General features: G+C 46.7%; 2 protein-coding genes across 8 annotated transcripts; one reads left to right on the plus strand and one right to left on the minus strand.

Annotated features, from left to right (window-relative positions):
• Window positions 1-15,237: 15,237 nt before the first annotated feature.
• On the plus strand, window positions 15,238-17,805 carry PSMB4 (proteasome 20S subunit beta 4). The gene is made up of 7 exons (XM_062193542.1): window positions 15,238-15,408; window positions 15,600-15,806; window positions 15,975-16,121; window positions 16,289-16,370; window positions 16,763-16,879; window positions 17,427-17,515; window positions 17,685-17,805. Exons 1-7 carry the CDS (start codon window positions 15,269-15,271, stop codon window positions 17,695-17,697), a joined length of 795 nt encoding a protein of 264 aa, XP_062049526.1. The 5' UTR covers window positions 15,238-15,268; the 3' UTR covers window positions 17,698-17,805.
• A 795-nt stretch (window positions 17,806-18,600) lies between these two features.
• POGZ (pogo transposable element derived with ZNF domain) lies at window positions 18,601-76,381 on the minus strand. 7 transcript variants are annotated; one of them, XM_062192254.1, is made up of 19 exons: window positions 76,148-76,381; window positions 58,008-58,132; window positions 56,926-57,084; window positions 43,209-43,384; window positions 42,206-42,314; window positions 40,729-41,019; window positions 40,432-40,623; window positions 35,739-35,845; window positions 34,935-35,272; window positions 34,397-34,551; window positions 26,846-26,946; window positions 26,185-26,331; window positions 23,963-24,097; window positions 23,694-23,866; window positions 23,374-23,514; window positions 22,912-22,968; window positions 22,645-22,757; window positions 22,364-22,388; window positions 18,601-22,241 (listed from the first exon to the last, which is right to left on the minus strand). In XM_062192254.1, exons 2-19 carry the CDS (start codon window positions 58,129-58,131, stop codon window positions 20,573-20,575), a joined length of 4,212 nt encoding a protein of 1,403 aa, XP_062048238.1. In that variant the 5' UTR covers window position 58,132; window positions 76,148-76,381; the 3' UTR covers window positions 18,601-20,572. The 7 variants fall into 7 exon arrangements, with proteins under 7 accessions (XP_062048238.1, XP_062048235.1, XP_062048236.1 ...); XM_062192251.1 differs by having other exon boundaries at window positions 40,432-40,650; XM_062192252.1 differs by lacking the exon at window positions 76,148-76,381 and adding an exon at window positions 75,250-75,616 and having other exon boundaries at window positions 40,432-40,650.
• Window positions 76,382-121,657: the final 45,276 nt, after the last annotated feature.

A 121,657-nucleotide genomic window follows, 5' to 3' on the forward strand; every position in this document is an offset into this window, starting at 1 on the left:
ATAAATAAATAAACTTAAAAAAAAGGAAACAATGACCAGATTTTTAAAAGGTATTTGTTTTGTTTACTTGAGAGACAGACAGACAGACAGACAGACACACACACACACACAGAGAGAGAGAGAGAGAGAGATACAGCATCTCCTATCCTCTGGTGCACTTCCCAAGTGCCTGTTGCCCAGTGATTGTGTCTATGTGGAGAGTGAACCAGTGGATAGGAGATGTCTGTCTGTCTCCATCTTTCAAATAAAATAAATATGAGAAGGCACCTGCACAACCAGCTTTTACTATGCCTTTATTATCCATTGTACTAGTGCTATCATTATTTCAATGTAACCTAAAGTGTAACCACGTTAGCTTGTTAGGCAACCATTAGTAAAAAGAAGCAATGCTAGATGTCTTTGACTTTATAATATGTATTATGTTAAATGTTGAACTAAGTAATCCAGTAACTATATTAAGTTGATTATTGTACGACCCGAACCGCTGCCCATTCCTGGCACTCGCTATTGTACACTCCCCTTCCCTCCATCTGGCCAGATGTGACCCTACCCTGACCCAGGTCCAGGAATGTAAACTAATTATCTATACCTATAGGGTTCAAAGCTTTAGATAACAACCATCCACTACCCCGGAGTCAGCAGCTGCTATGTTGGGACTTATCAGAAGTGTCAACTTGATCTACAGCATCCCCTTAACACTTGCTTATACATGATAATAAAAACTCTGTAACAATTAGGCTCGGGGCTTCTCGGGGGGCTTCCTCTCCTGGAGGCACTGAGAGGCCTGAGTTCGAACTCGTAATAAAAACGACCCTGCTTATTAGCTTCAACTTCGGTCTCTGGTGGTGTGACTTTTGGGGGACCACGGACTTGGGGCATAACAAATACTTTTTTTTTTTTAAACAGATAGGGAGTGTAATCACTAAAAAAGAAAGAAAGAAAACAACCCTGGCAATTAGATCAGAAATGACCCCCGTGAGAATGAACAGGCGAGGTCCTCAGAGAAGACCCAAGTGGGCTGAACCCGGTGTCCAGAAGGGTTGTTTCAGGTAGGGGAAGACGGGAGCTGAAGCGTTCGCCTATGTCCTGCACTATCTGATGCCTCTGAGTCACGTTTACAACAGGTTTATGGCGTGCAATTCCTACACCATCAGTTCACCCACATGACGCGTAAGCTCGGTGGTTTGCGGTGCTCAGAGTCTTGTGACCGTGAGTACCATCTGATTTGAGAACACCCGCATCATCTGAAAAAAAGAAACGAGCTCCATCCATGAGCAGCGACCCCTGTTCCCCGTGCCAGCCCTGGGCTGGGAGCCCTGCACGTCTGTCTATGAATGGAATCTCTGGGCATCGTGTGACTTGTGGGCCTGGCTTGTTGCACGGACCCGCCCATGGGGAGTGGACGGTCATGCTTTGCTTACTTGTGTGTACGGCTTCACTGGGGGCCTGCCGCGGTCTGGTCTGGTCGTCATTCACCAGTAGGTTGGGATGTCAGTTGTTTTCTTTCTTTGGCCGCTAGCAATGCTGCTGCCATGAGCGTTCATCCCTCTGCTAGCTTTTGCATGGGCACTTCTCCCCGGTGTTTCCCTAGAGTGCTTGATGTAACTGTCTGAGGGAGGAGGGATGTTTCTTCCTCCTTCAGACGGGAAGCTCTCCGCCAGCACTGGGGGTCTCTGGTCATGCTGTCTGTATTTAAATCTTTGTATTTTCAGCACCTGCTGTATAGCCTTCCAAGGTATCCTGTGCCCCAGTTCTGTGAATTTCTTTTCTTCTTCTTTTTCAAGGTTTATTTATTTATTTGAAAGACAGAATTAGAGAGAGAGAGAGAGATTTTCCATCTGCTGATTCGTTCCCCAAATGGCCACAACAACCATGGTTGGCTCAGGCTGAAGCCAGGTTCCAGGAGCTTCCATTGGGTCTCCCATGTGGGTGCAGGGGCCCAACACTTGGGCCATCTTCCACTGCTTTCCCAGGCCGTTAGCAGAGAGCTGGATCAGAAGTGGAGCAGCTGGGACTTGAACTAGCGCCCATATAGGATGCCGGCGTTGCAGGCAGTGGCTTTGCCTTCTATACCACGACACTGATGCCGGCCCCTGGTTATGCTTTTCTTATTAATATGAAAAAGTGTTCTGAATTTTCGTCCTCAGTATGGTGCCTTTGTTTCTTAGTCTACCATAATTTCATTTTAATGGTACTTTGATTAATAAGTTTTTAAAAAGATTTACTTATTTATTTGAAAAGCAGAGATAGATACATAGAGAAATGGAGAGACAGAGAGAGAGGGAAACAGAGAGATCTTCCATCTGTTCTTCATTCCCCAGATGGCTGCAAGGGACAGGGCAGGGTCTCCCATGTGGGTGCAGGGGCCCAAGCACTGGGGCCATCCTATGCTGCTTTCCTAGGCCATTAGCAGGAAGCCAGATCAGAAGCGGAGCAGCCAGGACTTGAACCAACACTCCAGTATAGGATGCTGGTGTTTCAGGTGGGGGCTTAAATGGCTGCACCACAACACTAGCCCCATAACAATTTTTAAATCTTGATGCTATCAAATTTGTCAATAATTTCCTTCATAGTTTGAATCACATTTAAGAAATTTATTTAATATCACAAATCTTAAGTCTCCCAGATATAATAAATATATAATATAATATATAATATAATATATAAATATATATTATATATTATATATAAATATAATAAATAATTATAACATAATTTTAAAAAGATTTAGTATTCTTTATAATTGGATAAATGATCCTAAAATTGATAAGGAAGAGTAATTATCTAGGAAGATAAAAAATTAATATTCATAATACACAAAAAGCTCTTATAAATTGATAAAGAAAAAACATCCAATCCAGTAGGAGAGTGGGCAAATAGTATGAATATACAATGCATGGAGGAGAAAATTCCCTGCCAAAAATTACATATGAAAACCTCATGGGGCCAGCACAGTGGTGTAGTAGATTAATCTTCCGCCTGTGTCACCAGTGTCCCATATGGGCATTGGTTCTAGTCCCGGCTGCTCCACTTCTGATCCAGCTCTCTGCTGAGGCCTGGGAAAGCAGTGGAAGATGGCCCAAGTCATTGGGCCCCTGCACCCATGTGGGAGACCTGGAAGAAGCTCCTGGATTCGGATTGGCTTCGGATTGGCCCAGCTCCAGCCACTGTGGCCATTTGGGGAGTGAACAGGTAGATCAAGGATCTTTCTCTGTTTCTCCTTCTCACTGTTTGTAACTCTACCTCTCAAATAAATAAATAAAATCTTAAGAAAAAAAAAAAAAACTCATGGGAGCCCAGGAGACGTCTTGTACACTTATAGTGAGATAGCACATTCCACCTTGTCAGGCAAAAGATGGGGGGAGCAATTACAGCCAGTGCTGGCAGGAATGTGGAGGATAAGGTAGCTTCGTTTTCGACTTTTGATTAAAGGTAATGAATGAACTCAGAGACTTACATACGGGAAAAAACTTTTGTTTATGCATCTTTCTTTGTAGGGTTCTCATTACACTATTTTTTTTTTTTTTTTTTACAGGCAGAGTGGTCAGTGAGAGAGAGAGACAGAGAGAAAGTTCTTCCTGTTGCCATTGGTTCACCCTCCAATGGTCACTGCGGCCGGCGCATCTCGCTGATCCGAAGCCAGGAGCCAGGTGCTTCTCCTGGTCTCCCATGCGGGTACAGGGCCCAAGCACTTGGGCCATCCTCCACTGCACTCCCTGGCCACAGCAGAGAGCTGGCCTGGAAGAGGGGCAACTGGGACAGAATCCGGCGCCCCGACCGGGACTAGAACCCGGTGTGCCGGCGCCGCAAGGCGGGGGATTAGCCTATTGAGCCACGGCGCCGGCCTCTCATTACACTATTCTACCTAGATTTATAATCTTACTTTCTTTACTTTTAATCCAGGCTGAATTGAAGTATTTAGCTCTCCTAATAATGTTATTTCTTGATATTCTATGATCTGGAGGGATTTTCTATGCTCCATCAGTTTTGCTAGTGTGTCTAATTACTCTCCAGGACCCCTGTGTAGGCTGTCATCAATTTCCTACACACAATTTTTCATTCTTCTTTCGCCATCCCTATGGCTCATTTCGTCATCTTTTCCTTCCTTTCTCTCCTCCCTTGCTTGATCCCTCTCTCCTGCCTTCTCCTTTTATCTTATTTGTGAGCTGGCGCTCCCAGTCCATCAGAAGCAGTGATAATGGCTTCCTTGCCTTATGCTTTACTTTTTTTCTTCTTCTTTTTTTTTTTTAATTTGAAATACAGAGATGGAGACAGACACAGAGAGATCTTCCACCCGTGAGGTCACTCCGCAAATCCTCAATCTGGGCACACAGGTACCTGGGCCATCACCTGCTACCTCCCAGGGTGCACGTTAGTAGGAAGCTGGAATGGGAAGTGGAGCTGGGACTTGAACTCAAGCACGCCAACCTGGGATGCAGGCATCCCGAGCAGCTTTGTAACTGTTGTACCAAATCCTCTCCCTTTGCTTTTCACTGTAATGACCTTATGAGACTACACTGAAAGTTTTACCACTCATCATGTCTATTGTCAGATTTTAGTGGACACCCATTATTAGGCGAAAAAAATTCCCCTCTATTCCCATTTTGTTAGTGAATGGTTATTAAATGATAAGAAATTCTCTTTCTGCTTCCATTGAAATAATTATAAATTCTTTTTTAAAAAAATCTGGTGGGGGCTCGTGCTGTGGCATAGTGGGTAAAGCCACCGCCTGCAGTGCCAGCACCCATTTGGGTGCCGGTTTAAGTCTGGGCTGCTCTACTTCCAATCCGATTCCCTGCTAATGCACCTTGGAAAGCAGTGGAAGATGGCCCAAATTCTTGGGACCCTGCACCCATGTGGGAGACCTGGAAGAAGCTCCAGACTCCTGGCTTTGGACTGGCCCAGTTCTGGCCATTGCAGCCATTTGGGGAGTGAACCAGCAGATGGACGACCTCTCTCTCTTTCTCTCTCTTTGCCTCTGTAGCTCTGCCTTTCAAATAAATAAATAAATAAATAAATATTTTAAAAAATCTGGTGAACGACGTGATGAATTATTATTTACCGTACTGTTGGATTCCATTTGCTAACATTTAGTTGGTTTTTTTAGGACTATGTGTAGCAGCCTTAGCATTTCCTCTGCTCTCCCTGCCTCTAGCTCAGGGGCCTCTGCCTGGAGCTAGCTTGCCTCTAGTTTCCTCCAGTTTCAGAAAGACAATGACCTTTTATTGTTTGATTTGGGGGGATTAGGAGGAACTCTGAATACCTGTAACCGGCAGGGTTCACCGCCGGGGAGGAGTGAGATCGCCTCTGCCCCTCCCACAACTCCCAGTTGAGTGAACACTTGGAGGAGGAGGAGGGAGCCGGGGAACAAAACCGCTGTGTCACCGGCTTGTTTTCTTTCTGGCCACGGCTGGCACGAGCTTTCCCAGCAGGGGAGGTGCTCAGAGCGGGTGAGGCTGGCCCTGTGGCTCAGCCGAGAACTTGTGTTGTGAATAGGCGCTCCCTGAGCTCACTCACGAACTCAAATGCGGCGGCGGCTGTGAGTGTGAGTGTGAAAGACTGGAAGAAACGGGATAGTTGAACCATGTTTGTTTCAAACAGGTCGCTGCTGCTGCAACAGTTCCCTGCTAATAGTACTCCCTTTACTAAATTCTCTTGCAAAGTCTTACAGTGTAGACCCGAAGGATTTCCAGAAATATGATCATATCTCAAGGCGGCCTGATGGTATTTCTTCTTTTCAAATATTTATATCACTTCTCACTCTCTTTTTTTGTCTTATTCCTTTAGCTCTGTAAAGGCAAGATAGTTTTCTTTCTGAGGCTGTGCAGTGGGGCTGGGGTTGTGGGCCCCTCAGGTGTAGCTAGAACCTCCTTCACAGGCAGGCTGCCAGCTGTGGCTGGAAAGGTTGTCTCCAGACCAACCGGCAGCTCCCCTACTGATAGCTGCTTGTGCTGCATGTGTGACCCTGGGGCTTTAAATCACACCTCCAGGGTGGGTGCACTCTTTCCCCCAGAGGAGGCAGGGGAAGGCACTGAGCCCCTGGGGAGAGTCAGACTGGCTCTAAGGAGATCCTGGCTATCTTGTGTGACCCTGGCTTTTAAAATCACACCTTCAAAATAGTTACAGTCTTCCACCCAGAGCTAGCAGAGGAGGGGGCTGAGCCCCTAAGGAATTGGGCTGTCTCTCCAGGAGACCTCCGTTACCTCCATGAGCCCCAGGCCAATCCACATACAGTATGTGAAACCCTGGTCCAGTGGGCACCCCCACAGAATGACCCAATGGAAAAAAAAAACAATAAAGCTCAGGACACTTCCTCAAAGCCAGTGTCCGGCTTGGGCACTCCACCTGCTCTCTTCTCGGACCAGACGCTTGCTCTGTCGCTTGCCAATTAGAGAAAATTTCTTCTCTAATAAAAGTTTCTGCCTCTTTGCAAATTGTTTCCCAGACTTACTTTCTTTCTTTCTTTCTTTCTTTCTTTCTTTCTTTAAGATTTATTTGTATTTATTTGAAAGACAGAGTTACAGAGAGATGTAGAGACCTAGAGGTCTTCCATCTGCTGGTTCACTCCCCAGATGGCCGCAACAGCCGGAGCTGTTCTGATCTGAAGCCAGGAGCCAGGACTTCTTCCCGGTCTCCCACGCGGGTACAGGGGCCCAAGGACTTGGGCCATCTTCTACTGCTTTCCCAGGCCACAGCAGAGAGCAGGATAGGAAGTGGAGCAGCCAGGACTAGAACCGGCGCCCATATGGGATGCCGGCACTTCAGGCCAGGGAGTTAACCCGCTGAGCCACAGTGCCGGCCCCCATCCCAGCTTTTTATTTCTATGCTAAGCTGAGGAAAAAACCCACTCATTCCGGCAACCACCCTCCTCTCCGTGACTGGTAGAGAGGCAGAGAGAGAGAGATCTTCCATCCATTGGTTCATTCCCCAGATGGCTGTAACAGCCAAGACTGGCCCAGGCCAAAGTCAGGAGCTTCTTCCAGGTCTCCCACATGAATGCAGGGGCCCGGGTACTTGGGCCATCTTTCACTGCTTTCCCAGGCGCATTAGCAGGGAGCTGGATTAGAAGTGGAGCAGCTGGGAATCAACTGGCACCCACATGGGACTCTCAGGCAATGGCTTAATCCACTATGCCACAAGGCTGGCATAATTTCATTATGTGATAATGTTATTAAAGGAAAATCCCAGCTATGATAGGAAAACTTAATAAGGATTTTTTTTTTTTTGACAGGCAGAGTTAGACAGTGAGAGAGACAGAGAAAAAGGTCTTCCTTCCATTGGTTTACTCCCCAAGTGGCTGCAACGGCCGGAGCTGTGCCGATCTGAAGCCAGGAGCCAGGTGCTTCCTCCTGGTCTCCCATGTGGGTGCAGGGGCCCAAGTACTTGGTCCATCCTCCACTGCCTTCCCAGGCCACAGCAGAGAGCTGGACTGGAAGAGGAGCAACCGGGACAGAATCCAGCGCCCCAACTGGGACTAGAACCCAGGGTGCTGGCACCGCAGGTGGAGGATTAGCCAAGTGAGCCACAGCACCGGCCCTTAATAAGGATCTAATTCAGATACCATGAAATCATGTGCAAAGCAGAGCCAACCCCTAGTGTGGATATTTTAACAATATTAATTATTTCAATTCATGGACATGAGATGTGTGTGTGTGTGTCCTCTTCAATTTCTTCAGTGTTTTTATAGTTTTCATTATAGAGATCTTTCACCTCCTTGGTTAAATTTATTTCTAGGTGCTTGTTTGAAGATAGTGTAAATGAAATTGCTTTTCTGATTTATTTTCCAGTTTGCTACTGGTGTCTAAAAATGCCACTGATTTTTGTATGTTGATTTTGTATCGTGTCACTTTAGTCAAGTTAGCAGTTCTAAGAGTTTTTGCTGGAGTCCGTGTGTGTGTGGGGTCAGGTCATTTGCAAACAGAAAATTCGACTTCCTTCTTTCCAGTTTGGATACTCTTTTTTTTTTCCCCCTCGTTTAAGTGCACTGGATAGGTGAAATGACTTCCAAGATGAAAACTACTGAAAAAATTGGGGTCGGTGCCGTGGCGCACTAAGTTAATCCTCTGCCTGCAGCGCCGGCATCCCATATGGGTGCCGGTTTTAGTCCCAGCTGCTCCTCTTCCAGTCCAGCTCTCTGCTGTGGCCCAGGAGTGCAGTGGAGGATGGCCCAAGTGCTTGGGCTCTGCACCCGCATGGGAGATCAGGAGGAAGCACCTGGCTCCTGGCTTCGGATCTGCGCAGCTCCGGCAGTAGCGGCCACTTGGGGAGTGAACCAATGGCAGGAAGACCTTTCTCTCTGTCTCTCTCTCACTGTCTGTAACTCTGCCTGTCAAATAAATAAATAAAATCTTTTTTTAAAAAGATGAAAATTATTGAAAAAGTTATATTCATTCGATGGAATAAGATGTAGCTGTTACAAAGAATTTATATGAAGTCATATCATTACATCAAAAATGCCACTGCTGGAGCCAGTGTTGTGGTGTAGCGGGTAGAGCTGCCATATCGGGCAGGGAAAAGCAGCAGGAAATGACCCAAGTGCTTGTGCTCCTGTCTCCCAAGAGGGCGACTTGGATGAAGCTCCTGGGACCAATGGAATTGGAGAGGGAAAGCAATTACTAACTTACAATTTGTTAATTTATTTATAAATGTTTTATTTATTTATTTTAATCTACTTGAAAGAAAGAGAGGGTTCAGTCTTCCATCTGTTGGTTCACTCCCCTGCGCTCACAATAGTGTGGGCTGGGCCATGCTGAATCCCGGAGTTCAGAACTCTATCCAATCTTCCACATGGGAGAATCCATGAACATGGGATAGCTGGGCACCGTGCTACCTCCCAGGGTCCGTTAACAGGAAGCCAGACTGGAAAAGGAGTAGTCAAGACTCAAACTGACACTCTGCTATGGGATGGGTGTGCTAAGCAGCAGTTTAACCTGCCATACCACAACGTGCACCCTTATTTATTCATTTCTTTATTTTGAGAGATAGATAGATAGATAGATAGATAAACAGATACACACTCCTATCTGCTGGTTAACTCAAATGCCCACACTGCCTGGGCCAGGGTCAAAGCCAGGAGCCAAGAACATATCGCAGGTCTACCTTTTGGGTAAAATAAAGAAGTAAATGCTATTAGTAAGGGGAAAAACCAACCACTGTGGACAGCTTAGAAGGAACTGTCAAAAGGTGGAAAAGAGTGATCTCTGGATAGTGGGGTGAAGGGTCAGGTTTCATTTTTCACCTTTAAAGTCAACTTTGTTATAATTTACACACCATAAAATTCACTGAAGGGTGAGTTGTTTTATTTGTGCATTGTAAAAAATGAGTCACAGGGCCAGCGCCGCGGCTCACTAGGCTAATCCTCTGCCTGCCGCACCGGCACCCCGGGTTCTAGTCCCGGTTGGGGCGCTGGTTCTGCCCGGTTGCTCCTCTTCAGTCTAGCTCTCTGCTGTGGCCCGGGAAGGCAGTGGAGGATGGCCCAAGTGCTTGGGCCCTGCACGGGCATGGGAGACCAGGAAGAAGCACCTGGCTCCTGGCTTCGGATCGGTGCAGTGCGACGGCCGTAGAGGCCATTTCGGGGGGTGAACCAGTGGAAGGAAGACCTTTCTCTCTGTCTCTCTCTGTCTCTCTGTCTCTCTCTCACTGTCTAACTCTGCCTGTCAATAAATAAATAAATAAATAAATAAAGTGAAAGAGCTCTTTGTTAAAAAAAATGAATCACAGGATTCTGGGACAGTGCTGGTGGCACAGTGTTTGAATCTCATCAATTTTTAAAAAATATTTACTTTATTTATTTGAAAAACAGAGTTACAGAGAGAGAGGTAGAGACAGACAGAGGTCTTCCACTCACCGGTTCACTCCCCAAATGACCCCACTGGCAGGAGTTGAGCTGATCCGGAGCCAGGAGCCAGGAGCTTCCTATGGGTCTCCCACGTGGGCTCAGGGGCCCAAGCACTTGGGCCATCTTCCACTGCTTTCCCAGGTGCATTCGCAGGGAGCAAGATGGGAAGTGAAGCAGCCGGGACTTGAACCTGCGCTCATATGGGATGCTGGTGCTGCAGGCGAGGGCTTTAACCCGCTGCACCATAGCGCCAGCCTCAGAAGTCATCAGATTTTATCATAAAAAAGGAACAACTAGACAGAAAAACCAACACACTATACACAAAACACCCATGACACCCGAAACACAGCAACAGCCAGAAGATCTGTGTGGTTTCCGCATTTGAATGAGAGCGAGCAGAAAGGAACAAGAGGGCATCTGACAGACCTGAGCCCAGGAGCGCCCACGGGCATTCGCTGGCAAGCGCCACAGGCTCAACCGAGGGCAGCACAGCCGGGCTCTGCCCAGCGCCTGGCTGACCAAGAGACTGGGACACTCAAGGTCCCACTAACCCTGAATTGCCCAGCACGGCTCCTTTTTAGCACCGAGCCCCACAGTGAGGAGAAACTGCTGGAAGCAGAAGGAAAAGAATCAGAACCGGAGCAACAAAGACAAAAGAAGAGGAAGTCAAAGTGGAGGAGCCCACAGGCAAGGAAATGCAGGAGCGCGTGCAGCCAGTGTTTGAACCATTACACAAACACGACAGCAGAGGGCGCGCTATCTGGGCGCATGCTGCCTTCCCAAAAGTGGCACAGCAGATCAAGGGCAGCTCCCACTCAAAGCTCCGGTAAGGAAACAAACAAACAAACGAACAAACAAACCAACAAAAAGAATAAGGAGCAGAATAGCACCCGGACTGACAGCGGTGGTCAGACAGGCACGCGTGCCCATGGGAGAAAATTGCAGTCCACTATTCCAAAGTCAGCTGGAGATGTTGAGAGCATGACTCAGGAAATAAAGAGCACGGAATCAGGATTAGAAAGGCGCAGCTAGGAAGTGAGTAGCTCAGGAAATGATTAGGAACCAAAGGAAAAAGCTTTTCAGGTGTGAAGGCTAAAGTAGAAGGGACACAACACAGTAAGTACAAAGATAATGCCCTCAGAGAAAGGGAGGTAAGGAAACATTCAAGTTGAAAAGAAGAGAGGCCCATGGTGTGGTGCAAGGGGTGAAGCTGCTGCCTGGGAGCTCCTTTCTGGCAGCTGGTTCGAGTCCTGGCTGCTCCACTTCCGATCCAGCTCTCTGCTATGGCCTGGGAAAGCAGTGGAAGATGGCCCAAGTCCTTGGGCCCCTGCACTTGCCTGGGAGACCTGGAAGAAGCTCCTGGCTCCTGGCTTTGGATTGGCCCAGCTCCGACTGTTGTGGCCAACTGGGGAGTGAACCAGTGCGTGCAAGACGTCTCTCTTGCTACCCTGCTTCTCTGTAACTCTGCCTTTCAACCAAATAAATAAATCTTTAAAAGGAAAAGAAAAAAAAAAAGAGAGATTATAAGATTCAAAAGAGTGACCAAACTCAGAAACTCCAGCACTCATGATGAAACAAGCAAATGGGGTTGGGGTCAGAGTCAGCAGCACTGTGGAAGAGTAGGCTAAGCTTCTGCCTGCGGCACTGCACACCATATGGGAACTGGTTCAAGCCCCGGATGCTCCTCTTCCAATCTAGCTCTCTGCTTATGGCCTGGGAAAGCACTGGAGTATGGCCCAAGTGCTTAGACCTCTCTCCACACACGTGGGAGATCTGGAAGAAGCCCCTGGCTCCTGGCTTCCGATTGGCTCAGCTTTGGCCATTGTGGCCATTTTGGGAATGAGCCAGTGAATAGAAAGCCTTTCTCTCTGTTCTTCTCTCTGTAACTCTGCCTCTCAAATAAATACATCTATTTAATAAATAAATAATAATTTAATAAATAAATAATAATAGGGGCTGGCACTGTGGTGTAGCGGGTTAACGCCCTGGCCTAAAGCGCTGGCATCCCATGTGGGCAATGGTTCAAGTCCCGGCTGCTCCTCTTCCAATTCAGCTCTCTGCTATGGCTTGGGAAAGCAGTAGAAGATGGCCCAAGTCCTTGGGCCCCTGCACTTGCCTGGGAGACCTGGAAGAAGCTCCTCGCTCCTGGCTTTGGATCGGTGCAGCTCTGGCTGTTGCAGCCATCTGGGGAATGAACCAGCGGATGGAAGACCTCTCTCTCTCTCTGCCTCTCCTCTCTCTGTGTAACTCTGACTTTCAAATAAAATAAACAAATCTTTAAAAAAAAAAGAAATAATAATAATAGAGGGGCAGCGCTGTGGCACAGCGGGTAAAGCTGCCGCCTGCAGTGCCGGCATCCCATATGGGCACCAGTTTGAGTCCTGGCTGTTCCACTTCCGATCCACCTCTCTTATGGCCTGGGAAAGCAGTAGAAGATGGCTCAAGTCTTTAGGCCCCTACACCCACATGGGAGACTCAGAAGAAGCTCCTGGCTCCTGGCTTCAGATTGGTACAGCTCTGGCTGTTGCGACTGTCTGGAGAGTGAACCAACGAATGGAAGACATCTCTGTCTGTCTCTCTGCCTCTGCCTTTCTGTAACTCTGCCTTCAAATAAATAAATAAATCTTTTAATAATAATAATAATAATAATAATAAAAAGAAACTAGAGGCCGGCGCCGTGGCTTAACAGGCTAATCCTCTGCCTGCGGCGCCGGCACACCGGGTTCTAGTCCCGGTTGGGGCGCCGGATTCTATCCCGGTTGCCCCTCTTCCATGCCAGCTCTCTGCTATGGCGCGGGAGTGCAGTGGAGGATGGCCCAAGTCTTTGGGCCCTGCACCTGCATGGGAGACCAGGAGAAGCACCTGGCTCCTGGCTTCGGATCAGCGCAGTGCGTCGGCCGCAGCGGCCATTGGAGGGTGAACCAACGGAAAAAGGAAGACCTTTCTCTCTCTCTCACTGTCCACTATGTAAAAAAAAAAAAAAAAAAAAAAAAGAAAAGAAAAGAAAAGAAAAAGTGAATCAGGAAAAAAATTTAGGGAGCAGTATCTTGGTGCAGTGGGTTAAGCCAACCATTTGTGATGCCAACATCCCATATCAGAGTGCTGGTTTGAGTTCTGGTTCCTTTGTTTACAATTCAGCTTCTTGTTAATGTTCCTGGGAAGGCAGCAGAAGATGACCAACTACTTGGGTCCCTGCTACCCATATGGGAGACCTGGATGGAGTTCCTAGCTACTGGCTTCTGGTCCAGTCCTGGCTGTTGTAGCCATCTGGGGAGTGAACCAGCAGATGGAGGCACTCTCTCTTTGTGTCATTTTGCCCTTCAAACAGATAACTAAATATTTTGAAAACTTTAAAACTCTGAAGAAAACATAGGGGGAGGTTCATGATATTGCACTTGGCAATGCTTTGTTGGCTATGATGAAAAGTATGGCAACAACAACAAAATAAACAGACCGCAGCACAGGACACGGCTGAAGGGTAGACGCGGCTCCTGCCTCTATGGGGCATTTAGTCCAGTAAGGCAGGCAGTCTTCAGACGAGTGTGGCGAAAGCTGAGACAGGTGTCAGAGAACTGAACTAAGATGTCAGAACACGAGCATCCTCAGCGGGGCGGGGACCGACAGGGGACTGCAGCCATGAACAAGCTGGACATCCTTCCCCTCTCATGTTCCTGTTGCAGCCTGGGGGCCGGACACTGAACAGGTCCAGAAACGACCCTTAGCCTGTTTAGGAGTTGAAGGTTCCAATTCCACTCCCTCCAAGTGGAGTAGTGAAAACGTGAGTGGGTGGTGACAGGGGCCATTAATTCTAGTTTAGTTTTTGGTTCTTTCGGAGAATCACAGGGAATTCTCTAACTAAGGACATCCTGACATGTCAGAAAACCAGTCCAGGCATAACTGACTGAAATGCTTGGACTTCGGGGGAGTTCAATGCTGGTTAAACTGAAAGTAGTAAACAGCCAACCACAGAAGACTGGCACACTTTAAAGATCTTCTATATTATGCCAGGCCTGCTCTTACAATGGAAGAAGGGACAGGTCTTAATGTAAGGACCTAAAAGGAGTGAGACAACAGATTCCCCAACCACTGCGGGCTGCTGAACAAGGACATAGCTAGGTCACTGCTGGCTGAGTAACAACAAGTTCATACGACCGCGGCTCTGGCAAATCAGAGGAGCCAGGTATCCCAGGGGTTCTGAGGAATCCCAGTAACCCCACTTGTCAGCACAAACTGAGCACCTGACATGTGTCCAGGCGAACTTGAGTTGCCAGAGTCAAGTGGAATATGAAGTTTGGGGAAACAGCAGTCACCAATTAGGGGATAAAATGGAGTATTTTTAAAAGACCAAAATATTGGTTATCACTTTAGTGCCCAGCTTTGTTTATCTTGTTTAGTGGAGGGAGAGAGGACGGAGAGTGAGAGAGAGAGAGAGAGAGAATGGAAGTAAGCATGCGCCTCCATCCACTGCCCAAACGTCCAGGTCCTTCATGTGGGGGCAGAAATCAATCACTTGGGCCATTACCCCTGTCTCCAAGGATCTGCATTAGCAGGAGGCTGGATCAGAAGTGAAGCAGCCGGGACTCGAACCAGAGCGCTGACCCCTGCTTGAGGCATCTTAACTGCACAGGGTACACACAACTTTGCGGATCCCTTTCTTTATCCTAAGGTTCAGTTGTACAGTTACTGGCTGCATGACCCAGTAAATCCCTAGGCCAAAAGCCTCAGTTCCTTATCTATGAAATGAGTGGAATAATACCTGTCCCGTGGGGCTACTTGGAGGGCACAGACCCTGGGTTCTGGGGTGCGGCGGGCAAGCCGTGGCTTGGGATGTCTGCATCCTATGAGGGTGCCGGTTCTTGTCCGGGCTATTCCCCCTGGACCCAGGTGCCTGGAAATGCACACCCCGGAAGGTAGCGGTGTTGGCTCACGTGCCTGAGCCCCTGCCCCCGGCGTGGGGGACCCGGGTGGAGTGCCAGGCGCCTGCCTTCATCAGCTCTGGCTGTTGCAGGCATCTGGAAAGTGAAAGCGTCACTCTGTCTTTCGTATACACAAACATTTTTTAAAAAGAGATCCTGGGTTCCGTGCTACTTTCGCGTGGCTTTTTTGCTAATAAGTCAAAAGGTGCGTGAGAATTGCTCACTGCTTCAGCGTCAAGGGTCCTGACGAAGCCCCACAGCCTGGCTCCGCGCTCCCTCCCGCTGAATCGCGCGCCAAAGCACTCCTTTTCTCTCCAGACTCCCCAGCGAAGCGACGAAGGGCGGTGCAGGGCAAGCCCAGTTTCCGCCTCGGTCGCCACCCACGCCTACGACATGACCTCCTCAAGATGGCCGCTAGAAGTAGCTTGCCGGAAGCAGAAAAGTGTAGCACCGAAGGAGCACTTCCGCTTCCGTCGGCGCAGGCGCCCTCGCTGCTTCTGCTACCGTGACTAAGATGGAAGCGTTTTTGGAGTCGCGGGCCGGGCTTTGGGCCGGGGGCCCAGCGCCTGGACAGTTTTACCGCATCCCGTCCACTCCCGCTTCCTCCGTGGATCCGGCGTCCGCGCTCTGCGGGAGTCCGATCGCGCGGACCCAGTAAGTCCTCGGCGCCTTAGCCTGTGTAGGGGAGGGACCGGGGGCCCGGTGCCGCTGGCCGGGTGCGACGGGGCCCGGGGAGGCGAGGCGGGGACCGCGCGGTAGAGTCCCGGAGGAGGCAGAGTAATTGGAAGGACCTGGGGCGCGGGCTCCTCCTCTGCGCCGCGGTCGCCAGACGCTGCACTCCGCAGGAACCCCATGGTGACCGGGACCTCGGTCCTCGGCGTCAAGTTCGAGGGCGGGGTGGTGATAGCCGCAGACATGCTGGGCTCCTACGGCTCCTTGGCGCGTTTCCGCAACATCTCTCGAATCATGCGCGTCAACAACAGCACCATGCTGGGTGCCTCCGGAGACTACGCCGACTTCCAGTACTTGAAGCAAGTGCTCGGCCAAATGGTGTAAGTTGAGAGTGGGGAGTCGCTCCCGAGTGGGGGCGGGGGCGGGCCGGAGCCGGGCCCGGGGAGGGGTGTTGGGAGTGGAAGGGGCGGGCGCAGCTTTTGCCATTGGGTGGATGGGCGGAGAGGGGTGGCGGTTACGACTTCCATTCTTCCCCCCTTTCTTTGAAGCATTGATGAGGAGCTGTTGGGAGATGGACACAGCTATAGCCCCAGAGCCATTCACTCGTGGCTGACCAGGGCCATGTACAGCCGCCGCTCCAAGATGAACCCTCTGTGGAACACCATGGTCATCGGCGGCTACGCTGATGGAGAGAGGTTGCGTACACGTACCACTTCCTTGCCCACCCGACCTAGTAGAGCTTGTCTCGCGTCCCTTCCGTCTCCTCCCCGAGTGAATCCCACCTTTCACCCAGACCCCGTGGCCCTGTCCTGTAGCTGAGAGCTTTGATTAAATGCTCACTGAAATCGTTGTGTCCTGTTAGCTTCCTCGGTTATGTGGACATGCTTGGTGTGGCCTATGAAGCCCCTTCGCTGGCCACTGGCTATGGTGCATACTTGGCTCAGGTAAGTAGTGGATCTGGAAATGGGAAAGACGGAAAGAAGTGGGGAGGGGGAGGGGAGGAGGGAGGAGGGAGGAGGGGAGAGGCTGTCTGCCTTCTCTTCCCCTGGAATCGATATGAGCAGCAGCTGCTTCTGTCTGTGTCCGGAGGCAGAAGTGTTGCCACCTGCACTCCAGGGACCAAGGCGGCTCGTCTAGCGGTCAGCAGATTAAGTGCAGAGAGAGGACGCCCTAGGACTTCCCTGCGAGGCCATCTTGCGGCTCCTCAGCCCTTCCTGCTGGCGAGGGTGTAGAATGGTTGGCACTCAGTCATCCACTTGTCTGCACTCTGGGTTTGAGACAAGCAGCCTGGTGCTCAGTGCCCGATATCAACCCCGGTGCGTTTCCCCCAATCCAGCCTCTGCTGCGCGAAGTCCTGGAGAAGCAGCCGGTGCTGAGCCAGGCCGAGGCCCGCGAGCTGGTGGAGCGCTGCATGCGCGTGCTGTACTACCGAGACGCCCGTTCTTACAACAGGGTGAGGACGGCTGCGGACAGACGTGCCGGCCGTCTAAGCGGCGGGCGCTGGGTGGCTGGCATCCTCAGGGGCTCCGCTTTGAGGAACGCATTGCCTCACTTCTGTGACTGCTATTTTGGGACTGGGGGAGCTGGGGGAAGAGACCCTCTAGTTGACCTTTGACCAGGCTTCAGGGATGGGCATTTTCATTTTATTGTTTATTTTTAAAAGATGTATTTGAAGGGCAGATGGAGGGAGGGGGCAAGGGGGAAACTCTCTCTCTCTCTCTCTCTCTTCCATCTGCTGGTTCAGTCCCCAAATGGCCATGACGGCTGGGGCTGTGCCAGACTGAAGCCAGGAGCCTGCAACTCCACGTGGGTCTCCCACATGGGTAGCAGGGGCCCAAACAATTGGGCTACCTTCTGCCATATTCCCAGGCATGCTAGCAGGAAGTGAAGCAGTTGGGATTTGAACCAGTACTCTGATATAAGTGGTGGCCTAAGCTATTTAAGCCACTATGCTGCAACACTGGCCCCCATTTTCATTGTAAGCTGTGCTTGTTTTTCAGTATCAAATTGCCACGGTAACTGAAAAAGGTGTTGAAATCGAGGGACCACTGTCTGCAGAGACCAACTGGGACATTGCCCACATGATCAGGTGTGTGAAAATTAGATGGTAGAAAAGTTGCAAGGCCCCTTGGCTTGTACTAAGCTGAGCCCTTCTGAGGGGCTTAACCAGAAAAACTCCCTGGGTGGCGGGGTTTTGGTTGGAGGGTGGAGCTTTTCTCTCTATACTTCATGATTTTATTATGCTTTCTTCCTTATAGTGGCTTTGAATGAAATACAGATGCAGTATCCAGAACTGAAGTTAAGACACATTTAACTTTGAACTTGGCCTGGTTCAAAGGTAGACTTTTCTTTTGTAAAATAAACAAATACTTTTAAGTGCTTGCTGAGTGGTTTTGTTCTGAGTGGGTCACTGGCGAGAGCTGAGCTGTCGGGAGTGCTGCCACATGCCACCTCCCTCATCGCGCAGCTCTGCGGCTCTGGTTAGCAGCCACAGAATGCCATGTGTGTCGACACAGAAGACACACTGCCGTCTTCACCTGAGCCTACCAGAGAGGCAGCTGCATGTGGAAGACGATCTCTGCAGGGTAATGTAGCTGGCTTTTGTGTTTAGAAGTTTTTCTTAAACATTTTCTCCTGCTATACTAAACCCTAAACTGCTACAGATTTTCTGGTTAGCGTTTGCTGTCCCAGATACGAATGTAGTGTCTAGTATTGAGCTGCGCTGTGTGAAATTACTTCAACCTGCACCTGACCCACCCAGCCTCACCTTTCAGACAGGGAATACTAAGTAAACATTTCGTGTACGTGCATATGTGCAAAACCTCAATTTCTAGCACTTTAAAGAAAACTTATTAGTGTTGTGTATTCATTAAAAAGTCAGAGTTAGCTATGAGTCCAGTTGGCCATTAGCCATGTTGCATCCCTGAAATGATTTTAAACCTGTCTTAAACATGAACCCTAAGTGATTCTGATGTGTATCTAGTCCAAGCCTTCTTGAGAAAGTAGAGCAAACTCAAAAACCATTACAGCCGTTGAGTCAGGCGAGAACCGAATGAAAGCAAGTCAGCTCTGTGATGGCAAACCTCTAAGTTTAAGCACATGAAATCTCCACAAATCCAGTCTGAACACAGGACAGTAGTCAATAAATATGTGTTTATTGATTAAACTGAATTATAAAAAACAACAAAAAAAACCTTCCTTCTACTACTAAGCCATGCAGGCAGAGTCCACAAAGACAACTTCCTGGCCAAAACCCAGCTGATCCACTGTTGGTTATTTTTTAAAAAAAAACTGCCCATCAACAAAGCCAATCAGTGTGCAGAGGCCAGGAACCCAGCTCTGCTAAGGCTGTGGCTGCTGCAGAGACTACCAGAGGAGGATTAAGTTGCTGTAGATAGACGTGACCATAGTTCTTGAACTTTCTCCGAGGCAAAGGGTTGACTTGGAAGTCCACAGTCTGACAATGGCATCAGGCAAAAAGCTGGGGATGAGAAGCCCAGATGGATCCTTGGTCGTCTTCAGATGCTGTGGGTTCACAAACGCTGGCTGTGCTGCGGGGATGCTCCAGTTCACTATATTATAGTGTGCTGGGGTCAAAAACAAAAACACCGGCAGGAGCAGGGAGAGTGTCAGCCTGCGCCACCGTGCCCGTCCCCTCTCGACATCGCCCAGTCTGCGAAAGCCTACCTTGGACAGGGCTACCTAGAAAAACAAAGCTTATAAATCCATTTCCCCTCATTTTATTAAATGTTCCACTTATGTACATTTAAAGATGAGGCATTTAGAAGCTCCTGCAGGCTGCCTCCTCGGCTCCCAGGAGGGAGATGCTGCTGCCGCCTCAGGACGGACAGGTGAGCGGTGTAGCTGCGGGACGGGGGCGTGCTGCTCGCTCCTTTTCTCTGGTGCAGTACATTTTGGTTTGTATCCACGAATACATACAATTCTTTAAAAAAAAATCCCTCATGCAAATTGTAGAAAAAATTTTCTTCCCTTGAAGCTGGCAGTGAAAAATATTCATGTCTTTTTCTCCGTGCACACTCCGTGCTGTTTCTCAGGTCAGGTTCTTTAAATGGTAAGAGAAAAATAGGGGAAGGCCACAGGGTAAGCAGAATGTCCACAAGTGGGCTCTCTTTCCTGTGTAGAGTTCGACACTTCGCTTTTTATGCAATTAGCTCCTGGCTGTAGGACCTGTCCACGTCCCAGGCTGAAGCTCACCAAGGCTGGTACTGCCCGGGGCTTGCAGGATGAAGGCTCAAACTGGGCATGGCTCGCACCCTAGCACGCGCTCTGATCACCTCAGCACCTCCTGCTCACTAATGATACACGTATGGTCCTTTGTCCAGAGGGACGGAGGGGGTGAGAATGGGGGAAGGGGCGAGTGCAAAGAATACTGCTTTTGTCGGAAGGAGCGTGGTGAGGGAAAGACAAATTATTCATCGTTCTGGATGCTCAGAGGTGGTTTCATGCATTTTTTTAAAGCCACAATTTTATATCTAGGGTTGATGTAGAAACCAACATCTCTGGAGAGGGAAGGCAAGAAAAGGAGAAGGAAGAGCGAGAGTTCAGTGGGATTTTTTTTTCCATTTTCATTTTTATATAAAAGTGTTAAGACCACAATGAAAAAAGTTTATCCATATATATAATAAACCAGTTTTTGAGCTACATATTTTTGTCTTTCTCATCATCAGAAATGTTCTCACATTGACAATGGTTAGATAGCATCATGCCCAAAGACGTTGGCCACACAGTAAAACAAACAAACACTCTAGAAGTACTATGATACAACTGAGGTAAGAGGGGAAACAAAACAATTTAACATTCGCCCACAAAGAATTTTTTTTCTTTTTCTTGATTTTGTCAGAAAAATACCAAACACAGTGATTTAAATTTAAAAAAAAGTCACAAAAACCTGTTTTTAGCAGAATTGAATGACCAATGGGCCAGCTCCTCGGCTCAGACGTGATCACTATTGGTTTTCCTAAGAATCCACAAATTCACAGGGAAGTTGTAAGTCAATGTTGGGGAGTGGTGGCATAAAATTAAAAAATATAGACCGAATACCCCACCTGGTATGTCCCCTTTCCCGAGTCCCGCCACCCTCCCTAACTTTCCCACCCCTACTCCACATGCCCTCGTGACCCAGCACTCAAATCTCCATCAGATCGAGGTCAGCTTCTTCAAAGCCATAAAAAGACTCCGTCTCACTTTCGCCCTCAAACAGCTGGTGCAGGCTCTCGGGCTCGACTGTCTCTTGAGGAGACGCCCTGGGCCGGGGCGTGGAAGAGGACGGCTCCTCGGACTGCTCTCCGCTCAGCTTCAGCTGCTCCTCCAGGGAGGCGATGAGCTCCTCCTGCATGTCTGCGTTTCTCGTGGGGGAGCTGACGTTGCCGTCGGGGCCTGGCAGCACGCTGGCCACCAGGAAGGACCGCTGCACCAGCTCGGGGCAGTCCCCTATGACGCTCAGCACCTCACCCAGCCAGACCAGCACCAGCTGGAGCAGCACATCAGAATCACACGCAGTATCTGCCATTTCCCTAGCCTGTTCCTTCCACTTTTTGTGCAGGAAGTTCTTGACAGTTCGCTTGATGCACACGTCTAGTGGCTGGATTTTGGAGCTACAGCCTGCTGGCACCACCGCAGGCAGAGTGCTGGAGGCACTAAGCATGGCCAGGACCTCCTCCGACAGGTGAGTGCGATGGCAGTCCATCACGAGCATGCCTTTGCTGCGCTGGCAGGCCGTGTGCTTCTGCCACACACGGGTGGACCACAGCTCCATGATCTCGTCGTCACTGTAGCCACTCTCCTTCGCCTCCAGCAGTATGGAGTCTGGCACGTTAGCAGGCTGGTCCATCTGTCCTCGGTAGAACACCAGGGTGGGGAGCACGGTGCCGTCGGCCAGAATGGCCAGCACGACGTCGCACCAGGGCTCCCCCGTGCCCACCGTCTGCAGGGCGTTCTCCTTCCTGTCGTCGCTGCTCAGCACCTCCGTGTCCAGGAACAGGGAGACCTCATCGACGGCCACGATCATAGACAAGGGCAGGTCTTGGTTGTGGATCTGCCGCTGTACGAACTCTATGAAGAGCCCGGCGTTCTCGGCCACGTCCTTAGGGAGGGTGTGGGCCACGGCCCGCCGGGCGTGTGGAGTCAGGTGGTGTCGCAGCATGAAGCGCACAGCCCACTCGTAGGAGATCTTAAAGCCCCCCTCCAGAGAACGTCCTATCTTGGTGGCCTTTTGGAACAAGGTCTCCTCATTCACGGGTAGCTGCTGCTCTCGCTGGGTCAGCACCCACTCAGCCAGCTTCTCCTCGGCCTCAAAGCTCAGGTACTTGCCCTCTAGGTTCTCCGCCTGGGAGGCCTGGAAGCGCCGAAGCCAGCGCCGGATACGTCGCTGGGGGTTTCGGAAGTGTTCGGCTGCCTGTTCCGTGTTGCAGCACAGGGCAAACAGTACTACCCGAAGCTTCTTCACAGACAGCTGCTCCTTCTTGCTCACCCCACTGCCACTGCCACCTGATGCGGGCTCAGGGTCCTGGGTGCTCGGGCTCCCTTCTTCCTGGTCATCGACATTCAGACATTCGGCCCCCTCTGTGGCCAAGGGTGGGAGGACTAAAGGCTGTGGGTGGGCAGGGGTCTGGGGCGGGGTTGCAGTGGAGGCTGGCGAGGGGAGCGCCTGGGTCACGGGAGGCGGGAGCTCTTCAGGCTCAGCTGGGGCGGCCCCCGGAGATTTCACAGTGGCGGCTTTGTGAGGGGGGAAGGAAGCAGGAGGGTACATGTTCTTCAAGTTCCGGTCATGCACTCGGTCACGAGTCTGGCCATGCCTAAAGGGGCAGGAGCGGGGAGCAAGCAGACGAGAAAGTTCCGTGAAAAAGGAGTCCAGGTAGTGGCGGGAATAATGTAAACACACTGGCAAATGGGAAATCATGAAGTGAGAGCTTGTTACCTTGAGTGAGATAGCCAAGTGAGTCCTACGGAGAAGGAGACAGGGAAACGTTAGCTCAGTGAGGAGAGGAGCCCTCCACAGACGAGTGTTCTGGGCCACCAACGCACACAACATGCTCTCCAGTGACCACCCTTCCCAGGCTTGTGTCAAACACCTGAGGTTAGAGACCGCTTCTCATCAGCGCACCGCGTCCACAGGGCCGGGAGCGGGGCCCGACGCCCAGCTGCGGAGGCCCCTGTCTCTTGTTCCCCTCGCCTGACTGACCTCAGCCCCGGACTCACCCCGCGGCAGGATGCTGCTGGATCTGTGAGAGGGGTTGAACACCAAATGCTTGGCCATGGCATCTCCCACGGAGGTAACAAAGGTACAAGCAGTGCAGGCCAGCTTGCTTCCACTGAGGAAGAGGCAAGAGCACAGTGAGACAGACACAACGGCGTGTCCAGAACGAAAGTTCCTCCTAATTAAGTCATGTAGCCATGCACCAAAATAACAAAGGGATTTAATGTAAAAACTTGAAAAATTAAGCATACCGGTAAGTTTTTACTTACCTCACGGAATTTTTAAACAAAGCCAAATATTTAGGGCTCTTCCGTGGAACATGATTGCTGAGGAAGATAAAGAAGTGGTCTGAGTTATGGGGTTCGCTGGCTGACTTGACATCACCAGCCAGAGGCAACGCCTTACACAAGAGACAACACCTCCTCAGCCCCTCTCTCCCCAGGCCAGCTTTCCTTGGTACCATGCTTCTGCGGCTTCACTCTGCACACGAATTCCCCAAGGATCTAGTCAAACGCACACTCTCAGACTCGACAGGCCTACGGTCAGGTTCAGACTGCGTTCCCAACAAGCTCCCAGCTAACGCTGCTGGTCCCTGGCGCACACAGAGGGACCTGACCTCTCACTATGCCAGGAGAGATGGACAAACAGCTACAAAAGTTGAAGGAGGAAAACAGGCTAGGAGGAGAGGGAATGAACTCCCGAACAGAAATGCCGGCTTAATCCCAACTTACTTGATCATGTGGTTAGCGTACGCTCGGGAGCAGCAGGTGCTGTAGCGACACAGAGAGCAGTGTACGTAAGTAGGGAAATGATTGGGGAAATCTGGGATCTCAAAACTGCACTCTAGACAAGTCTGCCGGCCCATGACGCTCCTGCAAAAAGAAAAAAAAAAAAAAAAAAAGAAAAAAGAAAATTCTCATTATTCCCTCAGGGATCCCCAAGTTGTCGCTTATTAAGCAGACCTTGCTGACAGGCTACATGACCGCACGGCTCCCAGCACTAGGAACGCCCACAGGCCCCACCCGCCCAGCACTGAGAAGAAGGCGCTGACATTTTCCTAACAGCTCTCTTCTGGATGGTGCGCTGGACAGGGGGATAAAGGAAGACAGGCAGAGGGTCCGCGGAGGAGGTCAGTGGGGTCGCCTCCTGCAGCGTGCTGGGAGGCGTATCGCTGGAGGACACAGGCACGGTTCGTGGCTGCCCACGGGAAGCCCGGATGGTCACCTGAGTGTCAAAGGAAGGAACAATCAGATCCCACCCACAACCAGCCGCACCACACCGAGACTCCCGGTCTGTCTAAGAAACCCTGGCAAGCTGTACCTTGGTGCCTGGCTTCAAACCTTCCAGCTGCTTGGGTTTACGGAAGGTTTTATGGTGCTGAAGCTTGTGTTCAATTTTGTCCTTGGCAAAGAGAAACTGCAGCCGGCATTTGTTGCAGTGATAAACATTTCTCTTCTAAAGGGGGAAAAAAGACAGAATCCCTTAAAGGCTCCCACTGCATTTTCTTCTAAAAGGCAGGTCAATGCCAACCTATCATCTTCCCAGCTTTCTACTGATAATGAATACCCAATGTGACAGATCCAGAGAACCACCGCACAGTTCACCCAAGAACTGGAGACCAGGCTGACTAGTCCGCAAACCCTCTCTTTTTGCCTTGGTTTAAAAATCTGGACGGTGGCCCAGGCTTTACTGCCATTCCTGCTTTCACTTTTCATGGAGACAGTACCACCTGTTCCTGGACATTAATCTTGTTTTACAAAAAAACAATAAATGCACATGGTAAAAAAAGAAAAATAACTTTTTATTTTGTATACTTGTACAACTACTTCGTGTTGTCAGTTTGCCTGCAACTCTCACAGACCCTTTCCACAGAAACAACCTGTTGTAAGTTTGAGTATTCTGTCTGCACATATAATCATAATGAACACATTCATATCCAACCACCACCTACCTGTTTTTCTTTTTTAAAATGCAAATGAGATGCGGCCCCCCCTCCCCCAACAGCTCAATACACACAGATGTATCTTCTTCTGAGACCATTCTCAGGATTGTCTGCCTGGTACTGAAGTCCCTCAAAGAGAAGACTCGTGTCTATGATGTTCCTTCCCAGGTTAGCAAGGATCTACAGCCTCAGGCTAAGTCACAAGTGACAACTGCCAGGTCCCTATTTGGAAATACGTTTGTGGGAGATGACCAAACAGTCACATCTGTGCAGAGGAGAGGGTGAGCATTATGGAAGTGCTTACAAGTGGCGTGTGCAAGGCTATGTGCACATGTGTGTGACCACTAAGCACACGTGCACCTGTCTGGTTCTCCACTTTGTATCCTCTCCTATACACCTTCACTCTCCTCTAGCGGCCCCATTCTTGTAGCATTTTAAAACAAGGTCATATCTATTCCATCTTAAAACACAACAAAAAATTCTCCCTTGCTGCTTCCCCTGGACCCACCGGCCTCGGTCCTCCCTTCATAAACAAACTTCTTCAGGTCAACTGTCTGTTTCCTTACCTCTTGCGTACCAGTCCTGCGGAACTGACTTTCCACAGTGACAAGCGGCTCGCGCCACGGCTGCTGACTAAGGGCCTGCTGCCAGTCTGCCCCGCTCAGCACCTGCCACACCTTTCTCTCCAGAACATTTTCTCCTCAGCCTCGCCGACGCCAGCTTTCCCAGGGCCCTCCCAGGGCCAAGGTGCTGCCCTTTTGGACAGACCTGAGGATGCCTGCTCCTCTTACTCCTGACAAGAAGTGTAAAGCCGTCTGGATTTACAGGCCGATTCTCAGGCATCTGTTCTGGAAGATGATTCTCTCCCAGGCATCACCCATTATCAACCAGTCACACTTGAGGAGCAGGTGCTGCGAGCTCCGAACACTGACCCTCACCACCTTCCCCCAAAGCTTACTTCCCCAGCGTCTTCCACCTCAGCCAACAGTCCCCTCTTCCATCCGGGTGCCCAGAACAGAACCTCAGATGCTATTCTCAACCACTCCTTTGCCACCTTTTCCCAACCCGTCTCTACATGATAAATACCATGGATGTTCTCATGATGTTTCCCATGGACTCTTCTTCATTTCAAAAGCTAACAGCTACAATCACTTTTCACCTAAACTACTGAAAAGGTTTTTGGCTGGTCTTCCAACTCCGGTCTTAATTCCTTGAATCCATTTGCCTTAGTACTGTCAGTATGACAATCTGAATGCATCAATTCAAGAGCTTAAAACCCTTTACTGGCCTCCTGGTGACTCCTTTTCATGAGCTACAAGATTCTCCATGATCCATCCCTGGCTGACTCCTGACCCGCTGAGCCTCACTCAGCCTCCTGAGCCCCAACACTCCTGCTCGGGACCCAGACACACTGTCTTCTGTCCTAGCTCATCAGCTCATTTTCACCTCCAGCCTAGTGCATGGTACGTAACTGTAATTTAATACATTTTTATGAACACATCCATTATCTTCTCTACCAAGACTGTCTGCCTAGTTCCGCCCTGGGCCCAGCATCCATAAATCAACAGATGAGCATGTGGGACTGCCGAGTGCCTGGTACCTGGTGCCTCATGTAATGCTGTTGGAATGCATTGCCATTTTTGAAGACCTTCAGGCAATAAGGGCAGAGCAGATGCCGGGTGTCCTCATGGATCATCCGAAAATGGACATCTACCTCAGAGTAGAGTGAGGAGCGATACTGACACACCTGAGTCACATAAGAGGGAAAATAAGGCTAAGAGTGAAGTGAACAAGTAAGGCCTCAACAAAGAGGCAGCAACAAAAATTTTAAAATTTGAAGAAAAAAAAAAAGTTTCCTAAATGCACAGAAGTCCAATTATTTTTCTGACTTTGTATGGCAGGGCTACATCTGTCAAAGACTTAGCTGTGACTTAATATAAAAATGGGCGATGGGAAAAATCTGGGGATAATCCACATTCTGTAACTAAGAGGAGTAAAGCTGTTTCTGTCTCTGAAAGGCAAGTTGAGGAGATGGACACTGCCTTAGGACAAGGCCACATTCCTGGGCAGGGTAAGCATTATACTTGTGGTTATGTCCTTTGTGCTTCTTCCTGCACAGAAAAACGTTTGCTGCTTCATCTGACTCCTCAGAGTTCTTGAGCTGTGTGCATGCAGTAGGGGGTCAGCAATATTCAACCAGTAGATGCTTTGTCTTCAGCCTTGGCGTGAAAGGGCTGAGCCTCGCTGGGGGAAGGCAATACCTGGCAGACATAAGGCATCTCTCCAGGCTTATGAGTATCCTTCATATGCTGGAGAAACAGTGGCTCACTCTCAAACGCCCACTCACAGATCTTGCACTTGGCTGTAAGAAGAAAAATAATCAATAAATCCTCTGGAAATAAGACTACAGTCCTGCTGGCTCATAATCTTCATCTTCTCTCACTCCCGTTTCTCTACAGTCAGTCACCCTCAGGTTCCTCCTAGTCTTTAAAATGCTTCCATCTTAACCTCTGTGTTGCTTGTAACAATTTTATAAGCTCAGGCCTTCTTACCAAAGCTCCAGGCTAGACTGTGAGTGACCTACAAGATACTGAAAACCAGATACGCATCCATCAGCTCTAACTTGGCATCCTCCTGCTCACCTCTGTTTCCCTTCTCACTTCCCCATTTCTTCCTGAGTTCAAAACTCAGGTACTGTTGAGGGCTCCAACCTCTGTATTCTGTAACTTTTATTTCAAAATGTACCTAGAAATTGTTATTTCTCCCTTCTTTCATTCAAAAACTTGGCAGAAATCCATAAGACTTCTAGTCAGCTGGCTTCCCTTTCTCCTCTCCCCAATGAATCAGCTGCTATTCTTAATACACCATTGCCATATGAATTGTTTTAAAATACTACAAGACTTCATTCCTCTACCAGGACAATGATTATCCTCTACCTACTAAACACCCACTAAATGAGTACAAATTAAGAATTCGCCCTCAAAAGATAGACAACTATTAACAGAAGTTCTCGCTTTGCTCTAAGAACTACAGATTCTTTTTTTTTTTCTTTAAAGTATTAACAATTCCCAGATAATTATAATTTGAAATTGGCCATTTGTCAACCTTATCAGGATGAAATTCTAACTTTTTGGCAAAAACTTTACACTGTCACATATTTTTCTTCCTTTCATTTGATTTTCAAGTTTTGCAAATATAGAAACGTAACCTTAAAGCTTTAAGCATTTGCTGGACAATGTTCAACACCTCCCAAAGATACGTGAAATGGAAATAATTTATTTAAAGTAAAACAAACTTGGGCAGACATTGGGGTACAGGGGGTTAAACTGCCACTTGGGATGCCCACATCCCAGACTGGAGTGCCTAGTTTGAGTCCTGGCTCCTCTAGGTTGTGGATCCAACTTTTTTGCATGACATATGCGAGAGACACTGGGTGGAGACCCAGATGGAGTTCCTGGTGTTGGCTCTGGCCTACCCTATCCCTGGCTGTTGGAAGCATTTGGGGAGTGAAATAGGGGATGGATCTTTCTCTGTCACTCTTTCAAATAAATAAATCTTAAAAAAAAAAAAAAGGGGGCCGGTATCCCATACGGGCGCTGGTTCGAGTCCCAGCTGCTCCACTTCTGATCTAACTCCCTGCTAATGGCCTGGGAAAGCAGCAGATGATGGCCCAAGTCTATGGGTCCCCCTACACCCACACAGGAGACCTGGAAGCTCTTGGCTCCTGGCTTTGGACCACCCCAGCTCTGACCATTGCAGCCATCTGGGGAGTGAACCAGATGAAGATCTCTCTCTGCCTCCCCCTCTCCCTCTTTCTCTGTTAACTCTGCCTTTCAAATAAACAAATATATCTTTAAAAAATAAATTAAAAAAATGCAAAAGTCAGGGGTTCTAGGGTGGGTATTTGGTCTAGTGGTTTGGAGTGCCTGGGTTTGATGCATTACTCCCAATTCCAGTTTCTTGCAGACAGACTCAGGGAAGCAGCTGGTGATGACACAAGGAGTTCCACATGAGAGACCTGGACTAGGTTCCTGGCTGCTGGTTCTGGCCCAGAATAGTTCTGGACATTGCATTTGGGGAATAACCAGTGGATGGAAACTGTCTGCCTCTTGAATTTAAAAAAAAAAAAAAAAAAAAAAAAAAAAAAAAGCCCTTCCAAGAACAGACCTCAGGGAACCCAGGTATCCTCTGAAATTATCTGCCAAAGAGTCAGTGTGTACTTTCCTAGGAGGAAGGTTCACAGGTTTTATTTACTCTCAAATTGCTCTGTAATACATTTAGAAACAATGCCTAGGGGGAAATAAGGTAAGAAATAAGAAATTCTACCTGGTGCAATGAGGAAAAGCTGTAAGATATGAGACTACTCCAAAAATGTATGGAAAATGTAATTAAAGGTTAAGTTTATTTCAGTGTAAAAAATTTTGAAATCCACACAGGTTTTTCATAATATGCATTTAATGAACTTTTTGAAGACCCCCTCATCTGCATGGATTTCAAAATTCTTTGTGCCAACATAAACTTACCTTTAAAAAAAAAGACTTTATTTTTCATCCACTTGAAAGGCAGAGACAGACAGACAGGGAGAGAAAGAGGGAGAGAGAGACCTTTCATCCACTGGCTTACTCTTCCAATGCTCACAAGAGCCAGGCCTGGGCCAAGCGAAGTCAGGAACTTCATCTGTCTCCCACACGGGTGACGGAGCCCCGCTCACACGATCCACGACATCCTTGACAGACATGCCTCCCACAGTCAGCACCAGCAGAAAGCTCGTTTCAGGAGCCAGAGTCAAAGCCAGGCTCTCGGATATGGGATGTGGGTGTTATAACGAGCATCCTCACCACGAGGCCAAATGCCTGACCCTCCATAAACTTTTTGAAATACCTTCATACCTAAGCTGAACCTTCAAAAGAAACGGGTATGCCAGCCGGAGGAGCCAGGAGAAGAGAGCAAAGGCATGTGGGAGTTCCTGGCATGTCTGGGAAGCTCTCAGAAGTAGCCTGACAGTATTTGCTCCTCCCTCTACCTCGCAATTCACTTTTAATTTATTTCTTTTCTAGAACACAGTTAAGCACTTGGTGCTTTCCAACCTTCTGTCTAAGCCTTTCTTATTCAATTTGTTTTTCCCAGGTAATCTCATTCAATCTCAAAAGCTTTTCCTACGACTTATGTAGCAAGCTCGATTGTCATAGCAGTCATACACTATCGATAATAACATCTGTCGTATCTCATTCTAAGAAAGTTAGTGAGATATGATAGCAACCCCTGACACATCGATTCTGAAAGGGAAGGAGCTGGTGTGGAGAAAGATTCAAAATGGAGAATGAACTGAGTTCTCATAGTGGCTCTTCTAACACTGTCCCTCCTAACACTGTCCCTCCTCACACCATCATCCTCACCTCCTTGACACCTAACAGTCTGCTACTTTGAGAAAACAAGATTAACTACAGCTTCTGTCTCCTGTCCTCTAATTTATGGAAGACTAGATCCTTTATGTCTATCTGAGAGTCATCCAACTATCACTCTATGCGTTCTAAAACTGTCAGTTAGTTCTCACTCTCGGGCCTCTCCCACAGCCTCGTCCTCAGGACGTCGGAACACGGTTAAGTCCTCTCCAGAACCTTCCCTCAATCCTGCATCCTCCTCAGTGTACTGTTCTTTTTCCTTTCTATGAATATTAAGATATTTTTCAAAGATTAGAAGAGTAATCTACATCTGTTACCTTTAACTGGATGTTAAGGAGGTAGGTGTGTGTATGCCGAGGTAATGATGCCGGGGAAACAGTGTTAAATATTTTGGAAAAAAAAAATGTAGCTTAGGATAGCCACCATAGAAAACAGGAATAAGATTCAAGAGTTGCTAGGGCCAGTGCCATGGCACAGCAGGTGCCTGCACCAGCATCTCATGTGAGCGCTGTTTTGAGTCTCAGCTGCTGCACTTCCAATCCAGCTTCCTACTGATGTACCTGGGAAGGCCTCAGAAGATGGCCCAAATGCCTGGGCCTCTGCCACCCAAGTGGGAGACTCCTGAGCTTCTGTCTTCAGCCTGGCCCAGCCCCAGCTGCTGCAGCCATTTGGGGAGTGAACCAGTGGAAGGAAGACCGCTGTTTCACTCTCTCTCCATAAATCTACCTTTCAAATAAATAAATAAATCTTTAAAAAGTGAATCAAGAGTTGTAATCATCTATGCGTGTTGAACCCTATGGGACTAATGAAAGCTATGCAGCCTCTCCCCTGACAAATGCACACAACTTGCCATGTTTCCATGTGATTTCCAGAGGTTCACAGGAAACCTAACCATCAAGCAGGCTGATGTCTCTGTATCTAATATTAAACTATGAAGCAGCTTTGAGCTAACCCATGAAAAAACTCCAAAGTCACACAGACTCCTAAAAAGTCACGCAATGCCCTTAAACAAGTGTGAAGAAGCACACAATGCTATTCAGATCATACTGTTTCCACAGTGAAATATAATGATCTATTGGTAAGCTGGGGATAACTCCAGGCATTTGAAAACAGACTAGGTATCAGACTGTATTGAGGGCTTATGATTGTTAGGTTTTGATAAAGGTATTAATAGCTATACACAGAAAAATATCCTTAGTTTTTAAAGATACATATTAAAGGATTTAGGGGTGAAATGTCGTGATGTCTATAATGTCATTTTCACTTTGGAAGATAAATAGAAAAAAATTTCCTGCAAATTAAAAAGAAAGTAACAGGTCTCAAATATTGGCATTAAGAAGTATATTACTGGCCAGTGCCGTGACTTAACAGGCTAATCCTCCGCTTTGCGGCGCTGGCACACCGGGTTCTAGTTCCTGTTGGGGTGCCGGATTCTATCCCGGTTGCCCCTCTTCCAGGCCAGCTCTCTGCTATGGCCCGGGAAGGCAGTGGAGGATGTCCCAAGTCCTTGGGCCCTGCACCTGCATGGGAGACCAGGAGAAGCACCTGGCTCCTGGCTTCGGATCAGCGAGATGTGCTGGCCGCAGCGGCCATCAGAGGGTGAATCAACGGCAAAAAGGAAGACCTTTCTCTCTGTCTCTCTCTCTCTCACTATCCACTCTGCCTGTCAAAAAAAAAAAAAAAAAAAAAAAAAAAAAAAAAAAAAGCATATTACTTCCATGCAGAGTTTGAGATGACAGCTACAAAAGAATCTGAAAGGGAATTAACAAAAGAATCTAAGAACAAAACTGACATATCTAAGGAAAGGTGTCCACCTGTTTGGGTCAACAACTTCTTTTTAGTTGTAAGTTACTCAAAATTAAAAATTAGGGATAACAGAGTGGGATCCAAGAGGAAAAAAAAAAAATCAATGAGGGTAAGCATTATCTGTTTCTTTTATTTAAGGAAAACTCAATATATAGCAACATATAATGGAATGCTAAAATCCCTACCAATAGTTAGGTATCAAAATGAGTCAGGTATTTTCAGTGGGAGGTGGCAAATGAGTTATTCTGGCCTCAAATTACAGAGAATGAAGGATTTTGGGTCCTCATCTGAACCAAACTGGCTACCTTGGCACCACATTACAGTGGCATGACTGGTTGCATTATACATTCTAACCCTACAGGATTAGTCCTAAATTCCACTGTATTCCAATATGGAAGTTACCTGCTAGTGAACACCTGAAATATGCATATTCAGAATGAGAACTGTATTTCAGAAAATTAAAGAATGTTAAGATGTCACATTAATTTTTACTTTCTGCTACATTTCAAAATGATTATGACAGTACTTCAAAATGTTAGTGGAAAACTGAATTAAAAGGTAAGTCTACAGGGCAGGCATTTGGTACAATAGTTAAGATACTGCTTGGGAAGCTCATGTTCCATACTGGAGTGCCTGGCTCAATTCCCAGCTCCACTTCCATTTCCAGTTTCCTGCTAATGTGCAACCTGGGAAGCAGCCAAGCGATGGCTTGTCTTCCACATGGGAGACACTGATTAAGTTCCTGGCTTCAGTCTCACTGTCCTGGCTGTTGCAGGCATGTGAAGAGTGAACCAGTGGATGGAAGATCCCTCTCTCTCAAATAAATAAAAAGACAAGTTTATTTTGGTGCAAAAAAATCTTGAAATCTATGCATAGAAGAGTGCTTCAAAATGTTCATGGAAAATGCGTATTATTTAAAAAAAAACTAAGCATGGATTTTAAAATTTCTCTGCACCAAAATAATATTTCAATTTTTGAAGTATCTTTATATTTTTGACAGATTTAATTAATATACTATTAAAATTGTTTTCAAAAAATTTAATTACAATGACTACTGAAAAAATTAAAATGGCATATAAGCTCACATTGTATTTCCACTGACCAGAACTAGCATCTAAGTCATTCATGAGAATCTCATTTACCTTGCCTATAGTTGGTTCATGAACACCCCTACGACCCAATCCTTACACATAAGAAACAGATGCAGGAAGACAGAGGAAGAATGTTCTCTTCTTTGGACAATTATGTGCCTGGGTGTAGAACATGAGATTAATTGCTACCGTGCTCATGATCCACACAAAAGAATGAAGAAACATAGCAAGACAGTTGAGTTCTGAACTTGAAGCCGGCTCCCCACTAGATCTCTCAAATACAGGACATATCAGATGACTTTACTGCTTAATTCATTTTTAGTTAATTTGCAGGTTTATAAAGAAACATGCACATTTCTCTATTATTCTTTTCATTATGCAACATGCTTCCAATCACCTAAAAATTGCCTTACTAATTCGCATCCTAAAAGTTTAGGCAGCATTTTCTGTGAAACCTGGCCACTAGGACCAGTTCCGTTTTTTCTTTCTTTTCCCTCCCTCTCTCCTTCCTTTTCTTTCCTTTCCTCCCTTTCCCCTTTCTCCCCCCTCTCCCTTTTTTAAAAATTTATTTATTTATCTATTTGAAAGGCAGAGTGACAGAGAGGCAGAAAGATCCTTCATCTGCTAGTTTGTTCCCAAAACAGCTGCAATGGCAAAGGCTGGGCTAAGTCAAAACCAGGAGATGGAACTCCATCTGAGTCTCCCATGTGAGTGGAAGGGACACCAGCACTTGGGCCATTATTCAGTGTTTTTCAGGTGCATTAGGGGAGCACTAGGTTAGAAGTGGAGAAGCTGGGACTTGAACTGGAGCTCCAATATGGGATGCCGGCATCTCAAGAGACAATTTAACCTGCTGTGCCACAGTACTGGCCCCTATCACTGGTTTCATACAATGCAAACATTCACAATATACTAGCTTATTCTCAGATTTTCCTATATTTACATAATTTTTATCTTTTTAACAAAACTGGACATCTCCTAAAGGTTGTTAGAAATATTCTTAAGACTGGGTTCAAATTCTCAGTGTCATCTTACTGGAGATGTATTCTCTTAAGCAAGGGACTCAATACTGGGAGCTTGAGTTCCCTCATCTGTGCAGTGTACAGTGTAGGTACCACCCCAAACTCACCAAGTATATCACCGAAAGCACTGTCTTAATGATGAAGTACTTTATCATGGTGTATTTTATTCTATGTATAGCCCATCAGGATACTAAGTGGAGGTCCAAATAAGAAACGCCTAAGCAATAAATCCTTGACATGGGATTCTCTAGAGTGGTTTCTGAACAAATCCCCTAATAAATTAGAATCTAGCACTAAACTCAACTCATGCTTGAACAAAGCAGCAGTTAGGCAGTAAGAAAGCAGGGTCAGTAGAACTCAGTTGTGATGTGCGAAGTATCTCCTCTATACTGTTACCCACATGTGACTCAACAGAACAGGCTCCCCCAGTGCTATTCAGTGTGTGAAGAGCAAGGTATATCCCCCTAGAGTTTAAGAGTTCCCAAACTTACTAGTAGATTCATAGGGACTATGAACATTTTCCAAGTGACACTGGAGCTGGAAGGGAGTGGAAAACTGGCGGTAACAGTGTTGGCAGATAGTATGACCATCTACCTCACCATTCTGCTGATCAAGTTCTACGTGATGTTTCATATGGTTCATGAATCTGTAGCACAGCACAAAGTACAGAAAACATAAAAAATCAGTATCCTTTGATAAATATATGGTAGCATCACAGAACAAACATTGCCTGCTCCCTGGTACCCCACAAACTTCTCGTTTGTGACAGTCCTTTTTGGAGCCCAGAAAGACAACGGGTTCCTGAAACTAAGAAAACACTATGGAAGGAAATGCATTGGCCTCCTTTACTCTATCTGAAGTTAACTTTTATTACAATGTCTCCTTCTACAGAACTAGTTACCATTTTATAACAATCCCCAGCAAGACAGCATAACTGTTGGGATCATTCTTCACATTCAAGGACTTAAACATAAAAGAAAATTAGTCTTCTCTTGTCCAAGGCGACTTCCCAGGCTCTTCAACACTTACCGAATGTTGTTCTTCAGCCTCTTGGTACAGTGTGGGCATCGGAAAGATGTGGCGACCTTAGGGAAGTTCGTGAGCTGGGCTACTTTGCCACCATCCCGTCCATAATAAAAGTCATCTACCAGCATAATGAGCTTGGTCTGCACAGCATCCCCCACATTCTCATTTGGCTCGGGTACTTTGGTAGGTGGTGACAAAGCAGGAATAGGTGTAGAAGAGGGTGTGGAAGCAACAGGAGCTGTTTTCTCAGGGGACGGTGGCTTTGTTGCTGACGGGACACTGGGTTCAGGATCCAGGGACTTTCCTTTCTTCTGATACTCAACCATTTCTGGGCAACAGTACTATAAAGAAGGAAGATATGGAATCATTATCCTGAGAGCCAGGATGTGTTAACTCCTTCATTTCAATAACATTCCTTGGTAATATTTCAGTTCTAGGTATTGTCAGCCGGCTTTCATTCCTCAGTTTTCTACAGGGTTTACAGTGTATATTTACCCCTGCCTGTCTTACATCTCTTAACCACTCACTAACATAATTTGGCCCTAAGCTCTCTGGTAGATGGTTCTGGTTATTTAACAAACCTGTTCTCCTATGCTAAGAAAGTAAGGTCACATATGTTCTACTGAAGGGTCTTTAAATATTTCCTGTCACATTCCAAACTATGCAGCTCTTTTAAAACAGAACAAGAGAAAGAAAAGCTTCTGGGTCATTTCAGAGCCCCTGCTTCCTAGGCTCCCCACGTGAAGGAGGAGGTCTATGACGTGGTAGCCACTTAGGCGGGACCCCATCACAGGCAGGATGACTTACACACATGTGACCTCGCAAAGCTTCAGTGACACGGAATTGAGCATTACACCGTGGACAAATTTTCCGTCCACCATCCTGGAGGTCAAACACTGGGATGGAAGAGGCCACTGCAAGAAGTAAGAATCGATAAGATTAATGTGACAATACTGGCAAGAGGATACACACCCCCTGACAAGTATGCACTAGGGAAGGAAGCATGAGATCACCACATTCGAAGCACACTCCTTCTACTCTTCTAATTCTAGGCTGGAGTAGGCCAGCTGTAGGCTGTATATCAAAGGCAAGCCAGCCACCAGTTTCTGTTTGGCCTGTGAGGAAAGACTGACTTTTATATTATTTTTCTGGTTAGGAAGGATTTTTTCTTAATAAATGGGGTCATACAGTATCTGTCCTATGACTGGCTGGCTTATTCCACTCAGTACAATGTCCTCAAGACTCACCAGTGCTGTAGTCTATGTCAGAACTTCCTTCCTCTCCACTGTTGAGGAATGGTTTTTTGTTTTGTTTTTGGTTATTTTTACTCTGCAAATTGTTGAACTCTTTACTCAGTAGAGTTGGTCTTCTATGTATAAAGTTAATCGAAAATCAATTTTAGTGGAGAAGGGGATGGGCAATGGGAGAGGGAGGAGGTGGAGGGGTGGGAGAGTGGGTAAGGTGGGAAAAATCACTATATTCCTAAAGTTGTACTTAAGAAATGCATGAAGTCTGTATTCCTTAAATAAAAGGTTTCTTTGGGGGGGGGGGAGAAAGGGAGAGGGAGAGAGGGAGAGAGAGAGAGAGGGAGAGAGGGAGGAAGGGGAGAGGGAGGGAGGGAGGAAGAAAGAAAGGGGGAAGAGAGGGAGGGACGGAGGGAGGGGGGAGGGGGAAGGAAGAAAGGAAGAAAGAATTTCCTTCCTTCTGGAACCTAACATGTCACTGGATGTCTGGGTCACAATTTGCTTATCTGTTCAATCAGCTGGTACCTGGATTGTTTTCACTTTTCAGCTGTTGTAAATAATGCTATGAACATGAGTGTACTAGCATCTGTTCTAATTCCTTTTTTTTTTTTTTTTTAAATTTTTGACAGGCAGAGTGGACAGTGAGAGAGAGAGAGACAGAGAGAAAGGTCTTCCTTTTGCCTTTGGTTCACCCTCCAATGGCCGCCGCGGTAGCGCGCTGCGGCCGGCGCACCACGCTGATCCAATGGCAGGAGCCAGGTGCTTCTCCTGGTCTCCCATGGGGTGCAGGGCCCAAGCACTTGGGCCATCCTCCACTGCACTCCCTGGCCATAGCAGAGAGCTGGCCTGGAAGAGGGGCAACCGGGACAGGATCGGTGCCCCGACCGGGACTAGAACCCGGTGTGCCGGTGCCGCAAGGCGGAGGATTAGCCTACTGAGCCGTGGCGCCAGCTAATTCCTTTTTTTTTTTTTTTAAAGATTTATGTATTTGTTTATAAGAATTAGAGAGAGGGAAAGGTGAGCGTGCGCGCACACACACACACACACACGCACACGCGCACACACACACACAGAGAAAGAGAGGAAATTCTATCTGCTAGTTCACTCCCCAAATGATGACGACAGCTAGGGCTGGGAGAGGCTAAAACCAGGAGCCATGGGCTTCCTCTGGGTCTCCCACTTAGGTGGCAGGGGCCCAAACACTTGGGCCATCTTCCGCAGCTTTCCCAGGTACATTAGCAGGGAGCTGGATTGGAAGTTGAGCAGCCGGGACATGAAATGGCATCTTTATGGGATGCCAGCATTGCAGATGGTAGCTTAACCTCCTGTACCACAGTGCCAGCCCTTTCAATCCTTTTGGGGAAATACCCAGAGGTGGAATTCCCAGTGCATATGATAACTGTACCTTTATTTTTTGAAGAACCACCACACTGTTTTCCATGGTAGCTGCATCATTTATATTCCCCCCAAAGTGTGGAAAGGTTCTACGTTCTCAACATCCTCACCAGCATTTTTGATTTTGTTTTTGTTTTTTTATGGTAGTTATGCTAGTAAGTTATTTCACTGTAGTCCGGATTTGCATTTCTCTAATGATAGTGATGCTGAGATTTTTAAATATGCCTATGGCCATTTTATACTTTTCTATGGAGAAATGTCTATTCAAGTCTTCTGTCCAGTAAAAAAAATTTGTGAGGCAGAAAGACAGAGATAGACAAATGAACAGAGATATTCTCCCATCCACTGGTTCACTGCCCAAATGCTCATAATGGCTGGGACTTGGCCAGGCTGAAGGTGGTAGCAAGGAACCTAAACCCAATCCAATCTCCCATATGGGTGGCAGGAACCCAATTTCTTGAGCTATCACCACCACCTCCCAGGGTCTACAATAGCAAGAAGCTGGAGTCAGAATCCAGGTATTCTGATATGGGACACAGGTATCTGACCTAGCATCTTGGTCATAAAGTTAAAACACCTGCTCTTTTGCCTATTTTTAAAAAAGATTTATTTATTTATTTATTTTATTTGAAAGGCAGAGTTACAGAGAGGCAGAGGCAGAGGGAGACAGCCAGGAGCCAGGAGCTTCTTCCTGGTCTTCCACACAGGTGCAGGGACCTAAGGACTTGGGCCATCTTCTACTGCTTTCCTAGGCCATAGCAGAGAGCTGGAGCAGAAGTGGAGCAGCCAGGTTTTGAATCAGCACCTGTATGGGATGCTGGCATGGCAGGTGGTGGCTTTACCCGCTAGGCCACAGCGCTAGCCTCTTGCTCATTTTTTAATTGCCAGTTTACTTGAGTTGTAGGAGCACTGCATTTTTCTAGATATTAATCACTTACATATATATAATTAGCAAATATTTTCTCTCATTCTGTGGGGTGTCTTTTCAATGTGTTGGTAACAGTACTTTGCTGCACAAAAGATTTAAATTTTGATGCAATACATTTACCTATTTTTTTCCCTTTTCTTGCCTGTTTTTAGTGTCATCTCCAAGAAAGACAAACATTGTCAAATTCAGTACCACGATGATTTTCTCACTTATTTTCTCCTAAGAGTTTTATAGTTTTTCTTGAATTTTTAAATCTTGATCCATTTTGAGTTAATTTTTCTATTTGGTATAAGGTATGGGCCTAACTTCATTATCTAAAAAATGAATATCCAGTTTTCCCAACACTATTGGTTAAAGGTTTTCATGTTTTTAAATAGCTGAAATAAAAGCAAAAGAATAACATTTTCTGGGGCTGTTGCTGTGGTTTACTTGGTTGATCCTCCGCCTGCGGCGCCAGCATCCCATATGGGTGTCAGGTTCTGGTCCCAGTTGCTCCTCTTCCAGTCCAGCTCTCTGCTGTGGCCCAGGAGGGCAGTGGAGGATGGCCTAAGTGCTTGGGCTCCTGCACCCACATGAGAAACCAGGAGGAAGCGCCTGGCTCCTGGCTTCGGGTTGGCGTAGCTCTGGCCATAGTGGCCATTTGTGGGGTGAACCAATGGAAGGAAGACCTGTCTCTCTCACTAACTCTATCTGTCAAAAAAAAAAAAAAAAAAAAAAAAAAAAGGGCCGGCGCTGTGGCTTAACAGGCTAATCCGCCACCTTGCGGCGCCGGCACACCGGGTTCTAGTCCCGGTTGGGGCACCGGATTCTATGCTGGTTGCCCCTCTTCCAGGCCAGCTCTCTGCTATGGCCTGGGAAGGCAGTGGAGGATGGCCCAAGTCCTTGGGCCCTGCACCTGCATGGGAGACCAGGAGGAAGCACCTGGCTCCTGGCTTTGGATCAGCACGATGCGCCGGCCGCGGCGGCCATTGGAGGGTGAACCAATGGCAAAAAGGAAGACCTTTCTCTCTCTCTCTCACTATCCACTCTGCCTGTCAAAAAATAAAAAAATAAAAAAAAAAAATTCTGACACAGAAAATTACATGAAACTGAAATTTCAGAGACCCTGAGTGTTCTCAGTGGAGCACACAGCCATGTTCACTAATTTATGGGTCATCTGTGGCTGCTTCTATACCACATGGCACAGATGAACAGCTGCAACAGAGCTCAGATGATGCACAAAGCCTAAAATACGCTGGACCCTTGACAAAAAGTTTTTCAACTGCTGCTCTAGACCACTGAAAACTCTCACTATGCTCATACCCTCCTCCTGAAACCCTCTATCCACAGGGTCAGGGCTGTGGTATAGAAGGTTAAGCCTCCACTCGCAGTGCCAGGATACAATACAGGCGCTGGTTCAAGTTCCAGCTGCTTCACTTCTGATCCAGCTCCCTGCTTATGCGCCTGGTGAGCAGTGGAAAATGGTCCAAGTCCTTGGGCCCCTGCACCCACGTGGGAGACCTGGAAGAAGCTCCCAGCTCCTGGCTTCAGATCAGTCCAGTTCCGGCCATTGCGGCCATTTGGGGAGTGAACCAGCAGATGCAAGAGCTCCCTCTCTGTAACTGTCTTTCAAATAAATAAATACATCTTAAAACAAACAAAAAAACCTCTACCCAAATCCCAACTTTAAAATCTTGTTCAGAAAATTACTTCTTCTTCCATGAAGCCACCTTTGATTATTCCAACCACCTCTGATCAGTCAATCCATACATAGAATTCCTTGGAGCTGTTTTGGTTACACTTTTCACAACTGGCTGTACTCTTCACTACATTAGTATCTGTGAGAATAGACTGTAGCAACTATGTTCTATTTTATTTCCCTCAGAGTATGAAATAAATACTTTATTAAAATTTTTCAATGACTGGCTGCTCAGAGGTTCTCAGCCTACTGTACCTTTCATTGAAGACTCAGGTCCGCTGGTTCTTTGAGAGCTGTGGGCAGAGCTGTTGTTGGATACTGCTGCTGGCCCAGGGCTCTGGCCCAGGGAAGGGATGGTGTTAAGGGTATTCACCAATTTGGCCACTTCATTGCTATTTTCACCTGTCACCCCAGGTCGCTTCACAGTGACAAAGCTGGCAATGCTCACTGCAGGTGGAGAGGGGAAGGAGGGAGCTACATTGACCAGGTGATTATCTGCTCTCCACCCGCCACCTCACCCCAGCTCTGCCACACTGTCTTCCCAAGCCTTACCTAGTTTGGGATTTGAGGTCTGGTTGGACTGGCCTGGAGGCTGAACGGCTAGTTGTCCCAGTGAGGTCGGCTGTGTGGCAGTGGGAGTGGTGGAAGTGCTGGGTGTAGACTTGGTCTGCTGGGCCTGGGACTGTGGGACGGTGCTCCGAATGGTCAGAGTGGCTGGGATGACGGTGGTGAAGGTGTTGGTGGTGGGCCTCACTGGCATTGCGGAGCCTGGTCTCACTGGGGTCATCTGAGAGAACACCTGGGGAACTCCAACTGTCGGCTTAACAAACTGGGTGCCTGGGGCTTCAAAAGAGAGACAAAGAAGAGACAAACACTGATCAGTAAGCTCACCCACAACAAATGCTCCCTGCCTTGACTGGAAATACCAGGACGGGAGAAGATTATTTCCCCAAACTGACTGACAACTGTCAGGTTACTAGGAGCAGTACAGATTCTAAAGTCTAAAAAAATAGGTGTCCACATTGGTAAAATACATTCCCCTAATAGAAATTAGGTAACCTAAAACCATTAAATCGAGTCAGATTCCCATCAAGTCCCCCCTACCCAAACACCTTACCACACTGCCTTAAACACAACCAGTAGCTTCAGAGCAGTACTGCAGAACAAAGGGTGGGAGACAGTAGGGGTGCATATAAGCCAAAGGGCAGACTTGATCCTGAAAAAAGGGATGCTTCTTTCTCAGAATACGGAAAAAGTCTTTCACTCTCATACATAAACTCACAGAAGACAGACTGTGCCATTCTAGTAGACTGTCCCAAAGGAGAACATCTCTGGAGACAATTCCACTGAGAAATTCTTAAGATACATCAGAACATGATAGGCTAAGCTGCTTAGACTGAAGGCCAAAAAACACAACTCTGCAGGTTCTGAGAAAACACTCAAATATTTCACAAGACAAGCTACAGAGATACCTTTACAAGCAACTAATTTTTTTTTGGCCTAAATTACAGTAAACTTACACACAAGAAATGTGTGGAAGAATTTGTAAGATTTTTAAAAATCCAATCTTCAGATTCCTAAAAGAATTCTATCTAGTCACTGGTAGTATTATTCAAAGGGTATATATTCCATTTATTAATACCTAAAATTTGTGTATAAAATTAAAGCAAAATAAAGTTTATAATCCCACCAGGTGAGCAGATGTCTGAGGAGTACAGAATTTGGTAGTTTATAGTAATAATTTTCCTTCAGGATAAACGTAATAGCTGACTGAAACAGCAGTTACTGAAGATGACTAGATAACCCATTTTAGTGCCTCATGAAGGGTGGTGAAAAGCTAAACAGAAAAATAAATAAAGCCACCACCCTGGCCAAAGGTTAGAAACTTTTTTTAAAAAAATTTTGGCTTAAATCATTAAGTTTGTTATTTTTTTTTTCCAGTACATTTTTAAGTGACCTAGAATATTTCAAACAATAAAAACAAATCTGGATGCCAGTTTATTCCAAATGGATAGACATTTTTCCTTACCTGGGACTAGTGTAATTGGTCTAACCGTTTGGCCTTGCTGTACGTTCAGCACAATCCCAACCTGATTCATTGCATTTTGTACAGGCCGGACATTCCTTACAGGAAATCCCTGTATTAAAAAGCAAAATGATCTTTAATATGGAGTCCACTAACACTAGCAAAGACTGCAGTATGACCTGTATCCAAAAAAATTTTCACACTTTTAACCTAACGGTTCTCTCTAGAGTTAAGAGCTTTTAAATGATTGAGATGTAGAAATTTAGGAGATTTGGCAAATTTTTGAGTGACAAAATACCAAAATTGGAGCTTTGGCACATAAGAGCAAAAAATGTAAACCTACTTCCTGATTTAAGAGAGCTGCAGCTGAAAAAAATATAACCACAAAATGGCCTCCAAACTGTTAAAAAGCATAAAAGGAAAAATACTAAGAGTATTCATCAATATGAGTCAACATAAGCAATCCTAAGAAACTGTTACCAAAGTCAGCCTCAAGCCCATAAATCTCTGGCAAGTTTATGAAAAGGGTAAACTCAGGAAGCCCCAGGAAAAATACTCACCTTTAGATTCCATACTCAGAATCAGGATTTTAACTTCAAATCACCACATTATATATCACATAAATCAGCCTCCTCCTCTTCCAGAGATCTCCATCATGTTCCCAATTTCATAGACAGACCTCCAAAAGTCAATTAACTCACCCCACGGGAAGAAAAAAGCAACCCAAGGCAAAGGGTGAAACGTTTTAGAGCCACGTGTGAAGGCTTCCTAATGCAAGTTTTCCCATTAATTTCTGTCCAGACCTTCATTCAATCATTTAAAAGACCTCTAAGGGGATATGGAGGAGCCAATAACACCACCACGAAGCTTTGTTAGGCTTTCTACAAAGATCAGTATCCAATTACCACACAGCCAATGAGAAAGCCGGTCAAAGGACAAGTCTCAGGAACCCGAAGAGAGGCAGTCTTTCCCTGCTCTACCAATCCCAGAACTCAGTTTTACTCACCTGTGTGGTGATGAATATTGGTTGCGAAGCCACGGGGGAACTAGTCACATGATTGGCATTCTGCATGACCTGGACTGGCCTCAACACTGGCTGAGTAACCATTGTGCCCAGGCCTGGGGCTGGATTCTGGGCCAGAATGAGCGGCTGTCCACCTTGCTGGACCAAAGGATTGCCAGCTAAAGAGTAAAAGGGAAAAGCAGGGGAAGAAGCAATGTTACAAACAATGCAAAGCCCACATTTTATAAACATTCTGGTCTTAGAAAAGCAATAGTGTCCCACATATCAAATAGTCAAGACAGTCACTCACCTCAGGTTTAATGTCACCAAACTCACCAGAAATTTAAGTTTCACTCACATCTACAACTGACAGAAACAGAGTTGGGTAGGGAAGAGTCACTAATATCCCACCTATATGTCTTAAGTAGGGCTGAAAGACATCTTTAGATTTCTACGTGGCTATTTCCTTGATTAAGAAAATTTAAGTGGCCACACGGTCTTCTCCACACCAAATCGGTGGAACAAAAAAATATGTAAGTCTTTTTCATATTTTAGCTAAGTAAAACTAATTGGTCAAAATCTAATTTGTTGTTAGCTAATCTCTCTTAGTCTTCTTGAAAAAGCAATGTTCACCAGCAAACATTAACTAAGCAAGTATACAGAATCTAAAGAAAGACATCTCTTCCTAGTGAGTCAAGTCTGAGAAAGGTGGGAGTCTCTAAACAGTCACTGTCCTTCAGAGGGGTGTGAATGCAGACAATTAACAGCGCGCGCGCTCTCTCTCTCTCTCTCTCTCTCTCTCTCTCTCTCTCTCTTGTCAGGGCTGAATATAGAAGTCAGACTTGGTCAAACATTAACCCACACTAAATGAGAATGATACTTCAGAAGATAATGATTTCTTTATAAATAAGTATTAATAAATATCATTAGGTTAAAAAATCATTAATACTAAGCTTCTTGATTTACAAATACTTAAAACTGGATAGAAAATTTCAGAGAACCAATCAATATACTTAAGCCAAAAATTCAAGTAAAATATTGCCTCAACTTTTCACCCCAAATCATCAGAATGGAATGGGTCCTTTGAACTTTATGTTCCACTTGACAGGTGTAGTCAGTGTTAAACTACAGAGATGACCAAAGAGTGGGTACACAGGTAGATATCAACAGGCCAACGATGCCTTGTCCCAAACTCTCCTACAAATTAAAAGCTCATTAGTACACTAGACCTTCAGTTACTGGGCCAGCAGACTGGTGATTACAGAGGCTGACAGATACATACACACAAACTAGCAAGTTTTACCTATGCTCACTATACTGGTAATTTACTCACGATATATTTTTAAAAATGTAAATGTTTTATTGTGGAGAAGTTCAAGCACAAATAAAAACATAATAAACCCTCACATTAGCATCACCCAGTTTCAATAATTATCAATTTATGGTCAGTCATATTTCATCTATACTGCCTACACTAAAAATTTCCCATATTATTTTGAAACCAGTCCCAGATCATATTATCTGTAAACATTTCAGTGTGTATCTTTATAAGGTAAGGACTGACAAAAAGGAGAAAGAATCACATCACCATTATAACTGCTAAACTTTTGTAGCAATTCTTCAATATCAAATACCCAGTTAGAATTCAAATTTATAACTGTCTATATTTTTAAAAAACATCTGAATCAGGTTACAAAATTACTGAAAAGTTCAAAGTGATAGATATATCTCTTATGCCTCTTAATCTATAGGTTCCCTATCCATATCTTATTATCCTTCTGAAATTTATGGTTGAAAAATACAGGTCAAGAAAAAAGTGTGTATTTTTCAATCATTATTTTAAATGCTAGGGCAAAAGGAAATAATCTCTTATTTATTACTTGCCTTAAGCCTTAAACTCTTAGATAAGCACTGGCTCAGTTTCCCAATTAAATAAGGAAGGGAAGGATAATTTTTTTTTAAAACTCATGTGGAAGTAATCAGCAAGTCTATAAAGACAGGCAAAGTTCCCATGAAAACTGTAACACAGCATTTTCTGTTAATATTCTCTCATATATCAGGGTCATGTTTCAATTTGGGTGGATTGTTAGGACCTTCCCAAACATAACAGTGCAAACAAAATATGAATTTCTAAATCCAGATTATATCCACAATTCAATGGAAAGTAAATACCAGCATATGGCAAGACACACCGGGTAAATGAAAGTATGTTTATTTATCTAGGAACATTTTTATTTATTTTAGAGGCATTTTAAATGATTTCTGTCATCTTAATTTTTGTTCAAAGAGTGTCTAAGTATTCAAGTATCTTACACAGTTCGATTTCCAGAGGAGAAAAAGAAGCAGAGTTGAAGGGCTTAACAACAAAGAGCCTTTAGAAGAATTAGACAGTTTTCTACCTCCAAGTTTGCTCTCAAACTAGGGACCACAACCATACACTCATGAAATAAGGGAGGAATATCAGCAGCTTCTCTCATAATACATTGTAAATGTCCCAAAATTTTACTGCAGACACTTAAAATCCTCGAAACCCTAGCTTTATTGGGATATAATCCACGTATTATGCATTTAAGTACACAACTCAGTGAATTTTGGTATATTCACAGGTTATGCAACTATCATCCCTCTTTAATTCCAGAATATTTTTATTATCTCAAAAAGAAACTCCATATCCATTAGCAATTACTCTTCATTCTCTTCTTCCCAGCCCCTTAGCAACCACTAATCTTTCTATCTCTGTTGATTTGTCTATTTTGGACATTTCATAAAAATGAAATCATACAATGTGACCTTTTGTATCTGGCTTCTTTCACTGGATGTTTTCAAGGTTCCTCCATGTTACGACCTAAGTCACCATTTCATTCTGTGTGTGTTTTTTTTTAATTAATTAATTTATTTGAAAGTCAGAGTTAAACAGAGAGAGAAGGAGAGGTAGGAGGCAGAGAGAGAGAGATAGAGAGAGAGAGAGAGAGAGAGAATCTTCCATCCAATGTTTTACTCCCTAGTTGGCCGCAATGGCCGGAGCTGCTCCTATCTGAAGCCAGGAGCCAGGAGCCAGGAGCTTCTGCTGGGTCTCCCACACAGGTGCAGCAGCCCATCTTCTACTGCTTTCCCAGGCCATAGCAGAGAGCTGGATTGGAAGTGGAGCAGCTGGGACTTGAACTGGAGCCCATATGGGATCCCAGCACTGCAGGCGACGGCTTTACCCTCTACGCCACAGCTCCAGCCCCTCATTCTGTTTTATATAATATTCCATTGTATGGATAGGAAACATTTTGCTTATCCATTCACCAATTGGATGACACTCAAGTACTTCCCACTTTTTGACCATAATGAACAATGCTGCTATGAACATTTTTTTTTTTTTTTTTTGACAGGCAGAGTTAGACAGTGAGAGAAAGAGAACAGAGATAAAGGTCTTCCTTCCATTGGTTTACTTCCCAAATGGCTACTACAGCCGGTGCGTTGCGCCGATCTGAAGCCAGGAGCCAGGTGCTTCCTCCTGGTCTCCCATGAGGGTACAGGGCCCAAGCACTTGGGCCATCCTCCACTGCCTTCCCGGGCCATAGCAGAGAGCTGGACTGGAAGAGGAGCAACTGGGACAGAATCCGGCGCCCCGACCGAGACTAGAACCCGGTGTGCCGGCGCCGTAGGCGGAGGATTAGCCAATATTTGCTTGAGTGCACAATATTTGTGAGAGTGTTTTCAATTCCTTAGATATACAGCTAGGAGTAGAACTGCTGGGTCATACTGGAATGTTTGGATTTGAGTACTACTAATGTACACCCTGTGGGACAGCAAACAATGGCTCATGAGTTTAGGTCCCTGTCATCCACACAGGAAACCCACTATGTTCCCAATTCCTGACTTCCGCCTAGCCCAGCCCTGGCAATTTTAGGAATTTCGGGGAGTGAACCAGAAGATGGGAGACCTTGTTTCTCTGCCTTTCAAATTAATCAATTAATTACTTAAAAACTGCTGGGTCATACAGTAATTTTCTGTTTAAATGTTTGAGAAACTGCCAACTGTTTTCCAAAGTGACCACACTGTTTTACCGTCTTACCAGAAATTCACGACAGTTTCTATTTTCTTACATTCTTAATACATGTCCTTGTTCATAACAATAAGATAGCTTTATAACTTCAGTTATCCTAGTGATCTCTCTCTGTGTGTGTGTGCGCGTGCGTGTGTGTTTGATAGGCAGGCAGTGAAAGGTCCCCATTTGTGCCTGCCACGGCAGAGGTTGCATCAGAGCCAGAGCTGGGAGCATAATCCAAGTGTTCCACATGAGTGGCAGAGACTCAATTACTTGAATCATTACCTGCTGCCTCCCAGGTCTGTACAGTAGGAAGCTGGAGTTAGAAGCCAGGAATCAAACTCAGGGACTTCAATGTAGGAACACTAGGCCAAATATCTGGCATTTTAAATTGACATTTCTCTAAAAACTCATGATTCTACTGGCCATTGTGTATCTTCTCTGGAGAAATGTCTTTTATTGGGTCCTTTGTTTAAAATTTTTATTTGTTTTTAGAGGCAGACAGAAAAGAGAGGACTCCCGTCTGCTGGTTTACTCCCCAAATGCCTGCAACAGACAGTGGGGTGGGTGGTCTGAAGCCAGAAGTCAGGATTTCCATCTAGGTCTCCCACACGGGTGGCAGGACCCCAACTACTTACCATTGCTGCTACCTCCCTGAATCTACAATAGCAGGAAGCTGGAATGAGGAGCCACAGCCAGGAATCAAACTAGGCACTCAGACATGGGACATGAATATCCTAATTTGGTGTCTTAACTGCTAGGCCAAATGCCCACACCACTTTATCCATTTTGAACTGAATTATCTGTCTTTTTACTATGAGGTTGTAGCAGTTCTCAATATATTCTAAATATATGTCCTTATATACTTTCCAGATATATATGATTTGTTAAAATCTTCTCTCATTGAATAGACTGTATTTCTACTTTCCTATTTGTGTACTTTGAAGCATAATAGGTTTTATTTATTTTTATTTTTTTTTTGACAGGCAGAGTGGACAGTGAGAGACACAGAGAGAAAGGTCTTCCTTTACCGTTGGTTCACCCCTCAATGGCCGCACCGCGCCGATCCGAAGCCAGGAGCCAGGTGCTTCTCCTGGTCTTCCATGAGGGTGCAGGGCCCAAGCACTTGGGCCATCCTCCTCTGCACTCCTGGGCCACAGCAGAGAGCTGGACTGGAAGAGGGGCAACCAGGACAGAATCTGGCTCCCCGACCAGGGCTAGAACCCAGGATGCCGATGCCACAGGCGGAGGATTAGCCTAGTGAGCCGCGGTGCCGGCCCATAATAGGTTTTAATTTTGCTCTAAAGTCCACTTGTATGGGCCAGTGCTGTGGCACACAGGGTTAAAGGCCCAATCTGCAGCACCAGCATCACATTTGGGCACCGGTTCAAGTTTTGGCTGCTCCACTTCCAATCTAGTTCCTTGCTAATGCACCTGGGGAAGCAGCAGAGGATGGCCCAAGTGCTTGGGCCCCTGCACCCACATGGGAGATCCAGAAGAAGCTCTTGGCTTCGGATCCACTCAGCTCCGACTATTTGGAGAGTGAACCAGTGGATGGAAGACCTCTTTGTTTCTACCTCTCTCTGTAACACTATATTTCAAATCAATAAGATAAATCTTCCATTTGTGTACTTTTTCCTTGGTAACATAGGCTCTTGACATCATACCTAAGAAACCATTATATAACCTGAGGTCATGAAAAAAAATTTTTAATTTGAGAGACAGAGAGAGAAATTTCTCATCCATTGGTTCACTCCTATAATGTCCGGAACAGCCAGATCTGGGCCAGCCTGAAGCCAGAGTTTGGAATTCAATCCAGCTCTCCATGTGTTAGCAGGAAGTCAACTACTTGAATCATCATCTGTTGCCTATCAGGGTGCCCATTAGTAGGAAGGTGGAATCAGAAATGGAGCCAGGACTTGAACCCAGGCGTTTTAATAGGGGATGCTGATGTCCCAAGTAGTATCTTAACTTCTCTGCCAAATGCCTTCCTAAGGTCATAAAAATGTATACAAATTTTTTGTCTAACAGCTTTACAGTTTTAGCTTTCACATTTAGGTCTTTGATATCCTTAAAGTTAAATCTGTTTATGGTATGAGGTAGGGGTGTATTTACATTCTTTTCCACGTTGACAAAGTATCCAGTCATCCTGGTATCATTTGTCCAAAGGAAAAAAAAAAAAAGCAAAAAAAAAAAAAAAAAAAAAAAAAGTAAAAAAACAACTTCCCCCATTAAACTGTTTTGGCACTCTTGGTGAAAATCAACTGCTCAAAGAAGTGAAGGTTTATTTCTGAATTCTCAATTGTACTCCATTATTCTGTCTTCCCTTAAATCAACAAGCACCACACTGTCTTGATTACTATAAATTTTGTATTAAGTTATGCAATTAGGAAGTGTGAGTCCTCCAATTTTCTTTTTTCAAGATTATTTTTGTGTATAATTATGATATTCCTTTTAATAAACACTGTTTTTTAAAAAAAATTTTCTTGTTCCCCAAAATAAATAAATGTTTGAGGATTACCTGTATAACTAGTACAGAACTATATGACAGAACAGAACTGGGAGGAGCACATATTTGTTACAGTGGTTAAGACACTGCTTGGGATGCCTGCATCTCATATCAGAGTACCCAGGTTAAAGTCTTGGCTCCACTTCCAAACCATCTTCCTACTAATGTGCATACTAGGAAGCAGCAGGTGGATAGCTCAAGTACTTGGGTCCTTGCCACTCACATGGGAGACCCCAACTGAGCTCACAGCTCCTGGTCCAACCTTGGCTGTTGCAGACATTTGGGAAGTGAATCAATAAATAGCACATTTCTTTGCCTTTCAAATAAATTAAATAAATGAAACAAAATACCAGAATCAAGCATTGTGGTCCCCTGAAATATACTTTTCTGTGTGCCTAATTTAATAACTAGGAAAGGATTACAGATTTTTTTTTTTAAACACATTACTTTCTATGGAACAATAGCTATTTTGGGGTAGAAGACAAAACTGTGTCACCTCCTAGACAAATTATTAACATTTAGCCAATATAAAATGTTCTAAAAATGTAAATTACAAGGCACAATGCTAAAACACTCTTGAATTTGCTACCCAGCTTAGGGCTGTGCTGTTATTAATACCATCTAAATTTTCCTACACTTTCTCAATCCCTGGCCTCCCTCCCAGAGGGACCCCTCTCCTGAATTTATGATTATCATTTGTGCTTTCTGAAAAATTTTATTTCATATTTGTATTCAAAAGGCAGAGACAGAGAAAGAGAGAGTCATCTACCAACCACTGGTTGGTTCACTTCTCAAATACCTACAATGGCTAAGAATGGGCCAAGCTGAAACCAGCAGTCAGGGAACTCCATCTGGATCTCTCACATGGGTGGCAGGTACCCAAGCACTTGTACCATAATCACCTGCTGTCTCCCAAGGTGAGCATTAGCAGAGCCATGACTTGAGCTCAGGCACTCCAATGTGGAAAGTGGGCATCCCAAGCAGTGTCTTAACCACTGCATCAAATGCCCACTCCATTTTCATTTTTTAAAAAACTAGTTTTGGGGCTGGCGCCGTGGTGTACCGTGTGTAAAGTCGTTGCCTGTGGTACCTGCATCCCATATGGGCGCCAGTTCAAATCCTGGCTGCTCCACTTCTGATTCAGCCCCCTGCTAATGGCCTGGGAAAACAGTGGAAAATGGCCCAAGTGCTTGGGCCCCTGTACCCACGTGGGAGACCGGATGAAGCGGGTTAAAGCCCTGGCCTGTAGCACCGGCATCCCATATGGATGCCGGTTCTAGTCCCGGCTGCTCCTCTTCCGATCCAGCTCTCTGCCATAGCCTGGGAAAGCAGTAGAAGATGGCCAGAGTCCTTGGGCCCCTGCGCCCACGTGGAGACCCAGAGGAGGCTCCTGGCTTCGGATCGGCGCAGCTCCAGCCATTGCAGCCAATTGGGGAATGAACCAGCAGATGGAAGACCTCTCTCTGTCTCTACCTCTCTCTGTAACTCTTTCCAATAAATAAAATAAATATTAAAAAAAAAAGTAGAGCTGCCAGGACTTGAACCAGCAACCAGATGAGATGCCAGCGTCACAGGCTGTGGCTTACCTGCTATACCACAATGCCAGCCCCTCTTTTTTTTAAAGATGTATTTATTTATTTGAAAGAGCGTGATAGAGAGAGGGACACAGAAAGATATCTTCTACCTGCTGATTCACTCCCCAAATGGCTGTAACAGCCAGGAGCCAGGAACTCCATCCTGATCTCCTACACAGGTGACAGGGGCCCAAGTGCTTGGGCTATCATCTGCTGCCTTCCCAGGTGCATTAGCAAGAAGCTCGACAGGAAGCAGAGAAGCCAGCACTCAATTTGGCACTCTTATATAAGATGCTGGTATCACAAGAGGTGGCTTAACCCTCTGAGCGACAATGCCAGCATATAATGTAGTTCTATTTATTAATCTTATTCTTTATGGTTAGCCCATTTTTATATTTGGTTTAAGATATTTCCCTCTTATGAGACTACAAAAACATTCTCATATTTTCTTTTTTTTTAAGATTTTATTTATTTTATTTGAGAGGTAGAGTTACAGACAGTGAGAGGGAGAGACAAAGAGAAAGGTCTTCCTTCCACTGGTTTACTCTCCAAATGGCTGCAACGGCCGGAACTGTGCCAATCTGAAGCCAGGAGACAGACGCTTCCTCCTGGTCTCCTACACAGGTGCAGGCGCCCAAGGACTTGGACCATCTTCCATTGCTCTCCCAGGCCACAGCAGAGAGCTGGATTGGAAGAGGAGCAACCAGGACTTTAACCGGTGTCCACATGGGATGCCAGCACCGCAGGCGGAGGATTAACCTACTGTGCTGTGGCGCCGGCCCCCTCATATTTTCTTCTCAAAGTTTTTTTTTTTTGTGAAGACTTATTTATTTATTTGAAAGGCAGAGTTAGAGTAAGCTAGAGCGCGGGGAGAGGGGTAAGAATCTTCCATCCACTGGTTCACTCTCCAAATGGCTGCAACAGCCAGGAATCAGGAGCTTCTATTGCATCTCCCACATGGGTGTGGGGGCCCAAGCACTTCAGCTATCCCTCTGCTGCTTTCCAAGGCCATCGGCAAGGAGCTGAATCAGAAGTGGAAGAGCTGAGCTGTGAACTGGCGCCCACATGGGATGCCGGCATGACTTAACCCACTATGCCACAGAGCTGGCCCCTCTTCTAAAGTGTTCAAGTTGTGCTTCGTGTATGTGTAACAGCAGGGAACCATTTTTTCACCATGAACCCGAACAGCATTTATAGTCTCATTCCTTCTTCCCCAATGATCTGTGTGCCACTTCTGTCATCTAGTAAGTTTCCATATGTGCATAGGTCCTTATTTTGTGGACCCTTATGTCAATTTCATCCAGCTTAAGTTTCACAACCTTTTTTTTTCCACTTAAAAGTTTTTTAATTGAAACAGAAAGTGTACATATTTATGGGCTACCACAGTGATATTTCCATATATGTATACATTGTGTAATCTTCTAATCAGAGTAAGCATATCCATCTTCTCAACTATTTATCATTTGTTTGTGGTGAAAACATTGAAAATCCTGTCTTCTAGCTTTAAAAAAGTGTTTTACGTTTTACCTGAGGAAGAGAGGGAGAGACAGCTTCTCTACTCTCCACCTATCTCATGTTGAACCTGCAACCTTTATTCTTGACAAATCTGCCTACTTGGTATGTGTCATTTCTGATTACCTCAGAAAGTTCATGGAGGTGACAGTGTTGTGGCACAGCAATGTTAAGCCACTGTCCGCAACACCAGCAACCCATATGTATGCTGGTTCAAGTCCCAGCTGCCTTTCTTCCAATCTAGCTCCCTGCTAATGCACGCGGGAAAGCAGCAGAAGATGGCCCAAGTGCTTGGGTTCCTGCACCCATATGGCAGACCAGAAGATCCTGGATCCTGGCTTTGGCCTGACCCACCCAGGGCCACTGTGGCCATTTGGGAAGTAACCAACAAATAGAAGAGCACTCTCTCTCTCTGTTAACTCTGCCTTTCAAATAAACAAATGCTTTTAAAAACTTTTTAAAAGTTCATGGAAAATTGAATTAAAAGACAAGATTGTTTTGGTGGAAAGTATTTAGGAATTCAGGCAAAAGTTCATAGTAAGGGGGCCAGCATTGTGGCACAGTGCGTTAAACTGCTGCCTGCAAGTCAGCATCCCACATGGGTGCCTGTTAGTGTTCCGGATGCTCCACTATCGATCCAGCTCTCTAGTAATGGTCTGAGAAAAGCAGTGGAACACGGGCCAACTGCTTGGCCCCTGCCACACATGTGGGGGACCCAGATGAAGCTTAAGCTCCTGGCTCCAGCCTCATCCAGTGCTGGCGTTGTGGCTATCTAGGGAGCAAACCAGTAGATGGAAGTTCTCTGTCTCAAAATAATAAATTTCTCTCAAAATAATAAATAAATATTTTTTTAGAAAAGTTCATGGTAGGGCCGGTGCCGCGGCTCACTAGGCTAATCCTCTGCCTGTGGCGCCGGCACACCGGGTTCTAGTCCCAGTTGCCCCTTTTCCAGTCCAGCTCTCTGCTGTGGCCCCGGAGTGCAGTGGAGGATGGCCCAAGTGCTTGGGCCCCTGCACCCACATGGGAGACCAGGAGGAAGCACCTGGCTCCTGGCTTCGGATTGGCACAGTGTGCCGGCCGTAGTGGCCATTTGGGGGGTGAGCCAACGGAAAAAGGAAGACCTTTCTGTCTGCCTCTCTCACTGTCTAACTCTGCCTGTCAAAAAAAAAAAAAAAGTTCATGCTAAGGTAAGTTAGACAACTTCTCAAATAGACATTTAAAACTTATAAAACTTGAATAGGGTGACTACTGATAATGCTGCTGTGTATCGGAAGGGTCAGGTAGTTATTTGGTACGGGGTTAGGCTGTCACTCAAGATTTCCACATCCTGTATGAGTGCCTGCAACTGAGTCTTGGCTCCACTTCTGATTCTAGCTTCCTGCTAAGACACACCCTAGGAGGCAGCCTGTGATGGCACAAGTTTTTGGGTCACTGCCACCCACGTGGGATTGTGTTCCTGGTTTCTGACTTCAGTCTGGCCCAACCCTGTCGGCTGTTGCAGACATTTGGGGAATGAACTGGCAAATGTAATCTCTCTTTGTGTTTGTCTCTGTGTGTGTCTCTCTCTGTGCTTCTCTGCCTTTCAAATAAAAAACATTTGTTTAAGAAAATCCTGTCATTCTAAGTGAAATAAATCAGGCATAAAATGACAAATACTGGCCAGCGCCACAATTCAATAGGCTAATCCTCCGCCTGCGGTGCCGGCACACAGGGTTCTAGTCCCGGTCGGGGCGCCGGATTCTGTCCCAGTTGCTCCTCTTCTAGGCCAGCTCTCTGCTGTGGCCTGGGAGTGCAGTGGAGGATGGCCCAAGTGCTTGGGCCCTGCACCCCATGGGAGACCAGGAGAAGCACCTGGCTCCTGCCTTCGGATCAGCGCGGTGCGCCGGCCGCAGCGCACCAGCCACGGTGGCCATTGGAGGGTGAACCAACGGCAAAAGGAAGACCTTTCTCTCTGTCTCTCTCTCTCACTGTCCACTATGCCTGCCCCCCCCCCCCCCAAAAAAAATGATCTCACTTACATGCTGAATCTAAACGAGGTGAACTCATAGATGGGAATGTGGTGCATTGGTTAACTGCTGCTTGGGACACCCATATCCCATACTGGAGTGCCTGGTTCGAGTCTCAGCTCCTCTGCTTCTAACGCAGCTTTCTATGAATGTGTACCCTGAGATACACTGGTGCTCAAGTAGTTGGGTCCCAAACATGTGGGAGATCTAAATGGAGTTCTGGACTCCAGGCTTTGGCCTGGCTCAGTCCTGGCTGTCGTTGGCATTTGGGGAGTAAACCAATGAATGGAAGCTCGCTCTCTATTTGCTTCTGTTTTTCAAATATGCGAGGTGATAGATAATAGCTTGATTCAATCATTTCACAATGTATAAACAGATATCAAAGCGGTTGTAGACCATAAATATATGCAGTTTTTATTTGTCACTTAAACTTCTAAGCCCGAGGATGCTCACCATAGTGTTGTTTATTAAATCACAAAAATTAGGATCCTATTAAATGTCAAACAATAAGGGAATGCCATATGTAAATGGTTATATCCAAAAATAAGAACTCCATATACCCTTCTAATGGAAATACAAACCGATACATTCTGGGATGGCTAATCTAGAAAAAATATCTACCAAAATCCTTAAAAATTATGACTTCTGATCCAACAATGACTCTTATAAATTCATTCTCAGGATTAAATGTAACAAAAGATTCAGAGGCTGGCGCTGTGGCATGGCGGGTAAAGCTGCTGCCTGCAGTGCTGGCATCCCATATGGGTGCCGGTTCGAGTCCCAGCTGCTCCACTTCCGATCCAGCTCTCTGCTATGGCCTGGGAAAGCAGTAGAAGATAGCCCAAGTCCTTGGGCCCCTGCACTTGCGTGGGAGACCCGGGAGAAGCTCCAAGCTCCCGGTTTCGGATCAGCACAGCTCCAGCTGTGGCGGCTATTTGAGGAGTGAACCAGAAGATGGAAGACCTCTCTCTCTCTCTGCCTCTGCCTCTCTATGGGTCTGCCTTTCAAATAAATAAATAAATCTTTAAAAAAATAAAAAAGATTCAGAGAGATGTTCATTGTAATGCTTTAAAATAGCAATATATTCTTTTATAACCTACTGTGAATATGTTAAGTAATGGGAAATACAGTGAGTCCTCAAAAATGTTATATTTACCTCATCTGAAGGGGGAAAGTAGCTAAAGAAAGTAATACAATATATATGATCCCATTTTTTATAAATAGCAAATCACTACATTTACTATATAAACATACAAGTACACATACACAATGAAAGTTATAAAATATTATCTCCAGGTGGTATGATTACAGGTAAGATTTTTCTTTTACTTTCTGGTTTTTCTACAGTACACATACTATTCTTGCAGTAATAAAACTATTTTATTTCTCAAGTTAATAAAATAATTAAAAAACAAGACCCTTGTAGCAATGCAATGATTCTATGAAAGTACGTATTTTAGTTACAAATATTGAGAAATAAGCTGTCAATAACTCTTCTTCAGAGTGTAAAAATTGCCAGAAATGAAAGAGAAACCAACATTCTGTCATCTCTCTAGCCAATAAATATACTACAGACACTACTCTTTAACCACTCTCTCCAGGTCAGCACTAACCTCATCCTACCTTCCATATCCAGGAACCAATAAACCAATACCCAGGAATTCAATAAATGAATGTGCCAGAGAAATCACAGAACAAAACTGCCCTGGGAAAATTCTTGCCACACTAACGGGATCCTTCTAATTGAGAAAACAAAAGCACAAACACCACCAACCAACCAAACAAAAGCCCCAGATCTCTTTTTTCAGTATGAATTTTAAGTTTATATTTTGTCTCCCAGAGATGATCAGTATCAAGAACCTGCTGCCCTCTTCCTTGAAACACCAGCATCGACTCAGCACTAACTTAGAAGGAACAGCACCACCTACAGAATCACCTCCATATCAGAAAACCATTATGAAGTTCATTCTCCAACTAGCGGAACCACACCAGCACCACACTGAACAAGGATAGCTGTCCCTGAGACCTTTTTTATTCTCTCACCCCTCTAGCCCAGGAGGAATTTCCCAGTAATCCCACTTACCATTGTTGTTGGCAATTAGTGTGACAAGAGTCTTCTTTGTACTGTCGCTGTTCTGTGCCCCGCTGCTACTAACGGTGGTGGGTGTAGAGAGGTGCCCAGCAACAGAAGCATGGGCAGCGATGGGCCCTGGAGCCGAGACTGGCTGCTGGCTCACAGAAACTGTGGGGAAGGGGAGGCACAGTCACTCGGAGACAGGGACAGATGACACTGAAGGATACTGCTCTAGTGTTCCCTTTAACCTATAACCAGAGTTTCCTATCTCATTCACAGACCCCAACTGTTCACACGCTTTCTCCTTCTAGTTGTCCCTTAGTCTACCACTTAGATGCAATCTCCCTGTCTTAACGTTTCCTGCTTAATTAAGTTAGAACACTGGGCCACTGCAGCAGGATTTTACTGTTTTGCTTACACAGCACAAACAAGCTAGGACTCAAAGGCTTATCGTCACCACTACTATTATTTGTAACTACACGTATTAAGCCATCCACAAGACCCTAAACTCTGTTCTGTTTCAGACTAAACCAATACCATCTACAGGTCTCAAGGAAGGGAAGATTATGGTACAGTTTAAGGGAGAAAAAGAACTGCAACCCACTTTCTGATTTCAGGGTAACCTAGAACATGACCCTATAATATCAACTTTACGAAAGAGAAGCTAACACACCTAAATTTCTGAACTGTTCTTGAAGGCAAACACAAAGGAATTTCTGCTCAGCTCACAAATAAAACCAAGTTCAAGTAAAACAAAAACAAAAGCAGACTATAGGAACCTGTTTTTGTAAAGAGCTCTGACACATATCACCACTTTGCATTCACACATCATCTGGTAAGAGGACTGCTCAATGCTTGATGAACATTAGTTAATCCAACCTCTCAATGTTTTTAATGAAATAAATACAGCTGTTCTAATTTTACGGATGAGAAAACTGATACACTCACAAGCTAGTGCAAGGAAAAGACGGGAAGACCAGTGCCACAATAAGGCATCCCTGGAATCTTAAAGTCCTTCTCCACCTCACACTTAACCAAAACGCCTGTAAGTTTATTTAAATAGCAATCTATGATCAAAGGGCTTTTGTTACCTGCAGGAGTTTTATCCACTGAATTGTAATCTTCAACTACAGAGTCCTCGATGACGTCACTGATTTTCTGCCACGGTTCCAACTCCTCCTCCTCACATTCCATAAATAAGTCGGTGTCCGCCATGCTACAATAAGAAAAACTTGAGTAAGTACTGATCTAAGAATAGAATAAACAATTTTTTTTTGGACAGGGTGAGTTAGTGAGAGAGAGACACAGAGAGAAAGGTCTTCCTTTGCCGTTGGTTCACCCCCGAAATGGCCACTACGGCCGGTGTGCTGTGCCGATCCAAAGCCAAGAGCCAACTGCTTTCTCCTGGTCTCCCATGCAGGTGCAGGGGCCCAAGCGCTTGGGCCATCCTCCACTGCCTTCCCGGGCCACAGCAGAGAGCTGGAATGGGAGAGGAGCAACCGGGACAGAATCCGGCGCCCCAACTGGGACTAGAACTCGAAGTGCCGGCGCTGTAGGCGGAGGATTAGCCTAGTGAGCCGCGGTGCCGGCCTAGAATAAATAATTTTATACACAATACGGATTCAGAGTCTTGCCTCCACTGGAAATCTACTCCATGTAAGCTCCTTCTATCATTTTCCTTAACCTCCTCCCATCTTCAAGGATTCGAAATTATAACTTTCATTTTCAAATATTAGAATCTCTTTCACAGAAAAGTATTTAAAGATTTTATTTATTTATTTGAGAGGTAGAGTTACAGAGAGAGGGAGAGACAGAGAGAAAGGTCTTCCACATGCTGGTTTACTCCCCAAATGGCCTCAATGGCCAGAGCTGGGTTAGTCTGAAGCCAGGAGCCAGAAGCTTCTTCCAGGTCTCCCACATGGGTACAGGGGCCCAAGCATTTAGGCCATTTTCCACTGCTTTCCCAGGCCATAGCAGAGAGCTGGATTGCAAGTGGAGTAGCTGAGACTGAAACTGCCACCCATATGGAATGGCAGAGCTGCAGAAGGAAGATTCGTCTATTATGCCACAGTGCCAGCCCCTGATAGAATCCTAGTAATTAGGATTCTAAGAGTTTATTGTACAATATCTATGGCAGGTTACAATACCTACAGGATGAGGCAAGGAGGTGTCATACAAGTGTAGGTTGGATCCAGTCTTTATTTAAAATTAGTATTTTGTTCATTCTGAATTATTTTATATTAAAACCAATCTTTTTAAAATGACACAACAAAATACTCTATTTGTGACTACTGAGCCTCTCTGTGCTCCTTTAAATTCTGCACCTGAAAATTTTACTTGTCGCACTGTAGTCCCAGTTCTACTACATTGTACTTCGAGCCTAGAAAATGCTGGAAGCTATTTCACCATGATTTTGGAGCCTACGTTAATTTGAAAAAATGCCTCTTTGTAAAGTAAAGCATACATCTTTGCATTGCAAACAAAGAACTGTTGCTATTCTGCCCTCCAACATTAGCTGATTGTGGTTCAGTATGTGTCAAGGAATGGGAACAGCATTACTATTCAATGTTCAAATAAAACCTTTAATGCAAAGGCTTCCAGCACCCTTGATTTTTTTTTGTACCCTATCCATAAGTCAAGAAAACCAAAACCAACCTACCCTGTTTATCACATAGCTAAGTTGTCACAACCTGACAGCAGTAGTTTGGGAGATGCCCAACAGATGGCGTTATTTCCCTTGAAAACAAAATGTCCTGCATTGTCCTAATAAGTTATCAACAACCAGGAGCAGTTTGGTTTTGGTTTTTCAGATTCATTTATTGGGGCCGGTGCTCTGGTACAGTGGGTTAATGCCCTGGCTTGAGGCACCAGCATTCCATATGGACACGGGTTCGAGACCTGGCTGCTCCGCTTCTGATCCAGCTCTCTGCTGTGGCCTGGGAAAGCAGTAGGAGATGGCCCAAGTCCTTGGGCCCCTACACCCACCTGGGAGACCTGGAAGAAGCTCCTGATTTCGGATCGGCACCAACTCCAGCCATTGTCGCCATCTGGGGAGTGAACCATTGGATGGAAAACCTCTCTCTCTGCCTCTCTTTCTCTCTCTGTGTAACTCTTTCAAATAAATACATGAATCTTTAAAAAAGATTCATAAAAAGATTCATGTATTTATTTACTTCAAAGGCAGAGCAACAGAGACAGACTTCCCAGCTGCTGATTCAAATGGCTGCAATGGCCAGGGCTGGGTCTGGCTGAAGCCAGGAGCCAGGAACTCCATCTCTTATATGGGTGGCAGAAGCCTAAGCATTTGGATCATTATTCCCTGCCTTCTAAGTGCATCAGCAGGAAGCTGAATCAGAAGCACAGAAGCCAGGAGTTAAACGAGCACTTGGATACTGGATGCTAGCATTGCAGGCAGTGACTTAACCTGCTGTGTTATACAACCCCAGCCCAGGGAAACTACTTTTAATTGGTAAAGTGCTTAAGTTGATTGTAACTGGTCTCCAATTTTCTACTTTAATTATTTTGTCTCTCCCAACTAAAACTACAAAGAGGGGAGGGCATTTAAGGGATCACCTTAAATTCTCTCATTTTAAAATATGCAAGACAATGTTAACAGAAATTGAGTTAAAAAGCAATCAATTCAATATTACAGGCATTCTTCGAGCTTAAGACTAACTTAAGACAACTTTTCCTAATTTTATCCCATAACTTTTTAGAGCTCAGTCAGCAGATAATGTATAAACATCAAACATGCAACAGAATGAGGAATATCAATTGTGATGGTACCTCCGCAGGCAGTTCAGGCCTCCCTTCAAGCTCTGATCAGCTACAAGCTCTCCTTACATAATGCTGACAACCTTCCTTTGGAATAAATACAGCCACTTGAATGTAAACTGTGGCTTATGATGTCACAAGTATGGATTACTTTATTTTTTAAAGATTTACTTATTTAATTGAAAGGCAGAGTTAGAGAGAGAGGGAGAGACAGAGATCTTCCATCTGCTGGTTCACTCTCCAAATGGGCACAATGGCTCGAGTTGGGCTGGTCTGAAGCCAGGAGACAGGAACTTCCCCTGGATGTCCTCTGTGGGTGCAGGGACCCAAGCACTAGGCCATCTCCAGCTGCTTTCTCAGGTGCATTAGCAGGGAGTGGGATCTGAAATGAACCAGCTGGGACTCGAACGGGCGCCCATGTGGGATGCCTGCATCACAGGCCACAGCTTTACCCTCTACACCACAGCACTGGTCCTGGATATTTTATTAGCATATCCAAACGGTTAGTATTAATTCAAATATTTATACTATTTAAAATACTAAGTTTTCTATGTTTTATCTTGTGAAACAATGAGTTTTAATAAAGATCCTGAACATCTCCTTCATCTGGCCATCAAAGTGGAATTATGTTCTTCCCACAGAAAAAGGAACTCTAAGAAATGGTAAGAGATGAAAGGGAAATCTGAAAAGATGTTTATGTCCTAACTACTTTTTAATCAAGTGAGAAAATTAATTCCTCTCCTCAGGTGTTAAGTACTGCAGAGACACCAATGTAAATTAAAACTCAAAAGAGAAAGAAAATTCCATTTTATTGGGAAATATTTCATATTTTTTATAAAGAGTTAACCCAGAAAATAGTCAAGTCTGCTGACCAAGCATAGTTTACAGACTTACATACAAAACATGTCTCAAAGATGTTGAAACTAAGGTTTTCAAACAGTTCTCAAGACCAAGACTGTTAGCTCAGATTGTGATCAATTCCCTTCATCTACAGTTCAGGATCAAAAAGATGGGTCATGCCACAATAGAAACATCAACCTAAATTACATACTTGACACACTTTAAACAAAAAATGCAAATGTGGCATACCTCTTGTAATTGTCCAGTTATCAGAAAGAGTCTTCATCAGTGTGATGAAATGTAGCATTTACTATTTCTTCCAAGAAACATCATTCTCTATAGTCTTTCATGTGACCCACCTTTCAAGTATTTTTTATCAAAGAAAATAAGTGATTATTAATTATGTAGTATTAAAATGTGCAGCTCTTCCCAAACTACTATTCCATTCACATTTAACCCCTTACTATGACAAACCTTTAAATTAACTTCTCACAATAAAAAAAAAAAAAACACCACGAATTTTCCCACATCTTTCCTATGATTCTGCTATAATAGGATAGATATATTCACAGCCTTGGATTCCACCATACCAAAAAAAAAAATAAATAAATCCCGTAGCATATATACATATGTAATATTTGTTTGATAATCAACCCTTACTCAATTTAGGAGCATTTTTATTTCCTCTGAAAAAATGCGTCAGATAAAAATGTGAGTTTCAGGAATTCGAGGACAGCCACAGTGCTGCATCAGGAGAAAAACCTTGATGGACTGTAAATCTGAGGCTCATACTGTAACCTAGTGAAGGGGAAATTTTCATCATACTACAACTATGAGTTTCTAAATCAAGATGGTAGTGGTTCCTTTCCTGCCATTTGTATTGAGATGTATATTTTAATTCAATATAAAAATATTGACAAATATATCAGTCAGGCCAGAAATTATCAACTCAAAACTGATTTTGTTTCATTTCTACACCCCCTCCCTATTATTTTTTTTTTTGTGTGTAACTCTGACTTTCAAATAATACCCATCTCCCTATTATTTTAAAACAAATCCCTAACATCATATTTGTTAATAATTTTGATATGCAGCTCTAGAATATAAATACTTAAAAAGAGTATAATAAAAAAATCAGTGCCTAAAACACTGATATTCCCTTAAAATCAAATATCTAGTTAACATTCAAATTTCAAATCCTCTCAAATATCATACTTTTAAAAGTCTGTTTGAGTTAGGATCCAAATAACTACACCTGGGACACTGCTGACTACATACAGGTGGCATTATGATTATGCACCTCCGTCCTCTAGAGACCCCGCCAATTGATAGCTGCATCTAGAGGCCTGATTAGATGCAAGTTTAGCTTTTTTCTCTCCCAAGACTACTATTGGGGGCAGTGTTTTCTTCTATCAGGAGGCCTACATACAGTCATTCTAGATCACTCCTTCATTGTGCATTAGCTGAACACTTCTCTTAAAAAACAGGGAGCAGATATCTGCCTAGCAGTTAAGATACCCACATCCTATTCTGCAGTGCCTGGGTTTGATTCCCACCTCTGGATTCCAGCTTCCTGCTACTGCACAGTTGGGAGGCAGCAGTGGTGCTCAAGCAGCTGGGACTCCAGCCTCCCAACACGGGGCGATGGAATTGAGTTCCCACTTCTGGCCTCATCCTGGCCCAGCCCCAGGCAGCAGTAGTTAGCGTGCAGAGGCAAGCATTAGAGGAGTGAACCAGTGAATGGAAGCTCATTTGTCTCTCTCAAATTAAATCCATGCTGCCTATTTGGTTCCCCTGTGCTGCAGTTCATATGGGAAAAGTCTTGATTCTTTCCCTTTATTTACCAGTTTTCAAAATAATGAGCTGCTTCAGCAGAATTTCCCCTAAGTGACGAATAAGCTTGTTCTTAAGTTATCATTATCAAAGGTTTAGATTTGATCCAGGCAGTTATCTTTAGTGAATACTCTGTCCTATTTTGGACAGTAGGAACTTCTTCAGTTGGCTCCCGAGTCCCGACACAACCCTAGCAGTGTCCGATAAAATTCTTGATCTCATTGACAAGATGTTCCAGGCTCGTCTCATATACCTCCTGTCATTTCTCCAAGAAACAATGTTGGTGGGGATGTTCCACACGACAGTGTACTATGTGAGCCCTTTCTGCTCTTCTTAAATTCTCCATACCAACCCCTGACTATTAGCTAGCTGTCTTCAATTTTGCCCCTATGTCCACAGGCAGGAAAATCCTATATCCACAGATAATATTTGCCTTGGAAATTTAAAAAGAAAATTTTCTTGAATATTTCAATGATTTCAGTCTCAAAATTTGCATTAAGTCTCATTACTTCCACTCTTATTCTATCCCGATTCCCTTTCCCAATCTGACTTTCCTTATTGGCAAAAATTATATACAGTTAAGAAATTTCAAGGACAATACACTGAAACAATCAAAGTTTAACCAAGAGGATGCATTTAATTTAATCGAGCCTTTTACTAAGTAATTTTTAAGACTGTCTTTTCTTGAATACCAGGATATAGACCACCTCAAAGATACCAAACAAAATTCTTAATTACTTTCAATAAAAACTTATCCACAGTACATAGTTAATAAGAATTGTTTCCAGAACAATGCTTGGGGGTTGATGAGGAGGTGGAAACAGATATTTCAATTCAGCAGAAAGACTACAAACACCTTGACTTTGAAATGAAGAGCTCATTTCTACCTTCAATAGCATTTCCACTAGAGCTCCAACATCATTAGACTGAGCAATCCCCCCACAGACGGGATTCAACAACTGCCCACAGCTTATGTAAAGAGAACTCTAGTTTATGAATGTTGCCGTTAAATAACCTTCATACTTTCCGGTGGATGGTATCTAACTCCGAAGCATGAAACAGGACCAGTTTTGCCCCCCAACTCAAGACGTTTGGCAATGTCCCGAGGCACTTTAGGTAGTCCCCACTGGGATGGAGTGGGAGGGAGGTGCTACTGACAATTCATCTTGTAGGTAGTGACCAGGAGTGCTACAAAACATTCTATTCATGCACAAGACAGCCTGGACGTTATCCGGCTCAAAACATCATAGTGCCAAAATTAATAAAAACTAATCAAGCTGAGGGCCGGCGCCACGGCTCACTAGGCTAATCCTCTGCCTGCGGGCCCGGCACCCCGGGTTCTAGTCCCGGTTGGGGCGCCAGATTCTGTCCCGGTTGCTTCTCTTCCAGTCCAGCTCTCTACTGTGGCCTGGGAAGGCAGTGGAGGATGGCCCAGGTCCTTGGGCCCTGCACCCGCATGGAAAACCAGGAGGAAGCACCTGGCTCCTTGCTTTGGATCGGCGCAGTGCTGGCCACAACGCACAGGCCGTAGCAGCCATTTTGGGGGTGAACCAATGGAAAAGGAAGACCTTTTTCTCTGTCTCTCTCGCTCTCTAACTCTGTCAAAAAAAAACAAAAAAAAACAAAAAAACAAAACAAAACAAAAAAAACACACACACACACAAAACTAATCAAGCTGAATACATGTTCTGAATGAAAACTTTTTAAAAAATTACCCTACAATCTGTGCATAGTTATTTCTTCCAAAAATATCCTCTCCTCAAGAGAACATGGTTCCTATAAATTACTCCAATGGTTAAAAAAGTTTAAAAAAAGTTTTATAATACCCAAATACACCCAGTTTGTTTTACTCTATCACCAACCTGTAAAACTTGATTTTACCTTCAAACCCATCTGACAACTTCTGCGTCACTCCTGTTCTTGCCCAAGTACACAGTTTCTCCTAAAACTGGAGCGTCACAATGTTAACCCCCTAAAATTATGGTTCTGATACTATAAGTAGTAGCTATTGAATAATTTTTGTGAAAATAATTTCCAAGTCTTTCTAATCTTTATTTCTTTTTAAAAAGATTTATTTATTTGAAAGAGTCTTGGAGAGAGATCATCTATCTGCTGGTTCACACCCCACATGGCTACAATAGCCAGAGCTGGGTCAGGCCAAAGACAGGAAAGAACCTGGAACTCCATCTAGGTTTCCCATGTGGGTGGCAGAGGCTCAACCACTTGGGCCATCTTCTACTTTTCCAGGTGCATTAGCAGGGTGCTGGATGGGAAGTGGAACAGACAGGACTTAAACTGGCGCTCACAATAGGATGCCAGCATCGCAGGTGTGGCTTAACCCTCTTCTGTGCCACAATGCTGTTCCCTAATCCTTATTCCTAAAAATTTCTAGTTGTAGCCCCCTGTCCAATTCTCTGTGAGCTGCTTTTGCTAAATATATCAAGTCTTTCTGCCTCAACTTCCAAACCATTTTCACAGAGGAGAGTAAGCCCAAATGATACAATGCAAACATTATTTCTATGTTCTTTCTCAAAGTTTTATTGTTAAGCTTGAACTTAAACCTACAATAGTAATTCTAAATTTCCAAAGTTATGCCAATGAAGTTTAAATAGAAAAATGCTAGCAAATAATCCAAATTATTGGCTAATAATCTAAATATTAGTCATTAGTTATTTGGTCTCTAGCTTATTCTTTTGTGCCAAAACAAACAAAAAAACTACTTATAAACTATTAATTACAAGGTTTAACCCAAATCACATCAGTATTTCGATTTTTGAGTTTATAGAAAACACAGCAATAGACAAATTAAGTACTACCACAAGGAAACAGACAAATCCTGAAAGTTGAACATTTTATAAGAAAATAATTAGACAAATGCAGAATATGAAACATTATATAAGACAATTAACACAGTCTGTTTAAAAGTATCATTCTCTTGTAGTGGGCACTGCAGAGCAGTGGGTCAATTTGCCGCCTGCAGGGTTGGCATCCCATATGGGCGCCGGTTCAAGTCCTGGCTGTTCCACTTCCAGTCCAGCTTCCTCCTATGGCCTCGGAAGGCAGAAGATGGCTCAAGTTCTTGGGCCCCTGCACCTGCACAGGAAACCCAGAAAAAACTCCTGGGTCCTGGCTTCAGATCAGCCCAGCTCTGGCCATTGTGACCATTTGGGGAGTGAACCAGCAGATGGAAGACCTTTCTCTCTCTCTGCCTCTGCCTCTCTGTAACTCTGCCTTTCAAATAAATAAATAAATAAATCTTATCTGTAAAAAAAAAAAAGTCACTCTCACTCTCCTCCCCCATCTCTCTCTCTCTCAAACACACAAAGATCACACTACATTAAAGGACACTCTAGACATAACCAAATGCAGTATGTGAACTTTTATTGGATCCTGGTTCATAAAAAAGGACATTTTAGGGATAACTGGAATATCTGAATATAGACTACATAATAGACGATGTTTTGGAATTGTTTTTAATTTTCTTAGGACAGTAGTATTATAATTATGTAGGAGACTATATTTATTTTTAGGCAAATATATTAAATGTTTAGTAGAAATGTAATGAGGGCAAATATACCAATATTTTAGCATTTTATTATAGATACCAATATGTCAACTTTTAAAAATATTTGGTATACACCAAAATCACTGATTCTTAGTGGTGGGTTCATAGTGTGTGCTCTTCGTAGTATTCTTTCACCTTTATTACATACATGAACTTTTCTTAACGAAAATTTAGAGGTGTCTGCCATGTGGCCTAATGGGTAAAGCCACTGCCTGTGATGCTGGCATCTTATATGGGCACCAGTTCATGTCCCCCGTGCTCCACTTCCGATCAATGGCCTGGGGAAAGCAGTTGAAGATGACCCAAGTATCTGGGATCCGGCCCCCCAAAAGGAAGACCTGGAGGAAGCCCCTAGCTCCTGGCTTTTTGTGGCAATCTGGGGAGTGAACCAGCGAACAGAAGAACCCTTGTCTGTCCTTCTAACTCTTTCAAATAAATAAATCTTAAAAAAATTTTTTTAATAGGGGCCAGTGTTGTGATGTAGGTAAAAAACACCACCTGCAGGCATCCCATATGGGCGCTGATTCTAATCCCAACTGCTCCACTTCTGATCCAGCTCCCTGCTAATGGCCTGGGAAAGCAGTGGAACATGGTTCAAGTGCTGGGACCTCTGCCACCCACATGGGAGACCTGAATGAAGCTCCTGGCTCCTGGCTTTGGCCTGGCCTAGTCCAGGGCCATTGTGGCCATCTAGGGAATGAACCAGTGGATAGATCTCTCCCTCTCTAACTCTTTCAAATAAATAAATCTTTAAAAAATTAAAAAGTAAAAATGTAGAGAGGAAAGCTATCCACTGATATCTTAGCTGTGATATTTTGTACCACTATTCTACCATTATCTTTTTGGCACTCACTGAATTACTGGTAGCTTTGTTGGCTAAATTTATTGTTAATTTGTTCTTATTTTTAGGCGAATTTTTTAAAAAAGATTTATTTGAAAGGCAAAGTTAGAGAGAGAGAGACACACACACACACAGAGTGAGATCTTCCATCCACTGGTTCACTCCCCAAATGGCTGCAACGGCCAGAGCTGGGCTGACCGGTAGACAGGAGCTCTGTCCAGTTCTCCCACGTGGATGCAGGGGCCCAAGCACTTGGGCCATCCTTTGCTGCTTCCCCCGGCCATCAGCAGGGAGCTAGATTGGAAGTGGAGCAGCCAGGACTAGAACTGGCACCCATATGGGATGCCAGGCTGGGGCTTTACCCGCTATGCCACAGTGCCGACCCCTTCAGGAGAATTTTCATATAGCTTGCATACACACATTTTTTAAAGATGTAACACAATGATTACATAAGAAGTCAGCAAGGACCCTTAGGGGGGTATTGTGAGAGATGAACATTATATTTTTTCATTAATCCATTATTTGACAACTTGGTAACCCAGTGTCTGTACTTTATAGTACTAATTGTACTCATAACATGCCTTTAACATACTCAACAGGCTTTACGTAACACTTGAACTCACACAGGATTGTCAGCAATACCCAGTCTCTTGTCTTTGGCACTTACCTTTCCATCTATAACATGGGTGTACAAAATACCTTTTTTTGCAGGCAAATACAGTGGCCTACTTAATACTCAGATCCTATATTATTAATCAGTAAAAGTCTACATAATTGAAAGACAAGATAGAAATGGACTCTTAGAGCAAAAATAATGTTGCAAATTCATCTGCCTACTTTCAAGGTATGAAATAAGCAAGAAATGTTTACCTGTTTTCAATCCAAGATTAGGAAAAGATCTGTATTCTAATACAGCTCTTCAGAAATATTTAGTTTTGAAGCTTTGAATGCCTTTAATTTGCTAGATTTTTTTATAGCTGTAAATTCCAGTATCTAACTTTTGCAATTCACTAGTACATTCCTGTCCATAAAGCAAGATAAAAAGAACATCTAGGACAGGAAAAACATTTTTTTTTTGTAAACAAAAATTTTAACAATGCCACTCTTATTCCAAGTTTGAAAAATAAATGATAATCCTCAAAACGACTGGCATTTATGTTTTCAAATTACCTAAATTTTTTTCTTTAAAGAGGATTAATTCCAGAAAAACTAACAGATTTTTATGTATCCATTCTTTAATATATATATATATATATATATATATATATATATATATATATATATAGACAGTGAGAGAGACAGAGACAAAGGTCTTCCTTTTTCTGTTGGTTCACCCCCCAAGTGGCCACTAAGGCTGGCATGTTGTGGCCGGCTTGAAGCCAGGAGCCAGGTGCTTCCTCCTGGTCTCCTATGTGGGTGCAGGGCCCAAGGACCTGGGCCGTCCTCCACTGCCCTCCCGGGCCACAGCAGAGAGCTGGCCTGGAAGAGGAGCAACCGGGACAGAATCCGGCACCCCAACTGGGACTAGAACCCGGGGTGCCGGCACCGCAGGCAGAGGATTAGCCTAGTGAGCCAAGGCACCGGCCTATGTATCCATTCTTTAACTTGGCTCATTTTGTCCCCCACAGCATCTAACTGTTATAGCACCTTACTCCCAAACTCAGATTACTTTCTACTTGTCTGGCAGCAAATTCTATATCATGAAGCACCTAAATATTATTTGTGTGTTCTTTACTAAAACAATAACTAATGTAAGCAGTACATCCCTGTGTTTTATACATTTTATACTTAGTTTTATTTGAAATATTGAGACTGAGAGTTCACTTCCCAAATGCCTCCAACAACTGGGCCAAGTATTCAAGCCATCATCTTTCTGCTTCCCAGGGCTTCCATTAAGAGCTGGGACATGAACCAGGCACTCTGATATTGGATGTTGAGTGTCCCGTACAGCGTTCTAATCACTATACCAAAGGCCTACCCTTTGAAAGGGTTCAATGTTCAAGATCCTTTTCCCAAGCAAACTACCTAACATGTAAAGTTTGTCTTCACTGACAGTTGTCTGCTATCTAAATTCCATTTCTAACTCCCTCGATTCCATTTACTCTGATAACTCCTAGCAATAAATTAATCTCTATCCCTTCTGCATGCCTTTTAGTTACATGTAAAAATATGCTTTTATGGATTTGCCTTAATATCACAAGTTAGATTACCAAAGACTACCACTCTTATTACAGTGATAATATGACAAAGTCATCAACAACCTGTAGGGTATGTAATCTTTTTAATTTTTTAGAAATTTATTTATTTATTTGAAAGGCAGAGAGAGACAGAGACAGAGAGACAGACAGAGACAGATTTCCTATCTGCTGGTTCATTTCCCAAATGGCCAAAAAAAGCTGGGGCTGGGCCAGGCTGAAGCCAGGAGCCAGGAGCTTCATCCAGGTCCCTCATGTGAGTGCAGGGGCCCAAGAACTTGGGCCATCTGCTGCTGCTTTACCCAGGTCATTAGCAGAGAGCTGGATTGAAAGTGGAGCAGCCGGGACTTCAGCCGGGACTTGAACCGGTGCCTATATGGGATGCTGGCACTGCAGACATAGTGTGTAATTTAAATCAGGAATTTCTACCTTCAACAAAAATTAAAAGGTCAAAATATGGAGAATAAAGACCAAAGTAACATCTGGAGGCCAGCGCTGCAGCTCACTAGGCTAATCCTCTGCCTGCGGCGCTGGTACTCCAGGTTTGAGTCCCGGTTGGGGTGCCGGTTCTGTCCCGGTTGCCCCTCTTCCAGTCCAGCTCTCTGCTGTGACCCGGGAGTGCAGTGGCGGATGGCGCAAGCACTTGGGCCCTGCACCCGCATAGGAGACCAGGAGGAAGCACCTGGCTCCTGGCTTCGGATTAGCGCAACGCGCCGGCCGTAGCAGCCATTTGGGGGGTGAACCAAGGGAAGGAAGACCTTTCTCTCTGTCTCTCTCTAATTCTGCCTGTCAAAACAAACAAAAAGTAACATCTGGAAATACACTTGGTATTTCAATGAATTCTCATAACAATTGTATTTCCTAAGTATTCCTCCTTACAGATGAGCTCAAAACAAGACATTTAGAGAGACCAAGTAACTTCCCGAGGCTATAGTCAGTAAATCTCTCAACCAGAATTCAAAACAAGCTGGTTTGCTCTAGGACTCTTCCCTTTGTCAGTGCCTCCTCAATCAACTCCAAAAAACCTGCAAATTCACCAGATAAATGGAAGCAGATTTACCTGACCTGAAGAGCAGAACAGTGGGACAAAGAAAGTGATTCTCCCAACATTCTGGTCCCTTAAATTCTAAAATTTTTGGTTCCCTAAAGTTATTAATGACTCCAAAGAGTTTTATTTATGTGGGTTATATCTTTCCATATCTACCAACTTAGAAATTAAAAAAATTTTAAACATCAGCACATTTAAAAACAAAAAACCATCAGTTTAACATTTTTACTAAGAAATTAGCAATCTCTCCCCAAACTAGTGTGGAAAAAATCATTTTACATGTCTATAAATCTTTTTCTGTGTGGCTTAATAGAAGATAATTGGGGGTGGGTGTAGTTAAGATACTAGTTGGGATGCCCAAGTCCCACTTCAGAGTACCTGGGTTCAATACTGAGCTCCAGATCCTGATTCCAGCTTCCTGCTGGTGTGGACCCCGAGAGGCAGTGGTGATGGCTCACATTAACTGGGTTTCTGTAACCCACATGGAAAACCTGGACTGAGTTCCCAGCTCTCAGTTTTGGCCCAAGTCTTGGCTGTTGTGGGCATTTGGGGAATAAAACAACTTTTTATGGCAGCTCCATTTTTCTCTCTGCCTCTCAAATAAATAAATAAAAGACAGATGGATTCTCACGACTGCTTCTGCATCTGGTCTGCCGCTAGATGTTTTGGTTAAGTACAGAACAAAACTCTGGACTTGTACAGGATATCTAGTAGGAAAGGGGAGATGAATTCTATTCTTTCAGATTTATTCATTTATTTGAAAGCCAGAGTTACAGAAGAAAAGGGAGAGACAGAGAGATCTTCCCCAGCTGGTCCACTCCCCAAACGGCCACAACAGCCAAGGCTGGGCCAGGCTGAAGCCAGGAACTTCTTCCAGGTCTCCCATGCGGGTGTGGGGACTCAAGCACTTGGGCCATCTTCCACTGCCCTCGAAGCAGAGCAGCCAATAGATTAACTGGTGCCCATATGGGATGCCATTGTCATAGGCAGCAGTCTAACCAGCTATGCCACAACACTGGCCCCAGGGAGTATTTTAATAACCTTTTCAGATGACTAAACAATAACACTATTTATAAACACTAGAACTGAACAAATGATAGTTTCTCAAAGGATATTTGCATCTTAGAATCTGAAACTCTATTGGTGAAATTTTCATACACTGCTACATTAAAATCCACGGCTATAGGGATAGGTGTTTGGTGCCACAGTTAAGCCACCTCTTGCTTAGGACACCTGCATTCCATATCAAGAGTGCCTAGGTTTGAGTCCCTGGCTCCACTTCCAATTCCATCTTCCTGCTAATATGCACCATGGAAAGTACTAGGTGCTGGTTCAAGTAGTTAGGTCCCTGCCACCAACATGGGACCCAGCCCGGGTTGTGGCAGGCATTTAGGGAGTGAACCAGTGGATGGAAGTTGTCTTTCAAAAAATAAAATATACATACATATTTATTCATTGCCATATTTCATATTTTGAATTATCTTTTTTTTTTTTTTTGACAGGCAGAGTGGACAGTGAGAGAGAGAGACAGAGAGAAAGGTCTTCCTTTGCCGTTGGTTCACCCTCCAATGGCTGCCGCGGCCAGCGCGCTGCAGCCGGCACACTGCGCTGATCCGAAGGCAGGAACCAGGTGCTTCTCCTGGTCTCCCATGCGGGTGCAGGGCCCAAGCACTTGGGCCATCCTCCACTGCCTTCCTGGGCCACAGCAGAGAGCTGGACTGGAAGAGGAGCAACTGGGACAGAATCCGGCGCCCCGACCAGGGCTAGAACCCAGTGTGCCAGCGCTGCAGGCGGAGGATTAGCCTAGTGAGCAGGCGCCAGCCTGAATTACTCTTGTAGTTCTGCAGCATCATGCACTGGTCATTTGGAAAATATGTACAGAAAATGTGCATTTACTGAGTTAAGCCATCTTAAAAATGACACATTTCATTATATAATATTTTTTAAAAATCACAATTGCTAATCACTAATAATGTAAGCAAAGTCTTTCAGGTACTGGGAAGCTGTCAACTTTTGAAAAATTCTATCTTCCATTCAAATTTATCACTGGTAACAAATACAGTCAATTGCTTTCACAGAAATAACAAGCTTACTTCATTCACTTTTAAGAAATATCCTCAGGCCGGCGCCGTGGCTTAACAGGCTAATCCTCCGCCTTGCGGCACCGGCACACCGGGTTCTAGTCCCAGACGGGGCGCCGGATTCTGTCCCAGTTGCCCCTCTTCCAGGCCAGCTCTCTGCTATGGCCCGGGAAGGCAGTGGAGGATGGCCCAAGTGCTTGGGCCCTGCACCCACATGGGAGACCAGGAGAAGCACCTGGCTCCTGGCTTCGGATCAGCACGATGTGCTGGCCGCAGCGGCCATTGGAGGGTGAACCAACGGCAAAAAGGAAGACCTTTCTCTCTGTCTCTCTATCCACTCTGCCTATAAAAAAAAAAAAAAGGGGTGTAAAGACGCCCTAAAAAAAAAATCCTCAAATACTCAATGTGAAAAACAGTAGTTTGTCAGTCGTTATTTCAAGTAAAAATGCCATTCCATGAAATAAACAGCTCACAAAACAACATCACAAATGCTTTTCCTTTTGACAACAATCATACTTTGGTAGGCAGCATAAATGGATAATTTCAGGGCCCACGCTGTGGTGCAGCAGGTTAACGCCCTGGCTTGAAGCGCCAGCATCCCATGTGGGCTCCAGTTCTAGTCCTGGCTGCTCCTCTTCCGATCCAGCTCTGCTATGGCCTGGGAAAGCAGAAGATGACCCAAGTGCTAGGGCCCCTGCACCCACGTGGGAGACCCGGAAGAAGCTCCTGGCTCCGGATCAGCACAGCTCTGGCCATTGCGGCCATCTGGGGAGTGAACCATCAAATGGAAGACCTCTCTCTCTCTCTGTCTCTCTCCTCTGTGTAACTCTTTCAAATAAATACATAAATCTTAAAAAAAAAAAAAAGAAAAAGAAAGAAAGCAAGCTGATAACTTCATTAGAGATTCTAAAAAAAAAATTTAACAGGTGTACTCAGAAGCTGAGGTTTGTAGTAATACTTGAAAACATCTCAACAGTGCGGTGAGTGCTGTGGCGCAATGGTTAAGCCACTGCTTGGAACACCTCCATCCCATATCAGAGTGCCTGATACTCCACTTCTGCCCCAGCTTCCTGTCAATGCACCTGGGAAGCAGCAGCTAATGGCCCAGGTACTTGAGTTCCTGTCACCCATGTGGGAGACCCTGAACAAAGTTTCTGGCTCCTGGCACATTTCCAGCTGATGTTGTGGCCATTTGGGAAGTAGAAACAGTGGATGGAAGACACCTCTATATCCCCGCCTGACAACCCTACCTTTCAAATAAATTAAAAAGAAAAAAAAAAGGAAAGGAAAAACTAGTAACATCAACAGACCATCTTCCGATTCTCAAAAAAAGTTCAGATTTAATCACTGTTACTGGTTCATCAAGGACCGTCTGTACAGCAGCCTGGTACCACCGCCTTACTCCATGGTAAGACACCAACGATAGTTTTACCTAGCATTACTTTTGGGCTATCAGTGCAAACATCAGAAAAAAAATCTCAGATTTTTGAGAAGTTATGACTCCCCAGCGAAGCTCTGAGGGGGTATCCCTAGAGGATCGCACTTTGAGAACCTCTTTCCTAGACTGCACCACTAGTTCCAGATGAGTGAAAACTTCTCACAAAATCCTGCTCATCGCCAGGAGTTCCTTCTACTCCCTCTTTTAGTTGGGAGCTACGCCATCAACACACTTCAGGAAGAGCACAGACTAGCATTAAACTGTTTCCACAACTGTCTTTTCAGCATCTTGACATCAGACCAGTAACCCTCAACGGGGGCTGCCTTTAGGACCTAGAAACAGCAAGCTCTGCCTAGCCTACCCACAGCAATTCCAGGGATGAGGCCCCCACACCGCACGTTCCCGGTCTCCGAGGCACCTTTCACGCACCCCGAGGTGAAGCAGCTTGGAATTCAGAATCCAGGCTCCCAGTCCCAGAGCAACCAGTCTCGCTGTTGTTCGTCAAGCAGCAGCCCCCCCCCCCCCCCGCCCAGCCCTCCCGGGTCCCCCCATCTCGTCGGGAAAATCCCTTTCCAACTGTGGAGTTCCGCGCTGTGGAGGGAAGTGTCTCAGAGAGCGTGGTGACCGGCTACCGCCCGCACGGTTCAGAGACAGCAACTGGTACAACTGCATCTTAATTTCCATCTCGAGTAAAACGAGGCTGGGCCCAACGACTTACAAGACTCTTCAGCTCTGACAAGCGAGCCGAGGAATGCCCAGTGTTATCTCACTAACAGTGTGCGGGGAATCCCACATCTGCCGCGGGAGGAAACCAGGACAAGACGCAGAAAGGAGGAAAAGCAGGTGGATCGATGACAGGACTCCTTTCCAGTAGTAGGTGCAGAGGGCTAGAGAAAGTAGTCCCCGGGATAAACATGGCGCCCACCGCGGCAGGACATCATCATCATCATCGTCCCCAGAAAAGAGCGCTTCTCCGCCCCATCCCATTTTACAAATCACGGCGCGGTCCCCCCACTGCAGCCGGGGGCCAGGCGAGCAGACTTCGCGGAGCAGCGAGCGGGGGTTACATAACACAAGGGATCGCCCAGGCAATCCTCCTCCTCCCGCTGCAAACGGGCGCCCCGCTCCTGCCCCGGCCGGGCACCCCCGGGAGACGCGGCCCCGCCGCGGCCTCGCCCCTGCCCCAGCGGGCCGCCCGCGCCGCCCACTCCGCCGAGACGCCCCGCGCCGGGCGTGCGTGTGGACGTCGGGGTGTGTGCGGGGCCGTGGGGCGCGAGTGCGCGCGCGCGCGCCACGGCGGGCGCCGGGGGGCGGGGGCGGCCGGCAGACAGGCAGGCAGGCAGGGGCCCCCGCCGCCGCCGCCGCCGGCCCGCCGCGCAGCTCCCGCGGCCAGGGCGCTCCCACCCCACACACACGCGCTCGCGCGCCGCGCCCCACGGCCGCCACTGCCGCGCGCGGCCGCGCGCCCCGGTCCCCGCCCCCACCCCGCGCGCGCGCGCCCGCCCGCCCCATCCCCCCTCTCATTGTCTGGCGCCGAACGCCTCGCCGAGCGAAAAGATAACGGAACCCCCGGGAGAAGGGGGTGGGGAAGAGCGGAGGCTCGCTCGCTCACTCACCTCCCGTGGTCGTCGCCGCCGGTAGTCTGACCCGAGGAAGGCGCCGTCGCCTTAAAGGGACCTTGCACCCGGCGCCGGGAGAAGGGGGTGGGAGCAGGGGAGGGGACGGGGGCTTGGGGGGAGACGAGGAAGAGGGAACCGCAGGAGGCTCCTCTCCCCGAGGGTGAAAGGAAGCCTCCCTCGGGTTCGAGTGGTTTGGGGTGGATTTTTTTTTTCCCGAGGGGGGCGGGGGGGCCCCGAGGGAGGGGGGTGGGGGGGCCGAGGAATGCGGCTCCGTGTACGGGAGCTGGCGCGGGGGAGAGAGACGCCGACTCCCCCCACCGACCCTCTCGCCCCGCGGAGGGATACGGCTCGTCACTTCCGCCCTCCCCCCTTCGCGGCCTTGCGATTGGTCGCCGCGCGCGGCGCGTCACGGGCTCATCCTAACCCGTGCCCGGCCTTCTTTTCTAGTCAAGTTTGTCTGGGGCTGCAAATAAATAAATAAAGAATTTTTTTTTTTTAAATGAAAAAGACTAATTAGCTTCAGAAGCAATATCTAAATTTTGGTGAGAAAAATGGGATTTCCAAAGAAAATATTCCCAGTCTACTTGTCTAGACTTCCCAGGGAAATTTGGGGAGTCTTCCCCCACTTTTGACTCAAGGCTTACACCCAATCAAGAGGGGAGGTTCGTGCCACGGGCCTGATGGTGAGGCCCAATGGTACCAACAACTGTCATTGGGATAAAGGGAACAAGGTGGCACACACGCACTCCCAAGGCACGCTAGACCATGTAGCCTTTTCGCAGTGGCCTTAACTGAAGAACTTTTTTTTTTTTTTTTGACAGGCAGAGTGGACAGTGAGAGAGAGAGACAGAGAGAAAGGTCTTCCTTTTGCTGTTAGTTCACCCTCCAATGGCCGCCACGGCCGGCGCGCTGCTGCCAGCACACCGCGCTGATCGGAAGGCAGGAGCCAGGGGCTTCTCCTGGTCTCCCATGTGGGTGCAGGGCCCAAGCACTTGGGCCATCCTCCACTGTACTCCTGGGCCACAGCAGAGAGCTGGCCTGGAAGAGGGGCAACCGGGACAGAATCCGGCGCCCCAACTGAGACTAGAACCCGGTGTGCCTGTTAAGCCACGGCGCCGGCCAACTGAAGAACTTTTAAAAGCCATTTTTACCTTCCAGCCATCTGAATTCTGGAAAGAAGTTGAACATGACTGCTTATCAAGGTGATTCTTGTCTTGGGGACCATTGTGAACAGACTCACGGAGAACCCCAATTCTAAGAAACCAAAGACTCTGCATCTGTTGCCTTATGCTGCATGGATTGGCCTAAAGAAATTGATTAATCCTGTTACTTTTCCCAAACAAAAACTAACCTCTTCTTCAGGTATCTAAAAAATTTTGTCTTTGATTCCTTCCTGTGATGATAAAATTTTAGTGCTTTCCTTGGATAGTTGAGAATGTTTGCCCTTTAATATTTGCTTGAAACCACTTGCTAGATCCAGGGACTTGGTGCAGGAGAGGGGAGTTCTGGAGCCATATTTATTCCTTATGCACACGTTCCATTCAGACCAACAGGCAAATAGGCCATGGAAGTAGGCGTTCCGGATAGTGCTTGCATGCACAGATGTGCACACTCTTGTGCACACACACACTGCCATCACCCATTTTTACCCCATTTCATACCAAAAACACGTGAGTGATTCCAACTAGTCACTCTTAGGAAGAAGTTAATTTGAATTGAAAGAATTCCCTAGTCCTGCCAATACTTCTGAAGCCTTTGTAGACCAGATCTGGAATCAGTCACCAAAAAACCGATTCTGTATAAAACTCGAATCCTGTGTTATGCTGTCCCGTAATTACTGTCGTCCATCATGTATGTTCTGTGTACATTCTATGTGTTACAGCCAGCGTCTGCCTCTGGAGTGTCCCATGCTCTGTGTGCCAGCACATGCTCAGAGCCTGTGAGAGCCAGCCCAGCAGACGGGGCCTGTACTGCTCACCAATGGCCATTAGCCTGCCACACCGAAAAAGCAACATTTGTGCACTCATTCATTCAAAAGATATTTCATCGGATCAGCGCGGTGCGCCGGCCGCAGCGCGCCAACCGCGGCGGCCATTGGAGGGTGAACCAACGGCAAAAAGGAAGACCTTTCTCTCTATCTCTCTCTCTCACTGTCCACTCTGCCTGTCAAAAAAAAATTTTTTTTTAAAGATATTTCTTCAATACTTGTCATGTACCAGGCACTTTAGATGCTGGGAATAGAACAACAATGAAGAACAAAATATGTGCACTCATGAGACTTACACACTAGTGGGAAAGAGATATACAATAGATAAGTAAACAAATTGTTCCTTGACAAATGGCTCCAAAACTTAGTGGCTTAAAATGACCATTTGTGAGTATTTCTCATGGTGCTGGGAAGTGATTAGGCTTACCTTAGTGGTTCCCACAGGGAGTCTCTGAGGCAGTGGCTAGGGCTGAAGTCCTATCAGAAGCTTCCTGTGTGTCATGGAGTCAGTGTTGACTTGTGGCTTGGGCTGCAACCGGAGCTGTTGGTCAGAACTTTTTTTTCTGAACATTTATTTATTTGAAAGTCGGAGTTACACAGAGAGAGAAGGAGAGGCAGAGAGAGAGAGAGAGAGAGGTCTTCCATCCGTTGGTTCACTCCCCAATTGGCTGCAACAGCTGGAGCTGTGCTGATCTGAAGTTAGGAGCCAGGAGCTTCTTCTGGGTCTCCCACGAGGGTGCAGGGGCCCAAGGACTTGGGCCATCTTCTACTGCTTTCCGAGGCCAAAGCAGAGAGCTGGATCGGAAGTGGAGCAGCCAGGGCTCAAACCAACTCCCACATGGGATGCCGGCACTGTAGGCGACAGCTTTACCTGCTACGCCACAGTGCCAGCCCCTCGGGTGGAACATTAACAAGTGGCTTCTCGCAGCCTGGGCCTCCTCATTTCACAGTGGCTGAGTTCCAGGATTGAGTGTCCCTAGAAGACCAGGCAGAGCTTTGTCTTTTAATGACCTAGCCTCAGAGGTCACATAGCGTCACTTCCAGCACACTTCCAGGTCCTCCCCGATTCAAGGAGGGTGGAGGGTGTTCGAAGAGAGCAGTGGAAATGTTGCACTCAAAGAAAAGCATGTGGAATGGGAAATCTTGTTGACACAAACCTGGAAAATGCAGTCTGCCATGTGTTAGATAAGCAAATACGTAATTGGGATATGGTGATGGTGCTACAGAGGGGGGAAAGGGGGTGTGGCCTGGGAGTGGGGAAGTTGTTGTTTTATGTGGGGTAGTTGGAGAAGTCTCCATCCTTAAGGTGACATGTGGGCAAAGACCTCAAGAAAGTGCAGCCAAGTTCAGGTTTTACCGGTAGTGAAAGCAAAGCCACTGGAGGATTTTGAGGCAAGGAGGGAAACGACCTGCCCTTTCTGACGGCTTGCACTGGCCGAGCGTGAGAATAACCGGCAGCGGCCAGGGCCATGTAACGGAGAGCAGTTGGGGGCCGATCGAGAGGAGCCAGGTGAGACGATGGTGGCTGGGACCCGGGGCAGTGGTGAAGCTGGTGCAGCTGCTGCTTGGGCTGAGTTCATTCTGCTGAGCATTCTTTACTCCTCGGGAACCCATTTTTCAGTCATTTAGTTTGTGCCCTGGGAGTCAGTTTTGACCCATAATGGTGAAGAAAATGTGTGTGAACAAAGAAATAAAGAAAGAATATTGTGCTGAAGGAGAAAATGGGGGTTTTTCAGGGTCTGGAGACACACCGAGAGAAGGGATGAGGAAAGAGATCAACAGACAGCTCGGGAGCAGTATCCTGATTGTGCCTCCGCAGAGAAAATTGATGAACAGCTGAATGACTGATAACTGGAAGAAATGATAGGCAAAGGGATTTTATAACTTCAGAGGAGAGGTTTTTTTAAGATTTATTTTTATTTATTTGAAAGACAGAGTTACAAAGAGAGGTGGAGACAGAGAGAGAGAGGTCTTCCATCCTCTGGTTCACTTCCCAGATGGATGCAATGGCCAGAGCTGTGCCAATCCGAAGCCAGGAGCTTCTTCTGGGACTCCCACATGAGTGCAGGGGCCCAAGGACTCAGGCCATCTTCTACTGCTTTCCCAGGCCATAGCAGAGAGCTGGATCGGAAAAGGAGCAGCCGGGACTAGAACCGGTTCCCACATGGGATGCCAGTGCTTCAGGCCAGGGCTTTAACCTGCTGCACCTCAGAGCCGGCCCCAGAGGGGAGTTTTTAAAAACCTCTAAGGCAGACTCCATCACCTTACTACACTGGAGCAGCATTTCAGAAAGGTGTATTTCCAGAACCGTAGTCTCTGTTCTAGGAGGGAATGCCCGTGTTAACTTGGACAGCGTCAACAGCTAGCACACAGGTCTCCAGAGTGGGTCATATGGCTGATAGCTGTGCTCTCTCTTTTGAACCATCTTGGTAATGATGAGAAACCGAAGCAGTAGAGTAACCTGAATCAAATCCTTAGAAATCAAGTCACACAGGCCTCTGTAACATACTGGGGAGTGGTCTGAAAGCCAGTCCAGTTTGATACATTGAAGAAGCTGGACCCGCCTAGTATACTCTTAAAAGCTACCCTCTCTTGGCCGGCGCCATGGCTTAACAGGCTAATCCTCCACCTTGCGGCGCCGGCACACCGGGTTCTAGTCCCGGTCGGGGCACCGATCCTGTCCCGGTTGCCCCTCTTCCAGGCCAGCTTTCTGCTGTGGCCAGGGAGTGCAGTGGAGGATGGCCCAAGTCCTTGGGCCCTGCACCCCATGGGAGACCAGGAGAAGCACCTGGCTCCTGCCATCGGATCAGCGCGGTGCGCCGGCAGCAGCGCGCCTACCGCGGCGGCCATTGGAGGGGCAAAAAGGAAGACCTTTCTCTCTGTCTCCCTCTACTGTCCACTCTGCCTGTCAAAAAATAAATAAATAAAAAAAAAATTAAAAAAAAAAAAAAAGCTACCCTCTCGGGGCCAGTGCTGTGGCACAGTGGGTTAAAGCCTTGGCTTGAAGCACCAGCATCCCATATGGGCACCAGTTCTAGTCTCAGCTGCTCCTCTTCTGGTCCAGCTCTCTGTTATGGCCTGGGAAAGCAGTAGAAGGTGGCCCAGGTCCTTGGGCCCCTGCACCCACGTGGAGACCCAGAAGAAGCTCCTGGCTCCTGGTTTCGGATCAGTGCAGCTCCAGCCATTGCAGCCATCTGGAGAGTGAATCAGTGGATGGAAGACCTCTCTCTCTGTCTCTACCTCTCTCTGTAACTCTTTCAAATAAATAAAATAGCTTTTTTTTAAAAGCTACCCTCTCTTCAGTAGCCACCTTAGGAAAGTTGAATACTTTCCATGTGGGTTTCTTCTTCTTTTTAAAAAGATGTATTTATTTGAAAGGCAGTCACAGAGAGAGACAGAGACAGAGAGGGAGGGAGAGACACAGAGAGAGAGATCTTCCATCCCCTGGTTCACTCCCCAAGTGGCAGCAACAACCAGGGCTGAGTCAGGCTAAAGCCTGGAGCCCAGAGCTTTTTCAAGGTCTCCTATGTGGGTGCAGGGGCCCAAGCACTTGAACCATTTTCTGCTACTTTCCCAGGAGCATTAGCAGGGAGCTGGACTGGAAGATGAGAGGCCGAGACTCAAACCGGTGCCCATGTGGGATGCCAGCCCCGCATGCTACAGCCTTACCTGGCCACAGCACCAATCTCTGTATGGGTTTCTGTGAAAGAAAATCAATGATTAAAGGAAGTCGCAAGCTGAGCCGTTCACTGTTAGGTAGCAGGAGAGTGTTTCTCTTCTACAGTTTATGGAAACACTTATTTGCTTTCATGGCTTATGGCTTCTGCCACGAGTTGAAAATTGGAAGCACCTGTAGCTTAGAGAGACAAATGCTTTCAACAAATCTTCACAAGCAGCAAGTCCTGGGTGCCCTCTGTGGTGTCCTTGTGCTAATACACACACCCAATTGGTCACTTCTTTCCAACCAGTTCATAAGGTCAGTCCAGGTAGAAAGCAGCTTGGAGGGGACAATGTCAGGTTTCTTTAAAAAGCAGGCATCCCACCCTCTGCAACACACACTTAGGGCAGTCCAGGCTGGAAGCTCAAAAACAGTTTGAGAAATCTGATAAACAGGGGAAACACCTCCCAGACTGCAAAGATGGACAGCTGATAGCACTGAGCCTGGGAGTCAGGAGAAGTCAATACGTTTATGTGCACTGGAGGACGCTGAGATAAATGCTGGACTTGACAGGGATATTGTGACACAAAGGGCCAGTGCAGATCTGGGTTTGACCAGTGACGAATCTAAACGGTGAACGTCAAAGTCATGGCTGGATTAATTTAGGAAGGATGTTTGCTGCAGGGTTTGCATATTTAAAAGAGCTGGGACTTCCCTAGAGGCACGGGAGGTGAGGAAAAGCCTGAGGAAGTTGTCAGGCTGGATTTCTGAAGGAAGTAATGTTCATGTTTCACTAAGAAGCAATTAAAAGTCTCCATTTTCAAAATACATTTTGTAAGAAATACATTAGCAGCACCTTCATCAGTCATCCAGGCTTTGCTGTGAGTTGCTGCATTGCTTTATAGGAGATAGTGATTTATTTTAATTTTGAATTAAATTAATATTATTTAACAGTCACCCAGAAGCAAAGCTATACTTGTTTCATATAGGCTGTTGCTATGGAGTTGACCAGATATGATTATCTAGTAATTAAGTTGATTCCATAAAACTTCATGGAAAAATGAATTGGACTATTTTTAAAGACACAGTTGATATCTGACTTGTTCATTTTAATGGATTACAGAATAAGAGCTCCTTCTTTTCTCTAGGCCACTCTTTTTTTTTTTTTTAAGATTTGTTTTATTTATTTGAAAGGCAAAGTTACTGAGAGAGAGGGAGAAACAAAGAGACAAGCATCTTCCATCTGCTGATTCACTCCCCAAATAGCCACAATGGCTGGGGCTGGGCCAAGCCAAACCCAGGACCCAGGAACTCCATCCAGATCTCCCACATGGTTGGCAAGGGTGCAAGCACTTGGTCCATCTTCCACTGCTTTCCCCAGGCACATTAGCAAGGAGCTGGATCAGAAGTGGAGCAGCTGAGACTTGAACCCATGCTCATATGGGATGTCAGCATCAGAAGCGACGCTTAATCCACTGCACACTATGGACACATTCTTTTCTAAGTGTTTGCATTTTTATAGTCATGGGTAATTTCTAGAATACAGCCGTGGACAGTAATTCACCAGCTCATCCTTAGAGGAACAGAGAATTAGTACAACTGTCTTACAGATGAGAATGAGTACCTTTAGGATTAAGTTGTCAAGGTTTTTGTAGTCAGAGTGCTGATTCAAGTCCCTGCTGTTCTGATCCAGCTTTCCACTGTTGCACCTAGGAAACAGGAAGATGGCCCAAATACTTGGGTCCCTGCCACCCGCGTGGGAGACCCTAATGGAGGTTCTGGCTCCTGGCTTCAGCCTGGCCCAGCCCTGGCTGTTGCATGCATTTGGGGAGTGAAACAGAAGTTGGAAATGCTCGCGCTCTGTCTCTTCCTCTCTGTCACTCTGCCTTTCAAATAAATAAATAAATAAATCATTTTAAAAAGGTTTTTGGTATAGAAAAACAGTCAGATCTCTTTGGATCTTCTTTATTTTTGCCTGTGCATAGTAGGGGTCAGGACAGCCAAGGATCCACTTGTGGTGCCTTTTCTGTTGCCTGAAGCATAAAGGTGATAAATAGGAGCTTAACTGTGAAAGTGCTAACATTCACCAATTTAAATTCATATTAGAGGAGAAAAATGACTTCATTCAGCCAGGAAAGAATTCCCGTTTCTAGGTTTGCATGTAGATACAGCTGAGTGTGTAAGTACAGTGAATTGGGTGTGAATGTGAGTTTCCTTCTTTTCACAAATCCTCTTCCTGGCAGCCACTGATTTCTGCTTCTCTTATGCACAGATCTTATTTCTAGTCTGGAAAAATAGAATCTTGCCCTTTTTTGTATTATGAACTCCTCGAAAATCTATTAAAGCTATGGAGTATTTCCCCCAGAAAAATGCACATCTGGGCCGGCGCCGCGGCTCACTAGGCTAATCCTCCGTCTTGCGGCGCCGGCACACCGGGTTCTAGTCCCGGTGGGGGCACTGATCCTGTCCCGGTTGCCCCTCTTCCAGGCCAGCTCTCTGCTGTGGCCAGGGAGTGCAGTGGAGGATGGCCCAAGTGCTTGGGTCCTGCACCCCATGGGAGACCAGGAGAAGCACCTGGCTCCTGCCATCGGATCAGCGCGGTGCGCCGGCCGCAGCGCGCCAACCGCGGCGGCCATTGGAGGGTGAACCAACGGCAAAAGGAAGACCTTTCTCTCTGTCTCTCTCTCTCACTGTCCACTCTGCCTGTCAAAAAATAAAAAAATAAAATGCACATCTGTACATAGACACAAAATTTCACAAGCACTTTCTGGCTTGGAGCCTGTTTGTGGGCTTGTTCTTTTAAGAAATAACCTCAGGGAAATAACCTCGGGCCCTGGACTCATTGAATAAGATGCTTCTTTCCCATTCTTCCTACAAAAAGGCTACACCTCTCAAAATTCATATGAACATGTGTGCCCACATAACTAGAGAGTCTTCTCACTCTATTACTACTACTGCTACTACTACTACTACTACTTTACTGATTCCCTTATTTTTGCTCAAAATGTTCTTGAATATCTGAGAAGGTCTGAGAACCTCCAGGACCTGGAAGATGAACAGATGCTGTGACTGCTTCAGCCAGATGCTTGGATTCATTGGCCCTAAGGAGGTTGTCTCTTGATTCTCCAACTCGGAAAATACGATAGGGCGGGGCCAGCGCTGTGGTATAGCCGGTCAAGCCGCTGCCTGCAGTGCTGCCATCCATATGGACACCAGAGGCCCAGAGGAGGCTCCTGGCTCCTGGCTTCACATCAGCACAGCTCCAGCCGTTGTGGCCATCTGGGGAGTGAACCAGTGGATGGAAGACCTCTCGCTCGCTTGCTCGCTCTCTCTCTCTCTCTGCCTATGGCTTTCTGTAATTCTTTCAAGTAAACAAATAAAATCTTTAAAAAAAATACTATAGTGGCTCTCATGGGATGCCTGGCTCCGCTTCGTTGGCTGATCCTCTGTCTGTGACTCATTGAGTTTTCGTGTGTTCTCACCATTCCCCTGCCTCCCTTGCGGCTACAACAGGGCCTCAAGGTTGAGTTCTTGTGAATGCAGGTGATGGGTTATTTCCAGCCCAGGGCATTTTTTTTTTTTTTTTGACAGGCAGAGTTAGACAGTGAGAGAGACAGAGAGAAAGGTCTTCCTTCTGTTGGTTCACCCCCCAAATGGCTGCTACGGCCAGTGCGCTGTGCCTATCTGAAGCCAGGAGCCAGGTGCTTCCTCCTGGTCTCCCATGCGGGTGCAGGGCCCAAGCACTTGGGCCATCCTCCATTGCCTTCCTAGGCCACAACAAAGAGCTGGACTGGAAGAGGAGCAACCGGGTCAGAACTGGCGCCCCGACTGGGACTAGAACCTGGGATTAGCCAAGTGAGCCGAGGCGCCAGCCTCCAGCCCAGAGCTTTTAAAGGTTGCTCTGCTTCCCCTCCCACTCACTGAGATGGTAGAATGACAATATGGAAACAGCCTGGGGCCCCTGAGTCACCATGTGGAGGAGAGCTGAACTAATGAGCGCACACTGGACTTTCCTAGAATAACAACAAAAAACCTTTTTTGTGTTAAGTCACTGAGATACTAGGATTAATTTGTTAATGCAACACAGCCTAATTATACTGATTAATACGCTGATATAAAGGTTGGATTAAAAAATAAGAAATTTCTGGGGTACTTTTATAGTAAATAATGGGAGATAGGGTGGTGAACTAGATGGAGCTAGACATTACTTACCTTGTAGGGTTGTTATATTAGAGATACAGCATTTAGGCTGGTGCTGCGGCTCAATAGGCTAATCCTCCGCCTGCGGTGCTGGCACACTGGGTTCTAGTCCCGGTTAGGGTGCAGGATTCTGTCCCGGTTGCCCCTCTTCCAGGCCAGCTCTCTGTTGTGGCCCGGGTGTGCAGTGGAGGATGGCCCAAGTGCTTGGGCCCTGCACCCCATGGGAGACCAGGAGAGGCACCTGGCTCCTGGCTTTGGATCAGCGTGGTGTCTCTCTCTCTCTCTCACTGTTCACTCTGCCTGTCAAAAAAAAAAAAAAAAGAGATACAGCATTTAAAATGTGTAGATCAGAAATGGCTTACAGCACTTACTCCAGAAATGGTAGTTTTTATTTTATTTAAGATTTACTTATTTATTTGAAAGTCAGAGTTACATAGAGAGAGGAGAGGCAGAGAAAAAGTGGTCTTCCACCCACTGGTTCACTCCCCAATTGGCTGCAACAACCAGAGCTTCCTCCAGGTTGCCTACGTGGGTGCAGGGGCCTAAGGACTTGGGCCATCTTCTACTGCTTTCCCAGGCCATAGCAGAGAGCTGGAGTGGAAGTGGAGCAGCCTGGACTAGAACCGTCACTCTTATGGGATGCCGGCAGTGCAAGCAACGGCTCTATCTACTACGCCACAGTGTTGGCCCCATGGTAGCTTTTATTACAATAGCCTATATAAATATGTAATATTTACATGTAAATATATGTAAATTTATATGTAAATTTATATGTGAATATTTTGTTGGACATAAAATTTGACCATGCTCACAGAAGATAGACTCCCTCTCTGATTCCTTCCCTAATTTCTGAATTTCTCACCTTAAGATGTCTCTCTCTCTCTCCTTTTGCTTAAGATTTATTTATCTGAAAGAGCAACAGAGAGAAACACAGAGCTCTGCTATCCACTGGCTTACTCCTCAAATGGCCACAACAGTGAGGTCTGGACTAGGGTAAAATCAGGAGTCTAGAACTCCATCTGGGTTGCCTATGTGGGTGGCAGGGGCCCAAGTATTTGGACCATCTTCTGCTGACTTACCTGGTGCAATAGCAGAAATTTGGATTGCAGGCAGGGCAGCCAGGACTTACATCAGCACTCAAATATGGGATGCCAACATTGCAGCTGGCCACTTAGCTCACTGTGCCACAACATTGACCCCATATGGGCCTTCTGATCCAAATGTTGAGCTAATAAAAGCAGCAGGAGTGAAGTGAGGGTATGGAATAGGGGAGGGGGAAATGGGTATAAAGTTCAATCATAAACTGACATCCTGGTGAGCACAATGGAGAGTTCCATTACTAAGAAGGGATAAAGTCAAATTCATGCAGTTCAGCTTTGATATTACCTATACACAAAGACATAATTAAAAAAAAAAGATTTATTGGGGCCAGCACATGGTGTATCAGGTAAAGTTGCTCTCCGCAGTGCCGGCATCCAATATGGGTGCTGGTTCAAGTCCCAGCTGCTCCACTTCTGATCCAGCTCTGCTATAGTCTGGGAAAGCAGTAGAAAATGGCCCAAATGCTTGGACCCCTGCACCCCTGTGGGAGGTCTGGAAGAAACTTCTGGCTCCTGGCTTTGGATCTGCGCAGCTCCAGCCATTGCAGCCAATTGGGGAATGAACCAGCAGATGGAAGACCTCTCTTTCTCTCTCTCTCTCTCTCTTTCTCTGCCTCTCCTTCTCTCTCTGTGTAACTCTGCCTTTCAAATAAATAAATAACTCCTTCGCCAGCACACCGGGTTCTAGTCCTGGTCGGGGCACCGATCCTGTCCCGGTTGCCCCTCTTCCAGGCCAGCTCTCTGCTGTGGCCAGGGAGTACAGTGGAGGATGGCCCAAGTCCTTGGGTCCTGCACCCCATGGGAGACCAGGATAAGCCCCTGGCTCCTGCCATCGGATCAGCGCGGTGCGCCGGCCGCAGCGCGCCAACCGCGGCGGCCATTGGAGGGTGAACCAACGGCAAAAGGAAGACCTTTCTCTCTGTCTCTCTCACTGTCCACTCTGCCTGTCAAAAAAAAAAAAAAAAAAAAAAGAAAAAAGTAGTCCTTTAAAAAAAAAAAAGTATTTATTTATTTGAAAGGCAGAGTGGCAGAAAGACAGGGAGAAAGATCTTCCATCCCCTGGTTCACTCCCCAAATGCCCACAATAGCCATGGCTAGGCCAAGCCAAAGGCAGGGGCAGGAACTCTGTCCAGATCTCCCACATGGCTGGCATCCTTTGCTGCCTCCCAGGCCCATTAGCAGGAAGGTGGATCAGAAGCGGGGCAACCATGGCCGGCGACTTGGCTCAATAAGCTAATCCTCCGCCTGCGGCGCCATACCTGCCCTGAGGAATCAATCTTATAAATAAATAAGGAAAAAGAGTTAAATATTTCAAAATAAATTCAAATAAAATAGATACCAAACGGCATTTGGGTATATGATATCCCAGCGACCCAGGCTTCTGTGGGTCTGGCCTGGATGGCCACAGTGCTTGTCTGTGGCCCAGGGGGAGAGGGCAGAGGAGGAGCCACGAGGAAAAGGGGAGCTTGGCAGATTTGCCCCCACATCTAGGTGATAGCTTTCTTTCCTGAGATGGTCGCTTTAAGGAGACAAGTTATTCACACAATGGCAAATGTCGGGATAAGAAGACGATATCGAGGAGAGAGAAGGTCTGTACCATTTTTGAAATGAAATCACTATCCAAGCATAGAATAAGTTAAATGATTTTGCAAACCTTTTCAATATAAAGATCCTTAAAAAACATTCCACTGACATGGTGATTCTCAAGCATTTTCCAACAGTAACCCACAGGAAAAATACATTCTCCCTCTCCACTCAGTGGCACCAATGCACAAGAGGGGCTCTAACACCCTGTCTCTTTGATTCCAGCTCCTCCCTCCCTCCCCACTGCGTTCTTCCCACTCTCCCTTGTCAAATGGACTTGGCTGCCTGCAGTTTGGAAACTGCAAGTCTGGTGGGTTTCCCCAGCCATCAGCCATGTCCGCGGGGTTCCCTTTCCATCCAGAATAGTACAGAATTCAGCAGACTGCCTGCACAGGAACAGCTTCTGGGTTTGACTTCCTAGGATTTCAGACGAAATTCTCCACTAGTCCTAAAGATGGACCCGAGGGCTTGAAGAGCCGGGGTAGGAGGGATCGACCACAGGAGAATCCACAAAAAGCCCCGCGGAGTCTGGAGGGAAGAACCATTCGGCTAGCCGAATCTATTTTGTGTAATTAAAAAAAAAAAAATCCTAAACATTTAGCATCAACGTGCACCTGGAACGATTAACCCGTGGGATAAGACTGTAGCTTGGGGGCTCCAGCGACCCACTTTCACGGAAGAGCTCCCCGCGTTGCGGGAACACGGGCTGGCTCCCGCGGACTCCCCGCACCGCCCCAGCGCCTCTCCCGCCTCGGCTAACTTTTCCCTCCAGCGTGGTGGAAGGTTACAGTAGAAGAAAATAGTCCCTCCTGTCTAGAAACTTTCCAGGGGAACCGGGGCGTTTGACGTGCGGGTGGGTGGGCAGCGCGGGAGGGCTGCGGGAGCGGCCGGGAGGAGAAAGCCCCGAAGGCCGGGAAAGGGCAGCGCCCGCCTCGGGAAGGCGCCGATCCAGGTCTCTTGAACACTGAAGTGCCACTGGCCTTTCGAAAACCGTCTTTTCTTATTGATGATTTCTGTCCTCATGGTCTCTTGGTCTCAGACTGCGTCCCAGGGGGCCTTAGTGGGCGTGCAGAAATGAAGCCAGCTGAGGGAAAAAATAAAAATGCTATATAATGCTGTTTCTACTTCCTTTTTTCTGAGGCAAATTAGTTTAGGTGCACGTTTTGATAACCCACCGCGATCAGGCGCCCAGGCTCTGCCTTCTGCCCTCACTTGGCAGTAGAATGAGACTTTGATGTGATTTTGCCAAACGGAGGGCAGCTAGGGCGAACCCGCACCGTGCCCTGGTCAGTGGTGAGCATTTCCATAGGTGCTGACGGCTGGCAGTGTTTGCGTCAGTTCATTCAAAAGCACGTCCCTGTTTCAGGTGGGGAAGTTTTACTCTCAGCCTAGTCCAGGTTTAATTCGGATTTAAAAAACAAACAACAAAAAGCCATGTATTTGAAAGTGACACAGAGAGAGGGAGAGACAGAACACGATCTTCCATCTGGTGGTTCACTCCCCAAATGGCTACAAACTGTCAGGACTGGGCAGGGCTGAAGCCAGGAGGCTGGAACTCCATCTGTGTCTCTCACGTGGGTGGCAGGGGCCCAAGCACTTGGGCCGTCTTCCCTGGTTTCCCAAGAGCATTAACAGGGAGCTGGATGGGAATCTGAGCAGCTGGGACTCGAATCAACGCTTCCAAGTTGGGGCATAACCTGCTGCGCCACAGAGCCGGCTTCCAGTTATTTTTTAAAGAAGTCAGTGATAAATAATTTACCTTGTTTCTACTTATTCCGATTCAGAAAATTTTGCTTTACTACATGCATTTTAAGGGTTGTTTTGTTTTGTTTCCGCCTTGCCATTCTTGGTGTAGGTAGAAGAGCCCTCCATATCCGGCATTTGGCGCTGTCATCAAGTATCTGGAGAGTGCTTACTTCAGGGTGCTGCTGGGTACGGCAGAACCAGCGATCTGACATACTTATTATTTTCATTAGAAACAGCATGTGGGACTCCATAGACATAGTCTATACCACGTTATATACCAGGAATCTTTGTAAAATAGAAACTCCCTAAATGCAGGGATTCTGTTTTATTCTTCAGTGAAATGCAGTTAATCTCTGCCAGGTCAAGGATTGCCATTAGTATTAGTTATCGTGATACCTTCCCAAGTGCTTTGCACATGGCATACACTCAGTAAGTGCTGGCTGACCGCAGGGCCACGGCCCACACTGTGCACGCCGAGGAAGCACCAGGATAGGCTGCCCTGGCACAAGGAAGCCCCGTGTGGAGTCACACCCCGCAGCCCTTTCCCCAGACACAGGCTCTCTTGGCCTTGGAATGTGGAACACTTGAAATTTTTGGGGAAGGAGTGGGTGTTCAGCCTAGCAATTAAGGTTCCCACATCCTACATCAGCGTACCTGGGTTCCATTCCTGGCTCCTAGGTGCATCTTCTTGCCAGTGCAGGCACTGAGAGGCAGTGGTGATGGCTCGGGTAATTGGTTTCCTGCCACCCACATGGGACACCTGGATTGAATTCCCAGCTCCTGGTATTGGCCCCAGCCCAACCCTTATCACTGGAGGCAGCAGCTAGAAATTCTCTCTGTCTCTGAAATAAAAACAAGAAAAATGTTTAAAAAGTTTTCTTCCAGGGAAAAGTCTGCTTAATTAGCTGGTGTGGCTTAAATTTATTTATTTTTATTTTATTTTATTTTATTGACAGGCAGAGTGGACAGTGAGAGACAGAGAGACAGAGAGAAAGGTTTTCTTTTTGCCGTTGGTTCACCCCCCAATGGCTGCTGCGGCCAGAGCGCTGCGGCCGGCGCACCACGCTGATCCGAAGCCAGGAGCCAGGTGCCTCTCCTGGTCTCCCATGGGGCGCAGGGCCCAAGCACTTGGGCCATCCTCCACTGCACTCCCGGGCCACAGCAGAGAGCTGGACTGGAAGAGGGGCAACCGGGACAGAATCCGGCGCCCTGACCAGGGCTAGAACCCGGGGTGCCAGCGCCACAGGTAGAGGATTAGCCTATTGAGCCGCGGTGCCAGCCATTAAGTTCTTACCAGTATGGAACTCAAGATATTTGTCTAAATATGGAAAAGCGAAGCTCACCTGACACAGACAAGGGAATAAGAAATTCCTGTGCATTACTCAATTCATTCACAGCCAAAGCGGGTGGGGGAGCTCTGCAAGCCGCATGACCTTGTGGAGGGATTGACTGGATTTTCTTTCTGCTTCTGTCCTTAACCATACTCGGTTTTTAGTGTTTGGCAAAGCTTGAAGCAGAACATGGAGATCTAGCTTATCTTCATGCTGTCGGAGAGTGGAAACTCGAAGGGGTTTATGGAGATTTCCTTGAAGACCTCAGTGAGCTCATGTAAAGAGTTCTGAGAGGTACAGCTGGCCAGACCCCTGCTGGCATACAAGGTTGTGCTTCCTGGGGCAAGTGTTCGGCTTAGCAGTTAAGATGCCCCTGTCCCATATCAGAGTATTTGGTTGGAGTCCCAGCTCCGCTCACCATTCCAGCTTCCTGCTAATGCAGACCCTGGGAGGCAGCAGGTGGTGGCTCAGCTGGCTCCCTGCTACTCATGTGGGAGACCTGGAATGAGTTCCAGACTCCTGCTTCAGCCTGGTCAAACCCAGCTATTGTGGGCATTTGGGGAGAAAGATGTCTGCCTCTTCCCCTCTCTTTCTCTATTTTAAAAAAGAAGAAACAGGCCGGCACCATGGCTCACTAGGCTAATCCTCAACCTGCGGTGCCAGCACACTGGGTTCTAGTCCCGGTCGGGGTGTCGGATTCTGTCCTAGTTGCTCCTCTTCCTGTCCAGCTCTCTCCTGTGGCCCAGGAAGGCAGTAGAGGTTGGCCCAGGTCTTTGGGCCCTGCATCTGCATGGGAGACCAGGAGGAAGCACCTGGCTCCTGGCTTCAGATCAGCGCAGCGCCGGCCGCAGCGGCCATTAAGGGGTGAACCAACAGAAGGAGACCTTTCTCTCTGTCTCTCTCTCTCATTGTCTAACTCTGCCTGTCCAAAAAAAAAAAAAAAAAAAAATTGTACTGTCTTACAGAAGTGGCAGGGCAGCTGAGCACAACATGTATTGAGCTGCAGTGCTGATGTGTTCAAACAGGTGTTCAGACAAGCCCCCTGGGCACAGGATTCATTTCTTTTTACTCAGGCACCCTGAGTTTGGAAGACACAAAGACTTTGACAAGGTGCTGCACTGTGTGGTGAAGATGAAGTCACGACTTCGCCGGAACTTCACAGGTTTTGATGTGTAGGCATCCTTTCATGTTACAGCAGGTGCTTTGGAAGGTCCACCTTGAGGTAGTTCTCAGTTATGGAGCCCTATCTGTGCCACTCAATTTCCAGAGTGATTAGCGGAGATGAAAGTGAGCTGCACCCGCATGGAACAATTGTCTGTGTAATTGCAGAGACAAGTAGATGAATGACACATGTGTTCTAAACACTTTGGCCAAGTGCTGGGCAATGTTTAGGTCTAGCTGGTTCAGAAAGTACATGATTTTTCTCAAAAACGCCAACATGGAAGCTGACAGCCATTATCGTTAATACATGCCTACAGGGAGTTATTGGATGTGCCCTCATTGATTATAGTTCATCATTCATTCAATACATAATTACTGAGTGTTAGATCCTGGAGATATCTCAGTTTTTATGATCTATAAAAATGCTATTCAAGGGGCCCACACACTGTGGTGTAGTGGGTGGGGCAGCTGCCTGCAGTGCTGGCATCCCATGTGAGTGCTGGTTCAAGTCCCGGCTGCTCTGCTTCTGGTCCAGCTCTCTGCTGTGGCCTGGGAAAGCAGTAGAAGATGGCCCAAGTGCTTGGGCCCCTGCACCCAGATGGGAGACCCAGAAGAAGCTCCTGGCTCCTGGCTTAGGATCGGTGCAGCTTGGGCCGTTGTGGCTAATTGGGGAGTGAACCAGTGGATGGAGCACCTCTCTCTCTGCCTCTCCTCTCTCTGTGTAACTCTGACTTTCAAATAAATAAAAATAATCTTTAAAAAATGCTATTCAATAGAAGTGTAATGAAAGCCACAAAGTTAACTTAAGGTTTTCTAGTAGCCACATTAAAGATTTTTAAATAAGTTAGTAAATGAATTTTAATAAATTTTACTTCATCAAATATGTGTAAAATAAAATATTATTTTAGCATGTAATTACTATAGCAATTATTAGCAAATTGTTTTACATTTCTTTCTTTTTAAAATTTATTTATTTATTTGAAAGGCAGAGTTACAGAGAGCCAGAGGCAGAGAGAGAAAGAAAAGTCTTCCATCTGCTGGTTCACTCCCCAGATGGCCGCCATGGCTGGAGCTGTCCCAATCTGAAGCCAGGATTGAGGAGCTTCCTGCTGGTCTCCCACATGGGTGCAGGGACCCAAGGACTTGGGCCATCTTCTACTTCTTTCCCAGGCCATAGCAGAGAGTTGGATTGGAAGTGGAGTGGCTGGAACTCGAACTGGTGCCCATAGGGATGCCAGCACTGCAGGTGGCGGCTTTGGCCACTATGCCACAGTGCCAGCCCCACATTCCTTTCTTTGAATTAAATTTTTCTAGCTCATCTACAGTACATCTCACATTGTATTGGCCACGTTTCTGGTACTCAAATGCTACCTGTATCTAGTGGCTACCAAACTGGACAGTCCAGGTGCAGAGAGAAATACAGACAGGTCAACAACTCATTTTTTTTTCCTTTTAAGATTTATTTATTTGTGTTTATTTGAAAGGCAGAGTGGCACAGAGACAGAGAGAGATAGAGATATTCCATTTGCTGGTTCACTCCCCAAATGAAAGCAATGGCCAGAAGTGGGCCAGGCCAGAGCCAGGAGCCAGGAACTCTTATCTTGGCCCCACGTCGTCTCCTGATGCTTTCCCAGGCACATTGACAGGGAGCTGGGTCTGAAGCAGAGGAACCAGGACTTGAACTGGCTCTCTGAGATGGGAAGCTGGCATAGCAGGTGGCCCCTTAGCCTGCTGTGCCACAATGCTGGCCGCTCAACAGGTAATTCCAACTCAGTGTAATAAAGTCTGTGATGAGAGAGATGTAAGGTACAACGAGTGACTATAAAAGGAGCTTGGTTCCTTTAGTTCTTCCTGCTAAGGGCCTCATCATCGTTCTCATTGCTTCTTTGCATCCTTCCTGCCACTCTTTTTTGTTGGTTGGTTTGTTTTGTTTTAAAGATTTATTTATTTATTTGAAAGGTAGAGATAAAGCGAGAAGAAGAAAGAGAGATAGAGAGAAGGTGAGATCTTCCTCCGCTGGCTCACTCCCCAAATGACCACAATGTCTGGGGCTAGGCCAATCTGAAGCCAGGAGTTAGGAGCTCCTTCTGGGTCTCCCACATGGGTGCAAGGGCTCAAGTATTTGGGCCATCTTCCTCTGCTTTAGCAAAGAGTTGGATCAGAAGTGGAGCAGCCAGGACTTGAACCATGGGATTCCAGTGCCACAGGCAGTGGCTTTACCTGCCATGCCACAGCACCGGCCCTGGAGTGATTTCTTTTTTTAAGATTCTTTTCTTTTTTTTTGACAGGCAGAGTGGATAGTGAGAGAGACAGAGAGACAGAGAAAGGTCTTCCTTTTTGCCATTGGTTCACCCTCCAATGGCCGCTGCGGCTGGCGCATCGCGTTGATCTGAAGCCAGGAGCCAGGTGCTTCTCCTGGTCGCCCATGTGGGTGCAGGGCCCAAGGACTTGGGCCATCCTCCACTGCCTTCCTGGGCCATAGCAGAGAGCTGGCCTGGAAGAGGGGCAACTGGGATAGAATCTGGTGCCCCAACCGGGACTAGAACCCGGTGTGCCGGCGCCGCAAGGTGGAGGATTAGCCTGTTAAGCCACGGCGCTGGCCAAGATTCTTTATTTGTTTGAAAGGCAGAGTTACAGAGAGAGAGTGAGAGAGAGAGAGAGAGAGAGATCTTCCATCCACTGGTTCACTCCCCAAATGGCTGCTACAGCCAGAGCTGTGCTGATCTGAAGCCAGGAGCCAGGAGCTTCTTCCAGGTGTCCCATACGGATGCAGGGACCCAAGGACTTGGGCCATCTTCTACTGCTCTCCCAGGCCATAGCAGAGAGTTGGATTGGAAGAGGAGCAGCTGGGACTTGAACTGGCACTCATGTGAAACACCAGCACTGCAGGCGACGGCTTTACCCACTACACCACAGCATTGGATCCTGAAGTGATCTTTTAAAAATTCAAATTGGGGTTCTGGCACTGTAACATAGTGGGTAAAGCCGCTGCCTCCAGTGCCGGCAACCCCTGTGGGCACTGGTTCAAGACCCGGCTGCTCCACTTCCAATCCAGCTCTCTACTATGGCCTGAGAAAGCAGTGGAAGATGGCCCGAGTCCTTGGGCCCCTGAACCCCTGTGGGAGACTGGGAAGAAGCTCCTGGATCCTGGTTTTGGATCGGTGCAGCTCCAGCCATTGTGGCCAGTTGGGGAGTGAACCAGCAGATGGAAGACCTGTCTATCTGTCTCTGTCTCTGTCTCTGTCTCTCTCTCTCTGCCTCTCCTTCTCTTTCTTTATAACTCCAACTTCCAAATAAATAAATCTTTTTAAAAATTCAAATTGGGGTGGCATTTAGCCTAGGGATTACAATTTATACATCTTTGGGCCGGCGCCGCGGCTCACTAGGCTAATCCTCCACCTTGCGGCGCCGGCACACCAGGTTCTAGTCCCGGTTGGGGCGCCGGATTCTGTCCCGGTTGCCCCTCTTCCAGGCCAGCTCTCTGTTGTGGCCAGGGAGTGCAGTGGAGGATAGCTCAGGTGCTTGGGCCCTGCACCCCATGGGAGACCAGGATAAGCACCTGGCTCCTGCCATCGGATCAGCATGGTGTGCCGGCCGCAGCGCGCCGGCCTCGGCAGCCATTGGAGGGTGAACCAACGGCAAAAAGGAAGACCTTTCTCTCTGCCTCTCTCTCTCTCACTGTCCACTCTGCCTGTCTAAAAAAACACACACACACACACACAAACAAACAAACAAACAAAAAACAATTTATGCATCCTTTATCAGAGCGCCTAGGGGCCATGCCTGGCTATGGCTCTTGATTGCACTTCCTGCTAATGCCAACCCTGGGAGACAGCAGTGATGGCTCAAGGACTGGGTGTCTACCAAGCGTGTGAGAGACCTGGGATGAGTTCCTGGCTCCTAGCTTCCATCCTACCTTGGGCCATTTCAAGCATTTGGTGAGTGAAACTGTGGATAGGAGCTCTCTTTCCCTCTGTCTGTCTCTTTTTCTCTCTCCCTCTCCCCTCCGCCTCTCAACTAATAAATACACAATTTAAAAAGAATGCACTTTAAAATGCACATGAGACCATGTCTCTGCCACTTAAAACCTTAAATATATGATGAATGCCATTGAACAAATGTGAGGTGATGCGCATGCAGCACTTGGCCTCAGAGTTCTGTTCACTAGGTTTAGTTCTCTCCATTTCTCCCTTTTGCTCACTTCTTTATGCCTCTTTTTCCCTCTTCAGCTTTTTTTTTTTCCAGTCTGCCTCTGATAGGGGGTGCAGGGGTCCCTAGAAAGGAAAGAAAAACATAGGGAAGAAAAAAAGCACATGATGCAACTCTCCAGAAGCCCTGAGGGAGGGAGAGACAAGAGAGCAGGGTCAAGGGAGGACATATACAATGTAATATACAATATAATCTTCAGATGTTGTTGAAATTACCCAGAGGACCTGATTGGGCACTCTGTACACTTCTGTGCAAACAGCTACTCCAATGTCAGTTCCCTGATTGGTTGTTATTCTGGCCTCCTAACTGGCTGTTATTCTGCACCCCTCCCATTAGTTCAATCTGTACTCACTTCTCAGAAAGGGGCCAATCAGAGAGAGCCACTTTGTGTATAAAAGAGCCAGCTCTTGGAGGCTTCCCTGGCAACTCCTCTCTTGGAGTCCCTCTCCTGACTGACACTCTGCTTTCTTTCTTTTTCTTTTTCTTTTTTTTAATTTTTATTTAAGGTTTTTATTTGAAAGGCAGAGTTACAGAGAGGCAGAGGCCGGGAGAAAGAGAGAGAGAGAGAGAGAGGTCTTCCATTATTCTCTTTTTTACTCCCTAGATGGCTGCAATGGCCAGAGCTGCAACCACCCAAAGCTAGGAGCCAGGAACTTCTTCCAGGTCTCCCATATGGGTGTAGGGCCCAAGGAGTAGGGCCATCTTCTACTGCTTTCCCGGACTATAGCAGAGAGCTGGATCAGAAATGGAGCAGCTGGGACTTGAACCTGCGCCCCTATGGGATGCCTATACTGCAGATGGCGGTTTTACCTGCTACATCACAGCGCCGGCCCCATGACACTCCTGATTTCAATAGGTTTCTTACTGTGTCTGATCACATGGAAATTCTTTGGCATGAAACAAAAACTAAGGTTGTCATTATCCTGCACCACCTCCACTGCTGCTTTCCTCTTATCACCTGTCAGTCTTTTGCTATCTGAATTTTTCTTCTCTTTCTTGTCTTTCACTCTCCCCCATTTTCTTTTCTTCCTTCAATTTTTCTTCTTTCTCCTTCAGTTTTAAGATTTATTTATTTATTTCAAAGGCAGAGTCACAAAGAGGGAGAGGCAGAGAGAGAGAGAGAGAGAGAGAGAGAGAGAAAGAAAGAGAAAGAAAGAGAGAGAGAGGAAAGAAAGAAAGAGAGAGAGATCTTCCATACACTGGTTCACTCCCCAACACTCCCCAAATAACTGCAGGGGCCAGGGCTGGGCCAGGCCAAAGCCAGGATCCAGGAGCTTTTCCCAGATTTTCCACATGGTGTGGAGGCCCATGGACCTGGGGTGTCCTCTGCTGCTTTCTCAGGTGCATTAGCAGGGAGCTGGAGCAGCAGTGGAGCAGCTGGGACTTGAATTTGTGCCCATATAGGATGTTGTCGGCACAGTAGGCAGCAGTTTTATTTGCTATGCCACAGCACCGGCTCCTGCTTCAGTGTATTATAATATTGAATTTAAGCACATTTTAAGAGTTGTGCTATAATTATTTACTTATGAGTTCCATAAGTTTTTCATTTAAAAATCAGAATAACTTGACCTTTTGTCAGGACAAAATGCAGATGCTTTTTGCTTCAGCATGGTCTTTAGTTAACTTTCTTGTTGACTTCAGAGCTTCTATTGGAGATTGTGCATTGTCTTCTCCTCCAGGAGGAAGGCAATCCCTTTCACATTTTGTAGAAGAGAAAATAGTGCAGTTGCTCACAGAGGCTGTTAAGGATTTGCAACCAGTCAGAAGAACCCAGGTTCTTGCCACAGCTGCACCTCTCTCGGGTAGATGGCAGCTACCTCCTGGCAGAACAGCAGCGAAGCAGCTCAAGTATTCAGTGTCTGTGGACATCAATAAACAACTGAAATACCTAATTAAGCAAACCTTCAGGGTGTTGAAGGCTGGCCATTTCCTTACCTTTACACGCTTTCGTTGGTGGACTAGTTCTCTTGCTTGAAAGAGCAGCCAGCCACGGCGTAGGGACCATTCCTTTTTGGTTCTGAGAAAATGGATGGGTTACCCTCCGTGCACTCACCTCTCTGTTTATGGCTCCAACAGGCACAGCTTTGCCAGTTACCAACACTCTTTCTATCTCCCAGACAGCGAGGAGCAGCTTAACCTGCTGTACTGCAGTGCCAGCCCCACAGGTTATGTTTTGCTAAAGGAATACAAAAAATCAGTTAAATCTCAAAATATACTTTTCACTAAACTATAATTTTAATAATTTTTCTACCTAAAATTTTTAAACTTAAATTTAAATTTTTATTTAAAATAATTTTATTCATACCTGATCCACCATGTTTATAGCAGCACTGTTCACAGCAGTCAGAATACAAATCAACCAAGGTGTCCATCATTGGATGACTAGATTAAGAAATATATATATATATATATATATACACACAAGGAAATATTATTCAGCTCTGAAACAGAATGAAATTCTGTCTTGTGCAGCACAGTGGTTGGCACCAGAGGACATTATGTTGAGTGAAGTAAGCCAGACACAGAAAGACAAATACTGCATGTTCTCCCTTATCTGAAGGAACTAAAGTTAAAAAGAGAAAGAAAGGAAGAAATGCCTGAGTATATCACTTTTTCTGCAAATAAAGTGTTTTGTCAAACTTTCTTTTAAATACTTGTCAAATTGAGAGAATCATATATTACTTAAGTCAATTATTTTGTGACTATTTAAAAATTTTGTTTAGCCGGCGCTGCGGCTCACTAGGCTAATCCTCCGCCTTGCGGCGCCGGCACACCGGGTTCTAGTCCCGGTCGGGGTGCCGGTTCTGTCCCGGCTGCCCCTCTTCCAGGCCAGCTCTCTGCTGTGGCCAGGGAGTGCAGTGGAGGATGGCCCAAGTGCTTGGGCTCTGCACCCCATGGGAGACCAGGATAGGCACCTGGCTCCTGCCATAGGATCAGCGCAGTGCGCCGGCCGCAGCGCGCCAGCCGTGGCGGCCATTGGAGGGTGAACCAACGGCAAAAGAAAGACCTTTCTCTCTGTGTCTCTCTCTCACTGTCCACTCTGCCTGTCAAAAAAAATTTTTTTTGTTTAAGATTTTATTTATTTATCTGAAAGACAGAGTTAGAGAGAGAGAGAGAGAGAGAGAGAGAGAGAGATCTTCCATCTGCTGGTTCCTCCCCAAATGGCCTCAACAGCTGGGGCTGGGGCTGGGGCTGGGCCAGGTGGAAGCCAGGAGCCAGGAATCCCATCCAGGTCTCCCACATGGGTGGCAGGGGCCCAACTTGGGCCATCATCTACTGCCTTTGCAGGCACATTAGCAGGGAGCTGGACTGGAAGTGGGGCAACCAGGACCCGAATGAAGCAGCACACATGTGGGATGCTGGCATTGCAAGGAGCAGCTTAACCCACTGCGCCACAATGCTGGCTCTGGAACTCAATCTTAGGATCACAGTGAACCATATGAGGAGGTGGAAATGCAGTCTAGCTGGGTGAAAAGGGAAAGGGGAGGACACAGATGTTGCTGAGCACTGGAAGGCATGGTTGGCTTGCACACTCGGAAGCGTGGCCTTGAGTGTGAAATGCAGGAGAAAGGGCTGAGTTCCCAGAAGGAGACTGTGCTATAGGAGGTGTATCCATCTATTTCTAATCAGCCTGGAGATGGTCACAGGCCACTGGATTAATTACAATCCAGAAGGACTTAGCAGCCAAGGTCAGAAGACACTTTAGCATCTGTGTTCACTGTCCTCAGTTCTCCCACATCCTGGCTTTTCTTTTTATTCTCCCCACTGTGCCTTAATCCATGGTTCATACTTAAACTATCAGAATAGCCTCTCACTGCTAACCTAACTCCACACCCCTTGCTCCCCACCTAACATGTGACACTCACTGTGTTACTCTTCAATGGTTCCCTGTCGCTCACAGGCATGAGTTAAACTTCTATCATCAATGCCTAGAAAGCCATTGGCAATCCAGTTCCTTCCTCCTTCCTGGGCCCCGTCTCCCCACTGTGCCCTGGGCGTTCCATGCCCCAGTTTTGCAGACTTCCTGGTCATTCCCGGAGCACTCCATGCATGGTCACAGCGTTTTGCTTTGCTCTCGTGTGTCCTTGCTGTCCGCCAGCCCTGTGTGTCATGTTGCTTCACCTGTGAAAATGCCTGGATTCCTTTTGGCTTGGTGAAACACCCTGTCCATGAAGGCCATAATTTCCTGGTAAAGAACATGTTCTCCCCTCCTGAGGCAATAAGCTAAGTTCTGAGGCCTGAGAACACGTTTCTCATCCGTGTATCTCAAGTGCTGCCTGCAGTTTCTGGCCAATAGTTGGTACTCGGTGAATAGCTATCAAACGAATGAATGAATGGTTTCCACCTTGGGACCAACAAGAGAGTAGAGATTCTTCTTCTTGCCATCCCCTGTCTAAAAATCAGAGTTTGAGGAAGATAAGACAAGTATGTGAGGTGACAGTGGGAAAAACTAACGCTAGGTGTCAGAAGGACTGTCAGTGAGAAGACGGGAATGTAGCTGTTGAGGATGGGCTGTGACAGGTCCATGCCCAGAGGGAGGAGACTGCTCGTTGCTACTCAATAGCCAATCTTTTGGGTTGGGAGTTTTGGTGCAGTGGATTTATCAACTGCTTGCAACAACGCCTACATCTCATATCAGAGCCCTGGTTGGAGTCCTGGCTGCTCTGCTTCTGGTCTAGCTTTCTGCTACTACACCTAGGAAGACAACACAAGAAGACCCATGTGGGAGTCCCAAATGGAGCTCTCGGCTCCTGGCTTTGGCTTGGCCCAATTCCTGCCTGTTGTGGATGTTTGGGCAGTTATTCAGCTGATTGGTGGAAGATTTTTCTCTCTCTCTCTCCCCCCTTCTCTCTTTTTCTCTCTTATGCCCTCCCTCCTCCCTCTCTCTTTGCCTTTCATATAAATAAAATAAATCTGTTTTTAAAAATCCAGTCTTTTGCACTTCCTTGCTAACAGCCAACTGGGTGCATTTCCTTATGTTACTGAAGCTGGCAATGGGACCAGCTGACCAGGCTCCATGCAGACTAAGAGTGAGGTGCAGGAGGCAGCATTTGGGTAGGCTTCACAGAAAGCTCTTTAAGGCAGGCTAGCTTAGCTGAGAGGTCTCCCCTTAGGCCTTTGCTACATCCTTGTTCCAGCTGTGCTGCCCACATTATGGAGGCAGTGCCTGGAGATACAAATCCAGCTGCCAGAGGCTGCCCTAATGATGGAAAGCACAAGACAGGGATGGCAGAGCAGAGAGCTCGAAGAACCCCGAACCCCACCCAGCCTGGGGCTGCTCATTTTGAACTTTTTGCACAGAAGAGACAAGTAAACCTTGAGATCCTTTAAACCACTCTTATTTAGATTTTCTGTTTTCTGCAGCCAAACCGAATCCTAACTAATTCATGGGGGGATAGTCACGGAGGGCCTGCCAATGTCGGGTACTTTGTACATATTACCTTTTTTTCACCCTCATGCTAAGGCTACACAAGTTGGCCAGATTGCTCCTTGCCACTCTGTGTCATTAGTAAATTGCTTTACGTCCCTGTGCCCAATTTCCTCATCCATAACATGAAGTCAATGGTAGCACCTCCTCCTACAGCTGTGAAGACTGGAGAAGTTCATATGTGTAAAGGCACTGAGAACAGGTGTCATTGCTGTATTAGCGAAGGTGTCACTATAGTCAGAGAGCTTCAGTGACTTGGGGCTGGTGTTGTGGCATAGCAGGTCAGGCTGCTGCACAGGAGGCTCGTATCCCACATGGAAAGGCTGGGTCAAGACCCAGCTGCTGCTCAGCTGCTGCTTCTTTTTTAAAGATTTATTTATTTGGAAGGCAGAGTTAACAGAGAGAGAGAGAGAGAGATCTTCCATCTACTGGGTCACTCCCCAAGGCGGGGCCAGACTGAAGCCAGGAGCCTAGAACTCCATCTGGATTTCTCATATGGGTAGAGGAGCCCAGGTAGTTGGGCAATCTTCCACTGCTTTCACAGGTGCATTAGCAGGGAGCTGGATCAGAAGTGGAGCAGCTAGGACTTGAACCAGTGCTCCAATGCTGGATGCCAGTGTCACAAGCAGTGACTTAACCCACTGCGCCACAACACTGGCCCAGATGCTCAGCTTTTGATTCAGCTTCTTGCAGATGCATCCTGGGATGCAGCAGATGATGACGCAGGTGCTTGGTTCCCTGCCACTCATGCGGGAGACTCAGAGTTTCAGGCTCCTGCTTTCAGTCACTCTGCCTTTCAAGTAGATGACAATAATAAATAAAAAAAATTAAAACACTTATTTTATTTACTTGAAAAGTAGAGTTACAGGGCTGGGGGAGATCTTCCAATCACTGGTCCACTCCCCAAATAGCCATAAAATCTGGGACTGGGCTGGTCAGAAGCCAAGAGCCAGTAGCTTCTTCCAGGTCTCACACATGGGTGCAAAGGTCCAAGGACCTGGGCCATCTTCGTTGCTTTCCCAGGTGCATTAGCAAGGAGCTGGATTGGAAGTAGAGAAGGCAGGACTCCAACTGGAGCCCATGTAGGATGTCAGAGTTGCAGGAGATGACTTTTATCCGCAGGCAACAATGCTGGCCTCCAGTCTTTTTAAAGAAAGTTTCAATGGGGCCAGCGCTGTAGCGTAGAGAGTAAAGCCTCTGTTTGCAGTGCTGGCATCCCATGTGGGCACCAGTTGGAGTCCCGGCTGCTCCATTTCCAATCCAGCTGTTATGGCCTGGGAAAACTACAGATGGCCCAAGTGCTTGGGCCCTTGTACCCTCATGGAAGACCTGGAAGCAGCTCCTGTCTCCTGGCTTTGGATTGGCCCAGCTCTGGCCATTGCAGCTATTTGAGGAGTGAACCAGTGGTTGGAATATCTCTCTCTCTCCCTATCTCTATCACCTCTATCTCTGTCTCTGCCTTTGCCTCTGCCTCTCTAACTCTGCCTTTCAAATAAATAAACAAATATTTGGGGGGCGGGGAAAGTTTCAGTGAGGCGTTTAAGATGACTTATTACGTAATTAGTAGGGCCCATATCCAAACCCAGAGCTGACTTGAAGCTGTGCCTTTCTTCCAGGAAGAACAGAGTGTGGGTAGACTGCAAGGCAGAGGGGCTAGAGCCACGCTAGCTGAACCAAGTCCAGCTTTTGCGCTTCTGTAACTCGTTGTCTTCCTGATAGAGGAGCTGAGGTCCCTCTCGCCCCCTTGTGGCTGTAGGATTCACTCCGGGTGCGCGAGAGGGAAATGAGAAGGGGGGGACTAAAGTCCGCCAAGGGGTTGGCGTGGCCTGTCTGGGGGAGAAACAAGGGTGGATGTTCAAGGAGAAGGCAGGCTTATCTCTGTCCAACTCCCCAGTTCCACGCCCATCCCCAGGGGTTGGCCTCCCATAAAAATGAGGCCTGGAAGACTCCAGGCAGTTGATAAGACTTCCTTTAAAAAAAAATTTTTTTTTTATTCAAGAGGCAGACAAAGGAGAGCACCCATCTGCAGGTTTACTCACCAAATGTCTGCATTGGAATGCAATCGCTTTCTCCCACATGGGTAGCAGGAACCTAATCACTTGGGCCATCATCACTGCCTTCCAGGGTCCAAGGAATCGAACCCAGGCACTCTGATCTGGGACATGGGCATCCCAATGGTCGAGCCAATTGCCAGCCCTGATCTTAAGCACAACATGAAGCTCTCAGGAAAAGAAATGGGGGATACAGTCCCCTCCCCAAGGACCTTACCATAGAATTGCCTCATTTGGGCAGCTGGTAGGTAGGATTGGATTTGGTTCAGAGCATGATTCTAGAGTCAGAGCTTCCGCATGTGAATCCCGTTCCTCACTATGTCAGCTTTGGCATTCCCTTGCCTTCTCTGCACTGCAATATTTTCACTTAAATGGGGGTGATAATAATACTTACCTCATAAGGTTATTATGAAAATCAAGTGAGGTAACATTTGTAAAGTAATTAAAATAGCACTTAAAATAATCATAGTAAGTACTTGAGTGTTTTTCTAAATAAACATACACAGATTAATTAGACATTCATAAATATAGAAATGAAATGCTAACTGTATGGTTTAGCTCTGTAGGAATTCAAACACAGGGACATTATAGAAAAAAGAAATTCAAAAGGATTTCACTGAAGTAATGAAAATAACCAATGGGCAGGCTTTGGGTCGCCACAGAGGTGTGGCCCAGATTTGGAGATCAACAGGCAAAGATAGGAAGGCAGAAACTGCTGTGGTTGGAGGGCAGATGATGTGGGAGTGGGAGGAGATGCCAGAACGGAGGAGTAAGGGAGAGGTAAGGTTTACGAAAGATCCTGAAAGCTAAATTTGCCAGAATAGGCAATGGAGAGCTGGTGGGACCTTTCTGGGGAAAATGACATACGAAAGTGGTGTTTTAGGAAGATTCATCCAGCAAGAATTTTCTGGAAAGATTAAAGATTAGAAGAAGAGAGCACTGATAGTTATGGTAATTCCAGTTTGAGGCACTAAGGACCTCATCTAATGTTGCCCTGAGCATGGAGAAGATGAGAGGAATTTGAGAAATACGTGGTTTTACATTTATGTTTTAGAAAATAAAGGTAAGAAATGGAGCTGGTGCTATGTTGCAGTGGGTTAAACCGCTGCATCCCTTGTCTGAGCGCCTGGTTCAAGTCCTGACTTCTCCATGCTTGGGTCCAACTCCCTGCTAACGTGCCTGGGATACAGCAGATGATGGCTGGAGAGCTTGGATCCCTGCCACCCGTGTGGGAGACCTGGCTGCAGTTCCTGGATCCTGGTTGTTGTTGGCATTTGGAGAGTGAATCAGAGGATGGAAGATTTCTCTCTCTCTCTTGCTCTCACTCTCGCTCGTTCACTCTGTCTTTCAAATAAATAAATCCATTTTTAAAAAAGGTAAGACTGTACTCAGAGTAAGAAAATATGTGAACAGCACACGTGCACACACACATATAAACACACGCAAACAGTTGGCTCTTTATTCCTGGTTATTATGCTCTACAAAGTTGTCGCAAACACCGAATTAGCAAATACTGAATCATTGCTCCTGTGGGAAATTCAGGGTTAAGTTCTTACAAGTCTCTGGTTACAATATTTTCAACAGATCAATACCCAAGCTGTTTTATGTATGTTTCTGTTTAAAGACTTGCATTGTTGATTCGCCAACATTGAACTCAGTCAATAGTGCGGCAACTCACGCCCGAGTGAAGTTGACGGAACACTTGTGTTTTCTCTGTGAGACCCATCAGTCTTAGAACACCCGGCAGCATTGCAGCACTACACTTGGGGGCATTTTAAGCATTGAAATCACTTCCTGAGGCCGGCGCTGTGGCGTAGCAGGTAGAGCTGCCACATGCAGTGCTGGCATCCCATGTGGGCGCTGGTTCGAGTCCCAGCTGCTCTGCTTCTGATCCAGCTCTCTGCTGTGGCCTGGAAAAGCAGTGGAGGATGGCCCGAGTGCTTGGGCACCTGCACCCACGTGGGAGACCCAAAAGAATCTCCTGGTTCCTGGCTTCAGATCGACCCAGCTCCAGCCATTGCGGCCATTTTGGGTATGAACCAGCAGATGAAAGACCTCTCTCTCTCTGCCTCTGCCTTTCTGTGACTCTGCCTTTCAAATAAATTAATTAATTAAAAAAACTTTTCACTTCCTTGAAAAGCATGAAAAATGCAGCATTACATAGGCCATGAGAAGCACGCTTGCTTACACTGTGAGCGCTGAAACAGCAGCCAGGCTCTTGCCTCGTCAGATCTCAGCTGCTGATGTGCTTGTCCACCTTGTCCACGACCCAGATGTATTCGCTACTATGTGCGTGTCCTTGGATGACTGTGAAAGCACCAAGACTATTAAGTTGGGGGCCAGCAGCAGATGTTAGTGAGCAGGTGAACTGGCAAATATGGAATGTGCCTATAGTGAGGCTCAGCTCTACATCTGGAGAGGGCCAGCTCCGTGGGCGTATGAGTGTGGAGTCACCCTTGGACTCGGACAGGCCCCAGGCTGGCTTTAACACTCTGCTGTCATTCCTGTCTTTAAATTCTCAACTTTTGAGCAAGAGGCCCTCATCATTTTTTTAAAGATCTATTGTATTATTTATATGAAAGTCAGAGTTATACAGAGAGAGAAGGAGAGGGAGAGAGAAAGAGAGAGAGAGAGAGAGAGAGAGAGAGAGAGAGAGAGAGAGAGAGAGAGGTCTTCCATCCGCTGGTTCACTCCCCAATTGGCTGCAATGGCAGAAGCTGTGCAGATCCGAAGTCAGGAGCCAGGAGCTTCTTCCAAGTCTCCCATGCGGGTACAGGGGCCCAAGGACTTGGGCCTTCTTCTACTGCTTTCCCAGGCCATAGCAGAGAGCTCATCGAAAGTGGAGCAGCCAGAACTTGAACCAACACCCATATGGGATGCCGGCACTGCAGGCAGTGGTTTTACCTGCTACACCACAGCGCTGGCCCCCCTCATCATTTTCATTTTGCACTGAGCTACAAAGTATGCAGCTGGTCCTGTAAGTATGTGTTTGCATATATTTAATTTTATAAATGAGATTTTATTATACAAGCTCTTCTGCACTTGACTTCACTCTCTCTGTTTCCTTCCTTCCTTCCTTCCTTCCTTCCTTCCTTCCTTCCTTCCTTCCTTTCAATTTATTTATTTATTTATTTGAAAGCATTACACAGAGAGAAGGAGAAAGAGAGATCTTCCATCCACTGGTTCACTCCTCAGACAGCTGCAATGCCCTGGGCTGAGCCAGTCTGAAGCCAAGAGCCAGGAGTCAAGAACTTCATGGCCACAGAGGACACAGAGCAGAGTTCTTCCATATGGGTGGCAGGGGTCCACTGCTTTCCCCAGGCCATTAGCAGGGAGATGGATCAAAAGTGGAGCAGCTGTGACATGAATTAGTGCCCATGTGGGATGGCAGCATCGCAGGCAGTGCCACAGTGCCAGCCACAACTAGGTTCTATTTCTTCTTCTTCTTTTTTTTTTTTAAGATTTATTTTATTTATTTGAAGAGCTACAGAGAGAGGTAGAGACAGAGATCCTCCATCCATCCAAATGGCTGCAACAGCCGGAGCTGAGCCAACCCGAAGCTAGGAGCCAGTATCCTTCTCCGGGTCGCCCATGTGAGGGCAGAGGCCCAAGGAGGTTAGCCATCCTCTACTGCCTCCCAGGTGCACCAGCAGGGAACTGGATTGGAAGTGGAGCAGCTGGAACTTGAACCAGCACATTGCACCACAGGGCCAGTCCCTGAGTTCTGCTTCTTCTTCTTCTTCTTCTTTTTTAAAGGTTTATTTATTTGAAAGTCAGAGTTATACAGAGAGAGAAGGAGAAGCAGAGAGAGAGAGAGGTCTTCCATCTGCTGGTTCACTCCTCAATTGGCTGCAATGGCTGGAGCTGTGCTGATCTGAAGTCAGGAGCCAGGAGCTTCTTCTGGGACTCCCACATGAGTGCAGGGGCCCAAGGATTTGGGTCATCTTCTACTGCTTTCCCAGGCCATAGCAGAGAGCTGGATCAGAAGAGGAGCAGCTGGGACTGGAACTGGCACCCATATGGAATGCCGGCACTGCAGGCGGCAGCTTTACCTGTTATGCCACAGTGCCGGTCCTGGTTCTACTTCTTAAAGTTTCTTCCACTTTTCAAATCGCCACACTGGGGACCAGGCTTCGAACACGTAAACCACCGGAAGACACAGTCATCCAATTCATCACACGATCCTTTGTTTATTTTCTTATTGCTTCTCCTTAGTGTTTCTTTATACAAATTAAAGAAATTAGTTCTTTGCTTATCTCATGAGTTATAAATATTATGCCTAACTTGTGGGTCTTTTTATTTGTAGCATTTTTCACCTATACAGAAACAAACTTCTGGATGAAGGCTATTTTAACGTTTAACCAACAGCAGTTAATGACTGCTTAGACATAGAGGATCTGGGAGAGGAAGACACCAAAGACAACCCCGGCATTTTTCTGCTTAGGGAATAATAATAGTGTTCTTACAGTTGAAGAATTATTTTGAATTTATAGGAAAGCTGCAAAGATAATCCAGAGGTTTCTTATATATCCCATGCTTGGTTTCCCCTATGATTTTTTAAAAAAAGATTTACTTATTTATTTATGTGAAAGGGAGAGAGAGAAAGAGAGAGAGAGAGGGAGAGAGAGAGAGAGAGAGAGAGAGAGAGATCAGGAGAGAAAGGTCTTCCATCTGCTGGCTTACTCCCTAAGTGCCTGCAAAAACCAGGGCTAGGCCAAGCGAAAGCCAGGGGCCAGGAGCTCCATCCAGGTCTCCCACGTGGGTGCCAGGGACCCAAGTCTGTGCCACCACCGGTAACCTCCTGGGCGCATTAGCAGGCAGCTGGGTTGAAAGTGGAGACGGGACTCAATGGCAGGTACGCTGATATGGGCTGCGAGTGTTCCATGCAGCGGCTTAACCCTCTGTGTCACAATGCCCATGCCTTCCCTCTCCCTGACTCCTGGTGTTCTGGTGGCACATTTATCACAGTTAATGAGCAATAGTGATATGTTATTATCAATACAGGCCATACTTGATCTGAGGTGGACATTGTGGCACAGCGGGTACGCTGAACCTTGAGATGCCCACATTCCATCCCAGAGAGGCTGGGTTTGAGTCCCACTTCTGCTTCAGATTCAGCGTCTTGCAAATACACACCCTGGGAGGCAGCAAATGATGGTTCAGGTACTTGGGTCTCTGCCACCCATGTGGGAGACCTGGATGAATCTTCATGTTCCTGTGTTAGCCAGGCTCAGTCCTGGCTGTTGTTGGCACCTGGGGAGCGAACCAGCACATGGACAATCTCTTTCTGTGTGTGTGTGTGTGTGTCTGCCTTTCCCTCCCTCTCTCTCACTCTGCCTTTCAAATAAATAGAAAGAAATTAAAGAAATCAAGTCCACACTTCACCAAATGCCCTTAATTTATTTCCCGGCCCAAGATCCTATCCAGGATGCCACATTATATTTGTTCATAATATCTTTTTAGGCTCCTAGTTGCTGTGACCCTGAGTTTCTGCCTTTTATCATTGTTCTCACACATCAATTCACTAACGGGAGCAAAGCCCTCTTTAAGCTGGCTAGGCCCAGGATACAGGGTCAGCACATAGTTGGGTCTAGATCCCTATCCCATTCTTCCTGCTGCTTTAATCCTCTCTCTCTGAGGTCTCGGGCACCCTCCCCTCCCCAGCACATCCACCTGAGTGCCCTGCTCATTCCTTCTTCATCGTGGGACGTCAACCCAGCAGTGGGAAGTCTTCCTTTGAAGCTGAAGGCCACTTTCTGAGCTTCTTTGCCAAAGGTTGAGATTACCTTCACAAATTGCCATAAACTTGCTTTGTAATTATTTATTTTAATGAATAGTTTATCCTGCATAGCTGGCAGGGTTTTTTTTTTTTTTTTTTTTTTTTTTTTTTTTTCAGGCAGAGTGGACAGTGAGAGAGAGAGAGACAGAGAGAAAGGTCTTCCTTTGCCGTTGGTTCACCCTCCAATGACCGCCGCGGCTGGCACGCTGTGGCCGGCACGCTGTGGCCAGCGCACCGCGCTGATCCGAAGGCAGGAGCCAGGTGCTTCTCCTGGTCTCCCATGGGGTGCAGGACCCAAGCACTTGGGCCATCCTCCACTGCACTCCCGGGCCACAGCAGAGAGCTGGCCTGGAAGAGGGGCAACTGGGACAGAATCCGGCACCCCAACCGGGACTAGAACCCGGTGTGCCAGCGCCGCAGGCAGAGGATTAGCCTATTGAGCTGCGGCGCCGGCCGGCAGGTATTCTTAGGAGCAAGTCTCTGGCACAATTCCGAGCAAGGGGCGGTATCATCTAATATTGGTGAGCTCGAGGGGGCTACAACAGGTAGAGGAGGTAGGCAGAGTGGAAAGACCTACTGTAGGACATGAGAGCTGGTGCCTCCGGCCGAGGGGTGGGGTGGGAGTGGCTTAATGCCTGGTCCCTATGTCCTACATGAAGCTACAAGTGCAGAAATCCTGGGAGAGATTGAAAATACCGCTTTGGTGCCCGGGTGAGGTCAGTGTGTAGAGAAGGCACTTGAGGGGTGTGTGCTTTTGGAGATGCCCACAGAAAGTAGAGAGTGAATGAGCCACTGAAGGAGGAGAGGGCTGGGGCGAGAGGAGGAAAGACCTCTCCCATGGGCAGGTGACAGGGAGGGGTTCCCACAGAAGACACAGAGCAGAGGGGAGACACCCCAGGAGGAGAGAATGTGGAAACGCAGGGAACAGGGGCAGGAGAGACATGCAGTGGAAGGGGGCTGGGCTCAGTTTCTGAGTTCAAGTGCAGGGGTGAGACAAGCGAACTTGGAACCAATGAATGGAAACTGCTGGTGATGGCAGATAGGTGGGGCAGAAACAGGAGAGCAGCTACGAGTCGCAAAGGATTAGATTCAGAGTCTGCCGTGCATCGCAAGGGCAGAAAGAAAGCAGCCCAGGTGTGCTTCCAGGAGGTGCCACTTCGTTTTTGCTTTTAGTGGCCTTCTTTCCACTACAATGTAAGCTCGCAAAAGCAGGGATGATTACCGTTTTGTTTGACTTCTGCTATATCCCAAGAGTCCAGCACAGGGCCTGGTACCTGGCAGGTATTTGATAAACAACGCAAAGCAGTAGAGAAGAAGAATGAGGATTCGAGAATTCGGCATAGGCGGTAGGAGAAGAGGTGGGCTTTAGATATCAGCAGGATAAAGTCTCTTCCTCTCAGACCGCAGGGAAAACTGAGCAGCTAGAGACAGGCAAGGAACTAAGGCTGTGGAGCCCTGGGCTGCCGGGGTGGTTCCCAGAGGATGGACTGCAGAAGGCCAGGCCTGTGAGGGACCTGGGGGCGGGAAGCCCCTCCTGGTCCACCCGGCACAGCCCAGGCTGCCAAGGGACACCAGTGGGGCTCCTTTCCCAGCCCTCTGCCATCCAGCTGGGCTCCGTGTACAATGGAGAAAGAGAAGTGACAGTGTGGTGACATGATTGAAGTTAATGAGTTGCTGATCACCTGCCAAGTAGGTGGGAAGTTTTTTTTTTTTTTCTATGCCCACTTTTTTGAAAAAAATTTTTTGTGAATGACTCACCTTGTCTCATTCTCAGAGTACAGATTTGTGGGCTGAGGTCAAAACTCAGGGAGAACAGATCAGCTCTGCACCCCCACCACACCCCCAGGTTCTGCTCCATGGATATGCTCATTATCTTGATTGTAACAAGGATTTCACAGATGCACACCTAAGTCAAAACTATCAAATTGTACATTCATGCAGTTTCTTGCCTATCCATTACATCTCAATATGGCTGCTTTCTAAAAGGAAACAAAAAAGAATCTCATGCATAATATTTTTAAAATCACGGAGTTTGGATATGTATATATGTTTACTTGCATAAATAAACTTATCTAGCTCATCTTTACAGTCAAAGAGAAAGTCATTTTGAAATAAAATCAAATAATACTTTGGGAAAACAAAGGACCACTCAGGCAGACAGAATACAAAGAATGTCATTGTAGAGTTTCTAGAACATACCAGGATAAACTAGCCACTTCCTAGCGAAGAGGAAGACGTCTTTGGTTAGCTGGGGTGAGAATGTTGTGTGCTTTCTGTGATTTCTTATTTAGCGGGTTGAGGCTTCTGGAGATCGACCTTTCCTTTCTCAATGTACAGAAGCCACTCCCTTCACAGCCCAGGGAAGCAGGTGTTCTGCCATTCTGCTGGCCCCAGGGTTCCTCTGGGTGTGCTACAGAACCTGGGAGGCACTGCTACAACCCACCTGACGGAGGGACCAAGGGGGACTGGTGCTGTGGCACGGTGGGTTAAGGGGCTGTCTGCAGCGCCGGTGTCCCAAATGAGCCCTGTTTCAACCTGGCTACTCCACTTGCCATCCAGCTCCCTGCTAATGCACTTGGGAAAGCAGCAGAAGATGGCCCAAGTGCTTGAGCCCCTGCCACCCACATGGGAGACGCAGATGGAGTTCCAGGCTCCTGGCTTCAGTCCCACTCAGCCCTGGCTATTGTGGCCATTTGGGGATGTTGTGGCTGTTTTGGGGAATGAACTAGTAGATGAAAGACCTCTCTTTTCACCTTATAAATAAATAAATAAATAAATAAATAAATAAAAAGAATCCAAAGCCTGGTTTCCTTATCCCTAGCACTCAGCAAGGAACCAGGCCCACTCTGTGCGAAGTCTAGTTTACTGAAGAGGTTTTGGAAATTGTTTCCAAAGGAATTCAATTTGAATGGCTAAGGATTTAAATTACTCCCAAATTGGTCTCTACCACTGGGCTTTAATTCCAGATAAAATGGACAAGACAGTGCTGGGTGCTGTATTTAATCATACAAGGTTGACATTCGGAAAGGCTGGCAACTGACAGCCCTAGGAGGGGGAAACCAGTCAATATCTGCTTTGTAATAGGAACGGCTCTGGCTACCACAGTTCATTTATGAGTGGAGAGAGTAAAAACCAGCTGAGTACCTGAACTCACTGTTCCCAAATGTGCCACAAACCTTCACAGAACCCCAAGGGAATGGTTTGAATGGAGTTTTGGGCTCAAAAATGCCCCCTTGGGGCCGGCTCTGTGGCATAGTGGGTAAAGCCGCTGCCTGCAGTGCCAGCATCTCATATGGGTGCCGGTTCGAGTCCCAGTTGCTCCACTTCTGATCCAGCTCCCTGCTAATGTGTCTGAGAAGGGAACAGAAGATGGCCCAAGTGCTTGGGCCTCTGCAACCACATGGGAAGCCCAGAAGAAGTTGCTGGCTCCTGGATTCAGATTGGCCTGGCTCTCCGGCTATTGTAACCATTTGGGGAGTGAACCAGCGGATGAGTGGATGGAAGACCTCTCTCTCTCTCTCTCTCTCTCTCTCTCTCTGCCTCTCTGTAACTCTACCTTTCAAATAAATAAAAACATCTTTTTTTTTTTTTTTAAAGAAGCAAAGTAGAATGTTGAGTTTGTTTCTAGCTAGACATCTGCCTTACTTGGGCATGATGTAATGAGTTGCCTGCCTATGATTGGCTGAAACCTAAAAAATGGTTTTGATGTGCTTGCATACTAAGTTACATTGCAGTTTGTTACACAGGAACTCCAAAGTACAGCCTCAGGCTAATGGCTCCCTGACCATCTAATTTCACAGTGCTGTGCTGTCTTTGATGATGGAAGGGACCCTGAGCCAAGGAATGCAGATGGCTTCTGAAAGCCAGAAAAGGCAAGGAAACAAATTCTCTCCTAGAGCTTCCAGAAGAAGCCCTGCTGACAATTTCATGTTAGGATTCCCAACCTTCAAAACTATAAAATGATAAATTCGTACTGTTTTAATCACTAAATGTATGACAATTGGTCACTTAAGTCACTGGAAGTGTACCCCCAAAAGGCAGTTCTAGGTAGTGCACTGCCTTCAGAGCCAAAGCCTGTGCGGTGCTGCTTTGACTTTGAGTCTCCAAAACTGTGAGCTAAATAAACTTTTCTTTCCTTCCTAAGTACCTTGTCTCAGAGAAGCTGACTAATATAAGAGTATTTCAAGGGGTCGGCGCTGTGGTGTAGCGAGTAAAGCCGCCGTCTGCAGAGCCGGCATCCCATATGAGCGCTGGTTCGAGTCCCGGCTGCTCCACTTCAGATCCAGCTCCCTGCTAATGGCCTGGGAAGGCAGCTGAGGATGGCCCAAATCCCTGGACCCCTGCATCCATGTGGGAGACCAGGAAGAAACTCCTAGCTCCTGCCTCCTTGCTCTGGATCAGCTCAGCTCTGGCAGTTGTGGCCATTTGGGGAGTGGGCCAGCAGATGGAACACCTCTCTCTCTGTGTCTCTACCTCTCTCTGTAACTCTTTCAAATAAATAAAAAATAAATGTTAAAAAAAAGAGTACTTAAAGTAGTTCATGGGAAATGGAATTCAGAAAGTTTATTTTGGTGCAAAAAAATTCATCAAATGAAATTTTAAATTTTTCTTAACATTTATTTATTTATTTTGAAAGTCAGATTTACAGAGAGAGCGAGAGAAAAAGAGAAATCTTCCATCTGCTGGATTACTCCCCAGATGGTTGCAACAGCCAGTGCTGGGCCAGGCCAAAGTCAGCATCCAGGAGACTCATCTTGGTTTCCCACGTGGGTGGCAGGGGCTCAAGCACTTGGGCCATTTTCCACTGCTTTTGCCAGGCCATTAGTAAGGAGTTGGATTGGAAGTGGAGCAGCTGGGACTCAAACGGTGCTCATAGGGGATGCTGGCATCACGGGTAGCAGCTTTACCCACTGTGCCAAAATCCCAGCCCCCCAATTTTTTTGATTCTTTAAAATGTCTATGAAAAGTGAGTATTATGAAAAAAAAAATAGGCATGGTTTTCAAAATTTGTTGCACTGAAATAAACTTATCTTTCATTTTCCCATTAATTTTAAAAATACTTTTATTTACTTATTTTCATTTTATTTGAAAGGCAGGAGAGAGAGAGAGAGAGAGAATCTTCCACCTGCTGGCTCACTCCCCAATACCACAACAGCCAGGGCTGGGCCAGGTCAAAGCCAAGAGCCTGGAATTCAATCTGGGTCTCCCATGTGGGTGGTGGTGACCCAAGGACTTAAGTCATCATCTGCTGCCCCCCAGGGTGTGCATTAGCAGGAAGCTGAACCAGAAGCAAAGGTGGGACTCGAACCAGGAACTCCACCAACATGAGATGATGGCACCTCAAGGAGCAGCCACCCTTTTTTCACGAACTCTGAAGTTCCCTTGTATCCCTTTATTTAGGAGCTCAAAGTGCCCAAGTGGTAGCCATAGCATATAATTTAGTTTCCTACCATTGCTGGAAAGAACATGGTCCTTTGGGGATCAGAACTTCTAGCTGCAGAGCCAAGAGTGGCAGGACCAGGAGGCATGAAATCCCGCAGCGGGTCCCTGGGAGGGGTGGTAGGAGAGCCCACCCCTCCTGCTCCAGGTCCCACGCAGAGCTGGCAGGCTTCTGTGCTATCGATTGGATAGCAGAGTTTCCAGGCTAGAAAGTGTTGCCCTCAGAGCCTGAACTCTGATCCCTTCTTTGTGGCAATTTTGATTTTACTTTGGAAAGAACGTCCAGGTCTTAAACGCTGGACCCCTAAAAACGTCGCTGATGCGGAAGTCCCCTGAATCTCAGAGAGTGTCTTCCGCGCTGTGCAGGATGTGTTTTACCAAGGTCTCTAACGTGCTGGCCACTCTTGCTCATCTTGACTGATCTGTGTGACCTCATCGATGATGGAGCAAAGTGATGTGTGGCAGGATGCCCCGTCCAGATTGCTTCAGACAGACCAGGTGGGCCCACCGTCACTAGACGTGGGCCAGGACTGTACTTATTACCTGGCCTTCCAGAGTTTCTCCTCTGACAGGGGACCAGAGAGGACACTTGGATCTCCAGGGATCAGTGTCGATTCAGAACCTGTGTCCAACGTTCCTCACCCTGCTTGTCCGGGCACAGTCACCTGAGGCTGTCAGTCACCTCAGTGTTTTTTTTTTTTTTTGCTGGGACCTCCTTGCTTGGGTTCCTGCTCATCCGAGCATACATTCTTTAGATTACATACACTCAGCAGCCTCCTTGTTTCGAGGTCCATCTATTTTCCCCAAGGAATGTTCTGTTAACTATATTCTCTCTTTGAGTCAAGACTCCTTGACTATCACTGTGCCTTTTTCCAGTCGCTACGACAATTATAACTCCCTCCCCAGATCTCTGGCAATGAAATGCTGCCATTGGCCTCCATTGCTACGGGACCCCACCACGCTGCTGTAAAGGAACCACACCTGTGTCAGCGACTCCTCCCACGGGCTCTGGCTTGCAGAAGCAAGCAAGCCACGGCTGGGCTTCACAATACGCCTCTCTCCAGTACATTCCTGATGGCCTTGGTAAATGGGGCTCCTTTGGGCCTCTGACCCCCTAGTATTGAGTCCAGCATGCCCACTTCACTCAGCCTTCGATGCTTTCTCTCCCCCGTCCACCTGCCATGACAATTCAAGCATTCGACCTTCACTCAGCGAGGGTTATCTTTCCTCCATGCTTGTAGGAGTCACTGGAACAAGCCCTTACCAGGAAGTTAACTTCCGTGCCAGGAAAGTGGCCCCCAAGTCAATGCAGTCTTCCTTATTCACTCTTGTGCTTTAGTTCCTTGATTAGATATCATCAAAATCCAACCTCATGGGTACTCCCGGCTCTAATCACCACATGTTGGCAAGTTCTTGCAGACAGGCGGGGGGTGTACTTCCTTTCCTCCTTTATCAGGCCGGCATGTTCTTGCTGGACTGTGCTGTGCTTAATCCTAACACAGATACCGTCAGGAGATTCTGGGTGGGGAAGGACTGTGTCTTTCCACATGGAAGGCATGCTGGCTCCTAACAAGGAGCCGTGGGCTCCCTCCTAAGGCTCTGAGGCTTCAGTGAGTGTAGGGAGCCAAAAGCTTTGGGGACAGCCACCCAGATATCTCTATTCCATGTGTCAGCATCCCAGGTTTTCCCAGTCTGAGCCTTGACCTTGGTTGCAGATCCGCATCTGGGGTTTGGGCTTCAGCACTTTTGCTCCCCCACTGCTGCAGATAAGGGCCTCTTTGTAAGCCCTCCAAGAGCCTCTGGCCGCCGTCACTGTTAATTTTCAGTGTTGGTTAACTGTGCTCAGCTTTTCATTATCTCTTGACAGGGCTCAATGCAACTTAATAACAGCCAGCCAATTCCATTGTTCCTGTATTCACTGAGTTCCTCTGTCTACCCCACATGCCTGAATCCTTGTACCATAGGCACATCCTCCCACTGTGCTGCTGGTGAAAGTTTTAGTGACTGGGCCACCACCTTGTTCCAGAGACTATCTGTAGCCCACACTATCCAGGGGGATTTTTATTGCTGGGGATGCAGCTTTGAAACCCCATTTTGGCCGGCGCCGTGGCTCAATAGGCTAATCCTCCACCTGCGGCGTCGGCACCCCCGGGTTCTAGTCCCGGTCGGGGCGCCAGATTCTGTCTCAGTTGTCCCTCTTCCAGGCCAGCTCTCTGCTGTGGCCAGGGAGTGCAGTGGAGGATGGCCCAAGTGCTTCGGCCATGCACCCCATGGGAGACCAGGAGAAGCACCTGGCTCCTGGATTTGGATCAGCGTGGTGAGCCAGCCGCAGTGCGCCGGCCGCAGCGGCCATTGGAGGGTGAACCAACGGCAAAAAGGAAGACCTTTCTCTCTCTCTCTCTCTCTCTCACTGTCCACTCTGCCTGTCCAAAAAAAAAAAAAAAAAAAAAAGAAAGAAAAGAAAAGAAACCCCATTTTACTGCCCATTTTTTCAGACCTCTCCTAGAACCAACAGAATCAGCTCAAAGTTAGGAGGGCAGGAGGCGTATTGGATGTTAACAGTTGTGGAAGATAAAGAGGAAGGAAGTAGGAATGGACAGAGACACCCTTTGGATGGCGGTACAGATACGATACCTTGGAAAGGAAAGGAGTTAGGAAGCAAAACGTGACACAGAACCTCAGGCCATGATGCATATCCACCCAAGTTGCAATGTGTCCAGTGGAGAATTCCAGAGCAAAGACTAGTGCAGAGTCCCCAGCAGTGGGCAGAAACAGTGGCCAGGCCATTTCTAATACCCACACTGTGCCCAGGCATTGGCTAGGGGCTGTCCAGGTGGCCTTATCTCTGGCACTAGTGGCTCCCAAAGGCGCTATAGCTGGAGGCTGACAGCGACCTGCATTCCTGCTGCTGAATGGCTGATGCTTTAGATAAAGAACCTAAACAAATCAGGCAGGCAGTGGCTTCTGCCAGAACTGCCACCGGAGGCTGTGGAGTCACTGAGAACTGGAGGCATCTTGGGGCTTTGGGAATCTGTGTATGGGTTTTAGCTGCCAAGCTTCTGTCTCCTTGGCTGATGAGGGAAAGCGAGGCGGGAAGTGGAATCAGCTGTTATTTGGGTGTGCAGAGGAGAGCTGGCTCTCTCCCCTCTGGCAGTTCAACCACTCAGGAGAAGAAACTACGAGGATGGTTCTGCTTCTTTTAATTTCCCCGGAGATGGAAATACGTGGCCTTTCTTGCTCCTTTCTTTTCTTTTTCTTTCAAAGGACACCCTTGTCTTGAATGTGTCCTGGAGACTTTGGACGCACTGGGATTTAGCTGCTCCCAGCAGTAGAGGTGGGCTGCTGGGGGAATCACGGGCTGTAGGGTGCAGGGCAGCACAAGGAGCTCCTTGGCAGGGAGTGAATCTGATCAGGACTGGACAGAGTCGCCAGAATCCTTTGTCCCAGACAGCAGCCCTGTTATGTACCAGATAAGGTAGCTCTCATTCATGTTCCCAGCCGATGATAAAGGCAGGAACTGAAAGACAGAACATGACTTTTTTTTTCTCTCCAAGAAGTCCAAAGGAAACAATATATTTGTGACATTTAGGATCATCTCCTTAATTCTCAGGGGAAACTGAGCGCCAGAGATTTTGGAAGACTTAGCAAGGAGCGCAGCCTGTCCAGTAGTAAAGTCAGAACAGAGGCCCCTGGGTTCCTGACTCGGCGCTCGGCCTCAGGGATGTCCACTCAACATCGCTATGGCTCTGCCTGCCCAGGCGAATGGAGCAAGAGGTGAAGAACACGGATCAGACAGAATGAAATACCTGCGGTGACTCTTGGAGATCCTGAACCCTACGTCTGAGAGTCCAGAAAGTGAGTCACTATGGCGACCATCCCTTGTCGTCTTCCCTTACCATGCACACAACAGAAATTCTACTCAGCCAGGAAAAGCCCCAAGTGTTTGTACAATTACACATCATTATTGGCATGAAGGAGCCAAGGATTTGTGAGCACAGCTCAAGAGAGAAAGGCGCCAGGGCGCTGGTCTCTGGTATCCCCCTCTCTGCCACCACCTCCATCAAACCTGGCCGTTGCATTTAGATTAATCTTCGGAAGTACTGCCTCTTTCTTGTTCAAAAACCTCAACTATCTCTCCATTACCTGCCGATAAAGCACCCATTTCTTATCTTGATATTCAAAGTCTTATGAGGTCCACCCCAGAACTTTCATCTGATTTCTCTCTCTCTCTCTCTTTTTTTTTTTTTTTTTGACAGGCAGAATGGACAGTGAGAGAGAGGGACAGACAGAAAGGTCTTCCTTTGCCGTTGGTTCACCCTCCAATGGCCGCCATGGCTGGCGCGCTGCGGCCGGTGCACCGCGCTGATCCGAATCCAGGAGCCAGGTGCTTACCCTGGTCTCCCATGGGGTGCAGGGCCCAAGCACTTAGGCCATCCTCCACTGCACTCCCTGGCCACAGCAGAGAGCTGGCCTGGAAGAGGGGCAACCGGGACAGAATCCGGCACCCCGACCGGGACTAGAACCCTGTGTGCCAGCGCCGCAAGGCGGAGGATTAGCCTAGTGAGTTGCGGTGCCGGCTGATTTCTCTTTGCTCCATCTGTAGCCTCACCTCTCAGGTCCCTTGACACAGATTATGCTTTTCTGCCCCAGGGCCTTCTCATGGCTTCTTGTTCTCTTTCCTCTACCTGTTTTGTCCCGATCTGGATTAGATGCCGCTCTATTCTAGTTGAAAGGGAGACTCTCCCGTGGAAAGTTCATCTTGCCGTTCTTCAGATGTTTATCATATCTTTCCTTAGGTGTGTGCAGATTTTCAGCATTTCCAGCCTTGTTTACAAATTCTCTAGCCTCAAAGAGAGGGAGAATCAGTCTTCTCTTTGGCAAGTCCAGCAGTCTGGCGAACCAGAGTTATCTGAGTCCACTTCCTCAAGTCTCACTGCTTCACACCTGCTCTTCCAATTTACGTTGCCAGGCCAAAGCCAGAAGCCAGGAGTTTCATAAGGTCTCCCATTGGTGTCAGGGGCCCAAGGCCCTGGGCCATCTTCCACTGCTTTCCCAGGAACATTGGCAGGGAGCTGAATCAGAAGTGGAGCAGCCAGGACTTGAACCAGTGCCCATATGAGATGCTGGTGTTATAGGTGGTGGCTTAACCCACTATGCCACAATGCTGGCTCCTCTTATTTCTTGAATATTGTTCAATTTTTCTGTTTCTTCTCAAAACATAATTAAGTCTCTCTCTCTTTTTTTTTTTTAAAGATTTATTTATTTGTTTGAAAGGCAGAGTTACAGAGAGGCAGAGGGAGGGAGAGAGAGAGAGAGAGAGAGAGAAAGTCTTCCATCCGCTGGTTCACTCCCCAGATGGCCACAACGGCCGGAGCTATGCCAAACTGAAGGCAGGAGCCAGGAGCCAGGAGCTTCTTCCAGGTCTCTCACATGGGTACAGGAGCCCAAGGACTTGGGCCATCTTTCACTGCTTTCCCAGGCCATAGCAGAGAGCTGGATTGGAAGTGGAACAGCCAGGACTTAAACTGGTGCCCATATGGGATGCTGGCATTACATGTGACAGCTTTACCTACAACGCCGCAGCACCAACCTCAAGTCTCTCCTTAATACAAACAAATGGCGCCAGCACTGTGGTGTAGCAGGTAAACCTGCTGCCTGCAGTGCCGGCATCCTATGTGGGCGCCAGTTCAAAACACAAACTTCTTTTTTCTTTCATTCTATTTTAAGTCAAGGTTCCCTCTCCCCTTCTTCTTCTTCTTTTTTTTTTTATTTTTTATTTTTGACAGGCAGAGTGGACATTGAGAGAGAGAGAGAAAGGTCTTTCTTTGCTGTTG

Source organism: Lepus europaeus, chromosome 5 (genome assembly GCF_033115175.1).
Source record: "Lepus europaeus isolate LE1 chromosome 5, mLepTim1.pri, whole genome shotgun sequence".
Classification (NCBI taxonomy): domain Eukaryota; kingdom Metazoa; phylum Chordata; class Mammalia; order Lagomorpha; family Leporidae; genus Lepus; species Lepus europaeus.

Coding starts and splice junctions, on each gene's coding strand:
- PSMB4 (XM_062193542.1), top strand. CDS start 15,269: ATGGAAGCGTTTTTGGAGTCGCGGGCCGGGCTTTGGGCCGGGGGCCCA. Junction 15,409..15,599: donor AGTCCGATCGCGCGGACCCA/GTAAGTCCTCGG, acceptor TGCACTCCGCAG/GAACCCCATGGTGACCGGGA. Junction 16,371..16,762: donor ATGGTGCATACTTGGCTCAG/GTAAGTAGTGGA, acceptor CCCCCAATCCAG/CCTCTGCTGCGCGAAGTCCT.
- POGZ (XM_062192251.1), bottom strand. CDS start 58,131: ATGGCGGACACCGACTTATTTATGGAATGTGAGGAGGAGGAGTTGGAA. Junction 26,332..26,845: donor AGATGCCTTATGTCTGCCAG/GTATTGCCTTCC, acceptor TATGTGACTCAG/GTGTGTCAGTATCGCTCCTC. Junction 22,389..22,644: donor CAGCAGCATCCTGCCGCGGG/GTGAGTCCGGGG, acceptor CCTTCTCCGTAG/GACTCACTTGGCTATCTCAC.